The sequence below is a fragment of the Malania oleifera genome, chromosome 10, assembly GCF_029873635.1.
Source record: "Malania oleifera isolate guangnan ecotype guangnan chromosome 10, ASM2987363v1, whole genome shotgun sequence".
In the NCBI taxonomy this organism is placed as follows: Eukaryota; Viridiplantae; Streptophyta; class Magnoliopsida; order Santalales; family Ximeniaceae; genus Malania; species Malania oleifera.
The window spans coordinates 94757439-94901617 of record NC_080426.1 but is presented as its reverse complement, the minus strand read 5'-3'; the positions used below and the strand labels follow the sequence as shown (position 1 = coordinate 94901617).

The following is a 144179-nucleotide window of genomic DNA, read 5'->3' as shown; positions in this document are numbered from 1 at the left end:
TCTCAATGCATCGCTCAAAAAACTTTGGATAGGTTTTCAAAGCCCACATCAAATGATGATCTGAACACAGAAAAATCATACATAAATATCTTAAGGAATTTTTCAACCATGTCAGAAAAAATGGCTAGTGTCGCGACGTCCCGGACCCATCAAATCGCTGGCATGAGTGTGGCTACGAAATGGAAAAAAAATGGTGGTGAATTTTGAAAAAATATTTTCATGGAAAAAACAATGTGTGATGCAGTCGCCACTAACCTTTTGAAGTATGGTTAGAACACTTGATTGCTACCCCATAAGGAGTAGAATCGGTCTGCGTTACCAGAGTCGGGCTCGGGAGTACGGTTACGCAAGGGAAAGGTATTAGCACCCCCTACACACCTATTCTTACGAACAGTACCAGATTAATTGAAGATTATTCCACAAATTAAATGTAATAAGCCTTTAAGATTACTCCTTTCCAAAAAATTTTTACAAAAATGAGGGTACAATATAGGTATTCCCTCAATTCCTTCAGAACCGGGGCATATCGTACTCCGAAGAGTTCACGCCACCCTTTGAAATCATTGGGATGGAAAATCAAGAAAATAGTTTACCAAAATACACCCCCAAGATTTTGAAATTTTTATAGGATTTCCTAAGTATGAAAAATAATATTCCGGGAGGTTTTTTTGAAATTTGTTCAAGATGAAAACGGTTTCCTAGGCCAAAAAACATTTTTGTGATTTTTGCGATTTTTCTAAGTGTGAAAACATCTTTATGATTTTTGTGATTTTTTCCTGAACTTCAAAATAGCGCAAATAAAATTAAGACAAAAACCATGAAAATCAAAGCTTGAAAATATTTTTGTGACTTTTCTAATTTTTATGTTTTATAGGATTTTGATGCATTTTGGGATTTATTCAAGTAGTAATGGCACAAACTGAACCAGCTTAGTTGTGGTTCAAAGGACCAGACCAGTTTGGGGAGAAAACCGGAAAGGTCAACCTGTTTAGGGTACGGTCAAGATCGAGTCAACCTGCGGTGCCTACGGGGCGCACGTGTTAGCATGTGTTTTAGTGTGTGCATGGAATGTGTGTAAATGTGTGCGGGTGTTATAGTGTATGTTACATGCATGGGTGTGCATGTGTGTAGATGTGTACATGTATGCGCATGCATGAAGGTGGTGGTGTAAGTGTTGGAATGCGTGAGTGTGGTCATGCATGCATGAAGGTGTACGTGTGTGAGTGTTGGAGTGCATGCATGATTACGAGGATGGTGGTGGCCATATACACGCATGCATGTGCTGTAAGTATGCATGATTAGGTTGGAGTGTGAGCGTGCATGCATGCATGAGGGTATGTAAGTGTTGGAGTGCGTATGTGTGTGTGTGTGTGTATGTGTGTGCATGTGATGGAATTATCTTCACTTGACTTAAAATGTTGTGGGAATTTTTCTCATTTTTCTGGTATTTTTCAGAATTTTTATGAATTTTTTAAAGGTTATTTGATGCTTAAAAGAAATTATGTAAACTAAAATAAAAATTGGTAAGAATCTGTATAGGGAGGGGGCAGGACTAGTCAAATTCTGACCGTTCAAAGAGGGACTAGTTTAAGGTCGGTTAGGGTCTACGCCACGCATTAGCCTTTGACTGGTGGATCGTATGGGATCCGGATGGGCAACGTGGCGTGATCGTGATCGTAGGCAAAGAGTTTTGATTAGAGGGTCCTCGAGTGGCCATGCCAGGCCAGGTGTATATGGAGAAAATGGGTGCCACGTGTCAGCAATTGGGTGACAAGAACGGGTATCGAAAGGACTTCTGGTAAGGCTCAATTGTGGTCGCTGATGAGGGGAAGGATCCAACGGTTACGAAGAAAACATCTCCCAGCATTAATGACGTGGTGGACTAGCGCGCAACGCATCGTCTGGAGGAGCGGACTACCACTAATGCTTCTGACACGGGAGATCATGTCCGTTAATGAGGTGCTGGATCCGACGACCGGGAGACGAAGCGCATTCCAGCATTGATTACCTAGGCCGCATGTCGTGTGACAGATGGGGCATGCAAGCGCAATGATGGTTCCTGCGATCGGGTGATCTCATCCGTTGGTGCATATTAGAGATCCAACGGTCATGGAAGGATCTGACACGCAGTTCGCTCAAACGTGAGGCAAGGCGACACGTGGAGAAATCCTACAGTCCCGAGGTAAAGAAATCTTAAGCTAACTTTTTTTGTTTTCCTCATTTTCATCTCTCTTCCCCCCCCCCCCTTCTCCATTCTCTCCCTTCTTCTCTCCCTATGCTTCTCGTCGAACTAAATCCAGAAACCCTGGGGTTTCTATGACATCATTCTCCCTTCTCTACAACTCTCTTTCTCTTCTTTTAATCTCTCTCCATACAGAAGCCCTTTATGTTTCCTCGCTCTCACTCCCTCACTCTCTCTGAAGTAGGCCAGAAGGAGGCTCAAAATCCAAGTGATAAGAAAATGGGGAAGCTTTAGGAAACACCTAAGAATGATAAGTTTTTTATTTTTATGTTTTTTATTCTATTTTCTCTTCTCTTTCCTTCCTTTTTTCATTTTTTTTTGTTGTGAAAAATATTCATGACATGTGTGATGTATTGATATGGTATTGACGATGGTTTAGTTTTAGGGTTTCGATTATACGTGCGAGGGTGAAGACGACTAGGTGAGTTAGTGGGTGAGTGAAACCAGGGTTGACTCGTGCAAGTCAACCTAGTGAGTGTGAGAGTCAAACTTGGGTTGACTCGAGTCAACCCAGGTGAGTTGAGTGAACTCAGGTGATCCTATCTGAGCCACATTGGCTCTGTCACGTGCTTGAGTCATGTGTGGGCTTTTGGGTTTTCAAATTCAATTTGGGCCTCTGGGTTTTCAAATTAAAATGGGCTCAGGTTTGAATCTTGAGTGGGCCCAGAGGTATGTTTAGATTGAGTTGGGCCTTGGTCTTAAACAGGCTCTATGTCGGTCCACTCTCTTCTAAAAACGTGGCCTAAACAAATTTAAGAACAAGGGCCAGCCCAATTTAAATTTTAAGACAAGGCCTCCTAATATTTTAAAATGGGCCGGCACAAATAGATTTTTAAAAAAACAAGGCCCGGGTTTCTTTAAAATAAGGCCGCCCCACTTTAGATTTTAAAAACAAGGCCCAGGTTTCTTTCAAACAGAACCGGCCCAGGTTAGTGGGTTTAAAAGCAAGCGAGCTCAGGTTTTTTCAAAATGGGCCTTAGGTTCCTTTCTCAAGGTTAGTTGTCAAACTCTGGTTCAGGGTAGGCAACCCGAGGGTTCAAGACCTGAACTCATGTTTAGGTTTGGGGGGAACTCAGGTTCAAAACCTAAGAGGATGGAGAACACCTGCATTCCTACTTGCACACACCCATAGATTGAACAATTCTAAGAATAAGGTTTTAGACATTTAACCGCTTACTTTCCTCCTATGGTCTTCTTTTCCAACTCTGTGAGTCTGTCCGTGCATGAGTTCGAGTATGAATCATTGCTGTGCTACCCCCCCAGTTCCTCTACTCTCTCTAAGTTGAGTAGGACTTCTCCTGGTAGTGCTCAATTTGAAAAGAACTCCTTCCTTCTAATCCCCTTCTCTCTCTCCCCCTTTTATTTTCGATAGAACCTCCTCTCTATTCTGAACTTTCCTTACTCCTCTTAATTTCAACTGGGCTTCTATGCTTTTCTCCTAGGGTATGTCTACAGTGTTGGGACTCCCTATTTATAGGGAGTTCGAGGGCGTAATTGGCACCAAATTCTTTAACAAATTTCCCTAGCAACGGTATGTGTTAAAGAATAATTCCCTTTACGTGCAATTCTCCCCTCCCCTTCTGCTTTTCATTCTCCCATGCACAGGTGAATTGCCTAAGTGGCAAGCTGGGACTTGCTGGCATTTTGGAGGTTTCTAGCTCGCAGCATGAGATTTGCGGGCATTTTGGAGGCTTCCAGCTGGCAACATTAGACTTGCGGGCAAGGTATCTTCCTTTTTATTTTCTCTTTGTATTTCCCTTTTTTGCAGCTAACTAACTTTGTTCCCTTTTTCCTCTGTGCACAAGTGATTGGGGAGATCTAGGTGTCAACCCCAGACTTGCGGGCTTTTTGGGGTACTCCAGCTTGGCAAGCCCAGATTGGAGGATCTAGCATTTCAGTTTTTTATTGTCCTTTTTATTTACTGTAATTTCTGCATGTACTGCCCGAGTTGTTGATGGTGCAACTATTATTACTCTTTTGTATGTATTTATTTTCCCTTCCTATATTTTAATACTTTATTTTATCTTGTACTCTCTTGCAAATTTCCCTTTTGTATGTTTAAATGCCTATGTGTGCCTGTGTACACACGTGCTTCCTTTGCTAAACAATTGATGTCATAACGGTGTTAACCAATTTTAACCAATACTTTTGACTTCAGAGTTTACCATCTTTGAATCACCAACAAGACAGTGCATATGACATTAACAACCCAACATGACTTGTCCTAAAATTAAGACCTAATTTCAAAATAGGTTAAAGCTTTTGGAAGCTCAATTCAAACTTTAAAAATTTCCAAACTCATGGAAACTTAAAGGACTCGATTGACTAATCCAATTCTTAGGCTTTGAAATTAAAATTGAAACTTAAAAGGATGAGAGCTAAACTTTTTATGAAGAATATTGATTTTAGAATTAAAGGACCTTAAAACCTAGCCTATGATGAATTTGGAAACTACACGGCTCAACTAAGGAAAGATCGGTTTTGAAAGAAGCTAAATTAGAGATAATCAACTTGAAAGGACTCAATTTTCGAGCTCCTAAGACTCAAACCCTAATACCCCAAGGGGAATTGATTTTGGAACTATGGGGTCCTTCATAACAATCATGAGCTGATTAAAATTACCATAGACCTTTCCTAACAATTTGCCTCAAAACCTAAGACCTAAACTAAACATTTTCAAGACTCAACTCTAAACCACATTTTTTATTTTTTGGAGAATTGATTGGAACTGGAAGGACTCGATTGAGGAATTGGAGTCTTAATTCCAAAACTCGGGGTTATTCAGGGCTCAAAGTCAACTCCTGTTTTGTTGGGTTTCCTTGGAGTGGCCTGGTTAAAATTGGGGTATCGACAGGTAGCATACACCTTTGAAATGTTGCATATGCATTGCATAGCCCAAAGGGCATCCTCCTATACGCGAAGGTTCTGAATGGGAAGGTGAAGGTAGTCTTCTCGAGATAATCCAGATGGACTGCAACCTGATTATACCTTGAATACCCATCCAATAAGCAATAGAAATTTTGCCCTCCTAACCTCTCTAATATTTGACTGATAAATGGTAATGGGAAGTGGTATTTCCGGGTAAGGTTGTTAAGTTTCTGATAATCAATACACACCTGCCACCCACTAGTGACGCGAGTGGGTATACCTTCACCCTTTTTGTTTTCAACAATTGTGATCTCGGATTTCTTGGGAACCCCTCGCGTAGGGCTCCCAAAGAAAGATCGAGCCACAATTCAAATAAAGACAATAAACGATGCCCACAACTACTCCAAAGATTTCCAAATAAATTCTGTGTCATCCAAGGGCTAAGAATATAACTATAAAAATTTTGGAAGGGTTTGAGCAAGAGCAACATTCCTTACTCAATAACTACTACGGAGAGCTGTTGAGGACAAATTCTAGTAATACAGTCATTATGAATTTAGACAATTGTTTATTTCAAAGGATGTATGTCTCTCTTGATGCCTCCAAGAGGGGTTCTTGGTTGGATGTAGGAAAGTGTTTAGTGTGGATGTATGTTTTTTAAATGCAATCAAGGAGGGCAGTTATTGGCTATTGCAAACATTGATGACAATGAATGCATATTCCTTATTGCTTATTTAGTTCTTGAAGTTAAATGCCATGATAGTTTGGGTTTGTTTCTTGCACTTTTGGCATATGATTTGAGCAATCAAAATAACCACTAACGAACTTCCATGTTGAATAGGCAGAAGGCTAGGTTATTGTCATGATTTTATTACATTTGGTTTCATTTGGCTTCTTTGCAGCACACTTGTTAAGATTTTCACACATTGGTTTCATTTGGATTCATTACAACACTTATTGCTATGATTTTCGTACAATTGATATTAGTTTCCTTTATTGTAGCACTTACTTGCCCTTTCTCACTATGAATACACAAACTTGTACCAATATTGGAGAAGTATTTTCCAAGACATGAACATAGGTTCTATGTGTGTCATGGTAGCCTCGCCAAGGTTTGGGTCCTTAACTATCAAAGATAAAATTTATAACCTAACTAACTTAGGTTCAGTAGAACAGTGAGTAAGTCGGGTGTCGATCCTCAAGGACTTAAGTGCAGTTGTGCACCACTTCTAGCCTAATTTAGTACTCTTTGTGCAAAAAGGAAAAAGGATGAGATTGTTGTTTTTTTTTATCATATAAGAAAGCATGTAAATTTAATTAACACTACTCCGACAAAGCAGAGATCAGATTATGAATCAAGCTTAACCTGTCGTGTGCACTAGCTATGTCCAGTCAGCTATCAGTACTAGGCTAGATGGTTAAGTGAACCATTCAAGTGGTATAGGGTAGAGAAGGTGCACCAATCGTCGGAGCATGATCAGGAACCAGGGTATATCCTATCAAGCGATCACGATAACACCCCGTACATGAATTGTAGCCTATTACATATAAGTGACTGAATCCTTAGCTATGATATCCTCTACCATAGGGTCTCATCAAAATCAGAGAGGTAAAAGTGCACGGAAATTAAAGACATGAAATTTAAAGTGCATATTTTTAAGTGAAAGCAAAGTAAAGGAGGCATGTATTAAAAATGGCTTCAATTGCAACTCAACCGTCTATCACTAGTGATCAAGATTACAATCAAGAACCAGCTATCTAGGTAGCAGCATAAGGAACTCAAAGGTTGTCACAAGCCTTTGAAGAATCCAAGCACAAAACCAGTACAAGGAATTGAAATCAAAGTAGCAAATCTACTCTAAGTGGCACCCAAAGACTCTCTAGGTCTATCACTAACCAAAAAGGGGCCAAGGGGAACCATAAACACATAGACGAAGCTAGGTTTTATACCCAAAAGGGTTTACAAAGGTTTGAATTCAAAACAGGAAACTTTTGCAAAAAATCTCGCACAGAAGATCGTTAGGCTCACATCTGTCAACCAGGTCGCACCCATATTTCCCTTGGTGCGCCCTAGTCGAGGCTCGCGAGAAAATTTAGGAATTCTCGACATGTTTGCACCTATGGGTATTCCTGGTCACGCCGATGGTCAGGCTTGTAGATCTCAGCTTCAGTAAATCTTAGGTTCTTGACCCGGTTGCCCCTCAGGGTCTCCTGGTTGAGCTGTTTGTCGAGACTCCCGGGATCTCTAGCTCAGTCAGTCTCAGATTCTTGACTTGGTCGCCCCTCAGGGTCACTAGGTCAAGCTCTTAGTCAAACCTTGCAGCATCTCTCTTTCAGTCTGAACCTTGGAGTTTTTTTTCTATGACCTAGTTGCCCCCTATGTTAGCTGGTCGCACCATGTGGTCGAACCAAGTCTTGTTTTATTTGATGAAGTGAGGCTTTGGGGATTTGGTTGGGCACATGATTTTAGCTTTGTGAATCCCAATTACTCCCTTGACTTCTTGTATTGCTTAACTCCTCGGTTTTAACCTGATTTTCCTGAAACATGAACAAACCTTGCTGAACTCTGAATTATGATAAGAAGGGATAAATACATGATAAACGAGAGCAAAATAATGGTAAATGGGGGCCTAAATGTGTGCATTTTAGGGACATATCACAACCCCCAACTTATACTTTTCTAGTCCTCAAGTAAAGAAAAACTAAGAAAACTATAAAAGATAACCAAAATCCTATTTACCTCCTCTTTCGTGCGAAACACGATTGCATTTACCGTATGCAACAAGGCTTTAAACCCCTAGGTGGCCCTAGTGGACGAGTTATAATCTCGTAAGGGTTCCAAAGCAATACCCACAAACACCAATCTCAGTGGACATTAGATAAGATCAACATGCAACACAATCATGCCATTTCACATACAGGAATATAACCTAATTACAAGCAGACTCCTCTATACATAACTTCATTATACAAACAACTCTGAAGTAAATCACTCATACAAGTCTCAACAGTGTACAGTGGTCAAGTAAATAATAACTCATAGAGAATCAACCAGCAATTGCAATTCAGAGTTAATATCATCATATAAATTCAAGTACAAATAGGCATAATCACAAGGCATGTATAAAGTGAATGATTCATCACACTCGGGGTACCCTCAGACACCTACAGAACAGTTGTCTTGACTTAGCCTCACCGATATACTCTAAAAAACACTCAAGAAGATGGGTTCACTCTCATATGTGAGGAAAAACATGCATAATCTAACATCTCACATACTTCGAAGAACTAACGCTAAAAATGGAGTGAACTAGTCTCATAAAAATGGAATCTAGCCTATTAACGAGGTGTCGGGTCCATCACCCTAGTGCCTTCTCATCTACTTGCCACATACTAAACAAGACCACCGTAAATTGAAAACTCATAAACTCGGCATAAATACATCATATGCACCGGTCAACCGAAGAAACTTCATACGTGTAGTGATATGGTGTGTAATGTCCCTAGCTTGAACCTTTTGTATTGAGAACAGGTGTTCTGTGTATTTTTTTTTTCATTTCTTTTTCCTCTGCTCATTTTTTTTTAATACATTTTTCTTTTGTGGCCAGCTAGGACAATCATCACAAATTTTGTTATCTTCAGGCTACCAATAGGAAACTAAGCTAAAAAAGGGGTCCATGAATTCTGTTTAACTCTAGGGGTGGCTTAATCCTCCCGTCTTGAGTAGGCTACAAGACTTAGGTTATATCTCCCCAATTGACATCACCTCTAGGCTAGCAAATGCAAATTTAGAGACTAGCATACAATGAATGTCCAGAGAAGGGAAGTTGAGTTATGTGAACTCAGAGTTCATGTCAATGACTCTCGCAAAAAACGAAAGACTGATCATAACCTCCTAAGGTGTCATAGTCGCCATAGTTGTTCTCTTAGTTCTCTTAGTGCGTCTTAACATTGTGGAATACCATGTGAATACAAGAATTTATACAACATTATTAAAACGAATGAACTCCTAGTCAACCCTCATAGAGTTGTAAAATAGGCAAATTCGCTATGTCATGTGAAACTACGCGCAAGCAACTCACTACATTGTTAGTGAGCATAATAAAGTCATCTAAATGATACAACCCAAGCATGTAACATACAAGCTATATAGAAGTATGCAAAGGGCATCAAATGTTTTATCATGACATGAAATAAACAATGTTCACTGAAAATCTAAAAAATTATGTCATTTTGGTGCTCAACATGTGTTGTATAGTGCACTCCTAACCCCACTAACCCCTAACTTAAAACTCCAGTGTCCCTACTGATGTATGGAAAGAAAGAACCTGGAAAGCAAGGGAAGGAAACACTACACGGTGTGCAAAGATCAACTAGTGTACTTAAGTAAGTAACATCCACATAAAGTCCAGAAATAGAAAGAAAAGTAGCAATGGAACACTAAAGCACAAAAGACAAGCAGAAAAAAATCAACACATATATTCATTAATTGTAGAGGCAGTACTACTAAAGATGGAACATCAAAAGTACAAGTACGACCACTCATAAGCATGGTGATACAAGAGAAAATAAAATACAATTAGAAGAAGAAAAGAAAAGAAAAGAAAGAAAAAAAGAAAAAAAAAATAGTGTGCATGAGCACAGTACATGTGTAGAGAGCGCAAATAAAGGATCCTAACAACTAGCCCTAATCCTCCTCAGTAGGCCCACCAACGTCATAGTCAGAATCACCGCCCCCCCAAATCATTAGATGCATTAGAAGCAGTGCCCTCATCAGATCGGTGAGTGACATTAGATCGCGGACTCGAAGGAGACTCCTCCCCTGAAAAACTACCAGACTCCATTGGTGACTTTGGCGAAGCTGGAGCAGGAGGTGGCACATTAACAATCAGGGTTTGTGTTGCATAGGTGCAGGAGGTGGTGGGTGTGAGACACGAGTTGCTAGTGGAGTAGATGGGTACGGAGGAACCGATCACAGTGGGGTAGATGAGGTGACTACTTTGCTAGCAACTAAAGAATCAGAAAATTTCACCACCATGCAGCGCAGGACAGGAAGGGCAACGATAGGTGGCATAACCATCTGAAGCGGCATTAAGGACCATGGGACATTCGTCGGTAAGATAAGAGCCATCATCATGGAGGGATCGAGTTGGGCATACTCTGTCGATGGAGGATCTGAGGGCTTAGCGGCCTACTCTGTAGACCGCGTGGGGTACTGGGCCTCGCCCACGACAGCAGGGGCTGGTGGTGGTATCTCCTCAGCAGGGGCCTCCGCCTCACTCTCACCAGAGGACTTAACATTGATCATGATCACTGGGCTTGCCGATGGGGTGACCTGAGGAGGGGGAGGCGGATGGGGTGCCTTTGGTGAATATTGTGCAGATAGTGAAGGTACCTCTTGTGTAGCGGCTGGAGATAGAGGAGAAGGAGGAATAGAAGGCCCAGGGGCAATGGCAAGTGCTTCAAATCGCAAAAATGAGAACATCGCTAAAGAACTCGGGAAGCAAACTTTGAGTGCCTCCATCATCACTCCAAAACCCTATCCGATCACTGTCCTGGACTTAGTGAACTCATGGCGCACCTCGGATCTAAAAACCTCAAAATCATGGCACAGGCAGCTTAGGTCATCCCCTGCCTAAGGCACAGTGGAGGATGCCCGAGGCGAAGGTGGCGCCGCTGGAGGTGCAACCTCTAAAGGTGCAGGGGAGGTGGAGGGCTCATTAGTTGTCCTCCTCTTCTTCTTCGATGCTCTACGAGGTGGGGGCAATGGTGGGCCTATAGGCTCATCCTAGGGGTCATGGTAGAATACTAGTAGAAGGAACTCGGACCTCGGTACAACCTCAAATGGTGCCCACCAATTAACCTTTAGTTGTGCTATGGCCACCAGATTAAGGCTCTATCGCCATGTCCGCTCAGTGGTGACTTCTCCATTAGGTAAATGCACATCTAAATTGCCTAGGTCGACTTTCATGCACATCAGAATCGCCATGACAAGTTGGGCATACGGAATGAGGGGCCTCTTCGGCTTCCTAACAGTTTGACTACGTCCAGGCTTCTGCGTAGGCTTCCACAGCCTTGAGTGTCTCACATTCCTCTTATAGAACGTGATCATCTCATCCAAAATAAGATGAGGTATGTCCACCTTCATGTTTTGGTGCACAGCGTATAGGGCCTATAGATTAATTTCGCGCCACTCAGAATGATGGCCGGATGCGCTGTTGTTGCGCTCAAGGATCAAGTCCATAAAGAGTAGGTAATCGAGTACCCTACTTCGTGCTGTGCACGTGCCGCGCTGCATGTTCCCACCATTATAGTAAATGTCGTGGAACATTCGGCTGATGATATGGTGGACATCAAAAGAATAAAGGGCCTCCCATGGTGTGTTGTCGGCCTCCTTATGGGACCATACCCTATCAATCAGCGCAGGCATTAGATAGAACCCAGTGCCTTGAACCCTCGTGGATCAAACTCCCGTCTGCGGATCATGGGGCAGGTGCCATTAGAACTCTCGCACCAATACCAAATGATATGTGGTGGTGGGCGGGGTTATGTAATGTTCCATCTTTCTCCTTTCTAGGACCACAACACAACATCTCCTCCTAGCGTGGGCACAAGTCTCGTCCAACTAGAACCGGTACATGAGCCAGATGTCATAGTCCTCGAGGGTCATCCTCGACGCCCTCGACCTCTTGGAATACTGTGCCTGTGCACTCTGTGTAACGCCTCGAACCCTTAAACCCTGGTCTGATGTGTTATACCTGATAATATCCTAATAAATCATAATCCTTACTTACATACGCAGCGGAAAACATAACATAATCTCCATATAACCTTATACCAGAGTTTACTAATTCTAACTATAATCCATAATAAACCATCCATCACCTGCATTACCATACATACAAAAATCTCCAAAACATTTTAGTATGTTCACAACCATTCCATTCTCAACAGACTTAAAATATAAAGACATAAAACATAAATATTTACATTCGCCAAAGTATATAAAAAATATACCCTTTCTCTTTATACAATCCTCAAAAGGCTAAAAACCCTCGAGCTTTCTAAGACCGACCTTGAGGATGTCCTGAAAAAAAAGAAATAATCATATTCGAGTGAGACACGTCTCAGTAAGGGAAGAAACATATATATTAAAACAGCGTGTGGCCACGTAAGGTAAATAGATGTCATTTTAAATACATTTACAAATCATTATCATAACATTGAAATCGTTTTCTGAACCTAAACAATTACATGCAAATATTTACCCATGAGATTATCCAAGGATAGGGGTGATTACCCGCCCATACAAGCAGCACCCCTCTGCTCTGATACTTAGGTAACCCTAAGGTCACAACTAAAGCATACCAGGGCACTCACCTTACTCAGTAAGCCTTGAAGTGTTAACTTGATCTCGTACTCACGCATTCAACAATAGTTTACTGGTAAAGGCCCTAACGATAGGGAAATCTACCCGCCTATACAAATAGTTTCCCTCTACCCTAGTACGTTATATAGTTACTGCCACATCTGAAGCTACTAGCGCACTCGCCTTTCTTAGCAAGCCCTCAGGCGAAGAATTTGCCTCACCCAATCATAACATGTTCTACATACATAAATACTTCTAATATCATAATAGTTTATTCCCTTCTGTCATTATTCATTCATACACATCAGTTCATGTTCATAGCTTTAAACATCACATTTCATTTCACTTTTAGTGACTCTTTCCCATTTACATCGTTCACATTTGTTATTTCATTTCATTGCCATTTCATTGTCATTTCATTGCATAACATTTTCATTTCATTCCTTCGTATTACAGTTAGTCTTTATCCATCATCAGTTAGTTCACATAGAAATGCGCTAGAATCTGCTACAGTTAGTCCATATAGAAATGTGCTAGAATCTGCTAACATGGCTGTCTTTCAGTTGTCTTAAATTTACTTGGTTGCATTTAACATACACAGGCAACATTGTCCATATCATATTTTATTCTCAATACTTTACTTGTTTAGCCTGCATCTCATACATTTAATATATATATTTCCATAGAATCTCATGCCACACAATTTGACAGTAATTTCATACATATTCCTGTAAAATAAGCCAACCCACTTTTAACATTTATATGCTGAAAATACATTTCATTTCTCACATAAATTCCTCAGAAAATTCCTTTTCACTTTCATCCATTTACTTTCACATATACATATCTATATAAACATTCTTAAGCTTAGAAAGCATAAATTTCATGGCTGACATTTTAAACCTACATATAAACATATATACATAAATAACACATAATCCATTTTAATTCATGAAAAACCTGATTTAATACATAAATTTCTACCTTACCTGAACTATGCTGGCAGGATCCCCGAATCGATACTCGCAGTGTTCACTTAGACCCTGAATCAAAAATCCTATTTTAATTAAATAAATTTCAATTAACTCATATCTTAAGAAAAATGCTTATTTACTACTTCCTTGGCTCCAAATAACAAGATTCCTTAAGAAAATCCCAAAATAACTCACTTACCTTGATTTTGGGATGTTTTCCAAACCCCTCAATCCAACGATCAGCTCCTACAGCCTTGCGGAGAACGATCCTACGAACCTCGTGGTGGTTCCAGATCGTCAAACCGGGTCAAAACTAGCCCAAAATCAAAGAGAGAAGGTGGGAAAATTGTTTTAGACAGAGAGAGAGGGAAGATGATTCTCGGGTTTCCCCTAGAAAATGAAGAAAAAGTCTATTTATAGGCAAGGTTTCGTCGACAAGACACATGGATTTGTCGACGAGGCACAATAGAGACTTCGTCGACGAGAAGATACCTTCGTCGATGAAATTCAGAGTCCCAAAATATACTCTCTCGGGATTCCTTCATCGACGAGAAACCGAGTTCGTTGACGAGCTTAGAAGGACACTCGTCGATGAATACAGGACATTCGTCGACGAGGCCTGTTATTTTCTTAAAAATTCTTCCTTTCTTCCCCTTATTTTCCTTTAATCCATTTTATTCATTATATTTTCTAATTATTTAAATTTCAGGTCATTACACTCTGGGCTGCTTGATCCCTCAGCGTCGCCGATGCAAGTGGAGTGTGCTTGGACTCGAACGATGGCTCATCTCTCAACTAACCCAAGACTGTTGACTTTTTGAGTCAAATCCTCATTTTGATGCTGACAAAGCACAAGGATCTAATGTGTGTGTCTAGTGCTTGAACAAGTTAATAATTCAGAAAACACATGGAAGAGGGTCATGGAAGCTAGAAGGAACTCAAAGAACACATACACGTGCCGTATTCCATGATGTGAAGAGCAAAGAAGAAGAAGAAGAAGACATTTGTTTCCCGATGAGGTATCTAAGTATCCTCCTAACTGCTAATAGGTGTGACTCTTTTGGTGCACCCTGGAATCTTGCACATATACACACGCTAAACATGATATCAGGTCTGCTAGTAGTAAGGTATAACAAGCTACTAATCATGCCTCAGTGGAGCATAACATCTACCAATATACCTTGCTCATCCTTGTCTAGCTTAGTGGAAGTGCTCATGGGTTTTCCTAGAATTTTGGCATCTTCCATATTGAATTTCTTGAGCAGTTCTTTTATATATTTTGATTGGCAGACAAAAGTCCCATGTTTAGCCTGTTTTATCTAAAGTCTTAGGAAGAATGTGAGTTCACCCATCATGCCCGTCTCAAACTCATCTTGCATGCATTTGGCAAACTCATTACACATCTCTCTATTTGTTGCTCAAATATGATGTCATCTACATATATTTGCACTAGGAGCATATGTTCATTTTAAGATTTTATAAAGAGCGTTGTGTCTATCTTTCCCCTAGTGAACCCATTATCCAATAGAAAACCACTCAATCTTTCATACCAAGCTCTAGGAGCTTGCTTTAGTCCATACAAGGATTTAGTAAGTCTAAAAATATGATTTGGAAATTTTTGATTTTCCAAGCCTGGAGGTTGCTCTACATATACTTCCTCATTTATGTATCCATTTATAAATGCACTTTTAACATCCATTTGATATAATTTAAAGTTCTTAAAAGATGCATAGGGTAATAACATGCAAATGGCTTCCATTCTAGCTGCAGGAGCATAGGTTTCCTCAAAGTTTAATCCCTCTTCCTAGTTGTAACCTTGGGCAACTAGTCTGTCTTTATTCCTAATTAAGACCCAATTCTCATATTTCTTATTCATATAGACCCATTTGGTTGTTTACTCTATGAGTCCTATCCTGTTTTGATAAGGACAAATCACTTTGTATTTGACACGTGCAATTGAGTTTGTGAACAGGATCATAAGTTAGAATGCACGAATGGTAAGCCGATATGGAAGCCACGAGGAATCTAGCGAACATACCACTTTGCTTAATCCATGGATCAAGAAGAATAAAAGGATGAATAAGCAAGCTTTTGGTTCAAGATCTTCAATGGGAATAGGTATTTAGAATTGAATGTATTTACATATTTCATATGACACAATTCGAAGCTCAAATAAACCCTAGATAGACCTTAGGACTCATGCATTTCAAGAAAAAATCATTTACATTAGTCTAGGTTAAATAAATTTTTCTAGGCAAATTTTAAAGGCCCCATCGACGAACCCAATGGCCTCGTCGAGGAACTCATGAAAGCCACTCGACGATGAATAGTGTTGTCTCGTTGACGAAAAAAATACCAAGAGCCCAAAAAGTTCAGACAATGCTCTCGTCGACGAACTCATGGCCTTGTCGACGAACGAGTGTTGCACACTCATCGACGAACGTACCCATTCGTCGATGAAGGTTGGGACGCTGATTCACGTTTTAGTGCAGACACGGATGAAAACTCTTATTTTTAACTTGATCCAACAACCAGAATTTGATCAAAACCCAAAAACTCTTATAAAACTAACCTAAAAACCCTAGTGCCTCATTTTTTGCATATTATTGGGAGCTTTGAACGTATACACATATCTGGTAAGCATTGAACACATTGCTAAGCCCGTGTCTGTGATTTCAAAACATTCACATCAAATCTAAACTTGGGTTACGTTGATTTTCAAAAGGCATTCCGGCAAATATTTTGCAAACAACTTGGGTATTGAGGTTTGGTGATCAAACTATTTTGTTGGCTTATTCTCAAAGATTTCTTTTTCTCACAAATATATTCTTCAATATTTTATTTAAGAGATTAATCTTGAGTTATTAACTATATATACATTTTGTGAAAGATCATTATTTAAGAAAAGTTTTTGTTACGGCTTCAAATCTTTGAAAAACTATCAAACTTCTAATTTATTTAAAGATTTCATCTTAGCATATTTATTCAAATATCTAATTTAATATTCTAGAAAAAAATTATTGACTAAGTATTTTGATAAAGACTATAGTTTTGATCTGTACTAAAAATCAATTGTTCGAGTAATTTTTGTGAAGATTATAATTCTGATTTAGATTTTCGAACTATACCTACTATTCAAATAATTTAATAAAAATCGTATAGTTGATTAGATCGTTGGAGCATCTTTGTCCTACATATTTTATACAACAATCATTCATCACTTATTTCAAGAAATATCACTGATATCATGCTCGCACACTGAGCTTCAACTTTTATCATATGAGTATGTAATAGATCTTTATTGTACTCACGAGCTTTGTGTAGAAGCATTTGAGTTTTTGTAGAAATTGTAATTTTATATTGTATTCACGGTTCGGGCTGTGAACCGGGATTGAGGAGGAAGCTACGCCTCTTTTAAGCAGCGGATTGTACAGGAAGCCTTGTCCTAGTTAAAAGAGAAGTTTTTTTAGTGGAATCCTTAAGAAGGTTACTCAAGGCGAGGATGTAGGCTAGGGTAAGCCGAACCTCATAAAATCGTGTTTGCCTTCTTTCTTCCCTTAAATCATTTTAATTTTCGCTTGCATTTCATTATCAATTTTGCAAGTTTGTATGTCGATTAATATTACACGCACTTGAAAATTAATTGGGTATAGTTGAGTTTATTGAGATAATAATTTGAATTAATTTCAGACCCCTATGATTATTTGGTTAAATATTGAAATAGAGATTAAGAAGTAAAATAAACTTAAATAATTTTAAAATACCCAATTCACCCCCCTCTTGGGGGTACACCTAAATCAACATTTGGTAACAAAGCGAGGTTTACATAAACTTAACCGTTATTTTTGTAAAAAGATAACATGGCACATGTTGGTGTAACCCCATTCAGTGAGGGACACTCGTCCTGTAGAGACCTGAAGAAATTACAATAATTAAATAATAAGGGGAAGGAGAGAGAAAGGTAAATTGTAATTTGGAATTCAAACAGGGTCTCGTCGATGAACACAGCACGTTCCTCGATGAATGGGGTCGTTGACGAGGACATGTGTCTCTTCGATGAGAAGATACCGAGAGGCAGTTTTCAGTTCTGAATTTTGTCGACGAGGAATAAGCATTTGTTGTTGAACTCCCTTTGGGGCCTCGTCGACGAAGTGACGTGGCTCGTCGACGAGGGCAGGAGTAAAACTAACCCCAAACTCAAATCCAGCATAGTTTTTTCAGCCAAAATAGATTTTCTCTCTCTCTCATGTTCGTCCCCTCTCCCTTCTCTCCATCCCAAATTCTGGATAAGGCTTTTTATTTAGTATTTGGCTTTCCTACAGTTGTAGAAAGTGTAGTACTCGAAGAAATAGTGAAGTTTTGTTCCGGGCGATGTTGGTGACAAGGTGTTGGATAGGGAACCCTACGGGTGCAGGACTGATCATTTTAGGGGCTTTCCAGAAGTTAGGTAAGGGGATAAATTAAGTCAGAATTTCATGAAAATTTATTTATTATTTTACAGCATTTAATTCAGAAAAATATGTATATTGTAGAATTATGTTTGAAATAATGTTGTTGATCAAAAATATGGATTTCATGTATAATATCATAAATAAGATTATTATCTCTTTTTTGTGGCATGAGTAATATTTACCATGGAAATTATGTTGGTGAAATATTATGTTTACAAAATAAGTATGGTATTACTGCATTCAGGAAAATTTTAAAATGATATAGGGATTTTTTAAACTAAGAAATTTATATGATATGTCGGCGTAAGGGCCGAGGATTTTATACAATATGCTGGCGTAAAGGCTGAGGTTTTATATGAAATACTGGCATAAGGGCCGAAGGTTTTTATGATATGCAATACCGGCGTAAGGGCCATGATTTACAAAATACAAAATGCCGGCATAAGGGCCGTAAATTTGGTATGATATGTTATGCAAAGTTTTATGAAGATATTGAAATGACAGATATTATTATGAAATAGCCATGTATCATTATTTGGAAATATATTATATGTTATCAGAATCTGGTTGGCTTGGCTTAGGCTTTCATGAAGCACGGTACCGTAGCTATATGATCACGAGCATGTTTATGTTAGTGTTATCTCTTGCCGTAAGGGGCAGTGGGAGATCGGCTGTCGATGTGGTTTATTGTAGCGCAAGGGTCCCTTTGGTGTCCGGACCAGGAGGGGAAACCCATCGTACTTACAGACTTATGTTGATCTAGCGTGGTTGGCAAGCCATTGCTAGGTCCCACCTTCGAGCTGCACAACCCAATTATGTGGGGGTGAGACATGACACCAGCTAGCTATCCATCTAGGGTGTTTTCCATGTATAGTTATATAAGATGATTTATATGTATAAAAATTCAGTATGTTATACCATGTTATGATAAAATATGTTTTTTCTAGATATAGTACAAATAATTTTATCAAGTATGATTTTTGTACTGTTATATGTATAACACGAAAATACTCATGGTTCCACACACTGGTATTAGTTTATTTCTCTTACTAAGAGGTGTCTCACCCCAGTTATATAAACATTTCAAGAGCCCTAAGTAGAAGAGCGGATAAAGCTCCGCAGTGCTAGAATTCGATTGTTCTACCCTAATAAGTCATTTTGCTAGGGTCAGATGGATTTTTGGTTGGCGACCCTAGGACACTTTTTAGATATTTTGGGATGTGTATATTAATGTGACGATTGTAGTAAACTCTGGTATTGTGTTGGAAGGATAATTTGAAATGTGTATGATTTTACGTTTCCTGCTGCTTAGGTTTCAGTATTGTATTTCAGGTATATTCCGAGTACCCAAGGGTCAAGGTGGGTTATGTTTTATCGGGTACATTATGTTTTAAAAAAATTATGGTAAAATAAGCAGGTTGTTACAGTTTAGTATCTGAGCCTCGGTTGCTAGGTTCTATAGACTCTAGAGTGCAGTGGAAACGATACCAAGGTATAAGAAAAGGATTTAAGGTTTTGTTCTACAGTCTAGAGGCAGGACATCCGTGGTGGTTTCTATGTTTTTCCTGGGGTGACGATTTCAAGAAAATCGTAGCAAACTATTGCCGGGTTGTGTTCCTAAAATTTAGGACTAGGTCTAGAAATAAGATAAGCATGTCAAGATAGGGAACTACGTTAGGCACATAAATTATAAGGATAGGGTCTCTAAGTCCCGATTATTATTTTTTAGGATGGATCCCGAAGGAGGTAGTGTCTATGCGAGTGTTAGTGATGCAGTAGGGCCTTCGAGTGCAGGCGAGGCTGATCCTGATGCAGTATTACACAATGTGGCTCACCAGGTTATGGCTTAGATTGCTAGGAGCTTTAGAGAGCAGGGAGGCTCGTCTGCAGGCCATGGGTGCACAATTGAGAAATTTACCAAGATGAATCCTCCAGCATTTTCAGGAGGAGTTGATCCTGCAACCACAGAGAATTGGATGCAGGAGATCGAGAAAGTTTTGGTGGTATTACAGTGTACGGAGGCGCAAAGTGTTCTCTTCGCCACCTATAAATTGGCAGAGGAGGCTAAGAGATGGTGGACTGTGGTGAGATTTCTGGAGCCGCAGGGGATGACGCCGATAGTTATGACATGAGACCAATTTTAAGAATTATTCTTTGACAAATATTTCCCAGCCATTGTCAAGGGAGCTATAGTGGAAGAGTTCCTGAATCTGAAGTAAGGACACAGTCGGTGTAGCAGTATGAGGCGCAGTTTAGAGAGCTTTCTTGCTTCGCTTCATATATTATTCCTGATGAAGTAAATAAGGCAAGATAGTATGAAAGAGTTTTGAGGTGAGGCACATACAAGCAGGTGGTAGTGCTGAAGATACAGGACTTTGTTGAGTTAGTTGACAAAACAGCCTTAGCCGAGGCTAGTGAGTGCATGGATGCAGAGGAGCAGGGACAGAAAAGGGGATCTGCTCCTTTAGGCTTCCAGTTGGGATTTAGCTAGTGTCAGTGGAGGAGAGGAAACTATGGTAGAGGACAGAAGCAAGAGACTGGAGGTTGTGAGGTTCAGGTGATGCAGAATTTTCCTATTTGTCAAACTTGTAAGAAGAGACACTTGGGAGAGTGTCGAGTGGTAAGAGTTGTATGTTATCGCTGTGGTAAACAGGAGCATCTAATGCAAGACTACCCTACACCACCAGATACCGCTTCTGCTCCCAGACCGAACCGGGGAGGATATCAGGTGCCCCGTGGAGGCCAGTAGAGGAATGTAGCTCTAGCGAGGGTCTATGCTTTGACACCTGGGGATGTTGAGACAGCCAACAATGTGGTGACAGGTATGATTGACATTTTTTATTTAAAGTTAATATATTGTTTGATTTAGGAGCCGCACATTCGTTCGTGTCTATAGCGTGTATTAGATTATGTGGGCCGAAAACACAGTTGTTAGACACTAAACTGTTAGTCACTACACCGACAGGGTCTGTAGTAAGGTGTAGCAGAGTACTCCAAGACTATCTAGTTGATATTCTGGGGAAAGTCTTGCCAGCTGATTTGATAGTATTGGATATGCATGGGTTTGATGTAATTTTTGGAATGGACTGGTTGGCAACCAATTACTCCAGCATAGAGTGTCGTTTGAAAGAACCAATATTAAGACCTCCGAGAAGATAAGAATTCACGTTTATAAAGTCGCGAATGCAATCCCCACCTCAGCTAGTTTCAGCTATTCAAGTGAGGAAACTGCTCCTGAGTGGTTGTCGGGGATTAGTGGCCTTCGTGAAGGAAATTTTAGAGAATGAATTGAAGCTAACTAGTATGCCAGTAGTAAAGGATTTTACAGATATTTTTCCAGATGAGTTATCAGGCTTACCACTAGATCGTGAGGTAGATTTTCCAATTGATCTGCTTCCAGGTACAACGCCGATCCTTAAGGCACCTTACCGAATGGCGTCAGAAGAGTTGGCTGAATTAAAGAATCAGTTGCAAAATTTTCTTGATAATGGTTTTATACGGTTCAGTATATCTCTGTGGAGAGCTCCAGTCTTATTTGTGAAGAAGAAGGATGGGTCTGTGATGATGTGTATTATAGGGAAATTAATAAGGTGACAATCAATAATAAGTATCCCTACGTCGTATAGATGATTTATTTGACTAACTCAAGCGTACACGGGTGTATTCCAAGATTGACCTCAGATCAAGCTACCATTAGGTGAAAGTGAAAGCAGAAGACGTCTCGAACACAGCTTTCAGGACCAGATATGGGCATTATGAATTCCTCGTTATGTCGTTTGGTCTAACGAATTCTCTTGCAATATTCATGGATTTGATGAATAAAATCTTCCACCAATATATGAACTAGTTTATTGTTGTTTTTATTGATGATGTACTAGTCTACTCGAGAGTCTATGAGGAGCATAAGATGCATTTGAGGTAGGTTTTACAGAGGCTCAGAGAAAAGAAGTTGTACGCCAAGTTTAGCAAATGTGAATTCTGGCTTGAGGAGGTTGTGTTTTTTGGGCATGTCATCTCAGAGGATTGAATTTCTATGGATCATAGTAAAATTGATGCGGTAGTGAATTAGGCTAAATTGAGGAACGCCCAGGAGATCAGGAGTTTCTTGGGGCTGGCTGGGCATTATCGTTGTTTTGTTGAGGTATTCTCAAAATTATCAGGGCCTCTAATGCGACTAACTAGGAAGAACGTCTAGTTTCAATGGGACGACAGCTGTGAGCAGAGCTTTCATGAATTGAAGTAAAGGCTTGTCACGGCACCAGTGTTGATAATTCCATCAAGGGGTGAGGGTTATGTTATTTACAGTGATTCGTCCTTGAAGGGACTTGGTTGTGTATTGATGCAGCATGGTAGGGTGGTAGCGTATGCTTCCTGGCAGTTGAAAGTGTATGAAAAGAATTACCTTACCCATGATCTTAAATTGACTGCAGTAGTACATGCATTGAAGATTTGGAAGCATTACCTGTATGGCGAACGATGCGAAATCTTCTTCGACCATAAAAGTTTAAAGTACTTTTTAACTCAGAAGGAACTGAACATGAGGCAGAGAAATATGCTGATCTGCTAGCCTAACTGGATCTCCTGAAAAATGATAAGTCACTAGGATAAGACAACCCTCAGTAAGTGAAAATATGCTATTACTTATGTGTGGCAGCTGAGTTACATATTTAAAATACTAAAATAATACTAAAATAAGAGAAAACTGATAAACTGTACAGAATATATCTATCTATCATGTAATCTTTAAAATATGATTGTGTATCTGAGTTTGCTATTTGAGGGTACTGCTAGTATAATAATATAAATTGTTGTTGTGTGATATATCTGTACATAGGAACTTCTGCTATACCCTGCGATCTGTATATCATGATATAACCCCTCATGATAAGGTTGTGTAGCCCGTAGGCTAGACTTACTCTGGTTGGCCTACCAGGCAAGTCAATCTATATCTGTACATCCGTCAATCTAGCCCACTACAATCTCTCCGGGCAATCTCCAAACTCTAACATCGTCTAACCGGCCACCTTAACCCAACACGCTAGAGAGACTGCAATTTCTCCTAGCTTGACTAGACGGAATCCACATACTATCTGAGTTATGTGGTTGCACTCTATTCTGTACTAGCAACGGTACCGTGCTCTGCTGTATATTCATCTGTCTGTAATTTCCACAGGGTTCTGTAACTGTGTAATACTGTATACATATATAAATATAAAATAATCTTGCTGCTTTTAACATGATTTCAAAAACAACCATAACATTATAGTTCTAAACTGTATTCATAATATTTGTCTGTATCATCTACGATTTCTGTCTGTACTATCTGTGACAACTGTATATAATATCTGTGTATAATATCTGTAATCTCTGTATAATTTGATTATAGCATCTTGATGCTATAACTGAATAATCTCTCTATTTATCTGTAAAATCTATCTGAGTGTTATGGTGTAGAAATCATGCTATTCTAAGAAATATTGTAAGTCTCATTCATTGCTAATGATCTAAAATATCTGAATATCTGTAATACTAAAAAATCTACATACTATACTATAATAAACTCATGCCACACATTTTAGTAAACATATTCTCATGCTCAAATTCTATAATTCTGTTATAAAGATAATATTCATAATTCCCTAGGAAAAATAATCTGAACTGCATGCTTGTATATATACATATTCATAATATTCTGTATGCATAATAAAAGTTGCTAGCATAGATATTTTTCCCTTACCTTAAATCTCAAAAGCCCCTATGAAATTCTAGCTCTATACCCGCAGGGTTCCTAACTCAACATCTTGAAAACAATATCCCCCAAAATAAAACATCAGTATTTCCTTATCTACAACATTTCTTACAACTGCAAGGAAGGCATAATATGAATGAAATGTTTTACCCTAGATTTGGGATGAATTTCAAATCAACTTTCCCCACGATTTGCTCTGGCAGACTTGTAAAGAACTTCGCCAGGAGCGCCATGGTGGCCTCAGATCATTAATCCGGTGAGAAATGGGGCCAGGATCGAAGAGAGAAAGGAAGGGGGTCGTAAGAGAGAGAGAAGAGGGTTCTGCACTGAAGATTTTGGTTAAAAATTCGAGTTTCAACTAATTATAGGACTGGATTCGTCGATGAGACATGCCACATTGTTGACGAGTTCTTAAGTAATTTCGTTGACGAACCTTACCTATATATATATATATATATATATATATATATCTTATTTTAATTAGTTTTTTTTTTAAAATCCAATGTAATAATGTTTAATTTAATAACTAATTATTTAATTTATCTTAATTTAATTTTTTTAAATTTTTTTTTCTTTTTCCCACGTCATTCCTTTTTATTTATTTATCTGTTATTTTGTTTATATTTTTTTTTTCTAATTATTTTAATCATTTTAAATTTTCGGGTCTTTACATTCTCCCCTCCTTAAGAAATTTCGTCCTCGAAATTTGTTACCTGATCTTTCATTCCCATAATTCTACGATTCACCATATCCCACACCATAATCTCAACAACACAATTATATACTTTAAATCCAATACACATCCAAGTTCTCCATATAAGGACCAGTCTCAAGGCTAAGAAATATCACCGTCGATAGATTTACCATGGTTTTCAGAAACTTTAGAATGAATCAGAAAATCACAGAAGTCTACCAATGGATTTCCGCCTCCAAGTTATAAGACAAAATCCTATACTTCCCTACACCATATCTACTTCTCAACACCTAACCTAACCCATCCATTTAGCATCCTTATCCTAACTATTTCCTATACTCTGGTATAAATCATCTCTAACATAATACTCTAACATTTCCATATCCAGGCGATGTGAAATTAATCATACTTTCAGCTGGACATTGCTCTGATACCACAATGTAATGCCCCGAACCCTTAAATCCAAGTCCGATACGTTATACCTAATCATATCCTAATAAATCATAATCCATAACATACGCAACAGAAAACATAATCATAATCTCCATATAACATAATACCAGAGTTTACTAATTCTAACTATAATCCATATTAAATCATCCATCACCTGCATTTCCATAAATCTATATAGCTTTCAAAACAATTTAGTATTTTCAAAATCATTCCTTACTCAATAGCCTTAAAACATAAAGGCATAAAACATAAATATTTACATTCCCCAAAATTAACATAGAAATATACCATTTTCTTTTTCTATTTCCCAATAATGCTATAAAAACCTTAAGCTATGAAAGCTCGATCTCGAGGAAATCCTGAAAAAAGATAAATTCATATTCGAGTGAGACACTTCTCAGTAAGGGAAGAAACAATATATTAAAACAATGTGTGGCCAACATGAGTTTATATATAACATATTATTTAACATTTGAAAATCGCTAACATAATTTCTAAAATCATTCCCTGAACCTAATCAAACACGTGCAAATGTTTAACCTGCGAGATTACCCGAGGATATGGGTGATTACCCGCCCATACAAATAGCACCCCTCTGCTCTGATATTTAGGTAACCCAAAAGTCGCAGCTAAAGCAAACCACCGCACTCACCTTACTCAGTAAGCCCTCAAGTGATAGATTGATCTCGTACTCACATAGTTCATACAAAAGTTTACCGGCAAAGGCCCTAAGGATAGGGAAATCTACCCGCTTATACAAGTACGTTCCCTTTGCCCTAGTACGTTATGCGGCTACTGTCACATCTGTAGCTACTAGTGCACTCGCCTTAATCAACAAACCCTCAGGCGAAAGGTACGCCTTACCCAATCGTAACATGTCCTACGTGCATATATACTTTTAATATGGTAATACATCATTCTTTCCATCGTTATTCAATCATTCACATTCTCGCATGTTCATAACTTAACATTTCCTTGTGTTTCACTTTAAATGACTACTTTCCATTTGTATCATTCACATTTTATTTCATTGCATTGTCATTCCTTGTCTTTTCATTTCATTCCTTTGTACTACAGCTGCTCTTTAACCGTCATCAGTTAGTCCACATAGAAATGCGCTAGAATCTGCTAACCCGGCTTTCAGCTGTCGTACCTTTACATGGTTGCATTTAACATACACAGGCAACATTGTCCATATCATATTTTATTCTCATTGTTTTACTTACTTAGTCTGCATCTCATACATTTAACATATAATTTGCACAGATTTTCATACCACACAATTTAGTAGTAAAATTCATACATATTTCTCATAAAATAAGCCAACCCACATTTAACATTTACATGCACAAAATACATTTCATTTCTTATTTAATTCATCAGAAATTTCTTTTCACTTCCATTCGTTCACTTTCACATATATACAACTATATTGACAATCCTAGGCTTAGAAAATAAAATTTCATAGCTGGCATTTTAAACCCACATAAAAACATATATATATATATATATATATATATAAATAACTCATAGTCATTTTTAATTCATGAAAAACCTGATTTAATATATAAATTTTTCCCTTACCTTGTTTCTTGAACTAAGCCTACAGGGACCCCGAAAAGATGCCTGTGGCGCTCACCCGGATCCTGAAATTAAATTCCTAGTTCCAACAAATTATTCCTGAATAAAATATTATTTAAATATTTCTTATGGCCATAATTTCTAAATAAATAATAATACCCTTAAATTTAGCCAAATTCCCAAATTTCATTCTCGCTTTGGAGTAGGACCTAGAAAATCCCAATTGAAAAATTACCTACGTCAAAATGACAATGACGACGACTCGGACCACGTGGTGGTGTTCGTTCATCTATTTAACCGCATATTAACAGCAAAATTGAGAAAATGGGAAAAAATTACCTTTCCCCAGGAGCAGTGCCTAAGTCGTTCCCATGAAAAATCTGCTCCAGTAGAAATGTCGGCAGCGGAACAAAGATTTCAACGGCACCTTCCGTTTCCTGATTCGTCACAAACTCTCCGAGTAATTGAGAGAGAGAGAGAGAGAGAGAGAGAGAGAGAGAGACAGAGAAGGAGGTGGTTGAGCGTGCAGGAAATACAGTTCAGGGGGGGCATGTTCTTCTGACTTCTTCTTCTTCTTTCTTCTTCGTTTACTTTTACTTTAACTTTAACTTTATATATATATTTATATATTATATATTATAATAACTTACCTATATACATACATATTTATATATATACATATCTTATTTTAATTAATTTTTTTTTTAAATCCAATGTAATAATGTTTAATTTAATAACTAATTATTTAATTATTTAATTTATCTTAATTAAAATTTTTTTAAAAAAAATTCTTCTTTTTCTTCTTTTTCCCATGCCATTCCTTTTTATTTATTTATCTGTTATTTTATTTATATTTTTTTTCTAATTATTTTAATCCTTTTAAATTCCTGGGTCTTTACATTATGAGATTTGGGAAGAAAGGTAAACTTAGACCTAGGTTCATTGGCCCGTTCGAGATTCTAGAGAAAGTGGGGTCGATTGCCTATACGTTAGCTTTACCACTTGTATTGTCCAGGATACATGATGTATTCCATGTCTCCATGTTGAGAAAATACGTCATAGACCCTTCTCGCGTAATCAGTTATGGTGAATTAGAGTTCAGTGATTCACTAGTTTATGAGGAGGTACCAGTACAAATTGTGGACAGAAAAGAACAAGAATTACGTAATAAAAAGATTCCTTTAGTAAAAGTCCTGTGGAAAAATCACGCAATAGAAGAATCTTCTTGGGAGCTTGAGGAACAGATAAGGCAGAAATATCCACATTTATTCAATGGGGTTCAGTTATAATGAGGAAGGTGTAAGTGGTTATGAGATATTTCTTTTGCAAGTTAGTGAGTATATGTAATGGTGTTGTTAGTAAGTAGTATTTTAGTTTTAGGAAAATTTAACTTTACATATATGTAATCTCCCAAAACTTTGAATGTAACCACGACATTCCTCCACCATAAGTGAGGGTAAGTAATAAAATAAGTAGACCGTTTGTTTTCAGGGGATGGTGAATTATATGAATTGTAAATTTCGTGGATAAAATTTTTATAAGGAGGGGAGAATGTAGAGACCCAAAGAAATTATAATAATTAAATAATAAGGGGAACGAGAAAGAAAGGTAAATTGTAATTTGAAATTCAAAAAGGGTCTTATCGACAAACACAACACATTCGTCGACCAACAGACTTAATGGGGTCGTCGACGATGACATGTGTCTCGTCAACAGAAGATACCGAGAGGCAGTTTTTAGTTCTGAATTTCGTCGACGAGGAATAAGCATTCATTGACGAACTCCCTTCATTGACTCGTTGATGAAGTGACATGGCTCATCGACGAGGGCAGGAGTATAACTAGCCCCAAACTCAGATTCAGCGCAGATTTTTCAGCCAAAACAGATTTTTTCTCTCTACTGTTCGTCCCCTCTCCCTTCTCTCTATGATTTTGGGTCCATTCTTTGCTGGATCGATGATTCGAACCCGCCACGCTACTCCTGGGGAAGTTCTTTTCAAGTCTGCTAGAGCAGATCGTTGGTCGGGCTAACTTGGTCTCCATCCCAAATTACGGATAAGGCTTTTTATTTAGTATTTGGCTTTCCTACAGTTGTAGAAAATGTATGTTCGGGTTGAAGTTGGTTACAAGGTGTTGGATGGGGAACCCTACGGGTGCAGTACTAATCATTTTAGGGGCTTTCCCGAAGTCAGGTAAGGGGATAAACTAAATCAGGATTTCATGAAAATGTATTTATTATTTTACAGCATTTAATTTCAAATAAATATGTATATTGTAGAATTGTATTAGAAATAATGTTGTTGATTAGAAATATGGATTTCATGTATAATATTATAAATAAGATTATTATCTCTTTTGTGTGGCATGAGTAATGTTTACCATGGAAATTATGATGATGAAATATTATGTTTACAAAATAAGTATGTTATTACTACTTTCAAGAAAATGCTAAAATGATATAGGGATTTTTCAAACTAAATATTTTATATGATATGTCGGCGTAAGGGTCGAGGATTTTATACGATATGTCGGCATAATGGCTGAGGTTTTATATGAAATATCGACGTAAGGGCCGTGATTTACAAAATACAAAATGCCGGCGTTAGGGCCGTAAATTTGATATGATATGTTATGCAAAGTTTTATGAAGGTATTGACATGACAAATATTATTATGAAATAGCCATGTATCATTATTTGGAAATATATTATATGTTATCAGAACTTGGTTGGCTTGGTTTAGGCTTTCACGAAGTACGGTACTATAGCTATATGATTACGATCATGTTTATGTTGGTGCTACAGCTTGCCGTAAGGGGCAGTGGGAGATCGGCAGTCGATGTGGTTTATTGTAGCATAGGCATCCCTCGGGTATGCAAACCAGGAGGGGTAGATCCATCGTACTTACAGACTTATGTTGATCTAGCGTGGTTGGCCAGTCATTGCTAGGTCCCGCCTTCGAGCCACACAACCTAGTCATGTGGGGGTAGGACATGACACCAGCCAGCTATCCATCCAGAGTGTTTTCCATGTACAGTTATATGAGATGATTTATATGTATAGAAATTCAGTATGTTATACCATGTTATGATAAAATATGTTTTTTCTAGATATGATACAGATAGTTTTATCTAGTATGATTTTTGTATTGTTATATATGTAACACGAAAATACTCAAGTTGCCACACACTGGTATTAGTTTATTTCCCTTATTGAGAGGTGTCTCACCCCAATTATATAAACATTTCAGGAGCCCCAGATAGAAGAGCGGATAAAGCTCTGCAGTGCTAGAGTTCGGTTGTTTTACCCTAATTGAAGGGTAAGTCATTTTGCTAGGGTCAAATGGATTTTTTGGTGGCGACTCTAGGACACTTTTTGGATATTTTGGGATGTGTATATTCATATTACGGTTGTAGTAAACTCTAGTATTGTGTTGGAAGGATAATTTGATATGTATATGATTTTACGTTCCCCGCTGCTTAGGTATCAGTATTGTATTTCAGGTATACTCCTGGTACCCAGGGGTTCAGGTGGGTTATGTTTTATCAGGTACATTATGTTTTCAAAAAAATTATGGTAAAATGAGAAGGTTGTTACACGTTCACTAGACCACCAATTTTTTGCGGGTGTAAATTACACCTACTGGAAAAGAAGAATGAGCATATATCTTTTAAATATTGATTAGAAAGTGTGGAAAATTGTATTTAAAGGAAATCATGTCCCTATGAAAGTAGTTGACAAGGTAAATGTTCCTAAGGCTGAAGATGAGTATACAGAGGAAGACTGGAAATTTGTGCAAATAAATGCTACTATAATGTACTTGCTATTCTGTGCACTAAATGTAAATGAGGTTAATAAGGTAATGGTCTATAACACTGCTAAAGAGATTTGAAAAAAATTAGAAGTCACATATGAAGGTACTAAGGAAGTAAAAGACAGTAGGATAGATATGCTTACTAGTGAATATGAGGCATTTAAAATAACTGCTGATAAATCTATTTAATCCATGTACACTAGATTCACACACATCACGAATTCTTTAAATGCCCTCGGTAAATCTTATCCTACTTATGAGTTGATCAGGAAAATACATAGGGGACTACCGCCAGTTTGGGAAGCTAAGGCTACTGTAATAGCAGAGGGAATGAATATGAAGGAGATGTTGGTTGATGAACTGATCGGATCACTCATTACTTATGAACTAGCAATAAATGAAAGGAAGAATGAGTAAAATAAAGCAAAGAAAGCTACAGCACTTAACGCATCATCTAACAACTCCAGTTCATGAGAAAAAACAAGAAATATACCAAAAAATTCAAGGGCTCAAAAACAAAAAGGGAGAGTCAAGTAGAAGGAGTCAAGCCAGAATGTCCCTAGCTGAAGAAAGTGTCCAAGAAGAAGTAGAAGACACTAAAGGTTGGTTAGGATACTCACAGTACCAGTAGTTCAGAATCTGAATCCAGTGATGACGAGACTGCAAATCTGTGTTCGATGTCCCACGAAGAACACGGGATACAATCTTTTTGTTCTACTTCATTTTATTATTCCAGTGATTCAGAAAATGAAAATAGCATGCCTTCTTATGATGAACTGCAATAGGAATATTTGTATACCCTTAAAATGCTCGAAAAAATAAATAAGAAAAATTCATATTTGAAATTAAAATTGAAAGAATTTTCGAAGCTTGTAGAAAGTCAAAATGAATCTCATGCATCCCTAATGAGAGACAAGGATTTGAAAATTGAGGAGTTAGAAAGGAATTTTAAAGATAAATCTAAGATTATCTGTAAATTTATAGAAGGACAAAATAATTTTAAAAAAATCCTTGGAGCTCAAAGAAATTCCCTAGAAAAGGAAGGTCTTGGTTTTAATGGAAATGAAAACCTAAAACAGAGACGACTTTACAAAGGATATTTTGTAAGAGAATCAAAATCTTATGTTCCAACTAAAGATTCTTATAGATATGTTACGTGCTTTAAATGTAAGAGGTTAGGTCACATAAAATTTAACTGTCCTTTTAAAAACAAAGATGCCAAAATTAAGAAAGTCTGGAAAGTTAAAGGACAGTCTAATACTAACCCCTATGGACCCAAGAAAATCTGGGTACCAAAAGTAGTTATCTGATTATTTCTTGCAGATGTGCTTAAGATTGTCCTCTTCAAAGGACAAGTGGTATACAGATAGCAGATACGCGCGACATATGATAGGAGAAAAAGCTAAATTTGCATCTATTCTATTCAAAGATGGAGGATTCGTTACATTTGGGGATAACTCAAAGCGTAAAATCATTTGAGTTAGTAAGGTCGATAAGGATCTCTCTCTTGTTATTGATGAAGTGTTATTAGTTGATGGATTGAAACATAACCGATTAAGCATAAGCCAATTGTGTGATAAAGGTTATAAAGTTTCATTTGAACATGATAAATGCACTGTAGAGAACAAATATGAAAACAAAATATTGTTTACTGCTGATCATCACAAAAATTTTTATACCACCAATTTTGATAACTTAACTTCTCAATGGGTAATATGTTTCTTTGCCATGAATGAAATTAGTTGGATTTGGCACAGGAGACTAGGACACACAAACATGGACTCAATATCTAAATTAGTTAAGGGAGACTTAGTTAAGGGATTGCCTAAGACAAAGTTCGTGAAAGACAAAATCTGTGATGCATGTCAACCAGGAAAACGAGCAAGATCTAGTTTTAAGAAGAAGAAAGTAATCTCTACTATTAGGCTACTCCAAATGTTGCACTTAGATCTATTTGATCTAAACCCAATTCAGAGTTTAAGAGGAAAATCATACGCATATATTGTCGTTGATGATTATTCTAGATTTACATGGGTACTATTTTTAGGTCACAAAGATGAAACATGTGAACAATTTATTAAACTATGCAAGAAAATTCAAAAAGAAAAGGGATACACTATCACAAGAATCCGAAGTGATAGGGGTAGAGAATTTAAAAATCAAGGTATGGAAGAATATTGTGATTCATTAGGAATATCTCATAATTTCTCAACTCCTAGAACACCACAACAGAACGGTGTAGTTAAAATAAAGAATAGGTCTATACAAGAAATGACTAGAACTATGCTTAATGATTATAAACTACCTAAGTACTTTTGGGCGAAGGCCATAAATACCGCCTGTTATGTTCTAAATAGAGTCATGATTAGACCATCTCTAAATAAGACTTCATATGAATTATGGAATGGTCATAGACCAAACATCTCATATTTCCATGTCTTTGACTGCAAGTGCTTTGTACTTAGAGACAATGAACATTTACAAAAGTTTGATGTGAAATCTGATAAAGGTATTTTTCTAGGATATGCCTTAGATAGTAAAGCCTATAGGGTATATAATAAACGAACATTAACTTTGTAGAATCCATTGATGTTGTATTCGATGAATCCAATCCATTTGCTCAAAATACTGATGAGGATGAAATTGAGATTAGTAAGGAATTTGAAAAACTATCTATTGAAAATAATTCATATAAGAACTTAGACGTTAAGGAAACATCTTCTGAAGATAATCAAGTGGAAAAAGAGATTAATGAACCACCTAGAGAATGGAAGTACATAAAGAATCATCATATAGATCAAATTAGAGGAGAACCATCTCATGGAGTAACTACACGAACCTCACTTAGAAATATGATTAGTCATTTTGCTTTCTTATCACAAGAAGAACCTAAGAATGTGAGTGAAGCAATTGAGGATGAATCATGGAAAATATCTATGCAAGAAGAACTAAATCAGTTTGAGAGAAAGAAAGTCTGGACATTAGTTTCTAGACCTAAGGATAAGACAGTTATTGAAACAAAATGGATATATAAGAACAAGAAAGATGAACATGGAACAGTTGTTAGAAATAAGACAAGACTAGTAACTCAGGGATACAACCAGGAAGAAGAAATAGATTTTGAGGAAACCTTCGCACTTGTAGCTAGAATGGAAGCCATTCGAATGTTGTTAGCTTATGAAACTTTTAAGGATTTCAAACTATATCAAATGGATGTCAAAAGCGCATTTTTAAATGGCTACATAAGTGAAGAAGTATGTGCAGAACAACCTCCAAGTTTTGAAAACCATAAGCATTCAAATCACTTTTATAGACTAAGTAAAGTCTTGTATGGTTTAAAGCAAGCTCCTAGAGCTTGGTATGAAAAGCTAAGTGGTTTTCTACTAGATAATGGATTTATTAGATTGAAGATAGATACAACACTCTTCATCAAATCTAAGAACGACAACATGCTCCTCGTTCAAGTATACGTAGATGATATCATTTTTGGGGCAACAGATGAAGAATTGTGTGATGAGTTTGCAAGTACTATGCAAAATGAATTTGAGATGTGCATGATGGGTGAACTAAATTTCTTCCTAGGACTTCAAATAAAACAAGCAAAACATGAAATTTTAATAAATCAATCGAAGCACATTAGAGACTTGCCCAAAAGGTTTAATATGGAAGATGGTAAAACTCTAGGAACACCAATGAGCTCTTCTTTAAAATTGGACAAAGACAAATAAGGCATACCGTTAGATGTTAAGTTCTATCGTGGGATGATTGATAGCGTACTATATCTGACTGCCAGCAGGCCTGACATAATGTTTAGCGTATGTTTGTGGACAAGATTATAGGTTGTACCTAGAGAGTCTCATTTATTAGCTATCAAAAGAATACTTAGATACCTGATTGGAACCATTGAACTTTGATTATGGTATCCTAAGTATACCTCCTTTGAGATTACCAGCTATTCGAATGCAGATTTTTCCAGTAGCAAAGTAGATAGAAAACGTATGAGCGGCACATGTCATTTCTTAGGACATTCCTTAGTATCTTGGTTTTCAAAAAAGCAAAATTCAGTTGCTCTTTCAACAGCTGAGGTAGAATATATAGCGGCTGGAAGTTGTTGTGCTCAAATGCTTTACATGAAACAACAACTTATGGATTTTGGATTGCACTGTGACACAGTTCCTATAAGATGTGACAATACAAGTGTAATAAATATCTCAAAGAATCCTATATCACATTCATGAACTAAACACATAGAAATTAGACATCATTTTCTTTGTGACCATGAGCAAAAAGGAGATGTGACACTTGACTTTGTATGCACAAATGAACAATGAGCAGACATATTCACGAAACCACTTTCGGATGATAGGTTTATCCAAATTAGACTTGAATTAGGCCTGATGCATAGTCAACAAGTTGCCTAGATTTACATTAGACTACATAATTAAGGGGGAGCAATTTAAATTAAAATTAACATTTGGTTATAATTTTCACGGTTGGATAATTTTTTTTTACATTTGGTATTAACCTAATGAATGGTTATTGCATGTTAAATTTTGATGGATACATGACACATGTGATGCTCACATGAACTTTAGGAATTTAATGGATTGATTTTTTTTATCCATGTGTATGTAAATTGAAATACTATGTATATTTACATTGAAATTTAATTCAACAACTCAGATATACATTAGAAAGGAGGAGAAGTAAATTGAGTAACACAAGGAGATATATTTCGTAGTACAATTTTGAAACTTAAAGGTTGAATCGTTTTTTGTTTTTGCAAAGATGAGATATATTTATAACAGAACATTTTTTTTATATATATCTTTTTGTCGATGTCAAAAAGGGGAGAAATTAGCAGCAAAAATGATAAAATAATTTTTGGGAGAAGAAGTAGGAAAAAATATTGCATATTCTATAATGTGTATGAACTTCATTGTGTGTAAACAATATTGTTGTGTTACTGAATTCTAGTTTATGCATTATCTTAGGGGGAGCCTTGTTAGGCGTAACCCATTTTTACTCGTGTGTTTGTCATCATCAAAAAGGGAGAAATTGTTGACTCTATGAGTCTAATCCTGTTTTGATAATGATAAATCACTTTGTATTTGATCTGTGCAATTGAGTTTGTGAACAGGATCATAAGTTAGAATGCATGAATGGTAAGCTGATATGGAAGCCATGAGGAATCTAGAGAACATACCACTTGGCTCAATCCATGAATCTAGAAGAATAAAAGAATGAAAAAGCAAGCTTCATGTTCAAGATCTTCAATGGGAATGGGTATTTAGAACTGAATGTATTTACATATTTCATATGATATAATTCGAAACTCAAATATACCCTAGACAGACCTTAGGTGTAATAAAACGGAAAAAAAAAATGTAAAAAATTAATTAATTAAAATTATTAATCAATTAATTAGTTAAACATTATTAAATTAATGTGTTAAATAAACAAATAAAAAGAAATAGTATGAAAAAAAATTATTAATTAAGAGTAATTAGTAATTAATTAATTAATTAATTAAGCATTATTAAATTGAATTAATTTAGTTAAATAAAATGGTGGTTATATATAAATATATTGTAACAACCTGAAGAATAATGGTATTAAAATAATAAAAGAAAGGGAAATGGAAACCTGAAATAGAAGGAGGCAATCCATGACATTGCATTTTGGAAAGGATAAATTCTGAGGAATTTTTCAACTTCTCATCAACGAGGGTATAACAGGAGCTCGTCGACGAGGGTTGGAGTTCGTCAACGAACTTTCTACAGGATTCATCAACGAGGAAATACAAAGGAGATGATTTTGGGGTTTCTGAATTTCATCTACGAAGGGGAGAGTTCGTCGACGAATTTTGTATTGACCTCGTCGATGAGGCGATGTGGCTCGTCAACGAAGGCCACAGTTTAAATAGGCCTAAAACTCATTTTTGTCCGAAATTTCTTGCGCAGCACCTCTCTCTCTCCTACCCTTCGGTCCCTCCACCTTCTTTCTTCCATTTCGAGCTAGATTTCCGCCCGTTTGACAATCTGAAGCCACCACGACGCTCCTAGGAAAGTTCTCTGCAAGTTTGCCGAAGCGGATCGTCGGTGGGGCTGAGTTGGAAACTATCCCAAATCCAAGGTAAAGCTTTCTACTCAATATTTAGATTTTTGACAGTTAAGGAAAGTGTTATACGCGTAGAAATACTGAACTTTAGTTCTAGGAAATGTTATTTTCAGGGTGTTGAGTAGAGAACCCTGCGGGGGCAGGACAGATTTTCTTAGAGGTTTTCAGGAATGAGGTAAGGGGATAAACTAAGCTAGTTCTTTTAAGAAAATGTATGTATATATATAATTTGATTATAGGAAAGTAAATATATCTATTTATATATGATTTATATTTGAAAAAATACTGTTGAAAATGATGGTATGTTGAATATGTGAAAAATTTGTTTGTGTGGTATGAGTAAAAATTGTTATGAAATACTGTTTTCTGGGAATGTGTGAATGATATGGATTTTTATAATGGAAAATCGGCATACAGGCCGAGATTTTTATATGTTTTGCCAGCGTACGGGCCATGCTATGTGTATGATTTGCTAGCGTACGGGCTGAGCTATGGATATATTTTGCCGACGTACGGGCTGTGCTATGGATGTGATTTGCCAATGTATGGGCTGTGCTATGATTTGCCGGCGTACGGGCCGAGCTATGATAAAATGTGAAATACCAGCGTACGGGCCGATGATTTTCATGATATATGTATATATGCAAAATGATATGATTGATTTGATAAATAATGATTTGAGATATCCATGTATCACAGTTTCAATATATGTTATATGATATCAAAACCTGGTTGGCTTGGTCTAGGCTAGCAGTTGCGCAGTACCTTTGCTATGTGTCCATGGGTTCCGTGATCATGATATTTGTGTTTACACCGCTATATGGAGTGGTGTGAAATTGGATGGTCGATGTGGTTTTTAAGAAGGGTGTGAGCACCCCTGGTGTATGGATCGGGTCTGGCAGACCCATCAGACTTACAGACTGTACTTTTGACTTGGCAGTGATAGGCCAACCATTGTCAGGTCCCGCCTTTGGGCCACACAACCCAGTCATGTGGGGGTAATACATGACAACAGCCAGCTAACCTATCAGGAATGTTTTTGTATTATTATTATATGAGATGAAATATGTTTATGAAAATGCAGTATATTCTGCCATGTTTTGATGATATATATATTTTCCCAGATTTAACAAAACAGTTACTAAATATGTTCTATATGGTATATGTGTAACACGGAATACTCATGTTGCCACATAGTGGTATTAGTTTATTTTCCTTACTGAGAGGTGTCTTACCCCAAAATTTTATAAACTTTTCAGGAGCCTCTAATAGGAGAGAGGGTAAAGCCCTGCTGATCTAGTATAGTAGATCTGCCCTTCCAGAAGGATAAGTATTTTGATAGGGTCGGATGTATTTTGTGGAAATGACCCTAAGACTTTTTTTTGGGTTGAGTGTTGTGTATATGTGTGTACAGTGATTGTAGTAACTCTGGTATTGTGATGTATGGAATGATGAGATGTATATGATTGTATGTTACTTGCTACTTAGGTTTCTGCTATATGTTCTAATATATCCCTAGTACCCACGGGTCCAGGTGGGCTATGATCTGCCAAGCTTTGTGGTATTGTATTTATTATAAAAAAAGGAATGTGGAAATTAAGCAGGTCATCACATATATATATATATATATATTATATGTATGTATAGAATATAATATAATATTGTTAAAATATATAATAAAGCAAAAGAAAGAGAAAGAAAAAAGAAGAAGACTAGAAGCTCTAGATCTATCCAGAGAAAACGAGGCCGCCCCTAAAAGCTCTCTGCCGTCTCTGTCTCCGTCTCCGCCTCTCTCTCTCTCTCTCCTCAATTTTGTCAGCCTAACGAGCACCGATCGAGAAACGGAAGGTGTCGTTGGATTCCTAACTCCGCCACCAACATTTTTACTAGAGCGAATTTATCGTGGGAGCGGCGTAGGCACCATTCCTAAGGTAAGACAAGTTTTTCCTAATTTCTTAATTTCTTGTTAAATTTGTTATTAAATTGACGATCAGGCACCACCACGGGGTCCTAGTCGTGATCGTCGTCTTTTTGACATGAGTAAATTTTCAATTGGGGTTTTCTAAGCCCCACTCCAAAGCGAGAGTAGAATTTGAGAAATTTGGCAAATTGGTTATATTTGAGGGTATAACTATTTATTTGGTATTTAAGGGCTTAGGAAATATTGAAATAGTATTTTATTTAGGGTTAATTTAATGGAATTAAGATTTTTGATTTAGGGTCCGGGTGAGCGCCGAAGGTATTTTTCGGGGTACCTGTTGGTGTAGTTCAAGAAATCAAGCTAGGGAAAATATATATTAAATTAGAATTTTTATGAATTTAATCAAAAATAAATTGTGTTATATGTACGTGTATATGTTTCGATATGAGTTTAAAATGTCAACTGTTTAAATTATGTTTTTTCGAGTTTAGGACTGTTTATTAAATACGTATATACGAAAATAAACTGATAAAAGTGGAAAAATATTTTCAGGGTAATTATGTAAGAAATGAAAGATATTTTCAGTTTATAAACAATAAATGTTGGTTGACTTATTTTACAAGTAGTGTATGAATTTTATTATTAAATTGTGTGGCATGAGTAAATAGGAATGCTATGTGGAAATACATGTTAAATGTATGAGATGCAGGTTAAGTAAGTAATACATTGAAAATGAAATATGATATGAACTATGCTGCTTGTATGTGTTAATGCAACCATGTAAACAGATGAAATATGCTGGGTAAATATATGACAGCTAAAAAATGTTGGGTAAATATATGACAGCTGAAAAATACTGAGTAAAACAGCTCAAAGATGTTGGGTAAAACAGCTAAAAGATGCTGGGTATGAAATGAAATGAAAATGGAAATGAATGAAATAGAAATGAAATGTGAAATGTGAACAATGTAAAATGCGAAAGAGTCATGTAAAGTGAAATGAAATGAAACGTAAAATATGAAAACATTAACAGTTGAGAGATGCAGAATAATGACAAACAAAATAATGTATTATGGTATTAGCCGTATTTATGCTAGTAGAACATGTTACGTTTGGGCAAGGCAAACTCTTGGCTTGAGGGCTTGTTGAGAAAGGCGAGTGCCCTGGTTGTATTAGGTGTAGCAGTAGGCTGCATAACGTGCTAGGTAGAGGGAAACTACTTGTATGGGCTGGTAGATTTCCCCATTCTTGGGAACCTTTGGTGGTAAACTTTTGTATGAACTATGTGAGTACGAGAATAATTTATCACTTAAGGGCTTACTGAGTAAGGTGAGTGCCCTAGTATGCTTTAGCTATGACCTTTGGGTTGCCTAGGTATTAAAGCAGAGGGGTACTACTTGTATGGGCGGGTAATCACCCCTATCCTTAGGTAATCTCGTAGATAAAATGTCTTGCATGTGTTTGGTAAGGATCAGAGAATGATTTCAGAAATTGTGTTAACGATTTTCAAATGTTAAATATTATGTTGTTATGAAAACTCATGTTACCCACACACTGTTTTAATATATTGTTTCTTCCCTTACTGAGATGTGTCTCACCCAAATGTGAATTTATCTTTTTCAGGATTTCCTCGAGATCGAGCTTAGAGAGCTCGATGTTTTTATAGCATTATTGAGAAATAGAAATAGAAAAGGGTATATTTCTATGTTAATTTTGGGATGTATAAAATTTATGTTTTATGTTTTAAGTTTTCTAGATTTTATGAATGATTGTGAAACATACCGGTATTGTGAATACTGAATATTTTTGGGAGATAGGTGTATATATGGGAATATAGGTGGATGCATGGTTTATTATGGTGTGTATATAGATTTAGAAGGCTCTGATATTATATTTGTTGGAAGATTATAATTATGTTTTACGCTGCGTAAATGATATTAGTATGTAGATTATGAAGTAATGAATGAATTAGTAGCACTCTGGGCCCACGTAGAAGGTCAGGGCGTTACATTAGGACTCATGCATTTCATGAAAAATTCATTTACATTAGTTTAGGTTGAATAAATTTTTCGAGGCAAATTTTAAAGGCCTCATTGACAAACCCAATGGCCTCGTCAATGAACTCATGAAGGCCACTCGGGAATGAACAGTGTTGTCTCGTTGACGAAAAAATACCGAGAGCCCAAAAAACTCAGACAGTGCTCTTGTCTATGAACTCATGGCCTCTTTGACGAACAAGTGTTGTACACTCGTTGATGAATGTACCCATTCATCAACGAAGGTCGGGGTGCTGATTCACGTTTCATGGCAGACACAGACGAAAACTCTTATTTTTAACTTGATCCAACGACCAGAATTTGATCAAAACTCTAGAACTCTTATAAAACTAACCTAAAAACCCTAGTGCCTCATTTTTTGCATATTATTGGGAGCCTTGAACGTATTCACATCTCTGGAAAGCATTGAACACATTGCTAAGCCCTTGCTTGCGATTTCAAAGCATTCACATCAAATCTAAGTTTGGGTTATGTTGATTTTCAAAAGGCATTCCAGCAAATATTGCGCAAACAAATTGGGTATTGAGGTTTGGTGATCAAACTATTTTGTTGGCTAATTCTCAAAGATTTTTTTTTTCTCACAAACGTATTTTTGAATATTTTATTTGAGACATTGATCTTGAGTTATTAACTATATATACATTTTATGAAAGATCATTATTTGAGAAAAGTTTTTGTTAAGGCTTCAAATCTTTAAAAAACTACCAAACTTATTATTTATTCAAAGATTTCATCTTAGCATATTTATTCAAATATCTGATTTAATATTCTAGAGAAAACTTATTGACTAAGTATTTTGATAAAGACTATAGTTTTGATCTGTACTGAAAATTAATTGTTCAAGTAATTTTTGTGAAGATCATAAATTTGATTTAAATTTCCGAACTATACCTACTATCCAAATAATTTTATAAAAATCGTATAGTTGATTAGATCATTGGACCATCTTTGTCCTATATATTTTATATAACGATCATTCATCACTTATTTCAAGAAATATCATTGAATATCATACTCACACACTGAGCTTCAACTTTTATCATATGAGTATGTATTAGATCTCTATTGTTGTAATAATCCAGGAAAAAAATTTAAAAAAATTTAAAAATTAAAATTATTAATCAATTAGCTAGTTAAATATTATTAAATTAATGCATTAAATAAACAAATAAAGGAAATAGAAAAAAAATTAAATTAAATTAAAATTATTTATTAGTAATTAATTAGTTAAACATTATTAATTTGAATTAATTATGTAAAGTAAAATGGTGATTATATATATATGAATATATAAGGATAAGATATATATATATATATAAGTATATGTAATTTAAGTTAAGTAAAGAAAAAAAAAAAACATCTTCAGGAAGCTTTTAGCTTTCTGAAACAACCGGCGCGTCTCTCCTTCTCTCTCTGTGCTCTGCGTTCTCCCTCGCCTCTCCGTCTCCACTTCTCTCTCTTCCCTCATTTCTTGACAGATATTCGACCAATCGGGAAACAGTAGGTGTTGTTGGATTCTTAACTCCGCCACCGAAATTTTTACTAGAGCGGATTTGTCGTAGGAGTGGCATAGGCACCATCCTGGGGTAAGGCAGTTTTTCCCTAATTTCTCAATTTCTTGTTAGATCTTCAGTCAAATCGACGATCAGGTACCACCACAGGGTCCTAGTCATGATCGTCGTCATTTTGACATAACTAAAGTTCCAATTGGATTTTTTAGGCCCCACTCCAAACGAGAGTGGGATTTGGAAATTTTGGTAATTTGGCTATATTTAAGGGTATATTTATTTACTTAGAATTTATGGATTTAGGAAATATTAAAATAATATTTTATTCAAAATTAATTACATAGAACTAGAATTTTTAATTTCAGGGTCCGGGTGAGCACCACAGGCATCTTTTTGGGGTTCTAGTTGGCATAGTTCAAGAAACCAAGTAAGAGGAAAAATATATATTAATTCAGAATTTTTATGAATTTAATAGAAAATAAATTGTGTTATATATACATGTATATGTTTCGATATGAGTTTAAAATACCAACCATTTAAATTATATTTTTTCGAGTTTAGGATTGTTTATTAGATATGTATATGCGAAAATGAACAGATGAAAGTGGAAAAATATTTTCAGGGTAATTATGTAAGGAATGAAAAGTATTTTCGGTATATAAACGTTAAATATTGGTTGGCGTATTTTACAGGTAATGTATGAATTTTGTGGCATGAGATTCTGTGCAAATATATGTTAAATGTATGAGATGTAGATTAAGTAAGTAATGCATTATGAATAAAACATGACATGGACTACATTGCTTGTGTGTGTTAATGTAACCATGTAAACAACTGAAAAATGTTGGGTAAAACAGCTAAAAGATGTTGGGTAAAACAGCTGAAAGATGTTGGGTAAATGTGTAACATTTGAAAAATGTTGGGTAAAACAGCTGAAAGATGCTGGGTAAATGTATGACAGCTTAAAAATGTTGGGTAAAACAGTTGAAAGATGTTGGGTAAATGTATGACAGCTGAAAATGATGGGTAAAACAGTTAAAAGATGTTGGGTAAAACAGCTGAAAGATGCTGGGTATGAAATGAAATAAAATGAAAAGGGAAATGAATGAAATGGAAATGAAATGTGAAATGTGAACAATGTAAAATGGGAAAGAGTCACTTAAAGTGAAATGAAATGTGATATTTAAAGCTATGAATATGAACAGATGTGTATGAATGAATAGTGACAAAAAGAATAATATATTATGGTATTAGCAGTATTTATGCTAGTAGAACATGCTACATTTGGGCGAGGCAAACTCTTCGCCCGAGGGCTTGCTGAGAAAGGCGAGTACCCTGGTTGTATCAGGTGTAGGAGTAGGCTACATAACGTGTTAGGGCAGAGGGAAATTACTTGTATGAGCGGGTAGATTTCCCTATTCTTGGGAGCCTTCGCTAGTAAACTTTTGTATGAACTGTGTGAGTACGAGATCAATATATCACTTGAGGGCTTACTAAGTAAGCTGAGTGCCCTGGTATGCTTTAGCTGTGACCTTTGGGTTGCCTAGGAATCAAAGCAAAGGGGTGCTACTTGTATGGGCAGGTAATCGCCCCTATCCTTGGGTAATCTTGTGGGTTAAATATTTTGCATGTGTTTGATTAGCATCAGAGAATGATTTCAGAAATTATGTTAACGATTTTCAAATGTTAAATTTTATGTTGTTATATAAACTCATGTTAACCACACACTGTTTTAATATATTGTTTTTTCCCTTGTTGAGATGTGTCTCACCCGAATATGAATTTTATTTTTTCAGGATTTCCTCGAGATCGAGTTTAGAGAGCTCGAAGTTTTATAATATTATTGGGAAATAGGAAAGGAAAATGGTATATTTCTATGTTAATTTTTGAGAATGTAAATATTTATGTTTTATGTATTTATATTTTAACGCAATTGTGTAAGGAATGATTGTGAAAATACTGAAATGTTTTGAGAGTTATGTAAATTTATGAAAATGCAAGTGATGGATGATTTATTATGGATTATAGTTATAATTAGTAAACTCTGGTATTATGTTTATGTTTTCCGCTGCGTATATTATGAATTATGGATTATTAGGATTTTATCAAGTATAACGCACTGAACCTAGGTTTAAGGGTTCGGGGCGTTACATTATGGTATTAGAGCAATGTCAAGCCTGAAGTGTGATTAGATTCACATTGCCTGAATATGGAAATGTTAGAGTATTAGGTTAGGAATGATTTATACTAGAGTATAGGATTGACTTGCGATAAGGATAGTGATAGGTAGAGTAAGATATCGTTAAGAATTATGAGTTTTGTTTCGTAAACTCGGGGGCAAAAATCCCTTGATGGTCTTCTGTGTTTTTCTGAAGAAGTAGCTATCTTCAGAAAATCATGGTAAATCCATCAATGGTGATGTTTCCAAGTAGAGGAATTCGAACTTGGAATTTGAACTCGAAGGTTAGGTTTATTGATTTGTAGAGGAAAATCTTTGAAGGAAAATAGTTTAAGTGTTGTGGTTTAAATGATTTGTGGTCAAGTTGAGTGTTTGGTATTTAAATTGGAGTATATGGAAATGTGATGTTAGTTAGTTGATTTTAGAGGTTAAGGAAATGATTGATTAGCTAGCAAAATTTCGAGGACGAAATTTCATAAGAAGGGAAGAATGTAATAACCGAGAAAAAAATTTAAAAAAAATTAAAAAATTAAAAAAATTAATCAATTACCTAGTTAAGCATTGTTAAATTAATGTATTAAATAAACAAATAAAGGAAATAGAAAAAATTTAAATTAAATTAAAATTATTTATTAGTAATGAATTAATTAAACATTATTAATTTGAATTAATTAAGTAAAGTAAAATGGTGATTATATATATATATATATATATATGAATATATAAGGATAAGATATATATATATATATATATAAGTATATGTAAGTTAAGTAATCTCTCCTTCTTTCTATGTGCTTTGCGCTCTCCGTCGCCTCTCCATCTCCATCTCTCTCTCTTCCCTCATTTCTCGACGGATATTTGACCGATCGGGAAACAGAAGGTGACGTTGGATTCCTAACTCCGCCACCGACATTTCTACTGGAGCGAATTTGTCGTGGGTGCGGCATATGCACCATTCTTGGGGTAAAGCAGTTTTTTTCTAATTTTTCAATTTCTTGTTAGATCTTCAGTCAAATCGATGATCAGGTACCACCACAAGTCCTAGTTATGATCGTCGTCATTTTGACATAAGTAAAGTTTCAATTGGGGTTTTGTAGGGCCCACTCCAAATCGAGAGTGAGATTTGGAAATTTTGGTAATTTGGCTATATTTAAGGGTATATTTATTTATTTAGAATTTATGGATTTAGGAAATATTAAAATAATATTTTATTCAAGATTAATTACATGGAATTAGAATTTTTTATTTCAGGGTCCGGGTGAGTGCCGCAAGCATCTTTTTGGGGTCCCTATTGGCGTAATTCAAGAAATCAAGTAAGAAGAAAAATATATATTAAATCAGAATTTGTATGAATTTAATAGAAAATAAATTGTGTTATATATACGTGCATATGTTTCGGTATGAGTTTAAAATGCCAACCATTTAAATTATATTTTTTCGAGTTTAGGGTTGTTTGTTAGATATGTATATGTGAAAATGAACAGATGAAAGTGGAAAAATATTTTCAGGGTAATTATGTAATGAATGAAAGGTATTTTCGGTATATAAACGTCAAATGTTAATTGGCGTATTTTACAGGTAATGTATGAATTTTATTACTAAACTGTGTGGCACGAGATTCTGTGCAAATATATGAGATGCAAGTTAAGTAATGCATAGTGAATAAAACGTGATATGGACTACGTTGCTTGTGTGTGTTAATGCAACCATGTAAACAGCTGAAAAATGCTTGGCAAACAGCTGAAAATGTTGGGTAAAACAGCTGAAAGATGTTGGGTAAATGAGTAACAGCTGAAAAATGTTGGGTAAAACAACTGAAAGATGCTAGCTAAATGTATGACCGCTGAAAAATACTGGGTAAAACAGCTGAAAGATGCTAAGTAAAACAGTTGAAAGATGTTGGGTATGAAATGAAATGAAATGAAAAGGGAAATGAATGAAATGGAAATGAAATGTAAAATATGAATAATGTAAAATGGGAAAGAGTCACTTAAAGTGAAATGAAATGTGATGTTTAAAGCTATGAATATGAATAGATGTGTATGAATGAATAATTGCAAAAAGAATAATGTATTATGGTATTAGCAGTATTTATGCTAGTAGAACATGCTACGTTTGGGCGAGATAAACTCTTCGCCCGAGGGCTTGCTGAGAAAGGCAAGTGCCCTGGTTGTATCAGGTGTAGCAGTAGACTGCATAACGTGCTAAAGTAGAGGGAAACTATTTGTATGGGTGGGTAGATTTCCTTATTCTTGGGAGCCTTCGCCAGTAAACTTTTGTATGAACTATGTAAGTACGAGATCAATTTATAACTTGAGAGCTTACTAAGTAAAGTGAGTGCCCTGGTATGCTTTAGTTGTGACCTTTGGGTTGCCTAGGTATCAGAGCAGAGGGGTGCTACATATATGGGTGGGTAATCACCCCTATCCTTGGGTAATCTCATGGATTAAATCTTTTACATGTGTTTGGTTAAGATCAGAGAATGATTTCAAAAATTATGTTAACGATTTTCAAATGTTAAATTTTATGTTGTTATATAAACTCATGTTAGCCACACACTGTTTTAATATATTGTTTCTTTCTTTACTGAGATGTGTATCACCCAAATATGAATTTATGTTTTTCAGGATTTCTTCGAGATCGAGCTTAGAGAGCTCTAGATTTTATAACATTATTGGGAAATAGGAAAAGAAAATAGTATATTTCTATGTTAATTTTGGGGAATGTAAATATTTATGTTTTATGTGTTTATGTTTTAAGGCTGTTGAGTAAGGAATGATTGTGAAAATACTGAAATGTTTTGGGAGTTACGTAGATTTATAAAAATGCAGGTGATGGATGATTTATTATGGATTATAGTTAGAATTAGTAAACACTAGTATTATGTTATACAAATATTATGTTTATGTTTTCCGCTACATATATGTTGATTATGGATTATCAGGGATTTTATCAGGTATAACGCACCGGACTCGGGTTTAAGGGTTCGGGGTGTTACAATTGTACTCACGAGCTTTGCGTAGAAGCATTTGAGTTTTTGCAGAAATTGTAATTTTTGTGAACCGAGATTGAGGAGGTAGCTACGCCTCTTGTAAGCAACGGATTGTACGGGAAGCTCTGTCCTAATTAAAGGAGCGATTTTTTTAGTTGAATCCTTGAGTGGGTTACTCAAGGCGAGGACATAGGCTGGGGTAGGCCGAACCTCGTAAAATCGTGTTTACCTTCTCTCTTTCCTTAACTCATTTTAATTTCCGCTTGCATTTCATTATCAATTTTGCAAGTTTGTATGTTGATTAATATTACACGCACTTGAAAATTAATTGGGTATAGTTGAGTTTATTGAGATAATAATTTCAATTAATTTTAGACCCCTGTGATTATTTGGTTAAATATTGAAATAGGGATTAAGCAGTAAAATAAACTTAAATAATTTTGAAAAACCCAATTTAGCCCTTATCTTGAGAGTACACCTAAATTAATAGGTTCCAATAATAGTATGATCATCAGGTCAGGTGTAGGAACTAAGGTCCAGACTTTGTTTCTTTCAAATTGGTTTAGCTCCTTCTACATTGACATCACCCACGATTCATCCTCAATTGCCTCATTCACATTCTTGGGCTATTCTTGAGATAAGAATGTTATGTGGCTACACATGTTTCTAAGGGAAGATCAAGTGGCAACACCTCATGATGGTTTACCTATGATTTGATTTTTCGGATGATTTTTCACAAATTTCCACTCTTTAGGCAATTCCTAAACCTCACTTTCTATTTTATTACCCTCAGCAGAAGTTTCTTTGATTTTTGTGCTCTTTTTTCCATTATTTTCAATGGACAATTTTTCTAATTCCTTTCTTATTTCATGATCATCGTCATGAGTGTTTTTAGAGAAGGGATTGGACTCATCAAATATTACATAGATGGATTCTACAATAGTTAAAGATCTTTTGTTAAACACCCTCTAGGCTTTACTATTTATGGCATAACTTAGAAAATTCCCTCATTAGATTTTGCATCAAACTTTTATAAATTATCTTTATCTCTTAAAACAAAACATTTACAGCCAAAGACGTGAAAGTAGGAAATATTTGGTCTATGGTCATTCCACAATTCATACGGGGTTTTGTTGAGAGTGGGCCTAATTAATATTCTATTCATGACATAGCAAGCAGTGCTCACTACTTCAACCCAAAAATATTTGGGATGGTTGTGTTCATTAAGCATAGTTCTACCCATTTCTTGTAATGATCTATTCTTTCTAGCAACTATACCATTTTGTTGTGGAGTCTTAGGTGCAGAAAAATTATAGGATATGCCATGTAAATCACAAATTTTGTTCATATCCTGATTTTTAAATTCTCTACCTCTATCACTTTGGATATGTGTGATCGTATAGCCTTTTTCATTTTGAATTTTCCTACATAATTTAGCAAATATTTCACATGTTTCATCTTTATGTGCCAGAAATATAACCCATGTAAATCTAAAGTAATCATCAACAATAACAAAGGCATATAATTTACCTTAATTTACCTCCTAAACTCTGAACTTGATTTGGGTCAAATAAATCTAGGTGAAGCATTTGAAGAGGCCCACTAGTGGAGATAATTTTATTTTTCTTAAAGCTAGACTTGAAGAGGCCTACTAGTGGAGATAATTTTATTTTTCTTAAAGCTAGACTTAGTTTGCTTACCTAGTTGACGTGCATCACATAATTTATCTTTCATAAATTGTGTCTTAGCTAAACCTTTAACTAGTTATCCCTTCACCAATTTTGACAGTAAGTCCATGCTAGCATGCCCTAATCTCCTATGCCAGCGCCAACTAGCCTCATTAATTGCAAAAAAATATTTTACATATTGAGAGGCTAAGTTGTCAAAACTAGTAGTATAAACATTTTCATTACATTCAGTAGTAAAGAGTATTTTATGCTTAGATGTATTTTATACAATGCATTTATCATGTTCAAAAGAAACTTTATACCCTTTATCATACAACTGACTGATGCGTAGAGGATTATGCTTTAAACCATCCATAACCAAAACATTATCTGTAATGAGAGAAGTTCCTTACCAACCTTACTAAGTCCGATGACCGTTCCTTTGGCATTGTCTCCAAAGGTGACGAATCCTCCGTCCTTTGGTGCAATAGAAGCGAACTTAGCTTTGTCACCCATCATGTGCCTCGAGCATCCACTACCTATATACCATTTGTCCTTAGTGGAGGACTGAGCATATCCTCATAAATCATATTCTATAACATACGTAGCGGAAAACATGATCATAATCTCCATATAGCATAATACCAGAGTTTACTAATTCTAACTATAATCTATAAAAATCATCCAACACCTACATTTCCATAATTACATATATCTCCAAAACATTTCAGTATGTTCACAACTTTCTTTTCTCCCCAGACTTAAAGTATAAGGACGTAAAACATAAATATTTGCATCCCATAATTAACATAGAAATATACCATTTTCTTTTACTATTTTCCAATAATGTTATAGAACCTCGAGCTCTCTAAGCTCGATCTCAATGAAATCCTAAAAAAAAGATAAATTCATATTCAGGTGAGACACATCTCAGTAAGGGAAGAAACCATATATTAAAGCAGTGTGTGGCCAACATGAGTGTATATATAACATAATATTTAACATTTGAAAATCCTTAACATAATTTTCGAAATCATTCCCTGATCCTAATCAAACATATGCAAATGTTTAACCCACGAGATTTCCCGAGGATAGGGGTGATTACCCGCCCATACAAGTAGCACTCCTCTACTCTGATACTTAGGCAACCCAAAGGTCGCATCTAAAGCATACCAGGGCACTCATCTTACTCAGTAAGCCCTTAAGTGATAAATTAATCTCGTACTCACACAGTTCATATAAAAGTTTACCGGCGAAGGCCCTAAGGATAGGGAAATCTACCCGCCCATACAAGCGGGTTCCCTCTACCCTAGTACGTTATGCGGCTATTGCCACATCTGTAGCTACTAGTGCACTCGCCTCATTCAGCAAGCCCTCAAGAGAAAGGTACGCCTTGCCCAATCATAACATGTTCATGTACATACATACTTCTAATATCATAATACATCATTCTTTCTATCAATATTTAATTATACACATCTGTTCATATTCATGGCTTAACATTGCATTGTATTTCACTTTAAGTGACTCTTTCCCATTTTACATTGTTCACATTTCACATTTTATTTCCATTTCATTCATTTACCTTTTCATTTCATTTCATTTCATACCCAGCATCTTTCAACTGTTTTACCCAGCATCTTTCAGCTGTTATACATTTACCCAACCACTTCAGCTGTTTCACATTTAACCAACTACTTTCAGCTGTGACACATTTACCCAGCCACTTTTAGCTGTTTTACCCATCATATTTCAGCTGTTTATCCAGCATTTTTCAGCTGTTTACGTGATTGCATTAACACACACAAGCAACATTGTTCATATCATATTTTTATTTTCATAGTTTTACTTACTTAGCCTGCATCTCATACATTTAACATATATTTGCACAGATTCTCATGCCACACAATTTAACAGTAAAATTCATACACTGCCTGTAAAATAAGCCAACCAATATTTAATATTTATATATTAAAAATACCTTTCATGCATTACATAAATATTCTGAAAATATTTTTCCACTTTCATCAGTTCATTTTCACACATACATATCTAATAAACAACCCTAAACTCGAAAAAAATATAATTTAAACAGTTGACATTTTACCCATACTGAAACAGATACACTTACATATAACACAGTTTATTTTTCCATTAAATTCATAAAAATTCTGATTTAATATATATTTTTTCCCTTACCTGATTTCTTGAACTACGCCAATAGGGACTCCGAAAAATACCTGCGGCGCTTACCCGGACCTCGAAATTAAATTCCTATTTCTAATAAATTATTCATGAATAAAATATTAATTTAATACTTCTAGGCCCTTAAATACCCAATAAATAATTATCTCCTCAAATTTAGCCAAATTTTCAAATCACTCTCGCTTTGGAGTAGGGACTAGAAAACCCCGATTGGAAAATTACCTACATAAAAATGACGATAATGACAACTAGGAACCCATGGTGGTGTCCGTTCGTCGATTTAACCACATATTAATGGCAAAATTGAGAAAATAGGGAAAAATTAACTTTCCCCAGGAGTAGTGCCTAAGCCGTTCCCATGAAAAATTTGCTCCAGTAGAAATGTCAGCAGCGGAAACAGGATTCCAACGGCACCTTCCTTTTTTTGATCCGTCGCAAACTCGCCGAATAATTGAGAGAAGAAGAGATACGGAGACCGAGGTGGCTGAGCACGCAGGAAACTTTTCAAGGGGGGGGGCGTGCTGCCTGCTCCAGGTTCTTCTTTCTTCTTCTCTTCTTATCTCATTCTTTTACTTTACTATTATAATAACTTACTTATATATATATCATTTTAATTAATTTTAATAATTTTTTTTAAATCTAATGTAAAAATATTTAATTTAATAACTAATTATTTAATTATTTAATTTATCTTAATTTAATTTAATTTCTTTATTTTAAAATTTTTTTTCTTTTCCCACGTCATTCCTTTTATTTATTTATCTGCTATTTTATTTACTTATTATTATTATTATTTTCAAATTATTTTAATCCTTTTTAAATTTCTGGGTCTTTACAAGGACATCCTGAAGCATACATGCAATAAAAACTTAAGTGACTATTTTTGGTACCCAAATTTTCTTGGGTCTTTTGGGGTTATTTCCTAAGGTCATAATTTCCAAATTAATAATTATACCCGCAAATATAACCAAGTTGCCAAAATTTTCAAATTCCACTCTTGCTTTGGAGTGGGGTTTAGAAAACTCCAATTGAAAGTTTACCTACGTTAAAATAACGAAAATTGTGGCTAGGACCACGTGGTGGTTCTCGATCATCGATTTAGCGGCAGATTTAAAGCGAAATTAGGGAAATAGGAAAAAAGTTGTCTTTCCCCAGGAGTAGTGCCTAAGTCGTTCCCACGACAAATCTGCTCTAGTAGAAATATCGGTGGCGGAATTAGGATTACAACGACACCTTTTATTTCCCGATCCGCCACAAACTCGTTGAGAAATTGAGAAGAGAAAGGAGAGAGACGGAGGAGATATCAGAGATTTGGTGAGGGAGCTGAGAGGCGCAGACGCTAGCGCAGGAAGATGCAAATTTCAATTTGCATCCTTCCTTCAGATTGCATTAAATGCAATCTTATCAACCATAATTTTATTATTCTATCAATATTACATATATATAACCACTTTACTTTATTCATATATATATATATATATATATATATCCATTTTTTTTCCAATGTAATAATGTTTAATTTAATAACTAATTAATTCAATTAATTAAATTTATTATTATTATTATTATTTTATTTTCCACATTATTCCTTTTATTTGTTTATTTATTATTTTATCTATTATTTTTTTCTTATTATTTCAAAATCATTTTAATTTTCCGGGTTTTTACAATATGTCTACTCATTGTTCATTTGTGCATACAAACTCAAGTATCACATCTCCTTTTTGCATATGATCATGAAGAAAATGATGTCTAATTTCTTAGTATTTAGTTTGTAAATGTGATATAGGGTTCTTTCAGATGTTTATTGCACTAGTATTGTCGTACCTTATAAGAATTGTATCATAACTTAATCCAAAATTCATAAGTTGTTGCTTCATGTATAGCGTTTGAGCACAACTACTTCCAACCGCTACATATTCAGCCTCGATTGTGGATAGAACAACTGAATTTTGCTTCTTTGAAAGCCAAGATACAAACGAATGTCCTAGGAAATGACATGTGTCACTAATACTTTTTCTATCTACTTTACTTTCGGCAAAATCAGCATCAGAATAGCTAACAACCTCAAAGGATGTATACTTAGGATACCATAATCCAAGTTCCATGGTTCCTATCAGGTATCTAAGTATTCGTTTGACAGCTAATAAATGTGACTCTTTAGGTGCAACCTGAAATCTTGCGCACAAACATACACTAAACATTATATCAGGCTTGCTGGCAGTCAGATATAGTAAGGTACCAATCATCCCATGATAGAGCTTAACATCTACTGGCATACTTTGTTCGTTTTTGTCTAACTTCAAAGAAGAGCTCATAGGTGTTCCTTGTATTTTTCCATCTTCCATATTAAATCTTTTAAGTAAGTCTCTAATGTTAATCGATTAATTTATAAAAATTCCATGTTTTGCTTGTTTGATTTGAAGTCTTAGGAAGAAATTGAGTTCGTCCATCATACTTTTCTCAAATTCATTTTGCATAATACTTGCAAACTCATTACATAATTCTTCATTTGTTGCACCAAAAATTATATCATCTACGTATACTTGAACTAGGAGCATATTATCATTATTAGATTTTATGAATAGTGTTGTACCAATCTTTCCTCTGATAAATCTATTATCTATGTAATGACTCGGGGAAAAAAAATTAAAATAATAATAATAATAATAATAATAATAATAATAAATAACTAAATAAAATTTAAAATTAAATAAAAAATTAATTAATTAAAATTAATTTAAAAATATATATAATATAATAATATATTATATTATATTATAATACAAGATTATATATATATATATATATAGATTACTTCCTGAAGTAGAAAGCTTCAAGAAGATTGAATAAAATTTCAAAAGCAAATGCAACCCCCCCAGACGCATCCGTCCACTCCTCCGTCTTCGTCTCTCTTTCTTCTCAATTTCTCAACGGATATACGACCCATCGGAAAATGGAAGGTGTTGTTGGATTCCTAACTCCGCCACCAACATTTCTACTAGAGCAGATTTGTCATGAAAGTGGCGTAGGCACCACTGCTGAGGAAAGGTATATTTCCTCTAAATCCTTAATTTCTCCTTAAATCTATCGTTAAATCGACGATCAGGCACCACCACGGGGTCTTAGTCATGATCGTCGTCATTTTGATGTGAGAAAATTTTCAATTGGGGTTTTCTAGCCCCCACTCTAAAGTGAGAGTGAGATTTGAAAATTTTGGTAAATTGGTTATATTTGAGGGTATAATTATTTATTTAGAATTTATGGGCTTAGGAAATATAAAAATAATATTTTATTTAGGGTTAATTTAATGGAATTAAAATTTTTTATTCAGGGTTCGGGTGAGCACCGTAGGTATTTCTAAGGGTCCCTGTTGGCGTAGTTCAAGAAACCAGGTAAGAGAAAAAATATATATTAAATCATAATTTTTATGAATTTAATTGAAAATGAATTGTGTTATATATACGTGTATATGTTTCGGTATGAGTTTAAAATGCAAACCATTTAAATTATGTTTTCTGAGCTTAGGGTTGTTTATTAGATACGTATATGCGAAAATGAACTGATGCAAGCGAAAGATATTTCCATGGTAATTATGTAAGAAATGAAACGTATTTTCAGTATATAAACGTTAAATGTTGGTTGACTTATTTTACAAGTAATGTATGAATTTTATTGTTAAATTGTGTGGCATGAGTAAATATAAGTTCTGTGCAAATATATGTTAAGTGTATGAGATGCAAGCTAAGTAAAGCATTAAGAATGAAATTTGATATGAATCATGCTGCTTGTGTATGTTAATGCAACCATGTCAATGTATGATAGCTGAAAACCGTCTTAGCAGATTTTAGCGCATTTCTACGTGGACTAACTGATGACAATTAAAAGGAGCCGTGTTAGCAGATTTTAGTGAATTTCTATGTGGACTAACTGATGACGACTAAAGAGCGGTTGTAGTACGAATGAACGAAATGAAAATGGAATGAAATGTGTGAAATGTGAACAATGTAAAATGGGAAAGAGTCACTTAAAGTGAAATGAAATGAAATGTTAAAGTTATGACCATGAACATAGGTGAATGGTTAAATAATGACAGAAAGAATAATGTATTATGATATTAGAAGTATCTATGCTCGTAGAATATGTTACAATTGGGTGGGGTGTACTCTTCGCCTGAGAGCTTGATAAGAAAGGTGGGTGCATTAGTAACTTCAAGTATGGCAGTAGCTGCATAACGTGCTAGGGCAGAGGGAACCTACTTGTATGGGCAGGTAAATTTTCCTATCCATGGGGCCTTCGCTGGTAAACCCTTGTTTGAATTGTGTGAGTACGAGATCAATCTAATACTTGAGGAATTACTAAGTAAGGTGAGTACCCTGATATGCTTCAGTTGCGACCCTTGGGTTGCCAAATGTATCAGAGTAGAGGGTTGCTACTTGAATGGGCGAGTAATTACCCCTATCCTTGGGTAATCTCGTGGGATTAAATATTTTGCATGTGTTTGATTAGGATTAGAAAATGATTTCAGAAATTATGTGAACAATTTTAAAATGTTAAATATTATGTTGTTATATAAACTCATGTTAGCCACACACTGTTTTAATATATTGTTTCTTCCCTTACTGAGATGTGTCTTACTCGAATATGAATTTATCTTTTTCAGGATTTCCTCGAGATTGAGCTTAGAGAGCTCGAGGTTTTATAGCATTTTTGGGAAATAGAAAGAGAAAATGGTATATTTTTATGTTAATTTTGAGATATATATTTTATGGTTTATGTTTTAAGTCTTATAAGATATGGATGGTTGTGAGATATACTGGTGTTTGTGAATACTGAATGTTTTTGGGGATTATGTTTTGGAGACATATATATATATATATATATATATGTGTGTGTGTGTGTGTGTGTGTGTGTGTGTGTGATTACAGGTGGTTAATAGTTAATTTGGATTATGGATATGAATAGTAAACTCTAGTATTATATTTGTGGAGATTATATTTAAGTTTTCCGCTGCGTACATGATATTAGTATATGGATTATCAGGTAAATGAATTGATTAGTAGCACTTCAGGCCCACGTAAAGGGTCGAGGCATTACAATAGAGTAGAAAACTGCTTAGCCTTTCATACCATGCTTTAGTAGCTTGTTTTAAACTATACAAGGCTTTAGTTAGTCTATAAACATGTTTTTGATACTTATGGTTTTCAAAACCTGGGATTGTTCTATATATATCTCTTCACTTATGTAGCCATTTAAAAATGCGCCATTGACATCCATTTGATATAGTTTGAAATCCTTAAAAGCAGCATAAGCTAACAACATACGAATGGTTTCCATTCTAGTTATAGTTGCAAAGGTTTCCTCAAAGTTTATTCCTTCTTCATGGTTATATCCTTGAACTACTAGTCTTGCCTTATATCTAACAACAATCCCATGTTCATCTTTCTTGTTCTTATATATCCATTTTGTTCCAATAACTGTTTTATCCTCAGGTCTAGGAACTAATGTCCATACTTTATTTCTCTCAAACCGGTTTAACTTTTCTTGCATGGACATCACCCATGATTCATCCTCAATTGTTTCACTCACATTCTTAGGTTCTTATTGAGATATAAATGCACAATGACTAATCATATTTCTAAGTGAGGATCGTGTGGCTACTCCACGGGATGGTTCACCTATTATTTGATCGATGTGATGATTCTTTATGTACTTCCATTATTTAGGTAGTCCATTAACTTCATTTTCAAATTCAATGTTTTCGGCAGCTGGTTCCTTAATTTCATTTCTCTTATCTAAATCATTTTCAGTAGATAGTTTTTCAAATTCCTTATTAATCTAAATTTCATCCTCATCAGTCTTTTGAGTAAATGGATTGGATTCATTGAATACAACGTGAATGGATTCTCCAACTGTTAATGTACGTTTATTATATACCCTATAGGCTTTACTATCTAAGGCATATCCTAAAAAAATATCTTCATCTGATTTCGCATCAAACTTTCCTAAGTGTTCATTGTCTCTAAGCACAATGCATTTACATCCAAATACATGAAAATACGGGATGTTTGGTCTGTGGCCATTTCATAATTCGTAAGGAGTCTTATTTAGAGATGGTCTAATCAAAACTCTATTTAGAACATAGCAGGCGATATTCACTGCCTCAGCCCATAAGTACTTAGGTAACTTACGTTCATTAAGCATAGTTCTGGTCATTTCTTGTATAGATCTATTGTTTCTTTCAACTCATCAGCTCTGTTGGGGTGTTCTAGGAGCTGAAAAGTTATGAGATATTCCTAATGAATCACAATATTCTTCCATATCTTGATTTTTAAATTCTCTACCCCTATCACTCCAGATATTTTTGATTGTATATCCTTTTGCATTTTGAATTTTCTTGCATAGTTTAATGAATTGTTCACACCTTTCATATTTGTGACTTAAAAATAGCACTCATGTATATCTAGAATAATCATCAACTATAACGAATGCATATGATTTTCCTCCTAAACTTTGAATTGGGTTTGGACCAAATAAATCTAAATGTAACATTTGAAGTGGCCTAGTAGTAGAGATGACTTTCTTCTTCTTAAAACTAGTTCTTGTTTGTTTTCCTAGTTGACATGCATCACATATTTTATCTTTCGCAAATTTTGCCTTAGGCAGTCCCTTAACTAAGTCTCCCTTAACTAATTTAGATATTAAGTTCATGTTTGTGTGTCCTAGTCTCCTATGCCAAATCCAACAAATCTCATTCATAGCAGAAAAAACAAGTTACGTGTTGAGAAGCAAGATTGTCAAAGTTAGTGGTATATACATTTTCATGACACTCGGCAATGAATAGAATTTTGTTATCAGTTTTATGTTCAACAATGCACTTGTCATGTTCAAAAGATACCTTATAACCTTTATCGCACAGTTGGCTTGTACTTAATAAGTTATATTTTAAACCATCAACTAGTATAATATCATCTATAATAAGTGATGAATCATTACCAACTTTACCTACACGTGTGATTCTTCCTTTTGCATTGTCCCCAAAAGTGACAAATCCTTCATCTTTTAGTGTGATGGATGCGAATTTTGCTTTATCCCCAATCATATGACGTGAACATCCGTTGTCCATATACCATCTATCTTTCAAAGTGGACAGTCTCAAGCACATCTGCAAGACATAATCAGATAACTACTTTTGGTACCCAGATTTTCTTGGGTCCACGGGGGTTAGTGCTTGACTCTCCTTAACTCTCCATACATTTTTCATCTTAACATCTCTGTTCTTAAAAGGACAATCAAATTTTATATGACCCATCCTTTTACATTTAAAGCATATGGTAAATTTATAAAAATCTTTTGATGGAACATAAGTCTTTGATTCTTTTACAAAATAACTCATGTAAAGATGTTTTTGTTTCAAATTTTCTTTTCCATTAAAACCAAGTCCTTCTTTATCTAGGGAATTTCTTTAAGCTACAAGGAGTTTTTCAAAATTAGTTTGACCTTCTATAAATTTACAAATAATCTTAAATTTATCTTTCAAATTCTTTTCTAACTCCTCAATTTTCAAATACTCGTCTCTTATTAAGGATGAATGAGATTCATTTTGACTTTCTACTAACCTTGAAAGTTGCTTCAATTTTAACTACAAAACAATTTTTTTATTATTCATTTTCTCAAACATTTTAAGTGTATACAAATATTCCTGTTGCAGTTCATCATAAGAGAGCATACTATTTTCATTTTCTGAATCACTGGAATAATAAGATAAAGCAGAACAAAAAGATTGTACTTAGTGGTCATCGTGAACCATCAGACACAGATTTGCAATCTCATCATCACTGGATTCAAATTTTGAACTACTGGAACTGTGAGTATCCCAACCAACAGTTAGTGTCTTCTTCTTCTTCTTAGACGCTTTCTTCAGCTGGGGGGAGTCTGGCTTGATATGCCCAACTTCTCTACAGTTATAACACATAGGAAGATCCTCCTTTTGCTTCTTTCAGCTTGTCTCTCCCTTTTCTGTTTTTGAGCCCTTGATTTTTCTGGTGTATTTCTTATTCTTTCTCATGAACTTTCCAAATTTCTTTGTGAGAAGAGTCATGTTATCATTCGATTCTGAATCACTTCTTTCACTGGAGCTGTTAGATAATGCCTTAAGTGGTGTAACTTTCTTTACTTTATTTTGCTCATTTCTCTCTCATTTATCACTAGCTCATAAGTGATGAGCGATCCGATCAGTTCATCAACTGACATCTCATTCAGATTCCTTCCTTCATCTATTGCAGTAGCCTTAACTTCCCAAACTAGCAGTAGTCCCCTGAATATTTTCTTGACCAACTCATAAGTAGAGTAAGATTTACCAAGAGCATTTAAAGAATTCGTGATGTGTGTGAATCTAGTGTACATAGATTGAATAGATTCATTAGTAGTTATTTTAAATGCCTCATATTCACTAGTAAGCATGTCTATCCTACTATCTTTTACTTCCTTAGTACCTTCATATGTAACTTTCAATTTTTCCCAAATCTCTTTAGTTGTGTTACAGACCATCACCGTATTAAACTCATTTACATCTAGTGCATAAAATAGCAAGTTCATTATTGTAGCATTTATTTGCACAAATTTTCAATCTTCTTCAGTATACTCATCTTCTGTCATGGGTACATTTACCTTATAAACTACTTTCATAGGGACATGGTTTCCCTTTGAAAAGATTTTCCACACTTTCCAATCCACATTTAAAAGACATATACCCATTCTTCTTTTCTAGTAGGTGTAATTTACACCACAGAAAATAGGTGGTCTAGCGGACGAGTGTCCCTCACCGAATAGGGTTACACTGATGTGTTCTATGTGATTTAAAAAAAAAATGATGATTAAGTCTATGTAACCTCGCTCTATGTAACCTCGCTCTGATAGCAAATATGAATTACGATGCTATCCCAAGAGGGGGTGAATTGGGTATTTCAAAATTATTTAAATTTATTTTACCACTTAATCCCTATTTCAATATTTAACAAAATATTCGCAGAGGCTTGAAATTAATTCAAATTATTATATCAATAAATTCAATTATGCCCAATTAATTATCATGTGCATGTAATATTAACCAACATACAAACATGCAAAAACTGATAATGAAATGCAAGCGGAAATTAAAAAGTAAAGGGAAGAGAGAAGGCAAACACGATTTTACGAGATTCAATGAACCTCGCCTACATCCTCACCTTTAGCAACCCACTCAAGGATTCCACTAAATCCTTGCTCCTTTAATCGGTACGGAGCTTCCATTACAATCCGCTGCTTACAAGAGGCACAACTTACTCCTACTCCGCTGCTTACAAGAGGCACACCTTCCTCCTCCCCAGTTCACAACCCAAACCGTGATTACAATATAGAATTACAATTCTGCAAAACTCAATATTACTTCTAACCAAGCTAGTGAATACAATAAAAATTCTAACACATATTCGTATGATAAAACTTTAAGATCAGTATGTATGTAACGATGATGTCGTTATATGAATGATATGCTTCACAAATCAATCTTTTAAATTGATATCTCCCAAAAATGATTTTATAAATAAATGTTTTGGAGAAACGTATGGTTCGATTTCAGAATACTTTATACAAGATTAGAATGTAAGATCCTTTCAAAAATAATCCTTAATAATGTACAGAACTATGTTCTTGCTATCAATTATTTGTAAAGTTGAATCTTTGAATAAATATACGACTTTGAATATTGCAAAGATTTAAATACTATGTTTCAAAAATAATATTCCTCGAGAATATGTATTTAGAGGCTCTTAGTATTTGCAATCAAATAATTCTTAATTAATAAAAAATACAAATCTTTGAATGAAGATATATTTAAAACTTTCTTTAAAATTTTAGTTTTAAACAAAAAACTTTTCTCAAGTAGTGATCTTTCACAAAAGTATATATAATTAATAACTCAACATCAATTTCTCAAAATAAATATTCAAGAATAAGTTTGTGAGAAAAAAAAATCTTTGAGAATAAGCAAACAATTAGTTTGATCACCAAACCTCAATACCCAAGTTGTTTGCACGATGTTCACTGGAACTCCTTTTGAAAATCAACGTAACCCAAGCTTAGATATGATGTAAATCCTTTGAAATCGCAGGCAAGAGCTAGCAATGTGTTCAATGCTTTCCAGAGTTGTGTATACATTCAAGACTCCCAATCATATACAAAAAGTGAGGCACTAGGGTTTAGAGGTTGTTTATATAAGTAATCTCGACCTTAGGATAAGTCTTGATTGTTGAATCAATTTGATTAAGTGAATAACTCACGTGTTTTCTCGCTAAAGTTCAGATTTTTAAAGTTCCCGTAGGTTCAGACGACAGAGCGTTCGGGTTCAGACGTCTAATATTCCTTAAAGCACTGAAAATTATATTCTAGACACAGGGTCAGATGACTGAATTGAAAGTTCAGACGTTTGAAGGTGTTCTGCCTGTTCTGTGTTTCAGTAATTATATTTTCAGATGACTGAATTAATTCTTCAGACATATGAAGGAAAACTTCAGTCGTCTGAGGTTGTATCTTCAGACTTTTGATGGTACTCCTCGGTCGTCTGGACAGACCAACTTCAGAATTTTCAGTTTAGTTTTCAAAATCATTTAAGCTCTCTTGCTTTAATCTCTTATAAAACATTTTCCATGGTTCAAAATAAGTTCTCTAAGTCCATGGTTAACCCTAGAAGATTTTCATGAGATGCATGTGTAGGGTATATTTTGAACTTCTAGCTATATCATATAAAATATGCACATACATCAATTATAAATACCTATTCCCATGACGATCTTGAACTTGACGATTGCATCTTCATTCTTCTACTCTTTAAGTTCCATAGATTGTGTCAGGTTTTATATATATATGCTTTAATCCTCGTGGCTTCCATGACTTCATCACCTTCCGTGCATACTAAGTAATGTTTCTACTCAAATTCTCAATGCACAGATCAAATATCAAGTGATTTATCATTATCAAAACAGGATTTGACTCATAAAGTCAACATCTGCCAACGTTATATCACGATATGCATGAAGGACATTAAATCACACAAACATATAATGACTCATACCCACAACAATCACAACTGGTTTATTAAAATAAAATATTAATTTCATGTCACACGATTTATGTATTTGACCATACTTTACTAAATTGTCTGTAAATAATAAATCATACTTTAATAATCCAAGACCATTAATTTCATCCGTTTAATTTATTCAAAAAATTCGTTATAATCATCGAGAAATCAAATACTTTAATTCAATCAGTTCAAATTTAAAATAATTATTATTATAAAATCCCTAGACTCACAAACACCAATATAATCAATTCATAATAATAATAATAATAATCCAAAATCTAATTTTCATATGCCAGAATATTCAGAAAAAACATGTCTATAATTCCTGTAATCTCATATTAAAATTTAATTGGTTAATTTATAAAAATTCATGACATAATTTATTCCCCTTACCTTAGCCTGGGAGTGGTGCCTATAAAGCTCAAACCTAAAATCTGCTCCAATTAACTTGCTAAGGATCGAAGTTGAGACCTAGTGGTGGTGTCCGATCATTAATTTGGCTGAATATTTGGGAGAAATTGAAGAGAGAGAGAGTCGGTTTACCTTATCCCAGGAGTGGTGTCTTCAATACCCTAATCACGAATCCAGTCCAGTTAAAATGTTGGTAGTCGAGATAGGAACCTAGTGGTATTTTTCGTTCTCTAATCGGTCGAAAATTCGCTAAGAAAATGAGGAGAGAGAGAGAGAGAGAGAGAGAGAGAGAGAGAGAGAACGCAAGGAGAGAAGTTGGCGTGTGTAAAGAGACTCTCTCTCTCTCTCTGTTTCTATTTCAATTCAGTCATGAAGGAATTGAATTCCAAGTATAAGTTATATATATATATATATATATATATATATATATAAGTTATTATTTATTTATTTTTTTGTATTTTGGATCACTATAATTTCCCCTACTGCTACTTGATTTCCATAATGTTTTCCCTTTGTGAATGTTTTCCACTTAGTATGTGAAGCACATATCACAACAATCTTCACCTTGGTGAACATAAGCCCCTTACGAGAAATTGAAAACATAAACTCGTTGCTCCACCTTGACCTTGGGACATTAGGTCGGGATCATCTCCCTTATAGCAACTAAAGACAAAAGCAAGTCCAAGCAAGGCTTGAACTTGCCTGTGGCAGCTTTGACTTTTGCCATGAACCTCGATTTAGTTATAGATGTTACACCCGGAGACTGTACCTTGGACTTCCAACGTGTAGGCCTTCCCATAGCAGTAAACATAAACTTTGTTGTAAACCTTTTGTCGTCAAATCCCCCCCCCCCACATAGTCTGCAACAACAAATCTCACAAGTGACGGACCACTCAATTGCCTACCGAAACACCCCATTGCACTAGCATAGAGGACCTTTGACATATCTCGGACATCACCGTCCGTCCTTGGGTACCGACTGGTACACAAATTACATTGATTCTCCACAAAACCACCGTAAGATGACAAACAAAATCTCCCTATACTTCTGTCCTCAAAGCCACCCCGAGATAACATAAATCTCCATGTAGCTCTATCTTTGCAAATCTCCAAATCATGACTCTTGTTGGCCCTACCTAAAACCTTTATGCCAAAACCTTTTCTTAACAGAGTTCCCAATTGATTAGCCTCGGTCGAAGCTTTTCTAGCAAATAACATGTCATCCACAAACAATAGAAACATCACCCCATTGCATCCTATCACCCTCCTCTCCACTGGAAGCTCCACTAACTCCCACATATGATTCTTATGCAATCCTCCACCATAGCAATCATCTATCTATCTTTTCCTTTGTTGTGCACCGCATCTTGAAAAATAGTAGGAACGTTGCTGATAGTGATGAATGCATAAAACACCAAAACATCAAATTTATACCTGAGTGGTGGCCTGATAGTGCATCTGAACCCATTGTTTTCTTGTTGTTCTTCCAAGTTAAAACTTCTTGCAATATGAACCATGTCATCTTTACCTTAAGTCTGTAACTCCACCTGCATCACATTCATTGTTGCCACAGTTTTTTGGTATTTGTTTCTCTTCCTTTACCTGAGTACACCGCACCATGACTTTTACACCAAAAACCATGTCACGACTGATCACCACCTTGTTTGTCATTAGATCATCCAACTTGAACCCACTTTTCTTATATCTTATAAAGATGTATTGTCCAGACATTACACCAAGCCTAGATTTCACCTCACTAGAAACGTGCACTTGTTGACATCCAGACACTCTCCCACGGGAGTGTTCGTTTATCGCATAACATGCCAACACCTCTCCTACAACTTTCCCATATAGTGATACCTTTGGCTATTTGTTAAACGAGAAATGCACCATGCTCATTCGCCAAGAAGTTCCTTGCAAGCTTTGCACACAACCTGCCATGTCCACAAAACTCCTTGAACAAAACCAACATACTCAATACCAATATCTAACCCGAGGATCTCTCTCCTAGTCTGATTTTCAACCTCAGCCACGAGTTAAACTTGACAAACACCTCTTATTTGTGTCACATGAGATACACCAAAACCTTTCGTGATAAACCCATGAAATACATATGTCCAACCCATGATGCTATCTTCACTGGTCCCCAAACATCTGAATACATATAGTCATTTGTATGCCCTAACCGCATATGCCACAGAACATCTGACTCAGACTCTACAGCTGCAGCTCCACCTACAACTGTGATACCCTACAATGCATAGATATTACCCGCTAACTTTTGTCCTTTCATCACCATCAAGTCATCTTCACACACTTTCGTTATCCCACTTTCAGAGTTGTAACTATATCAGTTACAATCTAAAATGTCCAATGAAATCACATTCTTCCTTAGATCCGGTATATTCCTTACATCACATAAATTTCTCATAAAACCATCATGCATCTTAATTCTGACATTTCCTATTCCAACTATTTTGCATACAACATCATTTCCAATTAGAACATAACCAGAATTAACTGACCTGTAGGTGCTAAACCAATTTCTATTTGGTGTCATGTGATAAGAACATCCAAAATCTAGGATCCAAGAATCTGTGAGACATTCTGACCCTGATGAAACAAATAACATATCACCATCACTGCTTTATGAGTCTCCATCCACTATATTTGTAGATTTTGACGAACCCTCTTGATTTTCAGCGTTCCCTTTCTTCCATTCCTGACACTCCAATTTTATGTGCCCAATTTTCCCACACTTAAAACATCTTATGTCCTTCTTCTTCTTAGACTACAACCGAGATTCGCTCAAGGACTTACTTCTCCCACATTCCTGGTTACTCTTCACTACAAGCTTATCACCATGTGAAATTTCATCGCTGACCATTTTTCTTTGATGAAAACCAAGCAATGCGCTTGTTACCTCTTCCAATTTTAGGTTTTCTTTGCCTCATGTCAGAGTAGTAACCAAATTCTCATACGTGTGAGATGGAGGTAGGGAATTTAATAGCATCAACGCCTTGTCTTCCTCCTCGAATTTCACATAAGCACGCATCAAATCACTTACAATCTGATTGGATGCGTTGATGTGTTGGTTCAAATCCGAACCCTCCACCATATTAATCCAATACAACTTTTGCTAAAGAAATAATTTGTTTGATTAAGACTTGGACATATACCGATTTTCCAATTTTTGCCAAACTGCTGCCAAAGAATCCTCATCCATGACGTGATACAACACATCATTAGCCATACGAAGTCGAATGGTTGATACTGCCTTTGCCTCCAATTCATTTCAACTTGCTTTATTCATACTTTCCGGTTAAATTTCATATAAAGTCTTCACCATACCTTGTTGCACTAATAGATCCTTCACCATTATCTGTCATAAACCGAAGTTTTCGGTTCCATCAAACTTGACAACATCAACTTTTGCACAAGAAGTTCTAGAGGCCATTACAATAATGTTCTCATACCAATTTGTTGTGAAAACGAATAAAAACGAAAAAAAAAAAATGATCTTACAATGTAGCACTCGACGACAAAAACACATAATACCAATCATGCAGATTATATGAAAGCAATAACAACAAATACACAAGGATTTACGTGGTTCGACTATGCCTACATCCACAGGAGCAAATGATAACGATTTCACTATTTTCTTGTCCAAATGATATGAACAATACATCTGCAGTCACAAATACATCATAATTGACATATAAATAAAGTTCCCGAAGGTTTTGCCTCCAAACCCCAACCAACTTAACGTCTGTAACGCCTCGAACCCTTAAACCCGGGTCCGATGCGTTATACCTGATAAAATCCCTGATAATCCATAATATATGCAGTGGAAATATAACCATAATCTCCATATAACATATTACCAGAGTTTACTAATTCTAACTACCAACCATAATAAATTAATCATCCACCAGTATTCAAATATATACATGTCTCAAAAACATTATCCACTAATACCAGTATGTTTCACAACTATCCTTTCATAACTGAGTTAAAACATAAAGATATAAAACATAAAATATACATATCAGAGTTAACATAAAAATATACCATTTTTCTTATATCTTCCAAAAATGTTATAAAATCTCGAGCTCTCAAAGCTCGATCCTGAGAAATCCTGAAAAAAATGAATTCATATTCGGGTGAGACACATCTCAGTAAGGGAATAAACAGTATATTAAACTCAGCGTGTGGCCATCATGAGATTATACATACCATTTTATAATATTTGCAAATCACTAACATAATTTCCTAAAACCATTTTCTGATCCTAAACAAACACATGCAAATGTTTAACCCATGAAATTACCAGAGGATAGGGGTGATTACCCGCCCATACAAGTAGCACCCCTCTGCTTTAATATTTAGGTAACCCAAAGGTCGCGGCTAAAGCATACCAGGGCACTCACCTTACTCAGTAAGCCCTCAAGTGATAAATTGATCTCGTACTCACACCGTTCAACAATAGCTTACCGGTAAAGGCCCTAAGGATAGGAAAATCTACTTGCCCGTACAAGTAGGTTCCCTTTGCCCTAGTGCGTTATGCAGCTACTGCCACATCTGAAGCTACTAGTGCACTCGCCTTACTCTGCAAGCCCTCAGGCGAAGAGTATGCCTCGCCCAATTGTAACATGTTTTACGTACATAAATACTTCTAATATCATAATATATCGTTCTTTCTATCATTATTCAATCATACACATTTCTTCATGTTCATAACTTAACATTTCCTTGTGTTTCACTTTAAGTGACTCTTTCCCATTTGTATCATTCACATTTCACATTTCTTTTCATTGCGTTCATTTCCTTTTTCATTTCATTTCATACCCAGCATCTTTCAACTGTTTTACCCAACATTTTTCAGCTGTCATACATTTACCCAGCCACTTTTAGCTGTTTCACATTTACCCAGCCACTTTCAGCTGTGACACGTTTACCCAGCCACTTTTAGTTGTGACACATTTACCCAGCCACTTTCAACTGTGACACCTTTACCCAGCCACTTTCAGTTGTGACACCTTTACCCAACCACTTTCAGCTGTGACACATTTACCCAGCCACTTTCAGCTGTTACACATTTACCCAGCCACTTTCAGCTGTGACACATTTACCCAACCACTTTCAGCTGTTACACATTTTACCTAGCCACTTTCAGCTGTGATACTTTTACCTAGCCACTTTCAATTGTGACACATTTACTCAGCCACTTTCAGCTGTGACACATTTACCTAACCACTTTCAGCCGTTACACATTTACCCAACCACTTTTAGCTGTTTTACCCAGCATATTTCAACTGTTTACCCAGCATATTTCAGCTGTTTATATGGTTGCATTTAACATATACAGGCAACATTGTCCATATCATATTTTATTTTCATTGCTTTACTTATTTAGCTTGCATCTCATACATTTAATATATAATTTGCACAGATCCTCATGCCACACAATTTAATAATAAAATTTATACATATTTCTCATAAAATAAGCCAACCCACATTTAACATTTATATGCTCAAAATACATTTCATTTCTTATTTAATTCATCAGAAAATTCTTTTCACTTTCATTCGTTCACTTTCACATATACATAACTATATCGACAATTTTGGGCTCAAAAAACATAAATTTCATGGCTGGCATTTTAATAATTCACACCAAACACATACATATAATATAACATAAATTATTGCCTTTAATTTCATAAAATCTGATTTAATATATAATTTCCCCTTACCTGGTTTCTTGAACTACGCCAATAGAGACTCCGAAAAATACCTGCGGCGCTCACCCGGATCCTGAATAAAAAATTCCTAACTCTAATAAATTATTCCTGAATAAAATATTATTTAAATATTTCCTAGGGCCATAATTTCTGAATAAATAAATATACCCTTAAATTTAGCCAAATTGCCAAATTTCCTAAATCCCACTCTCGCTTTGGAGTAGGGTCTAGAAAACCCCAATTGAAAAATTACCTACGCCAAAATGATGACAACGACGATTAGGACCCTGTGGTGGTACCTGATCGTCGATTCAATAGCAGATTTAACCATAAATTGAGAAATTGGGGAAAAATGACCTTTCCCCTGGAGCAGTACCTAAGCCGTTTCCACGACAAATTCGCTCTAGTAGAAATGTTGGAAGTGGAGTTAGGAACCTAATGACACCTTTCGTTTCCCGATCGGTTGAGTATTCATCGAGAAATGAGGGGAGAGAGAGAGGCGGAGACGGAGAGGTGACGGAGAACAACTGAGTTGTAAAGAGAGATTGAGAAAGAGAGAGACGTAGCTTTCATCTTTTTTTTTTTTTTTTTAACTTACTTTTAGATAACCTTTATATATATATATATATATATATATATTATACTTTAACTTTTATATATACATATATTAAACTTATATATATATGTATATATATATATATATCTTTATTCCAATTTTTTTTTACTATTACTTTTTATTTATTTATTTAATTAAATAATGTTTAATTAATTAATTAACGATTAGTTTATTTGTTTTTTTTCATGATATTTATTTATTTATTTATTTAATTAATTGATTTAATAATGTTTAATTAATTAAATAATTAATAATTACTTTTAATTTTAAATTTTAAATTAATTAATTAATTTTTTTTAATAATAAATTTTTTTTTCCGAGTTATTACAACGTCCCTGATTCAAAATTTGAAATCTGTGCTGGGTTTTTCAAACCAAACCGTCAACGGTTTTAGGTAGAGAGTAAAATCTCTCAGATATTGCTCCAAATCGTTGACGGTTAGAGAGCTACCGCCGATGGTTTCCCCTAATGCTACTTGATTTCCATCATATTTTCTCTCTGTGCATGTCTTTCACTCAGTATGCGAGCCACATATCACAACAGAGTTGTCACGTAGTACTTAAAGTTACGACATAATTAATTTTAACCGAGGAAGGTTTTCTTTTTTTGATATGAAAATGGGACATTGCTATACTAAGTTAAGTAACGTGATTACGCAAAATTAAAATTTAGTAACCTTATCCTATGTTTGGATAAATTTTAAATTTGAAGTTGTATTGAATTTGGATAATATGTAATTTAAAATTATTTTTAAATTTACTTAAATCCAAATTTAAGATTTGAAATACATTCTCAAATACAATCTTAGTAAATTTAGTCATTTGGTGACTAGCACATTCAAACAAAAAAAAAAAAAAAAAGAAAAAAAGAAAGAGGAAAGATGGAGAGTAAACCTACGTGGCATTATGTTGTTGTTTAACGTGGCAGCATCTCGTGCTGTCCTCTTCTTTGGCATATCTACAGTGAGTAGCATCCCCACCTATCTGGATGTTGCCACTGCCAACTTTGTCGTTTGTGCCACACAGGCACAGCGGCCCCGCAATTTAAGACAAAACGAGACTATCATGAAACTTAGTAAAACCATGTCTGGAAATAGCGCCATCCCCAGCGTCGAGCTTTAAACTGACTTGCCTCTATGCCCGGCATAAAGATCATTTCGCAACCCAACGCTCCCTCTCCTTTTTTCTCTTCCGCAGAAGGAATCTAGGGTTTTGAACAGTGATTTCCTCCCAATCTGTTGCCGAAGCTAACTGGTAAGCATCGCCGTATGATTTCCACAGTAGGCTACTTTGTTAAACAAAACTCATTTAGGGTTTCGAAAGTTGTGTTTTTGTCTTCATTCTTTGGATGCTGCAGCCCGTCTGAGGCTCTGCGAGCTTTTCAGAATCGCTCTTGCTTGGTTTTTTGCCGAGGTCGATCGCTTGCGTGGATGTTTTGGAGATTTCTCATTTCTATGTGGTTGAATTGATTCTTTAGCATTTCATATTATGTGTGGAGAAACTTGTGCCTTCAATAGTTGTTTTTGTTTGTCAATGTTTTTAAGTCTGAGATTACATTACAGGCCTGCTTACATATGGCTATAGATTGGTCTTCATCAGGCGATTGCCTTGTTGCTCTTTATATGGAGTCATAGAAAATTGAGACGAAGAGAAAAAAATATATTATAGAAGGTAAAAAAAGAAGAAGAGAATCTTATGGTATAAAAGATGAAAACTAACCTTGATAGAGCTGAATTGCTGTAATAAGTTTAGTTCGGTGGAGATTTTTTTCTTTTCTTGCATTGCAGAGTTCAACTTTGATTTCTCTTTTAAGTGATTTTTCAGTAGTGTTTTGGATCAAATGGAGAGGGAAGTGGACTCAAAATTGATATGGTTGCAGAGAAGCTCAAATTGTCGGGGTTTTCATTTGAAAATAGGGGTCAGATGGTGCTTAGTATGACTTTGATTTCTGTCGAATGTTGGCTCAAGTGATACTAAATCTGTTAGATTATGGTGGAATAAAATAATTTACTGGAGTTATATTTGACTTACTCATTTTTAGATTGAAAATCTTTAAAGTAAAAGGTCACGTGGGGAAGTGTCTTGAAGTGGTTTCCCGTCATCATGGTCTGGCATAATAACAATCCTTTGAAGCAGGAACTGGTTGACAAGTACCTTGTGGTAGAATAGGCATTTGTGGCTTGGAACATGTGATCGCAAAAGCAAACTTTTTGTTATTAAATTGTTTCAGTGCTTCGTATACCTTTTCGCATCCACCGCAGAGTTGCTTATATTTTGAAGCGAAATGACATAAATTTGAAAACTCTTGATTTTCATGAAAAAGTAATATTATTTTATGCATTATATATATTTTTATATATAAGATAATTAACTCAGAAATATCCCCATATACAAACAAGATGATTGGGCAGCATAAAAGAACTAAAAAAATCCAAAAAATACGGAGAGAATGCTTTACTAATTTAAGCCATCATTCATAATATAAAGCAATGATTCTTGCTTATCTGACACAAAGTAGTTGGTATTAAGGCTTAGTTGGTTACATTGAGATGATCTACATTCTTGCATAAATAGAAATTCTTCGAAGCAGGTTCTAATGATTTCTTAAGAAAGAGCAGAAGATGAATCATCAGCAGGAAGAGTACAGAAGTTTGGGCTTTCAGCACTGCTAGTTCTGTATTTTTGTCCAACTTTAAAATCAGCAATGGCAGCATTAGTGGAGGTTGCATGTTGCATTGTAAGAACTTAAAGTTGCTCCACTATTTGCTATCATCCTATGGGAATTTTGAGCTTGAGGCTTCTTATTCTCATGATTAGGTTAAGAATATTATCTGGGATAAGCAAGAGTGCAAAAATTAGGAAGGTAATTCATTTACTTTATAGTGGAACGAGCCAAATTGAGAATCCTAGGTGGAGAATAAGGTTGTTTAAAGTTTTAATTTTATACAAAATTGAGGTCTTCAGGAGGTTCATTTTTTTTCCACCATAATGACCTTTAATGACAAATATGTAATATGCCTATTTTATTTTCGTGACCTTTCTAGTAGGTTGTATCTGGAGGAAGAGAAGTGTGAAATTAATTTAAGTTGTGTTAGAACTTCATAAATTGTCTACACACAGATAAGCTTGGAGAATATCATTTGTGGCCCATTATGTTCTATGAATTCACTAATTGAATGCAATTGAGATCTTGATGAGGTTGGATTGAAGGGATGGCTAAGCTTTTTATTTTTTCACTCCTTTTAAGCAGGGTTTTTGCTTGGGAGTGGAGTGTTGGGGATTTTCCAAGTTTGACCCACAAAATTGATTTTCTTGGTTCCTGCATGTATGCGCGCACACATTGAAATTTGGGTGAAATATCTAATGTCCCTATTGGACAGTTTGTGTTCTTTTTGCATTCTTCCAAGGAAGTTTTCTAAGAGGTCAGCCTTGACCAGATTTCTAAGAGCCAAGTTGTGTAATAGTTGAGAGTCATGTTTGGAGTTATTCAAAAGTTGGAGTCTGTGTTGAACCCAGTAAGGTGGAATAGCAGCTTAGTATTTTGATTGAATTGTTTGTTTGGAGATCAACAAGTACTTTTACGTCTTTGTTGCTTTCTTGTTATTTGAGAATTGAAACTCCTTACATGACTTGACCTCATTTCTATCCTCCAGGTTAGAGTTCCTACAGGCTTTCTTTATGTAAGTCAACAGTTCATCTTATCTTTTTCCGTGTCCTATTCTGTTTTTGTTGTGTTCCCATTTTATGGCTCATCCTTTAAGCGATTGGTTTAAATAAAAGTATAAAACTAGCAAGCAATTAGCTTTGAACTTTATATGTGGCTTATATGCACACACAAGTCTGAATTTCAGTAACTATAAAAAATTTCTCAACAGTTGTCAGGTTTTATTTTATTTTTTGTCCTTTATGCAGACTTTTGAATCTCAGCTTCTGCTCAGTATCCAAGAAGAAAAACCCATTTTTTTGTTTCTATTTTTTTTTTGTGTGGGGGGTGGAGTTCTGGTACATAGAGCTGTTGCCAATGCTGGTATAGGGAGAGTCAGAACGTACACAGCGTTGGCCTTCACATGGATAGGCTGTTTCCACGACACCTGGGTGACCGAGAAGGAACATTATTGATCTGCTGAAGCTCACATAAAAAATAATTGTGGCATGTTGTTAGTTCCATTATGAATAAAAAAATATGCTTTCTATATTAAAATAATAGTTGAATGTAGGATGATTTAGTTTGTTTGACAGGTTTAAGAGAATTGACAAACATCGTCTTGTCAATCTGATAGTGGAAGGGGCTTATAGCTCACTCCTCATGTAATCAGATAGATTTTGAGGTTTTTTCCTTAACTTTTTCTTGGTGGTGTGGTTTCTCTATGGAGATTGATTCTTTTACTAATAGAGGAGCACTGAGGCTGGACAAGTTTATGGATAAACTATTCTAATGTTAGCTGCTTTGGCATGGTCAAACCTTGCCTTGTTGGATAACCTTTAGTTTTGGTTTCCTCCTGTATTTTGGATTCCAAGTTAAGTCTCCCCAACTGAGCGTTTAGCAGGACGTATTGGGATGTTAATCAATCTGTTACTGGTCATCCTCTTTGCTGAAATGAATGGCACCCCCCCCTTCAAAAAAAGAAGAAGAAAGAACTCCACAAAAAAGGGGAAGAAGGGAAAATAGTAACCAAGTCTTGGAGGTTCTTTTGTAGGATAACTGGGAGATTTTTTGTTAGCTTACACGCTTAGGTGTTTGTTACCTTTAGGTCATCTTTGGTTCATGGAATGACTAGGAATAGAAGAGTTATACAAAATAAGTGTGTTGTCATCATAGCAGTGCAGAAGTTTTTAACGAATTTGTAATGTGGAATAAATAAGGAATGTCTTTCCTGAATTTTCACCACAGGTATGTCTATTCCTATCTTTTTGATGTTGAATGGAATAACACAAGCTTTTGCAAGAGTGTCTTTTTTTTCTTTTTCTAAATTATTTTTATCCCATATAATTTTTATTATGATACCATCTTATTCCATTTTATTCTTAGGAACATACATTTTGCAAACCAAACGTAACCTTAATGGTTCCTTGATCTTGAAAATATCTTTTTTTTGTGCTTGCTTTTCTGTATCACATTTTCTCATTTTGGAAGCTATTATATTTCTAAGGAGTTATTGTCCCTTTTGGATTATAATAACTTCTTAATTAGTTGTGGTTATTGTCCCTTTGAACTCGTCAACTCATCATTCAGAATTTTCTGTTTCTTGTTTTGTGACAATGTAATGATTTATTTTCCCCATCCTACCAAAAAAAAGATCATCTAGTGAACTTTCAATTTGCAAAATAGAGGATTTTCATATTAAAAGGAAGTGTTAGTAGCCTGTTCTAATTTGTTTAGGGCTTATTTTTTGAGTTGGGTAGAACCTTAAATAGCATGGTTTGAAGGTGGTTCTGCTAAAAATGGCTGCTGGGTATCAGGTAGTGTGTTTATGTTTATTAATTGTTAGGGTGAAGCTAGTAGTTTCACATCTTGTGTTCTGGGCCTCCTGGCTGAGTTGATTATTTCAATTTGCATTCATATATTTTGATGTAAAGTCTCTATTCCTAATTGTTGTGGTATGGGAAATATGGGGAAGACTGGACAAAGTTTGAAAATTTCCTTGCCGATTCATGATACATGTATTGAGACCAAATCCTGGGCAAATCCCTTAGCTTAGATCAATTCATATTCGAAAAAGAGTGCACAGTTGTTCAGATCCTTCTTCTATTTTTTGATAAAAAAAAATGTATTATTGAGAGAGAAGAAGAGTACAGCAAGAAAGAAGAAGTAAAACCGAGAGGATAAGATATCCTCCCAATACAACAGGAAAAAGAACAAACTAGAAATCCAGAGAACAAAGATTGCAAAACAGCTCTACTTGAGCAAAGCGACCCTGTGTCATTGTAGATCTGATGGAGGTAAATGCTGGAAGAAACTATTCACCGAAACCCTTCAGGGATGTGAAACACCACTCATTTGAAAGCAAATTAAGAGGAGGTTTTGGTGGAGGAGGAAGGTAGGGGCTATGATCGAGGGATTGGATTGGCCCCCCCCCCCCCCCCCAAAACAAAAAAAAAATCCAAATTGAATACAACATTTGTAATTTCCTCCTCAAAAGGCATCTTGATTGACTCTAGTTATATTAGTTATATTCCATTATCTATCTATTGTTTGGTTAATGGATCCTCTGTATTGAGAAGAGAGAAATGTTCTGTTCATTCCTAGTAATGATCAAGATAATTTTTGAATCAGAATTTTGGATTTCTTTTCACCCCTATATAATGTGTTTATATTTATGCTATTCACCTCAAATGTCTATTGGTGTTTCTTTTGATTTGAGTTTTTAGTGCACATGCATGAAGAACTGATTGCCTCATTTTTTTTTTTTTCACTTTCATTCATATTTCAGATTATTTAGACTTTAAGCCTTTTAAGTTCAGATTACATAGCTGGTTTTTGGTTAATGTTTTTTACTTTTTTCGTTTTTCTGAGCTGGATAGTCTTATTTTGTTGCGCAAAGTGACAACATTATTTTCTAGTTTTCTGTATCAAGATAATGTATTCTTGAAGGCACATCTGGATTTCTAAGTTCAAAGGAACATGATGGAAATGTTCACTTTGCATGGAATGTATAAATTATCCTTTAAAATTTTTTTGGTTAGTTAAGTTAGACATCAGCACAACTTTGTGGTTTAAGTTTCAGTTCTTTACGACTACTATGGCCTCTTTTTGTACAATGTAATTTGTCTATGGGCGTTGCTTCTTTATATCTATGACAAACCATTCTATCAGTTCTTAATGTCACTTGTAATGTGAGGCACTTTTCTGGAAGCAGGTTTTGGTTGTTAACGTGGAAACAAAAAGAATAAGCTCTCAAGGCTTCCAGCTTTCAACATTGAAATGGGGTTTGGGGTTGTTATTATTTATGAAGCCTTACCTCTGTGTTTAGAGAGGTTTTTTATTTGTTTTGGCATTTGAGCCTGTAACCTTGAGGCTTGGGTTTAGCATTGATCCTAGGCTTGCCCTATTGTCATTAATTTTACGAGCCAGTATATTACTTGTGTTTTCCTCCCAAAAAACTAATTATGCATCAATTAAGAAACTATTATTGCTTCCTGTGACAAAATTGAGTCTTGCTCAGCAAAATCTTTTAGAAACTTGATGGAGCCATTGTGAAAATAGTTGTGCTGTTGGTTTGAAGGATGTTCTCTGTAGTATTGCCGAGAACAGGAAAATGGTCAGGTCCTACACAGGAATGCTAGTTGCTGTAGCATTTTGGTGCGTGTACATCCATTGTATCTCAGTGACAGCATGGTCTAGTCTTTGTTGAGCATTGGCCAGACCGAATCTTGTGTGGAAGTTGGGCCTCATTGTTCCCATTCATATTGTTTATTGGTAATGTTAGTTTACCTGTCACTTTATTGCTACTGCTTCTGCTGCTATTACTATTATTATTTTGAAGTTTTCAGCTTTCTTATATTTTGCAGAGTACTGTTCTCATTCTTTATCTAATATATTGTTCTCTTTCTCTAAGTTTTTAGGTAGTTGGGTTTGTTTCACTTCCTTTTTTAGTTTTTCCTCTCATATTGTTGAATTGGAGAACTTTTTCCTCCTTAGCTGCAGGTGAAAATGCAAAATCGATGTTGACATAAAGGGCGGGTTAATGGCGACTGAGAGTCCAATTAGAATTGTAGAAACAAGTCGAAAATGGGTCTCGCATAAGGAAACTGTGACATTTGCACCTTCATCTGCCAATGTGGCTGCAGGGGAGGTCAGGGGGCTTTTGAAGGGCCATAGATTTGACGGCAGTAGTAGGGACATGGTTCCCAACCGAAGTGGAAGTGCACCACCAAGCATAGAAGGTTCATTTACAGCAATAGAAAACCTCAGATCCCAGAGGAACTTTAGCCTTAACATGAGTATGACAAGTCTTGACAGTGCAGTTGAGAACCATGAGTCTGAGGAACAATTACGTGCTGATCCAGCTTATTTAGCATATTACTGCTCGAATGTAAATTTAAACCCTAGACTTCCTCCCCCTCTTATACCTCGGGGAATTCAGCAACAAGCATGCCATATTGGTGGTTTTGTCCAAGATTGGAGATTGACTTCTTCCAATGATAGAGGTGATGGCTTCTTACAGTTGCAAGGAACCCTTTCTACCCACAGGGAGGATCCTGAGGATGATAAGTCACCTCAACATGGTTCTGATGATTGGGCAGAGAGAAGCTGCGGGTTTTTGTCTCGACCTGATACAGGTTCCTTGGCAGAAAAACATAAAAGCTTAGTTGATCTAATACAGGCAAGGAATTTTGGCCATTCCATTCATTAAAAATATGTTCAGTTCCCTTTTAATGATCCCATGTGGTCAGATATTTTTTCCAAATGTTCATTCTTTTTCTAGATCTTGACTTCCACAACAATCCAAAACAAAAATATACCTCTCTGTCTCTCTCCACACTGGGGTATACAGGACTTAGTTCAATGTATTATTAGTTTCTGGTAGATATCAATTATAGTACTTGCATGATTGTGATTGAGTAATTTGTTATGACTGTCCCTAACTTGCAGAATGATTTTCCCCGAACTCCATCTCCTGTATATAATCAGCCTCGCCCTGTAAGCCATGGATCCACAGAGGAAGTAGTTGATCATGATGCTGATTCCAGTGTCTCGCATGATCCTTATGTTAGCACATCTAATGCAGTTGCATCTACTGTGGGTGCGGAGGAAATGGGATCATCATTGAATGCTGATTCCTCAAATGCTCATGTTTCCAGATCATTTTCTCTTGATAGTACAGGGTGCACATCTCCCACATTACCCCTGCACAAAGAAGATCCAAACAATTTAGATATCCATGTTGAGGATGAAGCTTTGTTTAGTGGAGTTACTGATTCAGATGTTACAAGCATTGAGTCTGAAATGAAGGCTGTTAATTTGTCTAGCTTTTCGAATCCAGAAAATCACAGACATAAAGAATGGCAGCTAGGCCATCAGAATAATTTGCTGCAACAGCAGGTTTGTCAACAGCAAAGCAGTACATTTCAAATTCAAGGTGCGAAGTCTCGAATGATATCTCAAGAAATGAATCACGCATACATTGGCATGGACCAACTCCTTCATGGGCCCTCGAAGCTCTCCTCAGCAGAAGTACAACCAGTGCTTCAGTCATCTGGGTTTAACCCTCCACTTTATGCAACTGCTGCAGCCTATATGACTTCTGCAAATTCATTTTACCCTAATCTGCAGCCCCCAGGCTTATTTTCTCCGCAATATGGCGTTGGTGGATATGCTATGAATAACACACTTATTCCTCCTTTTGTAGCTGGATACCCTCCCCATGGTGCTGTTCCTTTTGCTTTTGATGGTATTGCTGGTTCAAGCTTCAATGCCCGATCTTCTGGGATTCCAGCTGGAGGAAGTATTGGACATGGTCTTGACACACAACATTTGAACAAGTTCTATGGACATTTTGGATTTACAGTTCAACCTTCTTTCACTGATCCTCTTTATATGCCATATTATCAACAACCTTTTGGCGATGCATATAATGTTTCTGGTCAATTTGATCCATCGGCATCAAGAGGTGGTGTTATTGGAAGCCAGGTTCTTGACTTGCAGAAAGGAACTGACATTCCAGCTTGCTCTTCTGATCAAAAAAGTCCATATCAAAAAAGTGGAGGCCTAAGTAACCTGAATCCTAGAAGATGGGGCAGTACAAGTCTTAATCATTTTGGAAGTGCTACAAATATGGGTGCTCTGATGCAATACCCAACCTCGCCTTTGGCAAGTCCAGGGTTGCCGGGATCCCCATTAAGTGGGAGTACTCTTCCTGGAGGGGGAAATGAATTGAAGTTTCCTCCAGGTGCTGGTAAAGCTGCAGGCGTATATTCTGGATGGCAAGGTCAAAGAGGGTATAACAATTCTATTGAACCAAAGACATACTCTTTCCTTGAAGAGTTGAAATCTGGCAAAGGCCGGAGATTTGAGCTTTCTGATATTGCTGGACATATTGTTGAACTCAGGCAAATTCTGAACTGAGTTTATTTTCTTTGCGTTTATGATTACTTTGTCTATTAAACTTATCATTGTGAATTTTCAACTTCAGTGCTGATCAACATGGGAGTCGATTCATTCAGCAAAAATTGGAAAATTGTAGTATTGAAGATAAAGCATCTGTATTCAAAGAAGTCCTTCCACATGCTTCAAGATTAATAACTGATGTTTTTGGTAACTATGTAATTCAAAAGGCATGTATTCAAACTATGTTTGCACAATTGTTTTATAATTTTTTCCCTGATTTCCTTCACACTGTTCTCCTAATTGTGTTATTTTTCTTTTCCTCATCTTTTTGTGTTTAGTTTTTTGAGTATGGAAGCCCTGAGCAGAGAAAAGAACTAGCAAATCAACTTAAAGGCCAGATCTTGCCTTTAAGTCTGCAAATGTATGGCTGTCGTGTAATCCAAAAGGTACATTGTAATTTTTTGAGGTTTGGGCATGTGTTGGTAGTGAGTATAATGCATGCATGTACATGTTTCTTGGGGTACCTATGCTATTATTATGTAAAGATGACAGTCATGAGACTTTGTATGGACATAATATGTATGAAAGACTACAATACCTACAAACACACGCATATACATGGCTAATTGAAGGGAAAATGAGTGAAAAAAAAGTAAATTCAGGCACTCCAAAATTTACCAACTTGCCGGTCACTCTTTTGGGATACTTTATTTAGGTCATATCTTTTAGATTTTAGATTATAATTATTTAGGAAAGTGGTGTTTGAATTTATTTAGATTTCTAAAATTACTTTTCTTCCTTCTCAAGCAGTGTGAGCTTGTAAAAGAGCTCTGTATAATATTTTGGAATTGAATTGGAATTGACATTGTGTTGGACATTTGTCCTTCATCAAGCAGCACCACCGTATCAGAGCAGACTTTAATCTGACAATGCAACCAGTGTCTTGACAGCGTGATTTCAACTAAATTTGCCATGGTTGTCAGTAGTTTTGACACTGTTTTCTAGGAATTATAATTCAGAATTGCTGGGTTTCGGATTCCAACTTAAATCAATGACGCCTTCTTGCATCCCCAATGCCACCATGATCAACAGCTATTGTTCCCTCCCCTCCAACAATCGTTTATTCATGCCATAGGAAACACAAAAGAAGAAAAAATACCACAATTGCTGCAAAGAACAGATGGAACAGTGAGGAAAAAGAATCATTTCTGCCACAAGGAACAGGGAAAAAAAAATCATCATTGCTGTCAGGAAAGAGGAAGAATAGCAGGGAAAAAAAAGAAACAGGAGATGCTAACCTTGCTGACAGGCAGGGGACCTGCAGATTGTTGCTTTTCCACAATCAATATTAGTGCCCAACTTTGCCAAAACAAGCTTCCCTCGCTGTCCAACAATAAAAGAACAACAGAGATCAGAATGTGGTTCGATTTTGACTGGAAGAAGGTAAGAGATGTATTAAGCACTGAAGGGATGTAAAATCTTGGTGGACACCCTTCCGCCTTCAGGAGCTAGTAGAAGCTAGGAAACCCTGATCCTTAGCAATGGCCTTGGTGGATACCATCTGCCAGAATCAAAGGGCTTATATTTGTCAAAGACAGAACATAGATGATGCATCGTGGCAAATGACGTGGTTGAGTTTGCGGTTAGAAGAAAACAGAGGATGGTTTTAAAATTGGACTTTGGGAAAGCTTACAACTGCTTTAGTTTAGTTTCTTGGATAGAGTTATGGATAGAAAGGTTTAGGATGGTTTCTTAGTTTCAACTCCTCTTTGGTATTTTCTGTCTTAGTTAATGGGGATGCTAAGTCTTGGTTTTGAGCTTCTAGGGGTTGGGGCAGAGTGATCCCCTACCCGCTTTCCTTTTCACAATTGTCGCAGATGCCTTGAGCAGATTGATTGATATAGGAGTTGAAAGAAGCTTGATGGAAGGGATTAAGGTGGGTAATGAGGATATGGTCAACTTCAGTTTGTGGATGATACCCTTCTTTTTTTTTTGGAGGATTGGAACCGCATCTCTAATGTTCATACTATTTCAGGTTTTTTGAGAAGGTGTTGGGGTTAAAAATTAACTTCTCTAAGAGTAGTTTGGTGGGATTAGGCATGGAACTGAGCCCTTTTGCTAAGTTAGCAGGTTGTGATGTTTTTAGTTGGCCTATAACCTATTTAGTAGTTCATTTTATGGGTTATTTGAGAGAATTGCATGGAGTTGGATGGGTGGAAAGGGTCATTTTTCACTTTAGGGGGTTGCATTTCTTATTCATGCTTGTCTTTCTTCTGTCCCCTTGTATGATTTATCTGTTTTTAGAATCCTGGTGAGAGTTGCCTCAAGATTAGAGAGATTGACAAGGGATTTCTTGCGGTCAGGCGATAGCAAGCAGGAGAGCGATCATTTAGTAGGGTGGAACATTGTGAGTAGGTATTAAAGGGAGGGAGGCTTCGGTCTAGGCTTCGGTCTAGGTAATTTGATATCAAAACATTTCCTTGGTGGGGAAGTGGTTATTGTGTTTTCCTCAGAATCTAACTCTCTTTGGAACGAGGTTATTTGTAGTAAATTTGGTCTTACACAAAATGGATGGGATGCTGTTGCAGGAATTAATATTACTTACTGAAGTCCTTGGAAATCTGTGTTTTAAATCTGTTGGTTTTTTTCCCTAATGTCCATTATAAAGTGGGTAATGGGAGAGAATCTCTTTTTGGGAGGACAATTGGATCAGAAATGTGCCTTTGGCTTTTGGTTTCCCTTGTTTGTTTTGTAGATCTAATCTTCAAGACTCTCCTATTGCTGCCTTCCTCATTTTGCAAGAGGGTGGCCTTTCTTGGGATTTTTTCAGAGGAATCTCAATAGGAGAGAAACTAATGAGCTGGCTTCTTTGAATATCATGCTTGATTCTTTTTGTGTCCTGGTTGAGAGTGATAAACGTGTTTAGAATCTTGATTCTTCTGGGGATTTCTTGTGCTTTTTTCTCTCATTTGACCCTTGACCTTAATGTCAGCCCCTTTGGCCTTTATTATCTAATCTGCAAAGCTTAAGTTTCTTCAAAGATCAAGGCCTTCTCTTGGACTGCCATTCTTAAGAAAATCAGTAATAATTATCTACTTCAAAATTGCATACCAACAAGGTCCTTTCTCCCAATATTTGTGTCCTCTGCTTCTGGAATGGGGAAACCTGCTCTCACTTGTTTTTGTGTTGTCTCTTCCATTGGGGACTTTGGAATAATTTCATTGGTTGTGCTTAATAAGAAAAATGCTAATAACTTGTTGCAAATTAGGAGTCCTTTGAAAGCTCTCTCTCCCGACGTATGTGTGCTCTGTTAAAAGAACTCTGAGACTGTTTATCATCTTCTTTTGCAATTTGAATTTGCTTGGAGGATATGGAATTTGCTTTTTGGCGCCATGGGAGAAAGCTGGGCTTGTTCTCCTTTGGTGGAAGACTTTTTAGATATATCCTTAGAAGGAAGGTAGGGCAGCTTTATGGAAGTGTGGTTTTTTTGCAGTATTATGGGGATTATGGAAGGAATGTAATACTCGGATATTTTCTGGGATAAAATTAAACCAGATGCTGATTTGGGAAAAAAATTAAGTACTTGGCCTTACTGTGGTGTGTCAATTATGGATTTTTTAGAGGCAAGCTTCCAGGAGTTTGAAAGAGATTGGAGGAACACGCTGACTTGATAATCTATTTTCTCTTGGGTATTTTTTATTTGTTTAGTTTTGGAGCGTCCCAGTTTGTCTTGGGAGATCTTTCATTCTCCCTTGTGTAAATTCTCTATCTATTAATGAAATCTTCTTTTGTTATTAAAAAAAATAATTTGTTTGGGATATTTGGAGAAAGTTGGTGTGCTTGGCTTCTTTGGAGCGCTTTTGTGTTATTATGTTTGGAGGTTTTGGTATGAAAAAGGAGAGGAAAGTTTTATGGTTGTGTACTATTTTCTGGCTATTATTTGGTGCATTTGGTTGGAAAGAAATTCTTGCATCTTTAAAGGTGTCGCCACTCCCAGTAATATATTTTGGAGCAGAGTGGTCTTCTTCGAGTCCCTTTGATGTTTGGCTTCCAGCATGTTTCTTTGGAAAGCATGCAGTGGGATTTGATGGTGTTACTTTTTTGTTTTTTGGTTTTGTTGCTTTCTTTTTTAAGTTGGAAAGATAAAAAGAAATGACATTTTTTTTTTTTTTTGTTTAGTTGCTTTCTTATTATGATGGGAGGATATCTTGTTCGCCGTGGTTTTTTCTTTTTCCTTTGTTTTCTTGATTATTCTCCTCCTTTCTCCTTTTAAAACAATTTTTTGTTTATCAGAAAAAGGGATACAAGAGTATCAGTACAATGAGAGAAACAGTGAAAACATGTGAAGAATCTGAAACTGCATACAGCCAGAACTTAAAGAACCTTTTTGGACCCATAATCCTTATTTTAGCAGCTCTAACAATCTCTTTCTGAATAAGGTCAGGGCTGAAAGAAGAATTTTCAATGACCATAGAGTTCCTTCCCTTCCTCATCCTGTAAATGCTGGCCTCTCTTTTAATGCAGCACCAGATAATAAATTATCTCTGTTTTCTATACTTTGTTTGAAGTAATAACAGAACAGATTGAGATCCAATTGTTTTGAATTTCTGACAAAGTATTTAGCCTACTCTAGGCTGCCAAAGTATGTCTCAGAATGCACTCTCCAAACCTGACTACATTATGCCAAGTAACAAAAAGCTGATTAGCCATTATAGCCTTCCAAACAGATTCAAAAGTAAGAGCACCTGGGAGTCGGTCCATATCATTTTGTCCTCCTTACCTAGAATAGGAATGAAGATGTTTGTTGTTTTAATGTCATGCAGCTGCAGAAGCTCTTGTTGGTTAGGACCAGCTTGAACCTTTTAGAGAAAGAGACAAATCTCTAATAATATTGGCTCCATAACAGTTCTAGATACAGAGACCTTTGCATCTAGATTTTTTTTTTTTGATTTTTCATCACTGTAATTTCTCACTAGCAACCTATTGCCTTGTTTTCTTTCTGTTACTCTTGCAAATCATGTCCTATATTTGCAATTACTCTAAGCTTTATTTGATTTTAACTTGCATTCTTGGATTAAACTAGATTCTTCCCATACCTTAACAATTGAACCTAATTCAAACTTGGTCCTAGCATCTTAGATTCCCCCTAAACCTTAAGCACCTAACACAATTCAAACTTTGTCTTGTCTAGAATATCTTTGCCCCATGTTAGCCATGTCTTTTTTTACATAATTCTGATTTCTAATCCATTTGACTCAACTCAGGTGATAAGCCAGTCACAACAATTGATGACCTAAACAAAAAAGGTTTTCCAAGTTTTCAAAGGTTAGAGGATTTTTGTCCCCCCCCCCCCCCTCCCTCAATGATGCTGTCTTCTTTATTCATGTACCATGATATTGAATGATTACCTTCTTAGAGAAGAATCTCCAACAATTAGTAATATCAATTGGAAATCCTTTGATGTGAGACTAGAGAGGGTGAGGGTAGGATGTGTTGTGGTTTTGATCGAGAAGAACGTGACAAGATATTGATGGGTGAGGGCACCTGTGCTGCTGGTACATGGATCTTGCTGAGCTTGACCTCAGTGAGGTTTCGTTTGGTCAATTTGATTGTGTTGTGGTGACTAGGCCTACTTGGGTTGGTTGATTTCTTTAGTTGGGAGTCCGATATTTCGAGGAGTTTTAGAATGTAGTTGGAGAAGTTTTGTGGAAGTAGTTTAATATTTGTTGTGGAGAAATGAATCAAATGACTCTAACATTAAGAGGGTTGGTACTGAAGGGCCAAAAGGGTTTGGATTGTGGCTGTTATGGAGGATTTTCCATGGAGTCATTTGTGGATGGAGATGTGCAAGATGTGGGAATAAAGAATGTTTCTGTTAGGAAGGCAGTTTGGCACCAGCGGCAGTGTGACTGTAGAGAAAAGGTGGCGGCAGAATGTTTCACTCATTAGGAATGTCTCTATCGTGCTGGCATACTCCCAGCCACAAGAAATCCCTTATTAATTTATTTATTCTTCGAGTCATTTGCATCGGAATTTTAGAAAGGGACAAATAATTCAGTGGGATTAGGGGATAGAAGAAAGGCAAGCATGGATAAGAGTAATATGACCAAGAATAAGTGAAGAAAAGCCGCTTTTAATTGTGAAGAACGTAGCTAAAAATTGTGCTGTCATTTTCTATGTTTTCAATAGCTTGAGGTCAAGCTCTTTGTTATAATTGGGGAACATTGATGTAGTGTGCAAGTGGAATATCAATTTTATATTCCTTTATTTTTATCAAGGGATTTTATTTTTAATCTTTTAGATTGTAGATTATTGTTTGGGAAAGTACTAGTTGAGTTAACTTTGGTTTCTAAAATTATTTTTGCTGCTTTCCAAGCATTATAAGGCTATGAATGGCTCCTATATTTTTATTTTGTTTTGGATATGAATTGGAGCTAAAGTTGAGTTGGATGTTTGTCTTGCACCAGTAGAATTTAATGGCTGTTTTCCATAGCTCGTTCAGCTCGTGCAGTCGTGTTGAGGTATTGCATTGAATTTTGTGGTTTTTGTGCTCAGAAGCATGTAAGTAGGTTGATTCCAAATTCTACAAATTCCCCTACTTTAAGAAGATTAATGGAAAAGTTTAGGGAAAAGAAGAGAGACTTGCATATGATTTTTATTGACCTTGAGAAAACATATGATAGGATACCTAAGGAAGTTCTATGGTGGGTTTTAGAAAAAAAGGGTGTATGTAGTAGGTATACCGATGTCATTAAGGATATGTACGATGGAGTAATGACTAGTGTAAGGACTATAGATGGAGAAACTAGAGAATTTCCAATCACCATAGGTGTGCATCAAGGATCTGCTTTGAGTCCTTATCCTTTTGCTTTAGTGATCGACCAATTGACTGAGAGTATTCAAAAAGAGGTTCCATGGTGTATGTTGTTTGCAGATGATATTGTATTAATTGATGAAACTAGGGACGAAGTAGAGGCTGAGTTAGAATTATGGAGAGAAACTTTGGAATCTAGAGGCTTTAGGATAAGTAGAAATGAAACAGAATATATGAAATGTAATTTTAGTAATGATAGGAGGAATATTGGGGACAAAGTTAAACTTGATGATGAAGAAATAAATAGCACTTGTAGATTTCGATACCTTGGATCTATTATGCATGTTGAAGGAGAAATTGAAGATGATGTAATGCATAGAGTTAAAGTAGGTTGGGTAAAATGGAGAAGTGCTTCAAGTGTGCTCTGTGATCGTAGAATACCCTTAAAATTGAAAGGGAAGTTTTATAGGACAGCTATAAGACCAACAATGTTATATGGATCAGAATGTTGGGCGATGAAGAAACATAATATCCAAAAAGTAAAAGTTGCCGAGATGAGAATGCTTAGATGGATAAGTGGTATAACATTGAAAGATAAATTAAGGAATGAACATATTCGTGGTAAGTTAGGTGTAGCTCCTATAGAAAATAAGATAAGGGAGGGACGATTCGGATGGTATGGACACTTGCAACGTAGGCAACATGTGCACTCTTGAAGAAGACTGACTTAGTTACTATGGGGGGCAATAGAAGGGGTAGGGGTAGACCTAAAATAACTTGGGAGGAGATAGTGAGTAAGGATTTAATTTCCTTGAATCTATCAAAAGAAATGGTCCATGATCGCATAAATTGGCGGAAAAGGATTCATATAGCCGACCCCGCCTAATGGGACTAAGGCTTGGTTTTGTTGTTGTTGTTGTAGTTTCTAACATCATTGACTTGGTCAATAATTGTTTGGAGTTGGTTGGATCTCAATCAATGTATATCCAAGCATTAGAAGGGGGTAGATTATGTAAAGTTGGGAACTGTTTGGAATTGTTTTAAGTCTCGAGAGCATAATTCAATTGTTTTTAAGGGAGTGTTTACATGGGGGTTATTATGTAGTGAGACGGTTGGCGTGGAAATCTACAATGAGAGTTGTTGGGCATTTAGTTGGATAGATCTCAATCAATGTAGATCCAAGCATTATGTGAAGTGGGGAACTTTTTGGTATTGTTTCAGCATCTTTGTGGGAGCATAATTCATTAGGGAGTGGGTGTTACATGGGGGTTATCAAGTAGTGATACAACTGGTCCGAAAATCTGTAATGAGATGTTGTTGGGTGGTAATTTGAAGTTCTCAAGGAATTCATTTCCTTGTAAAGCAATTTGGAAGATGATAAGTTTTCAAGGTAAATTAATTATAGAATGCCACAAGTTGGTGAACTCCGATGAACTCTGCTGAAGCCCGATTGGATCTTTGATGATCTGACATCATATCTGAGAGCAGAACTTAGCTACAATATCCTATGGACTCTCATTTCATCTTTTGAACTCTTCTTTGATTAACTTTGATGAAGCACAATCCCTTTGGCTTCTCCTATGAATGTATATGTGCCCTCGAATTTCTGTACTTGATCTTCTTGAACTTTCCAACCTTATGCTGATTTCCCCCCTTTATATCTGGATTTTCCCTTGGGTTCAACCTGATTTCTTACTCTTTTATCTATTCAACCTATTACTTATTTAGTTCTTTACAATATTGCACCTGGCTATATAACACCATAAGTTGAAGATTGCATGGGGTATTACCATTCTTTTAAGGCAGAAAGAAAGGCATTTAACTTTAATGACTTGATACCTATAACTAAGTTTGTGGGTGGCCGAATGTCATCTGTGGTGCTGAGAAATAAATATTTTTAGTGGGTTTAGCTTCAGATGACAACTTTTTTGTTAGGGATTTGTGGTTAAGATTAGAGTACTATGCTTTTGGTATTCAGTACTAGGCTTTTGGTATTCAGGGTGGAAGGAGATTTTCTTCATCTGAAGATAATTGGGAACATGTGGGGAAGGTTTTTGTGTTCGGAGATGTATAAAGAGGGAGTTTGAAACAGCTCTACTAGTTTCCTAGAAGGGCTTGAAGTAGTTGGGTGGTGGGAGCTTTTCAATACTTTTTAAGGATTTCCTTGGTTATGAATGATGTAATTGAAGGCTATAGGAATGATCCTTTGCTGCGATGGTTGTGAATTGACAAATATTTGAAGGAATGGGATAGGGGGAGCAGCACAACATCGAGAAGGCCAAATAAATCTTATGTTGAACTAGGTTGAAGTCTTTTGATCAGCATTGGCAGAAGATGCCATAGTCAATGGCAAGGGGTTGGTTGTACCCTTTTGCGAAGATATTGAGAATATATTCGATCCTAGGGCAAAATGGTGGGAAAGGGAGGGAATATTGGGATTTTTAAGGGATTTCAATTTTGAATTTATGGGGAATTTAAGATTTGGGCCACATAGTAATGAGCCTGCTGATGGTTATTAGGGGGTTGAGAAGTTGGATTTTATTGGAAAATAGGGGAATGGGCCTGTTTCTAACTAAAAATGTGGAATCAAGCAATGAGCTGTGGTTAAAAATATTCACAATGGGGTTATTGGGATTGAAGAATACCAATGGGCAGAATAGTATGAGTTTGATAAGGAAAGGACAAAGGGGATAAAGAACTTGAAGCGTTGACTTACAATAAAAATCTGGATAGTATAGAAGAACACAAGAATTTTGGAAAGGATGCTGGAAAAGAAGTTGTTGAAGATGATGTACACAAAGGTGTGGAAGGGTTTGTAGAGAAAATGTAAGGTGCCAAGCTAAATAATTTATGGATGATTGTTCCCATGCAAGAGGCCATTTTTTTTTTTCCCCATTTGGATGGTCCTAAGAAGCAAATGCTGAGAAGTATAAAGAAATTTCATTACAAGAAGATTAGGACGACAATGAAAGATTTTATGAGTTTGTTAACGATTTGGAGAGTTTTTGCAGGTCTAAGAACAGTTCATTGTTGGATCATTTGATAGAGGAACAAGGGATTGATGATAGTCTATTGGTTTTAAGATAGAAAATGAGGTGAGGCCCCATTTGGTATACTAGTGGATTTATGTGATTGTTTTTAATATGGTCACGGGCAGCATGTTGTGGGGAATGAAGTATCTAGAAAGTCCTTTGAAGAAGCTCTGGTTAGTGTTCTCTATTTGATGAGCACATATAACCAAATAAAGAATTTAGTTGAATTGGGGGGCTTCGGGTATTGTTTCTTGTGAGCGTCTTTTGGTTGTGTTAGAGGTTATTTATGTCTTTAGTATTATTATTATTATTAATTGTTGGTATGTTAATTGGTGAGAGTTTGCAAGGGAATTATAGTCATTAGAATGTATTTGATTTGCATTATAAATAGAGGGAGAGACCTATCTTCAAGTTAGGTAATTCATTTAATCAAAATCTCAACATGGTATCAGAGCATGACCTAAACCCTATCATACTAAGCTGTCATCGGAAAACGCATACCAGTCGTTGCCCTTTTCAGATCTACCTCCACCCTTCATTATTTTGCAAAACCGAGAACTCTCCGAAGCCTACCGCTACAAAACCCATCGCCGGAAACAGCCCTACATGCTGCCACATGGCAGCCAATTGTTGGCTTTGCCGAGCCCACGCGCCGGCGTATGAGTTTCCATCCACCTTTTTTTTTTACCCTTCTTCTCCTGCTATGTTCTAATTCCTTCTTTAGACAATATTATCAAGCTGTTGGGGTTTATTTAGTAGGATTAGGAAAATTTGACCACTTGCTCTAATTTGATCCTTCTGATGAGAAGAGAAAAGAAGTGTGGATTCAAGAAGATGCCTTGATTGTTTCCCTCTTGTGGAATTCGATGGAGCTACAAATTGCATAGATGTTTATGCATCTAGATACAGGCAAAGAGATTTGGGATTATGCCAAGCTTCTATACTCTAGGAACATTGCAAGTATGTATGATTTATCTCAGGAGTACTTTCAGTTACAACAAGGAGATAGGAGCACTGTAGTTTATTTTGGAGAGATGAAGTGTATTCATGAGGAGCTTAATATTGTGCAACCTATAACCGTTGACATTCGTGAGATGTAGAAGCAGAGGGAGCAGATGACAGTTCTTCGGGTTCTAGCGGGCTTGAGACTTGAGTTTGAGGTAGTCCGGTCCCAAATACTTAGTATTGCAGAAATGCCATCATTTGACGATGTTTATTCTCGTGTCCTTTGTGCTTCCTTTAGCACACATTCTTGTGCTTTTGCATTTGTCTTTGAGAGGATAGCCATTGCTACATAGATGATTTTAGTTCTCTACCAAAAAACCATAGGAGTTATCGATGTGGTTCGAATGGTCGTGGTGGTAGAGATGGATGAGGTAGAGGCACTCCTCGCAAGTGCACTCATTGTAGACGAAGTAATCATATTGTTGAGTAGTGTTGGGAGCTCCACAGTAGACCTTCACGTGTTGCCAATGCAGCCACCACTGAGTTCACACCTTTGGGGGCAGCCAATGCAGCCACCACCATCTCCACACCTTTGGGGCCGAGTGGGGGGCAATGTACTGAATCCATGTTAAAGGAAGAGTATTCCAAATTATAGCAGTATCAAGCAACGAGCAAGACGATTGGCGGAGGGTGTGAAGCTGGTGGACTCTATCACTTTGAGCTGTTGTCTCCTTTTACTGCATGCACTGCTTCTGCCACACCTATGCAAATTCATTGTTGTCTTGGTTTTCCTTCTTTGGAAAAGCTAAAATGTCTTGTTCCTAATTTGACTTCCGTGTCTAGTCTTGATTGCGAGTCTTGTCAGTTGGGAAAGCACCATTGTGTCTAAATTGGCTGCAAGGTTAGTCCATTATAATGTTTAGGGTCCTAGTAGGGTTGTCTCCAAGTTGGGTTTTCAGTACTTTGTAACCTTTGTGGATGATTATTCAAGAGTAACTTGGCTATATTCAATAAAAGATTGTTTCGAGTTATTTTATATATTTTGTGCCTTTTTTTTTTTTTTTTTGAGGTAAAGACTCAATTTGGTCTGCCAGTTTGAATACTTCAAAGTGATAATGCTAAAGAGCATTTCAGTTCACAATTCGCTACTTATATGACTTAGTTTGGTATTGTCCATCAATCATATTGTGCCCACACTCCTCAACAAAATGGGGTTGTAGAGAGGAAAAATAGACATATTCTTGAAAGTGCTCGCACCTTACTTTATCAAATGCATGTACCTAAAGTGTTTTAGAGTGATGCTATACTTTCTACTTGCTATCTGATGAACAGGATGCCAGCCTCTGTTCTTAGTAGTAAATTACCCTACTTTATTCTCTTTCCTAATTCACCTTTATTCCCCCTCACTCCTCGTATATTCGGGTGTGTGTCCCTTGTTCATCAAATAACTCCAGGGGTGGATAAGTTAGATCCTCATGCTATTAATGTGTCTTTTTGGGCTATCATATACTCAAAAGGATATCATTGTTATGGTCCTATGCTGCATCGCTTCTTTGTTTCTATAGATGTTACCTTCTTTGAGTCTACACCTTGCTACACTTTGTCCCTGAGTGCTTTTGAGCTGAATGAGTCTCATCCTTCGCCTAATCTTCAAAATTCTACTTTGCTGTCCTTGCCCAGCTAACCATTTGAGTCTCCATGTAGTTTGAGTCCTCCTCATCATCTTGATCATACTAATTTGCAAGTGAATTAACGATGATGGCTCCAAGGAAGAGAATCCCCTCTAGCTTCTACTACCATGCCTTTGGTTTCCTCGTTTGATGATTATATTTCCTATGATGTTGATCCTCCCATTGCTGTTTGGAAAGGTAAACGCACATTTGCCAATGTCCCATTTCCAACTATGTTTGTTGTGACTTCTTATTGCCCTTCTATTATTGTTTTGTTACTGCTCTATCATCTATTGCTCTTCCTAAATCTGTTTCGGAAGACTCAACCCACTTTAGGTGGAGGAATGTTGTGGTTGTAGAGATGAATGCTTTACAAGACAATGTCCCTTGGGACTTGGTATCTATTCCTCCTGTCAAGTTTGTGGTTGGTTGTCACTGGTTATACGCTGTGAAAGTCAACCCTGATGGTTCCGTGGCTCGTCTAAAGGCCCATCTTGTGGCTAAGGGGTATACTCAGGTGTATGGTTTAGATTATTCTAACACCTTTTCTCTGGTTGCCAAACTTATATTAGTACGTCTGTTCATCTCCTTGGCTACTACTTGTTAGTGGCCTGTGCATCAGTTAGATGTGAAGAATGCCTTCTTGCATGGTGATCTTGAGGAGGAGGTTTATATGGAGCAACCACCTGGGTTTGTTGCTCAAGGGGAGTCGGGCTTAGTGCATTGACTCAAGAAGGCACTATATGGTTTAAAATAGTCTCCTAGTGCATGGTTTGGTCGTTTCAGTGTTGTAGTACTTGAGTTTCAGTGTTGTAGTACTTGAGTTTGGTCTTTGACGATATGCCGTGGATCATTTTGTGTTTTGTCGTCATACTTCATCAGGTAGGATCCTTCTTGTTGTTTATGTGGATGATGTTGTTATTGCAAGTGATGATGATTAAGGTATTTAGAGTCTCAAACTTTTTCTAAGTTTCAACAAAGATTTGTGACTGTTGAAATACTTCTTGGGTATAGAAGTATCTAGATCTCGTATGGGAACTATTTTGTAACAAAGGATGTATGTTCTTTATTTTTTGGATGAAACTGGATTGTTGGGAACCAAACCGGTTGGTACACCCATGGATTCTAACAAGTTAGTTCCGGATATAGGTGATTTACTACCTAATCTTGGACAATATCCGAGACTTGTTGGACAGTTGAATTATTTCACAGTCACTTGGTTAGATTTATCGTTTGCAACTAGTATTGTGAGTCAATTTCTAAATTCTTCGAGGACAAGTCATTGGGATGTAGTGATTTGCATCTTGAGATATCTCAAAGGTGCACTTGGGAGAGGTCTTTTATATCGAGATTAGGGTCACACTTATATTCATGGATTATACAAATGCGGATTGGGTTGGGTCCCTTTCTGATCGGATATTCACAATTGGGTACAGTATCTTGGTTGGTGATATTTTGGTTTCTTGGAAGAGTGAGAAACAAGCTGTGGTGACTAGGTCAAGTGCTGAATTAGAATATAGAGCTAGGGTTCACACTACTTGTAAACTTGTCTGGTTGAAGAACATGTTGGAAGAATTGGGTTTTTCACATTCTCAGCCTGTGAAGTTGATGTGTGATAATCAAATTGCTCTTCATATTGCCTCCAACTTGGTCTTTTATGAGCGGACGAAACACATTGAAGTTGATTGCCACTTTGTTTGAGAGAAACTTGTGCAGAAGCTCATTACTATCATTTATGTAATGTCCAATATGCAACTTGCTAATTTGTTTACCAAAGCTTTAAGGGGGTGCTCGTGTTAAATTTATTTGTAACAAGCTAGGAGCGTATGACATTTATGCTCCAACTTGAGGGGGAGTATTAGGGGTTATTTATGTCTTTTAGTATTTTTATTATTATTATTATAAAATGTGTTACTATGTTAATTAGTGAGAGTTAGTAAGGGTATTCTTGTCATTAGAACGTATTTGATTTGTATTATAATTTGAGGGAGAGACCTATCTTCAAGTTAGGTCATTCATTTAATCAAAATCTCAACAAGTTGAAATTATTAATGAGTTTGCTCTAGTACACAAGGAATGTATGGCTGTGAATGGGGCATATCATAGAGGATCAATGGGATCTTGCATCCCAAAAAGGTATATTACTCATTCTTAAATTGTTGAATTTGCTTTTAGTTCTTTGTGATGAAAAGAAACTTTTTTGAGTGGGAGATTATTACCATTGATGCATTGGGGGATGAGAAACAATTGGGATCCACAAAAGCTCTGTCGAGGGGGTGGAAATTAAGCAATTGAGCCCTTCAAGGGAAAAATCGAAAGTGGTAGGAAGTGGGTGATAAGAGAAGAGGTAAAGGGGCTAAAGTGGTTAAATTATGAAGATTATTGGTTGGAATATTAATAGTCTAGGGTATGTGAGAATAGAGGGGGCTTATTAGGGAAATTATAAATAGAAGTTCCCCAAATATTGTATTTATTCAAGAAACCAAATTTGAGAGTCGATAGGAGGGGGGGGGGGTTGATTTGTAGTATTTTGGAGGGTAGGTGTAAGTACTAGGAGGTTCTTGCTTATTGGGTTAGGAGAATTATTCTGTTGTGGGAGACTCAATTTAGTGGTTAAAATTGATAGTCTTGTGTTTTTCCCCCTTGTCGATTCTATAGGAAGTGAAAGGTAGGATCGATGGTGTTTTTCATCAGTCTATGGTCCTCCTTGGCTCGCTCTTAGGTCTTATTTTTGGAATGAGTTATTTTTTGTGTATGGTTTTTGTTATCCTAAATGGGTTTTATAGGAGACTTTAATGCGGTGAGATTTTCGAGGGAAAAAGGGGGTAGGTAGGATTACCTCGAGCATCAAGAATTTTGGTAGGTTTATTAGGGATTGTGGTTGAGGGACCTTTCTTTGGGTAATGCTTTCTTTTCTTGTTTAGATTTTTTTTTTTGGTTGGGCCCCCGCGGGGGGGGGGGGGGGGGGGGGGTGGGGGTTAGCCAGTTGGTTGGATTGGTTCTTGTTTCCATGTGATTGGGAGGATTTCCATGTGATTGGGAGGATGAGTTCCCCAACTTTTCTTAGGGGGTCTTGTCTAGGCCTGTGCTGGGTCATTTCCTTGTTTTATTAGTGTCTGGCAAGACTAGGTGGCTTTTGACTTTGTTTATATTTTAAAATATTTGGCTTGGTCATACATTTTTTCAGCCTTTGGTCTGAAATGTTTGGAGTGAGAATGTGGAGAAGGGTTGGGTAGGGATTAGTTTCATGAAAAAATTACAGCGTCTTAAAGAAGAGTTTAAAAAATGGAATTCAAAATCTTTGGGAGATATTAGGGGCTAAGAAAAATAATATTTTAGTAGAGTTCAGTTTGTTGGATAGGGTAGAAGAAAGGGGCTGTTTTTAGTGTGGTAAGGTAAAGAGAGTTTTGTGATCAATGAGTTGGAGGAGGTGATCTTTAGGGAAATAAGGAGTTGTAGGCAAAAGATGAAATTTAAATGGGTTAGGGAAGGTGATTGTAAGCCAAAAAATTTCTGACATTGGCTAGTAGTAGGAGGAGTAGGAACATAATTAGGTAATTGGGAATTGAGGGGAGGTGATGCTAGTAGCTACTACTGATTATTGTTTAATATCTGAGGAGATTACCAATTTTTTATAATTTGTTTATTGAGGGTATTTGTTGGTCAATATGTGAGGGGTTGGAACAGAGTCCCATTTCTAGTGATTTTATAAGGTGGTTGGAATGGCCATTTGAGGAAAGTGATGTTAAGGCGGTTGTGTCCATGATGGAGAGGGATAAGGCTTTGGGATCAGATGGGTTTCGTATGGATTTCTTTTAGGATTATTGGGATGCGGTTAAAGGGGATTTAATGAGATTTTCAATGAGTTTTAATTTTAATGGGATATTGGGGAAATTTATTAACTCAACTTATATCACTTTGCTGCCTAAGGAAAATAAATTTGTTAAAGTTGCAGATTTTCAGTCTATTAGTTTAGTGATGAATGTGTATAATTTTAAATTGCAAAGTTTCTAGTTTATAGGCTGAGTTCTATGATGGGAGCTACCATTTCAGAGGCTCAAAGTGCTTTGTGGGAAATAGTAAGATTGTGGATGTGATTTTAGTGGCAAAGGAGGTTGTTGAGGATGTTCAAAGAAGGATAGATAAGGAAGTTTTTAAAATAGGCTTCGAAAATGACCGAGTTAGTTGTTGATAAAATCCTTTTTAGGAAGGGATTTGGTGATTGGCAGCAGTCTTGGATGAGGGGCTGTTTATATGATGCCTCTTTCTTGTTCATTATTAGTGAGAGCCTAAAGCATGGTTTAGGGCTTCCTGCAGGGGGGTGGGTGGGAAGGAGATCCTTGTTCCCCTTTTTTGTTTGCACTTGTGGTAGATGTCTTGTGTATATTGGTTCATAGGGCTGTAGATACAGGTTGGTGGGAGGGATTCAGTTGGGGAATGAGGTGTTTGTGGCATCTTGTCTTTAGTTTGCGGATGGTACTAGTTTCTTCTTTAGAAGATTCTAGGTGGTAATCCTAGATTTTGGGGTGGGATAGCTTGTATTAGTTTGAGTGTTTCTAGATCTTTGGAGTTGTCCTATGTTGGTTTGATATTCGTGATTGGCATCTAATTTATTTAGGAGTGCTTATAGATGGTAATCCTGGGGCGGTAGGGGTTTGGGATCCTTTGGTGGAGAAGGAGTGCAAACTGTTGGATGGGTGGAATGGTGCTTTATTTTCTCTAGGTGGGTGTATTAAACTTATTGGAGGCTTCTCTTGCTAGTATCCCTCTTTATTTCTTGTCTTTTTTTTTCTGAATTCGGGTAGCTAGAAATATTAAGGAAGTCATGAGGGATTTCCTTTGGTTGGGATTGGGGAGAATAAGGATCATTTGGTTAGTTGGGAGGCTGTCTGTATGTCCAAAAAAAGGGGGTTTGGGGGTCTTTGAAAGTTGGTGTCTAAGAGCATTGCTTTAAAGGGTAAATAGTTGTGGTATTTTTCCTTCCCCACACATTAATTAAGAGTTAATTTTACTACCCAGGGTAATGGGTGGGACGCTAATTTGAGGTTGAGATGTTCTTGTGACAGTCCTTGGAAGGGTATTTCACAGTTATATCCTCTTTTCATTCCTTAATCCAAATTTATTGTAGGTAATGGGTATCACATTCAGTTTTGGGAAGACATTTGGTGGGGGATTCTTCGCCTTGTACTCTTTTCCTCGTCTGTATAGAATGTCCTCTTTGCACAACAAATCTATTTCTTCGCTTATTATCTCAAAGGAGAGGAATTCTCTTGAAATTTCCATTTCCTTAGGGCTTTTAATTATAGGGAGGTGAACCTCCTTATTATGAGTTTATTGGAGTGTGGTCTCCTTGTTGATATGAGGGACTGTTATTTGTGGATTCTTGATTCTTCGGGGGAGTACTCTTGTACCATTTTTAAGCACTTGACACTTTACAGCGTGTCCGTTCCACGTCATTGTTCCATTTGAAAGGCTGAAGCCCCCTCAAAGGTTAAGGCTTTTATTTGGTTAGTTTTTAGTTGAGTTAAAACTAACAATCTGTTGCAGAGTAGGAGGCTTTGTAAGGCTTTATCTTCAGACGTATGTTTTATATGCTTTGATAGCTCAGAATCTTTCTCACTTGTTCCTCCTTTGCTCCTTTTCATGGAGCATGTGGAATAATCTCTTTGGCCTATTTAGATAGAGCTGGGCCGTGTCCAGAGTCAGTGGAGGATTTTTTGGCTCTGTCATTTTTAGCTTTTGGGAGGGCTAAAGATGAATCAGCTTTGTTGAGATGTGCGAGTTTTGCTGGGAGTATGGTTGGTGCAAAATGCTTGTATTTTCATGTGAAAGAGGATATCTTTGTGTATGCTTTGGGATAGGATTGAACACTTGGCATCGTTGTGGGCTTTTGCAGCCATCTATTTTAGAGGAATCTACTTTCAGATTCACAGTGTGATCCACGAAAGTGCTGTTTTGATATATATTTTTTTGTTTGTTTATTTTACATGGGGGATTTATTATGCTTCTTTTGTTCTTCTTGTCTTCTTTAAAAAAATTTCTTTTTTTGTTTTCAATAAAAAATTGCTTTTTGAGGGCCTCTCCTTTGGTCAGGAAACAACTTGGGGAGGATCCTAGCCATTGACTACCTAATGAGGAGGGAGACGAGCTTGGTGGATAAATGTCATCTTTGTAAGAAGAAGAATTGGTGAACCACTTTATCTTGCATTATAGTTGGGTAAGAATGATTGGGTGTTTTGTTTTTGATAAAAGAAGAAGATATATAAAGAGAGAGAGACATTGCAACGTAGGCGAGGAGATGAAATCCTCATAAAAAAGACTAAAAGCGAAAAAACAAAAAAAAATGAAAATAAAATAAAAGTAAAAATAAAAGTACACAAAAATTAACCAAGAAAACCCCTGTTTAAACCCATCCCATCATAATTCATGGTTCACTTCGAACTTGCTAATTCTTAGCTTGAGATTTACCACTGTCTATCTGAATTTTGTTTCTTTTGCTATTTGATATGTGCGAATCAAATTCATCGGACAAATGCCAAGCTTGAAGTTTATTCATAGAAAATTCCTCTACAAGAGAAAAAGAGGGGGGGGGGGGGCGCTTACCCAATTGCCTTTCATCCATACCATCATTTTCAAAAATACTAATTCCCTCTAATCCTTCCGATGGAGGATGTGGTGCATACCTTAAATCCCTAAGCATATCAAATGAATTAGAAACAAAACCATATTGTTCTTGAATCTTCTCCCAGAGCAAATCCCTATCCCTATCACAATCAAGATGACTGATGTCAACGCTGTCACTATTAGAAAAACCCCCTAGTTCTTTTTTCCCTTTTGCAACTATTCAACCCTCCCCCCTCTGCTGGTCCTACTCTTCTGAACAAGTGGTTCTCTTGGCATACTTAAGTTACTTCCTGCATCTCTCGTTATAACTCTTCTTGTTATCTCAGCAGAAGTAATTCACTTTTCTTCAAACTTTTTCTTCATTTTAACACTCATCTGCCCTGTATTTTGACGAGTGTAAACCTTTTGACCCTTGAGCTTGGCAGAATTTTCTTCATTACCATTTGATTTTTCCCCCATAACAACATTATCTTTCTGAGTTTTGACCTTACAAGAATTATGATTCTTAATAGTGCTGCCCCCTTACTTTTTTAACCACTTTAGAAGACCCACTAGGAGTCTTTTCTCCTATAGAAATATCATGTCCCACTAAAAGAACAGAGTCATTGACTTAAACTCTAGAATTGTTCGAAACATGACCATCCCTTGTCACCTCTTTCCTTCTAATTGCTTCTTTATTTCACTTCTTTCTTAGAAAGATGGAAAATTGTCTTGGCCATGGTGAGTTTGCTTAGAAAATGAGCATTGCAAGGTAGGGTTTGTACTTGGAATCTATTTGGAAGACAGCATGCCTTTCAACAATAGTATTCTCCCATTAACTAGTTAAGCATCCATTACTCCCAGTTGAACATTCTTGGCCTTTACAGCACCGGAAGAATCCTCTTGGGCCTTACTTAAGATCTGAATAGCTCCTTGAACATTTGCACTAGCCTTTTGGGCCTCGTCAACATTATTAAAACAATGGCCAAAATTATTTTGGTTGCTAACATTTTGGTAACTACTGAAAAACTAATAAGTGAAATGAACCAAGCCATTGATTCCTTTGCTTACCCTTTTTTGTTTAGAAAATGGAATTGCCTCTTTATTTTAATTTTTGAAAAAGTAAAACAAAGTAAAACTTCTTTAAAAGAGATTTGGTCCAGGAGTACCATTGTGAATAGGGAAGGTAGATTTTTAAACCCTCTTTGAATAATGTTTAAAAGTCCTAGCACTCTAAAGAACCTATTCCAAGAATGGTAACTGCAGTTACCTAATGTGAATGTTTGTCTCCTACTCTGTAGTTCAAATTTTGAGAAAAGCTGTTGAAAATTAAATAAAAATTTGACTTGCAGCAGTTGTTGGTTGACCATTTGCAGAGAGTCGGTCAATTGCCTACTACAGTTTTCTTTTTCTTTTTTTTGACAAAAAAAGTTTTTTTTGGCCATTTAATCTCTTTTGAAAAATTTTTCTAAGAGTTTATACATAGGCCTTGCCCTACGAAACTCTACTAGTTTTATAGCCTTTCAAAGACCCTCGAACATGCATACAAAAGTAAAATAAAGTGAGAAGAAAAAGAAGGAAGAAACTAAATTTTTGACAGTTATAGCTAAGTCTACCAAAGTAGATTTCCTACATATCTTCTATAGATGAATCAAGCCAGCTATAGTTCATCAAAATACTTTCAAAAAGAAGTTTAGAAAGCATTTTGATTAGTTTTAAAAATCATTTGAAAACATTTTAATTTCTTGAAACCTCTTGATGTTTATGTTGAAAAAGCATTGTTTTTTGTTTAAAAAACTTTGATTTTTGAAGATGGAGATTAGGATTAAGTTTGAGAAAACCCATTTTTCCAACCTCAAGCCACTTCATGAGTGATTACTTTGAAAAATGATGTTTTCTTGTTTAAACTTGAAAAAATGTGAATTTTTGATAGGAGAACCACAAACCGCCTTGAAATCTGATTTTAAATGTTTTGGAGAGCATTTGAAAGCCACATCATGGATGTGTGACTCTAGATTTTGTGTGAAAATTTTGAAACTTGAAAATTCATGTGAAGTCCTTTTGAAAATGAAAAATTGGTTTATTATGAAAAAACCCATGAAAACCTCTAGTAATTCAGCAACCTGACTTGACCAATCACCCTCCAAAGAGTGTTTAGACTCAAAAAACCATGAAATCCCGAAGAAAGGTCCAGATTAATGTGAAAGTATTTTTTCTTGATATTTGGTGGTCAACCGTTTGCTGAGGGATGGTTGACCATTCTGTAGCTCAACGACTCTTTTTTCAAAAGCAGAGGGGGATTGACCATACTTGCAAGCCAGTTGATTGTTTGCGTGCGAATTTTTGAGAACTTGCATTTTTTCGAAGTTTAAACCAATTCTTTTCATGAAATCTAATTATGAACACCTTCAACATCTCTAACATGCATGATCTATGTAGGGAAATGTAGAAAATGTGATGAATTAAACTTCAACATTACAATCGTGCAAACATGCTTCTTCATGCAAAACTCAAATTAGAACTTGAAAACAAAGGTGATTAAGGGTTAGGATATTGACCTTTTGCTGTAGAAACTCTGTAGATCAAGTGGAGGGCACACTCTTGATGGCACACATTGCAATGAAACAAGTGAAGAAAAGATGAGAGAAGTAGGATTTCTCTTCAATTCTCAATCAAATACCCTCTATTCTAACCCAAAGAACGCACAAAAGACACTTTGTTTTTCCTTTCCTTACCCCCGCTTGGACGTGCCCCAATCTCTCTTCCAAGGGATCTATTTATAGACCTCCAATGGGATGGAAGGGAACACCGTTTGAATTTGAATTTCGAAAAATTAAATTCAAAATACCAACCACCAACCACCAACTACTAGCAACCATAGTCATTGCCCGACATGTGGCATGCCCAAATCTGTTGGCCAATCACATGCTAACAACTCAAAATTTCACTGGGCTGGTCAATCGCCTGCAAGAGCCGGTTGATCGCTTGTGAGTGGTGCCAAATTGTAAAAGAAGAAAAGAGGCCGATTAAGCGGTCAGAAGTGATCTGTCAATTGCCCTATGCTGCATCCTATTTCTATTTGTTTTTGACTTAATTTTTTGTATACTGAGCTCGGTCTTTTTATTTTATTGGATGAAAAATGACTATCGATAGTTTCCAAAGAATGGCTCAAATCATTTTTACCATGACTATGGGTCTGTTAAGTTAACCAGCCCAATTTCGTTGAAAAAGAAACTCTTACTTTTTCAATTACCTGCATAGGTTCAAAACAAGAACCAAGCATTTTTTGCCCTCTATTCTTTGCCTCATCTTCCTCAAGTGCAAGCCTAACTGCATCTACCAGCTTCGCAGCTCCTTTTAAAATCCAAGGTACCTTGGTTGTATGGACATTCATCTCCTGATTGAAGAGTTGGGGTTTCAGGCAGTGAAACCTCAGATTTCTTCAATCACAGCCAAGGTCTTAAATTTTGATTTCGACTCAAATTTTAAAGCTCTAAAAGTACGGAAATTTCAACAAAAATTTTGATTTTGATTTGAAAAAAATAACGGAAACCAGTATTAAAGCATGGAATTCTTTGTGAAACTCAAAAAATGGTTAACAGACATAATAATGTAAGTTTTAGGACTAATATATTTCAAGTTAACTACATCTATATTGTGTATAAGGTGGAAAAGTTGTAATTTAGTGTGTGTGTATCAAACATATTTGTAAGATAATGTAATTAAACATATTCAATTTATACAAATCAAATTCATAAATCATTTAAATATTATTTATTATACAAATAATTATAATTTAGACTTGAATGATTAAATAAACTGTTGTAAGTTTATTTTTTCATATCATTTCAAAACCATTGTAATAATTTTGTTTCGATAAAAATAAAAAAAATAAATTAAGAGATAAATTTCACTTCACTCCTAAATCTCTCATTTGGATTTTGAGGAAATTTCATTATATAGTTAAAATTTCGAGATTTCGATAAATTTTGGATGATTCGTTGAGATTTCGACGGAAATTATGGAAGACGAAAATTGACTGTCATTTCAATTTTGAGGGTGACGGAAACTGGAAATTTTGATGGAAATTTCGAAAATTTCGTGGAAATTTAAGACCATGATCGCAACTCACCTCAACACCAAAAACAGATATGATCTTTCCATACACCACACCCTGATTCCATGTTTGGAGACGGCACTTACAACCTTCACCTTCGCTATTCTTCCATTCCATCACCACTTGACTCCTCAGTTTGGGAGCCGAAGACTTGCTTCACCTTTGCCCCTAGATTTAGGATGAAACTCTGCTATCTTACGAAAATCATTCGCAAAACTTCTCCATCCACTACCTTTGGGCACCACCAAAGATGAACACCGAAAATTTCTTGCCTTTCTAGTCCAGTCCTAAGTTGAGAAACTTCCCCACCTTTGTCCACCTAATTGACATCTAGAACTGCATGTTTCCCATATGAGCACTTTGAGGAGCCCTTTCCATCTGAAAATTGATAAACCATCAGCAATCCAAATCCCAAATGATAGCATGTTTTGAGAATAGTACCCACTTATTGTGGGAAATATTGTTGTCAAACATGAACAGATAAGGGATCGAGAGAGAGAGAGAGAGAGAGAGAGAGAGAGAACCTCCCATTTCGCTCCAATTTTGCAGCATCCTGATTTGGTTTTTTGTGTACGCTTCTCATGGGATTCATTGGGTTTTGGTGAAGGGGTTAACAACTTGGAGGGGCTTCTTTTGAAGGGTAGGGAAGTTGATGTGGGATGGTATCTCGTTTGTATGACTGGAGAGAGAAAGAGGACAGGGAACCATCATTGGAAATTGTGGAATGTGGAACATGAGTGGTTCAAGGTTGGGACTTATGTTCATGAAAGATTCCCATTTGGAGCTCTTTTAAGTGAAAGTCTACTTTTTCTTATCTGGAAAACAAATAAATAAAAAAGGATAGCTATTTTGATTCCGTTGTTTGAAATAAATAAAAGGGTGATTCCCCTTAATGTTGGCACCTTGTTCATGGTATTGAGCTGTCAAATCTTCAGAACAGCTAAGAACACTTGTAAATGACATGTGATTCAACCTTGAGAGTATATTTTGTATCATGCACAGTTGGTTTTTCTTTCTTGACAAACAACATAGCTCTTCTTCATTGCACTCTGCGTTGGCGATGGCAGTCCATCTGTGCAACTTTGCTTAAACCAATCAATGAGAAAATGAATCAATTTTTGACCATATGAGGTATATCTCAATGTACTGTCCCCTGTCACAAGCAACTAGCTGAATGTGGGTACTCTCTGTATGTCTATCATTCTAATTAAACAATGCAATGTCTGTGATGGAGGGCCGAAAGCTGAACGGGATCCTGTCTCTGTGTTTTTCTGATGGACCATTGCTATGTTGTGATGGATTGTGAGTAATGTATAAGATATAGACTTAGAAAAAATAGAGCTTTTGGTTTGGATATTGGGGATATTTTGTGAATTTATTACTTTTAGGGTTATTTTGTAATTTTCTAAGTTCTATCGCCTTAATTGGAAAATATGTTGGTTTTTAAATTGTACATTTAGGTTTTGGAAATTGATTGAGATGGGGTTAGTTTATTACAGTTGCACATTGAACAAGTTTTGTTTTGGCAATTGATTGAAATTTGAAGCCTAACCTACTCTCTCTCTCTCTCTCTTGTTTCCGCCTTGTTCTGCCTATTTTGTTCCTTTTTGTCTATTCTCATCCTTTTACTGCTCTAGAACCCAGTGTGCTGTGATATAATTATGAGATAGCTGGTTTATTTGATTAATCTCATAATGTCTTGTTGAAGTAGAATTCTAGTCCTTGTTTTTTTGAAGAGTCATTATGACGTATGATGAGTGTCTGGTGCAGGCACTTGAGGTTATTGAACTTGAACAGAAGACACAGCTTGTTCATGAACTTGATGGACATGTTATGAGATGTGTACGTGATCAAAATGGAAATCATGTAATACAGAAGTGCATCGAGTGTATTCCAATGGACAATATTGCGTTTATTATCTCTTCTTTTCGTGGTCAAGTTGCAGCCCTTTCTAGGCATCCTTATGGTTGCCGTGTCATACAGGTAATATTGTACTAAAGTTGCATTATTAGAGGCTCCAATTTACCCCTCCTTATTTTGCCTCTAATTTAACATTATGGAGTGTCTGTATGTTTTCTGCTCTGTGATAGAGAGTTCTAGAGCACTCTACAGATGAGTTGCAGAGTCATTTTTTAGTGGACGAGATCTTGGAGAGTGTTTATGTTTTGGCTCAGGACCAGTATGGCAACTATGTTACGCAGGTTGGTTTTTGATTTTTTTTTCTTTATGTTTCTTTTCTTTGGTTTTGACTTTAGAAATTCAATCTTCTGCTTATTTGAAGTTTATTAATGTAGTGAGAATGGAATTAATTTTATTTTTGTTTTATTTATCTAGGGTATTTTATTTGGGTAATTTCCCTTGGATACTAGGTTGTATTACTAATGTCTAGGAAAATGGTGCTTTACTTTATTTAGGTTGCCCCAAAGACGGTAAACCTATAAAAATCTCTATATCTTTTTATTATTTTTTTCCTGCAATTGAAATGTGTGTTAGATGTTCATCTTGCATCAAGTGATATCAGATCATTGTATGATCCATAACTGCTGTCGATGTTTTGACAGGACAGGGCTCAAGATTTCAACTTAAATTCACTTTGACTATCACTGTTTGACAAGAAGTCTGTGAGTTTGAGTTTTGACTTAAACTCATAGGCTCTGTGATTTCAACTTAAATCACATTGAAATGGGCCCACCATGGCCATGACCACGCCTCTGTCACTGTCATCTGCACTTGGTAGTCGACACTGTGGTTACCCACTGCTCATCAAACTTCCTCTTTCTAGAATCCCCAATTCAGTTAAGTCTCTAATCTTTCTAGCCCTAATCAAACCCCAATCCGTTCTGCCCAAAACCTGGTTCCTACGTCCACTCCTCAGCTTCCCCTCCCCCCCCCCCCCCCTCTTGACATTTCACTAAATTGGGCCTTATTCACTGTGAAGTGCAAACCACTTTTACAATATTGATTCTCCACCTTGCACCATTCAAGGACTACCTGTCATGTTCTCTCACTTGAGAACAAAATTTTACACCAAAAACAAAGAAGAGAAGTGCATCTCAAAGATCTCTTGTTCAATTTCAAACTCTCACAAAGGCAGTCAAACAAGAACACAGCACAGCAAGGTTGAGTAAGCTGATGAGCAAGCTCAGAACTGATTTTGTTACAAATCTGAAATAAATTGATTTTTAATGAAGAAAAACACCATCCGAAAGTATGTGAGGTGATGGACCGGAAATCATCATTAATTTTGCAGAGTGACCTACTTATGGGTTTTCATCATACTTTTAAATCTAATAGGAAGGTGTTTTACCTAGAATGATCAGATAATGCCTCCATTCATATCTTACTTTCTTAGAATTAGTGGGAAGGCACACGTCGATAATAATGTTGAAAAACAATGAGTTTCAATTGTTTTTAAGAAGATGGGCATATTTTGTTTTGAACTAAGTGGGTATGATAAGGATTAGGTAGGCCAAATTTTCAGGGCAGCTGGAGGAGTTATGAGTTTGAAACTTTTTTCTCATATAGAAGGGGCCAATTCCTGTGTTTGGAGAAATTTAAAGATAAAGGTTGGCCTCAGTCAGTTTGTATCCCTGAGGGAGTGGAAGCATCAGGATGGAGGTTGTTCCTTCAAGCCTTGAAGGGCGTAACTACTGTTAGATTTGGAATTGCAAATGAATTACAAACAATTGATGGGTTGAGATTGAGGTGCACCATTTGTGGCGCAGTAGTAAATGTTAGGTGAAGCGAGGCTTATGGAGGGAGGGTGAGTGCCTTTCAGTGGCTTTTGCCAAAAGGTCTCATATATTGATGCACTCAAGATCCCTTCAATGAAGTAGTTGAACACCACTATAAAGATCTTTGCCAAAACTTTGAATTTTAAATGTAAGGGGGTTACTAGAATTGGGCCTTTGGTTAATGGGCTTGATAAGAAGCAGGCTGTGCTTAGGTGGGTTGAGAAGAAAGGGCAAACTAAGCCCAATGAAGCAGCAGGTTAGTCTCATATAAGTCAATTTAGTTGGGCTTGGCAAAGCTTGATTTTGAAAATATTTTAACAGGAGAGGTCCATCAGGAACAAGAAGGCTTAGTTTTGGACACGTATAATGAATGGGGCTGGTGAAGCATGTTGTGGGAATTAATTAAATAGGAGAGGCCCATCAGGAACACAAGGGGGATGGTGGTTTCATTGAAGGACAGGGAGCTGTTTGCAATATATTTTTAGGATTTAGCAGTTGGGAGTTTAGGCACCACTGAGGGAAGTTAAAGGTAGGGAATTGTCAAACTAGTAAAGCAGCTCAACAATAACTCGTCATTAAATAAGTATTCCTGTTCAACGAACTCTATGTTCTTTACTCTCTGCCATAAGGGATGGGTCGCAATTCTCTGCAAATTCTATGACAAATGAAGTGTGTGCGAATCTGAAAAAGGTTTGTTATTAGATCAGTTGATGGCAGGAAATGGAATTGATGGGGAGGGAAATTTTCCTACAGGCCCATGTTGTGATTTTGAAATGATTCAAGAATTCAAATTGACTTGGAAGATGTTTCCCAGTTGGAACAACATGAAGGTTGGGAAGGTAGTCCCAAAAAATTCTCGAGAAAAGGTTTGTGTTCACCATTTGAAGAACACCAATTGGCATCTAAGACTTGACTGAAAGGATCTTTGTCCATTGTTCCTATTCTTGAGCATAATCCCCATTCCTATTGAGGGGTTGGATGATGATGTGAAAGAACATCTATTGGAGGATTAGTGAACTTCTAATTCTTAACAAGGTATTTTCCCATTCTTAACTGGTCAAAATTCATAGATAATATTGTATGCGATGGTGAGGACTCTAATGAGGGAGATGTCATTGCTATTAGTCTTTTTGGGGTGGGGTGGGAGAGACAAAAGAGACCCCCAAAATCTCTTGTAGGAGTTGGGATTAAAGCTAGTGAAGCCCTTAGGGCTTGAGGTGAAAGTGGGGGTTAGTCTTGGAACCTTTGAGGGAAAAAAAGTAGTTAAAAAAGAACTTAATAAGCTAGCCTCATCTACCAATTATTATTATATTATTAATTTCTATTGTGTGGGTTGGGGGGTGGGTGGGTCAATTGTGAAGCTCACTAGTTGGAATGTTGGGGGTTTAAGGGATCTTAGAAAGAGGGGTTTGGTTAGGGATGGGAAGGGTTTAGGATCATGAGAAAGCTTAAACGTCTTAAAGAGACCGAGAGAAATTGGAATAGGGTGGCTTTTGGGATATTAGGTTTAAGAAGGCTACTTGGGTGAGTTGGATTATCTAGATAAAAAGGTGGTAGTCTTCCGAAGAATGTGGAGGTTGAATAGTTGTTGTTGAAAAATGAATTGGAGGATTTGATTTTTAGGGAAGTAAGGAGTTGGAGGCAAAAGAATAAATTTTAAATGTGGAGCGGTGCACCCTCCGTCGTTGGATGTCGCTTTGTCGAATGTATCTTTTTATCGTGTAACAATTCTTTCATCCTCATGCGAACATGAACATGGTAGGTGGCGATGTTAAAGTGTTCGGTGTATATCGAAGGTAAATCCTTCGATTTGAGTTTGGAATCGAGGGGAGTCCCCTTTACTGTGCATGCTCGAGAATAATGTTTCTCAAAATAGGTGGATTAAATTCACGAAGGAGGCAATTGCTTGGCTCACCGATTGTCTATATAATTTCGTTCAGCTGGAAAGGGGTTTCAGAAGCGTTCGCAAGTGAAACTTTTGTTGTTGGATAGCAATTAGGTGAATGAGGGTGGGGAGTTTTTGGAATTAGGGATGAAAGGGGAAAGGTAAAAATTTTTCAATGTTCATTACTGGAGGTGTGAAAAAAATTGGATGACAAAGTTTTGTGTATGAGTTATGCAAATTTGCAAAGGAAATTCGTCACAATTTTGAAGGAGTAGGCATTGGAAGCTCTTTAGTACCTAGATTGTGGCATAAGCTGGTGATGGAAGGAAAGATAGGCAAAGGCTGCTCAAGTAGTCCACAATTAGAAAAATTGTCTTAGTTGCAGGGCTGATCTGCCATTGAAGGAATCGTGGGTGCCGTTACCAAATTACAACATCGCTTAATCAGAGGTGAATGTCCATAAGGTGTTGGGAACTAGGGTTCCAGTGGTTGCTGCTAATCTTGTAGAGGTGGCTAGGGCTGCTAAATGGGACGATGACTTTGTGCTGGGCCTCGTTGTTGGGTACTCATACTGCATTTGGGCCAAGTTTGTGACAAAAGTGGGGCTTCTTTCTTAACTAAGTTGGGCCATTTAATAGAATAGACCAAGTGTTTTGACCAGAATGCTTTGGGCCTTTCTCTGGATTCAAAAGAATACTCTTATAAATAGGGCTTTCGTAGATAGGCCTCTTTTCGAAAAAGGCCCAGGGCAAGGATATGGGTGTTCAGGCCCTTCCCTTGCATGACCTTGTTGTTGAACAAGCCCATCTTCCTAGCCAAAAGTTATAGACGGGAGAGGTGGGTATTCAGCAAGATGTTATTGAAATACAAAATCCTTCTCTAGCTCTCCAAAATAAGAATAGGATGGATTGACATTTATGTCAAAGTATTGTGTGAATGGCCGAATCGTTTGGCCTTGAGTTGTGTACATTATGTATAGACTTTTACAAGAATGCTATACATGGAAAGTAAATAACTTCTAGCATGATTCTAGCCCTATACATGTAAACTATAATTTGCCAAGCCCTGCACATGTAAACTAAATATATGCTAATTGTACAAAATAATAAGTTGAAAAATAAGGAAATAATTGTGGGCTGAAGTAAGGAAAGAAATCTTTTGCTTTGCTGTTTGCTGTTTTGTTGACAGCCCCGTTCAAATTGATGTGGGTTGATCAACAAGCATAAATTTGGTACTTAGGAAGCAATGTCGATGACGAGTGAGAGCCTTGGTGAAGATATCCGCAATTTGTAATTCAGTGGAAATATGTGGAAGAGTGATGACACGAGCTTCAAATGCTTCTCGGGTAGAGTGACAATCGACTTCAATATGCTTCATGCGCTCATGATAGACAGGATTGGCTGTGATCTGGATAGCATTCGTATTATCGGGCATGTTGAGGTGTAGGATCAGTCTCAAAAAAATCTAGCTCAGCAAGCAAACCTTGAAGCCAAACCTGGATAGCATTTCGTCGATGACTTAGAAACTCTGTAGTTTGTATTGCTTCTTACTCTTCCAAGAGATCAATGTATCACCTAAGAAACACACACCAACCAGTGATGGAGCGACATGTATCCACACAACCAGCCCAATCAGCATTGCTATAAGCAGCAAGGCGAGTAGAATTGCCTGCAAGGAAGAATAAACCACGAGCAGAAGTGCCCTGAAAATGGCGTATGATCCTACGGACAGCAGCCAAATGAAGATGACGAGGAGTCTGAAGAAACTGGCTGATTTGTTGTATAGCAAAAGAAATGTCTGATCTAGTAATGGTGAGATAGACAAGACTACCCACCAACTTTTGGTATAAATTGGGATCAACAAGTAAGTCACCCTCCTCTTTGCGAAGCTTGACATTTAATTCCATGGGAGTATCAATAGAAGTACCTTTCTGAAGGCCAGCTGTGGCCACCAAGTCACTAGCATACTTATGTTGATTGAGTGAAATACCTGAGGGACTACGATTCACCTCAAGACCAAGAAAATATGTGAGAGACTGAGGATCTTTCATATGAAAGGACTCTAAGAGATGAGTCTTGTGCTGAGAAAGTAAAGCAGTATCGGAACCAGTAATCACAATATCATCAACATAAACCAGAAAAACAACAATACCCATGTTTGATTTCCGAAGAAACAATGAAGTGTCATACTTGCTCCCTTGGAGCTTGTTTGAGACCATAAAGAGAGCGATGAAGCTTACACACATGTGATGTCGGAGAGGGAAACAAGCCCGAGGGTGGCTTCATATAAAATATAAATACACTCATTAAGATCCCTGTGAAGAAAAGCATTCTTGACATCCATTTGATGTAGTGGCTAATCACTAGAAGCAGCAATAGCTAGAATCGTATGAACAGTAGTCATCTTAGCCACAGGAGCAAAGGTCTCTTCATAATTGACACCATATTCATGATTATTACCAAGTGCAACAAGGCGAGCTTTGTAACGATCCAAACTTCCATCAAATCGGACCTTGATTGAGTAAACCCATTTACAACCCAAAGGAACAATGGTGGGAGGACAAGGCTCAATGTCCCCGGTGTGATTGGCCTCTAGAGCGGCAATTTCTTCTTGCATAGCTTGTTGGCAACAATCATGCTTGGCAGCGCGTGAGTAGGATGTGGGAATATCTAAATTGGACAATGCAACAGTAAGAGCTGAAACAGAATTGCCAGAACTTGAAGAGGGAAACCCATACCTATTCGGGGGTACAGACACTCGAGAAGAGTGACGTACCAAAGGTTCTGGAGGTGCTGTAACTGACTGAATCTGGAGCGTGGTAGGATTAGATATTGGATGAGCTAACAGAAGAGATTGTGGGCGGGAGCGTTGCGTGTACACAATACCTGGTTTAAAATGAGAACTGACTTGATGAGGATCAGAGAACTGCTCCTCAAAGGAGGGGAGAATCACAGTAGAAGAGGAGGGTACAGAGGACGTAGGAAAGAAATGTTGATTTTCAAAGAAAATAACATTCCTAGAAATGCGTGTACGATGTAATGTAGGATCATAGCAAACAAATCCCTAAAGACACACATTATATCCCAAGAAGGCACATTGAACAGATTGAGCAAATAATTTATGTCGCTTATGAGGAGGTAAGTGAACAAAACATACACCACCAAAGGTATGGATGTTATCGTAACTAGGTTCCTTAGCAAATAAGTGAAAATAGGGAGACTCAATGAGTAGGACTTGAGAAGGTAAACGATTAATCAAGTAGCAGTTTTCAGAGCCTCAACCTAGAACACGGATGGAATAGAGGATTCTAGCAAGAGAGTACGTACCACATCTAGGAGATGACGATTTTTCCGTTTGGCTACTCCATTTTGTTGGGGAGTAGCAGGACATGAACGTTGATGAATAATACCTTTAGAATCCAAAAATGCCTGAAACTCAGTAGACACATATTCACCACTAGAATCTGTGCGTAATGTCTTAAGAAGCAGAAAATTGATTGTCAACATATGCTAAAAACTCAGTGAAAGTATGAAAACCTCAAATTTAGAGTGAAGAAAGTAGACCCAAGTAAATCTGCTATGATCATCAATGAAAAACTTAGTATTTAAAATTTTCATGTGAACTAACCTAGGAAGGTCCCCAAACATCACTATGGATAAGATCAAAGCACTGAGAAGCTCTACTAGCATGCAAAGGGAAGGGAAGAGTTTTGCTTTTACTAAGTTTGCAAGAGGCACACTCAAGAGATAAAGAATGTTCTTTATTACCAAGTAAACCGGAGTTCAATACATGCGATAAGACCTGAGTATTGGGATGGCCTAAATGATGATGCCACACCGTACTAAGATCTGAAACATTATTACAAGCAAAAGACTTAATAGAAGAAACTGGAGAACGTGCTGGAACAAGTAAAAGTAGTGGAAACAAGCGCCCCACTTTAGGTCCCTTTGCGACCGGCTCCCCCATTTCCTAGTCCTGCACAACACAACCATTACTTGAAAAATCAATAGCACAATTGTTATCAACTAATTAACCAACAGAAATGAGATTCGTGGAAAGCTGAGGAGAAAGAAACTCATTAGTGAACTTAGAAGAAGCATCTTCGACAGTAGCTATTGGCAAAGAACTGTCATTGGTAGTCTGAATGGCAGATTGACTAGCATAGGGTTGAACATGACATAGGGTAGTGGGATTATTCATCATGTGATTAGAGGCACTCGAGTCCACATACTAGAGTTTAGTAGAATTGTTACCTTGGAGACCCACTGCTGATAATGCCGAAATTAGCATCTGTTGCGCAATTTCGAATATGCAGTATTTCGTTGTAGGAGGTGCAGGAATAGAGGAGTCACTTGAAGAAGAGCCAGAGGTTGCAAAAGGCACTGTGGGGGGTACAATAACAAAAGTCTGTAATACATGGGCCTGACGATTCTGCAGGCGGATATGACAGTCTTTGATAATGTGACACCTCTTGTTGCAATAAGAGCAGAATTTCTTTGAACAATTAGCAACGATATGCCTAAATTCTTTGCAGAAAAAAACACTCCAAGGTGCTAGAATGAGCGGGCGGTCCTCGTCGTTGAGTAAGCATAAGCCATAGGGACAGACCTTGAACTACCATGAGATCGTGCCAAAGTAACTTGAGTACTAAGCCATTGTTCTTCACGAAGTAACACACCAAAACAAACATCAAGAGAAGGAATAGGAGAGCGATTCAGCAGAGATGAGCGAAAAGATTCAAAGTCGGGGCGGAGTTTCATGAGAAACTAATCACGACGGCTAGTAGTTTCGTGAAGACGTTGAATAATGGGAAGAGAGGCAACAGGAACATCCACAGTAATCAGATCAGAATATTCGTTCCCAAAGAGTTAGAAACCCCGAATAATAGTATTGGATGGAACGATTGTCATGTTGAAGCATTGCAATCGCATGCTCTAACTGAAAACGACAGACTCAGTTATCTTGATGATATACTGTTTTTAAATAAGTACACATGGATTGAGCAGTGCGATAAGGTCGCAACTTGGGGACAATATGTGGCTCAATCGAGCCAAGAAGCCAAGACATAATCTAAGCATCAAGCACAGCCCATGAAGGACAAGCTGCTGACTCCTTGGATTTATCAGGATTAGGTGCACAATCTGTGCCATTAATATGACCCCAAAGATCTTTTCCCTTCAGGAAAAGTTCAAATTGAAAAGCCCACGTAGTATAATTGTTGCCCGTAAACTTGGCACACACATGTGCGGAGTCCATGCTAAATAAAGGAGAAAATCGAGAAACCAAAAAAAAAGACTGTGCTGAAAGAAAAATACCACCAGAAAGTCTAGAAGCCCAAAAAATAAATCAATGCAGGTACAAAGAAATTCAAGAGCAACCTGCCTGCACTAAAAAATAAATCTTGGACCAAAAAACCTGCTGTGCCGAGAATCACAAGGACAAAGAAGCACCAGAAACAGCAACAGAGAGAACCAAGACCAACCTTCCTGCACTAAAAAATAAATCTTGAACCAAGAAACCTTCTTTGCCGTGAATCACAAGGACAGAAACTTGCTGTGCCGAGGCAGAAAAGCACCAGAAACAGCAACAGAAAGCTGTCGTCTGCTGTGCTGAGAATTGCAAGGACAGAAACCTGCTGTGCCGAGACAGAGAAGCACCAGGAACTGCAACAGAAAGCTGTTGCCTGCACTAAAATAAATGGCAAACCAGAAAACGTGCTGTTCCCACAGCCACTCAGCCACAGAAGTACCGAAAGAGCAGAGGAAAAAGAAAAATTCCAGAAGAGAAAAAAAAAACCACAACAGCCACAGAAACAGGAGACTCCTCCGAAACTGAGAAGGCAAAAAAGTTCGAAGGGGAAAAAAAACTTAGCAGTCGGCTGGCTCTGATACCATGTCAAAGTATTGTGTGAATGGCTGAATGGTTTGGCCTTGAGTTCTTATATTATATATATACTTTACGAGAATGCTATACATGGAAACTATATAAGTTCTAGCATGATTCTAGCCTTATACATGTAAACTATAATCTGTCAAGCCCTATACATGTAAACTAAATATATGCTAACTGTACAAAATAATGAGTTGAAAAATAAGGAAATAATTGTGGGCTGAAGTAAGGAAAGAAATCTTTTGCTTTGCTGTTTGCTGTTCCGTTGACAATTTACAGTGTAATCAGGATGATTTTAATTTGGTTTACAAATTCAGTTAGTTAAGAAAGTGATGATAATAATAGAAGTGTTGGATTGGCTGTTGATTCTGGTTTTGTGTCAACGGGATTAATAAAAAATAAGAAACTGGATTAGGAAGGAAATATGATGTCTCAATATTTAGTTCTAAAAAATCAAAGGGTCCGAAGGTGTATGCTTGTCGAAAGGTGTCAATGATGGGTGTGGAAATGAAGAAATTATTTGTAGCAGAAAGAGAGCATTCCAGTGAGATAAAACCACAGATTATAAGGAGAGATTCTGAAGGAGAGTTGAGCATTGTGGAAGATGAACTTTTTAAGATGAAGGATCTAGCACATGATGGAGTAAGCAAGTGAAAGGAGGCTAAGAAATGGGGAGATTTTTTAGATAACAATAGTGATGGTATCAGAGAGTTTGACTGTGGTGGTGGTTTGTTGCTGGATGAGATTTGCAAACAATATGGATATGTTTTTGATTCTTGTGATGTTCTGGGGATCTATCATATGTACAACCTGCCCTGATGGAAGGATTGGAGGGGTTCCTATTTTTGAGAATCATGGGTTGGATAATAAAATGCAGTGCAATGATGGGATTTTACCTAGACTAGTGGAGGTGATTTCTAGGAAGGACTTAGAAGCTCAAGATATAATGGATTTGTTGGATTTTAAAATGTGTGATGCTGGTGGAATTGAAGTTCTCTTTGATGGGGGTAAGTACAAGGCGAAGAAGGGTCAAAGGGAGCTTGCAAATATAGAGTACCCGGTGAATTATGATGGAAAGGGATTGAAAAAGGGGTTTTCTTGGTTAGGAGTACTTCGTGGTTTATTGTTTATTTTTTATTCTGATTTTTGGTTTTTTTTTTTTTTTTAAATTTTCATCTTTATTTTTATTTTTTGCTTTGTTTCTGTTTTTTTTTTTTCAGGTGGACCTCTTGTTCCCTAAGGTTGTGACTTCTCTTTCTCAATCTTATATACCTTCTTTTATTATAAAATAAATAAATAGGTGAAAGAGGGTCATTGTAGTTCAAAATTTTTTCGCAGATTGGCTAGGGTAAGATGAGCAAAAACTTGGAATTGAACTACGCGCACATCCTTATTTTTGAGCTTAATAGATAGTGTTCGTTGAATATTTTCTCTTTGAAAGCCTTTTTGAATTTGAACTAAGAAATTGCTATCTTTCGTACCAAGCCTGGTGTCATGGTCCCACAACGGATGTGTACTAGGTAGATCTTGGGCTTATAAGGAGGGTTTGGGCTCCAACTAAGTGACACATCTTTTATAAAACAAACCCGTGAGCGGATGGGCCAAAGCGGACAATACCTCATTGGAGTTGGACCCAAGGTCGTTACATTTGGTACTAGAGCCACCCTAGGGATACTATCATGTGTGTGGATCTGCCCTGGGGGTAATATCATGTGAGTGGATCCTATATAGAGGTGTAAGCCATTTTGATGAGGGCATCGAAGATCGGATGAGAAAGCTTGTCACAATCCCACATTGGATATGTACTAGGGAGATCACTTTGACAAGGATGTCAGAAATCGGACGGGAGAGGATGTTACGGTCCCGCATAGGATGTGTACTAGGGAGATTTTTTTGATAAGTAATAAATTTATTGATATCAAAATGAACTCCAAATACACAAGGAGTGTACATGGGGTAAACAAATCAAAAACACAAATTACAAGAATCTAGTAGCTCAAAAACAGAAGAAAATGATTGGTTTCGCAAAGCAGCCAACCAATCCATCAAAGTTGTAAAGAAAAATAGCTTCAGGTCTGAAATGGATCTTTCCTTATCTTCAAAACACCTACTATTTCTCTCCCTCCAAAGACACCACAATAAACAATGAGGAACTATCAACCAAATAAACCCATTTCGATAATGACCAAATCTGCCTTGCCAACATGCTAGAAGTCCCACTACAGATTGCGGCATAACCCAGCTTACTCCAAACAAATCCAACACCATAACCCACAAGTCCATTGCAACTGGACAACGAATAAAAAGATGATCAACTGTCTCATTATTACACTTGCACATGTAGCACCAATCCAATATCCAAACCTTTCTTTTTCTTAAATTGTCAATCGTTAAGCATTTCCCTAAAGCAGCAGTCCAAACGAAAAAGAGCTACTTTAGATAGAATTTTCTTTCCAAATACTTTTCCAAGGAGAGCCACAATCTTTGGAGCCCATTAAAATACCATAATAACCTTTAACCAAGAAACCCTTCTCTCTATCAGATTTCCAGCACATCTTATCCTCACCAAACCCCTTAACCGATGCACCATATATGGTATCCATAAAACCAGTCAAGGCTTCTAATTCCCGAAGATGCATATCCCTAAAGAAACTTACATCCCAAAACAAGACTCCCTTGTCAAACTTCATAAGCTCAGCCATGCTAGCTTTTTTATTTTGGCAAAATCTATACAAAATAGGATAGCTGATTGCAAGAGTCGTCTCACCACACCAATGGTCTTGCCAAAATTTCACCTTAGACCCATTTCCAATATCGTATAGAACGTGGCCAGAAAAAGGCCATCCCCGACTAATATTTTTCCACAAGCCAACACCATGTGGACCATTAACAGGCCCAGTACACCAACCACCCCATTCACAACCGTATTTCACCTTTATCACTTGCCTCCAAAAAGTAGCCTTCTCCATCCCAAATCTCCATAACCACTTCCCAAGCAAAGCTTCATTAAACTATCTTACCTTCCTTATCCCCAAACCACCCGAAGAAATGGGAGAGCAAACAGTATCCCATTTAACCAAATGGAATTTTTGGTTCATCACCAATGCGACGCCATAAAAAATTCCTTTGAAGTTTCTTAATACAGTTAGCCACGGTAGCAGGAATAGGAAATAAAGATAGAAAGTAAGTGGGTAAATTAGATAGAGTGCTTTTAATTAACGTAACTCTACTTCCCTTAGATAAGTACAAACGTTTTCACCCTGCTAACCTTCGTTCTATCTTCTCCAAAATTGGATTCCATATTGTCTTATCCTTGAATTTGGGTCCCAAAGGAAGACCCTAATATTTCATAGGAAGATTACCTTATTTACAGCCAAGGATGTGCAAGAATAAATCAAAATTAAACACCGTACCAGCAGGAACCAACTCTAACTTGCCCAAATTTATCTTTAAACCAGAGACCGCCTCAAACCACATAAGAATCACACGGAGAAACAAAATTTGATCTAGATCAGCATCACAAAAAATTAGAGTATCGTCCGCAAAGAGAAGATGAGGCATCACCAAATCTCTTCCCTCTATACACCCCATACCAAAGCCTGACATGTGACCATCATAGACAGCTCTATCCAACATTCTCCCCTGGGCTTCCATAACCAAGACAAAGAACAGAGGATACAATGGGTCACCTTGTCTTAACCCCCTAGAGCTCTCAAAAAACCCACGAGGAGTGCCATTTATCAGAATGGAGAAACGAACTGTAGATAGACAAAAGAAAATCCACTGCCTCCATTTGGTAGAGAACCCACCCCGTTCTAGTAACTTCATAAGAAAACCCCAATTTACATGATCAAAAACCTTCTCAACATCTAATTTGCAAAGTAGCCATAGCACCCTAGTTTTCAATCTACTATCAAGGCATTCATTAGCAATAAGTATAGGGTCAAGAGTCCGCTTGTTCCTCATAGCATTCTGTAAAGTTGAAATTATATCTTCCATAACCGTGCGAAGTCTGGTGGCTGAAACCTTAGCAATGATCTTATAAACCCCCCCAACAAGACTAATAGGGAGAAAATCCTTTACTTCAATTGCTTCATTTTTTTTAGGAATGAGAGTGATGAAAGTAGCATTCAAGATCTTCTCAAACTGGCCTTTAGCAAAAAAATGATGGAGCACAGCCATAAGGTCAGGTTTGAGAATCCCCCAGCATGCTTGGAAGAAAGCCATTGTAAATCCATCTGGTCCAGGCGATTTATCACCATTAAAATTTTTTATGACATCAAAAATTTCCGCCACCTCAAATGGTCTATCTAGCCAATCTGCGTTATCACCAGATATTCTTGGAAATACTAAGACTTCTGGGAATGATCGACTAACTTGTTGCTCAGAGTATAAATTTATGAAAAATTGAGTGATGTAATCAGCAATCATACCTTGATCGGAAGACAAGGCACCATCAACCACAAGGCTCTCAATACCATTATTTCTTCTATTATAATTAGCCATTCTATGGAAAAATTTGGTATTTGCATCCCCCTCCTTCAAATGTAACACTCTAGACTTCTGCCTCCAACTAATCTCTTCTAAAAGAGTGAGCTTTTCAATATTGGTGCGGAGAGTAGCTTGTTCTAACTTTTCCTCAGCTGTTAAAGGATGAGTTTCCTCTTTAACATCCAAGTCATTCAATTTGTTCCAAAGTTGCTGTATCTTAACGGGGACATTCCAAAATTCCTCCTCGTTCCACTTTTTTAAATCCAACTTCAATGCCGCCAATTTCTTAGCTGGAATGAAACTAGGATTTCCTTGGAACAAATAGGATGCCCACCACTCCTTCACTTTATCAACAAAGTTCTCCACCCTCAACCACATATTTTCAAAGTGAAAAGGAGTTCTACCTCTCGATGACTCCCCCCCTCCAACAGAATTGGGTGGTGATCAAAAAGTATTTTGGACAGCCTTCTCTATGAAAATTGAGTGAAGTGATCTGCCAAGAATGGAGAGAAAAGAAACCGATCTATTCTAGAAGCGGAGGAAGAATTGGACCAGGTGTAAAGGCCTCCTTTCATAGATATATCCATCAGCCCATGAAAAGAGATAAAATCTGAAAATTCATGCATATACCGAGTATAACTTACAGCCCCTAGCCTTTCTGATGGGAAGCGAATAATATTAAAATCACCTCCTAGGCACCATGGCTAATCCCACCAATTAATCAGCCCTGCCAGCTCCTCCCACATTTTCCTAAGCCTCCTGTTCAAATTTGGCCCATAAACACCTGTGAAAGCCCACTCAAATTGATCACCAACGTTTTTAAATTTGCATGAAATAGAAAAATACCTCACTGTTTCCTCCACCTTTTTCCACTACCCTTCGATCCCACATCAGAACAATACCTTCAGAAGCACCTTATGAACCCAAATACAACCAGTCTACATAAGGACAACTCCATATACTTCGGACAATTCCTCTAGTAATCTATTGAAGCTTCGTCTCCTGCAAGCATACAATATTAGGTCTCCATGTATGCAACAAATTACTAATCTGAAGCCTCTTCTCAACCTCATTCAATCCTCTGACATTCCAAGAAAGTATTTTTAAGATTCAGTTAGAAATAGAGAGAGCCCGCTCCCTATTAATTGCACGCCTAGATGAAGTAGAACCATAATTAATTGAACTGAATAAACCTTTAAGTTCTCTTAAACCTTTCGCACCAGTTCTCTTCAAGTCACGTGCATTTTTTTCCAAAGTTGCCCTACGGTGTAATTCAACCTCAACCGTCAGCAAAATGGTTACTTGATTTTCCAAACCTTGTAAGGACATGCCCAGAAAATTTTCAAACCAACCCTTTAAATCTTCTTTGGAACCACTCAGAATAATGTACTTTCCTCACTGGACTCTCCACATCCACAACTTCCTGTCCTTCCATAGTCAAGGTTAAAGAATAGGCTAGTAGTTCCACTACTAAAGGTGACAGACCCTTCTCGTTAGGTAGCTCAGCAACCTTTGTATCATTGCCCGAAGCCCAATCCTCAAAAATATTTATAGACTTCAATGGAACCAAGGACACTTGCTTTTGCTCTTCCAAACCCTCTGTGACTTCATCAGGTGGCAAAGAAATTTGAATTGGAACCGCAAATCTTCTTCCATCTCGCAGCTCAAGCACCTACTGCTCAGAATTTCCCCACTTCTTGAAATATTACTGGAATGTTCTTGAAGAATCAACTGAATGTCTCGTTGCAAGTTTTCCTCACCATCGGCTGTGTTTGCTGACTCACAGGTGTCGAGGCACTCTTTATCGGCCTCATCATAGCCTAAGTACTCCGTATCGATCTCGTCGGAGCCTAAGAGTTCATTATCAGGCTCATCGGTGCCAATACTGTCAGTCCCGATGTCATCGGAAGATTTCATCGACTAAGCTAGCATTGACTCGCTTCAGTGATCAACTTCAGATCGCTTTGAATCGAAAACCACAACATCGCCCCTTCTTGCTGAACTCCCTAGGGCTGAAGATGACGATTCTAGAGTCTGGGTCTTATTATTTTGAAGGGCTCGTGTTTGTTTGGGTTGCCAAACTTAGATGGGCTTGGGCTTGGGTATGGGCTTTGGCTTGAAGGGAGCTTTGGGCTTAAAACTTTTATTGTTTTCCTTGATCTTCTCTGTATAGCCCATTTCCTGAGCTTGAGTAACTTTGAACCATGTTACCTCCCATTCTCCATCCGGCCCACTATGTAATCTGAGGCTTATGTTCAGAGATACATTTGTGTTATACTAATGTTCTCAGTAAGTTCCACCGAAACATTAGCCTTTGATTTTGCTTGTTCCTTCCCAGTACTCAAATCACATATATCGTGGCTGTAATTTCTCAATTTTGAATTTTGAGAATATGGCATTAATTGCTTCCCATTCTTGCCACCACCATCATCTCTTCGACCCCCCTCCACCGCTACCAACAGAAAAGTTTTGGATGTCTCTTTGCTGGCTAAGGACTGTTTGCTGGCTAACGTCTCAGGAGCAATGGCTTTCCGAAGATGAAATCCAAACCCTCTCCACCCACTCCCCAGTTTTCCTTCTGGCACCACTAGAAATCCTTTCTGTCGGCCATGAATAGGTTCCGAGATCATTAAGAAACAATCATGTGCATTGGATCCCAACTGCAAAATAAATACTTTCTTACCATCTCTGAATGTTCTTGCAAAATTACCAGGAATTACATTGGACATTAGCTCCTCCACAATATCTAGCAAACGTTTTGCACTCTCTTTGCCCATGCAAACTGATCGGAGAGAGCTTAAAAATGCGTAACATGAAATAAGAACCACCCTTCTCAACTGAGAATTCAAAAGAACTGGATTCTACGAAAAAGAAAATAGAAACCCCCATTCTTGAGCATATATCAACCACTAAGTTAATCTTCAAACTTTCACAAAAAACTGCAGGAACCTTTGGGATTATCGTCCTCCGTGAACATCCTTTTTCTCCTTTCATTTAGGGAGGCTCCAACTAAGTAAGGCACCTTTTATAGGACAAATTGGTGAGGCTAATGGACCAAAGCGGACAATACTTTATGGGAGTTGGGCCTAAGACTATTACACCTGGAGATGCTTGTTTTAAACCTTATAGTGCTTTAGTAAGTGTAAAAATAGTTTGCGTTCATGATCTTTAAATCTGTGAGGTTGTTCTGCTTGAATTTCTTTCCAAATGCATCCATTTAAGGGGTGTTGATGGCATTCCATTGAAAAATTTTGAAATATTTGCAGTAGGAGAAAGCTAATAACATGCAAATGGCCCCAAATCTAGCTATGAGGGCAAATGTTTCGTTAAAGTTTGTTCCTTTTTCTTGATAGTACCCTCATGCTCTAGTTTAAATTTATTCCTTTTTTATTTGCGGAAGAATTAAGCACCATTATTAATAAGGGGGAAAAATAGGCAAAACAATACACATGGAAAATACTAAGAAGATCAGCCACTGAAAACTACGGAGTAGAAAGAAAATAAAACCCTTTAACCAGAACCCTTTAACATCAGAATTAACTTGACTTATTATCCTTGCTTTGTCAATTTGTTCTCCTGCAATGATAAGCTGGTTTCTTTCTTTCCAGCTATAGTAAATTGATGTAGTCCACTCCAACCTGCAAAGATCATCAAATATGAGTCTCCTAAGGAGTTAATCCAGGAAGGTTATCATCCCAGCAATGAGATGCCCAGAGAATTTAAATTCAGCAACAGCAGCCATGTGTATTCGACCAAAGCATTCACATATGATCTCTTGAATCAATACCACTGGAACAAGCTCGACAGTTACTGATATCACTCCATTTTGCAATTCTGTCAAGGGCATTGAGTTTGTTTAAAACTGCCATCCAAGAAATAAAAGAAAATCTGGGAACATGAATCTTAAACGAAATAGATTTAGCCCAGCGAACTTTATCTTCTTTAAATGTGATAGCTTCCCAAGCAGAAGCAAATGAGAATTTTCTATTAGAAGTAGGGATCCACAACACTACATTTTCTCTGCTGGTATTAGGGGTGAAGTGAATATTTTGTTTCAGATTAGCAATTTTATCAGAAATTCTTTTTGGCCATTTCCATGAATTTTCAGAAACAAGAGAACTCACCGTATCATTCTTTGAAAGACCAAGTTCAATTGTCAAATGTGCACCATAGTGATAGATGAGTGGGCTGAAAGCATGCCAATTATCATAGAACAAGAAAGTAGATATTCCATCACCGATTTTATAGCTGATAAAGGGAAAAGTTCGGGACCTAACTTTTAAAATCTGTTTCCAAGACCACGAGCTTCCTGCTGTTGCCTTGATTCCCCAAAAACTTCTACCTTTCAATTTGTATGTGTGAATCCATATCACCCAAAGGATTTATAATAGCAAATATGCTAGATCAGTTTCATGATAGAAGTAGTTTTCCAATCTGTTAAAAGATTTAATACCAAGTCCAGCTTCACCCAAAGGCAAACAAACTTTAGACCACTTAACCTTAGAACCACCAGAATTCCAATCATTTGCTAATATTCCTTGTTAAAGCTTGATATATATTGTTGGCCCACGACCTAACAACTTAAGCTTTTAGGTGAAGTGGTAATCTAACATGGTATCGGAGCTGGTTATCATGAGGTCTTGGTTTCTAGTCTTGTTGCCCATGTTTATTGGTGTTAAAAAAATTATTGTATTCCCTCTAATGGGTGTTACTTTATCGTGTGTTTATTTCTCCACGTGATATCATGTTGCACGTGCCCATGCAAGGGGGGGGGGGGGGGGTTTGTTAAAGCTTGATATACATTGTTGACCCACAACCTAACAACTTAAGCTTTTAGGTGAAGTGGTAATCTAACATTCCTTCTAAGAGAGGCATTTGTTTGGCAGGTGGCCCTTAATAGATTTTACTCCAACAATTTGCTGCAGAGTAGGAGGCTTTCTAAAGCTCTCTCACTAGATATGCATCTCATGTGTGGAAATAGTTTATAGTATATGTCTCACTTGTTTATTCATTGTTCTTTTTCTTGGGACTTATCGAAGACTTTTTAGGGTGCTTGGAGAATATGGGTTTGTCCAAAATAAGTGGAATATTTGTTCACTTTCTTTCTCTAGTGTTAAAGGTTATTTTAGTCTTTTAGTATTACTATAAGCGTGTTAGTGTTATGTTAATAAGTGAGAGTTAGTGAGCGTATTATGGTCTTTAGAATGTATTTGATATGTATTATAATAGAAGGAGAGAACTATTGTTGTGTTAGGTCATTCATTTAATAAGAAATCTCAATCTGGTATCAGAGCAAGATCCAACTTAAACCTTATCACCAAACCTAACTCAGTTGTCACTGGAAAACACCCTCTCGTTGTTGCCCTTCTCAAAACCACTACAACCTTTCAACATTTCACGAAACCAACCAGATAGCCAACAATAGAACCCTTTGAACTATAACCTTGCAAAATCCTATCACTGGAAATTTCCCCACGCACCCCCATACACTGGCCAACTTTCAGTAGTCCTGACCCCACACTCCAGCGCATGAGTATTTTGGTTTCATTTTTACTGGATTTCTTCCTCCAGCTTGTTCTGATTTCTTCCATAGACCATATTATAAAGCTGTTGGGAATGTGTTTTGTTCTAAGATCCAATATGTGGTAATCCATTAGTTGTTCTTCGGTGTTAGTAAAGTTCATTTGTGAGTCTCTTGGAGCAGTGGCAGTGCTCATAAGTTGATTTTGTGAGCCTGTGGCAGTGTTATATCAGTTTGTTGGTTACTTGCCCTTGGTCTTTTTGGTGGTTCACCATGTTCATTGTTGTCCTAGTTAGTTTGATTGTACCTTTTGTTTGACAGTAGTTTGGTTTGTGAATGTTGGGATGGAGTTATGAATTCAAAAACATGTTTCCTTCATCACTGCTACAGATGACAATTGAAAAGTTGGATGGAAACAATTATGTTCAATGGTCTAACATTGTTAGAGTTTATTTAGCAATATTAGGAAAATTTGACCACTTGTTCCACTTTGGTCCTTCTAATGAGAAGAGAAAAGAAGTGTGGATTTAGGAAGATTCTTTGATTGTTTCCCTCTTGTAGAACTCAATGGAACCCCAGATAGCCGGATGTGCATGCATCTAGAAGAGAAAAGAAGTGTGGATTTAGGAAGATTCTTTGATTGTTTTCCTCTTGTAGAACTCGATGGAACCCTAGATAGCCCGGATGTGCATGTATCTAAACACATGCTAGGAGATTTGGGATTATGCCAAGCTTTTGTGCTTTGGTGACATTACACGTATGTATGATTTATCCAAGGAGTACTTTCATTTATAATAGAGATATAGGAGCGTTACGGAGAACTTTGGAGAGATGGAATGTATTAATGAGGAGCTTAACATCGTGCAACCTATAACTGCCGATGTTCGTGAGATACAGAAGCAGAGGGAGCATATGATTGTTCTTCGGGTTCTAGCGGGTTTGAAACATGATTTTGAGGTAGTCCTGCCCTAGGTACTTTGTAGTGCATAGTCATCATCATTTGCTGATGTTCTCGCATCCTTCGTGTTTCCTTCAAAATGAATTCTATTGCCTTTGCATCTAGCTCTAAGAGGACAACCTTTGCCATGCATGGAGATCGAGGGGGTTCGAGTGGTCGCGGTGGAAGAGATGGACAGCGTAGAGGCACTTGCAAGTGCGCTCATTGTGGACGAGGTGACCATACTATTCAGCAGTGTTGGGATCTCCATGGTAAACCTTCGCGTGTTGTTAGTGCTGCCACCATTGACTAAGTTGCCACTGATCATATCACAGGTATACCTAATTTCTTCTCTACTCTCCAGTATCATGAAAACTTACTTTGTGTTATTCTTGTTAATGGATCCACCACTGCGGTAAAATTTCCTACTATGCTCTTTTTCCGAATTCACCTCTATTCTCTTCACCTCCCTGTATATTCGGTTCTGTCCTTTGTTCATCAGCTAACTTCCGAGGTGGATAAGTTGGATCCTCGTGTTATAAAATTTGATTTTCTGGGCTATTGTTGCACTCAAAAGGGATGTCCTTGTTATGGTGCTACTTTGCATTGCTTCTTTGTTTCTGCTGATGTTACATTCTTTGAGTCTACACCATGCTACACTCTGTCCCTGAGTTCTTCTGATCTCAACGAGTCTCTTCCTTTACCTAATCTTCTAGATTCTTGTTTGTTGTCCTTACTGAATCATCATTTGGGTCTCCATGTAGTTTGAGTCCTCATTCCTCATTGTCTCAATTGTCCTAATTTGTAGGTGTATTCTGTGAGAAAGCCGTGAACCTACTGAAGTTAGTTAATTCAGTTATTTAGTTGAAAAGTCAGCAGACAACTCAGCTTACAGTCAGCAGAACATTCAGCAATAAAATTATTCAGAACAGCACGTTGCAGCCAGTGTGATTCTTATTCAAAGTTCTGTTCAGTTTTTCAAAGTGGAACACAGCTGTCATCCATTAATAGCACATGAGTGAGTTATTTAGTCTAGGAACTTGTCAGATTCTTTGCCTTGTTTCTAGGTTTATTTAATGAGTTGTTAAAGTCCCTAGAATATTAAATTTTACCATCTATTCCCCATGTACTATGCCCTATAAATAGTGGCCCTATCCCAGTCATTTTAAGTAGTGAGCAAAAAGTGCTGCAGCACTGTAGTTTTTTATATATGTAATTTCTTCATCAAGTTAGTAAATTAAAGAGGCATTTTTCAGTATTTTTTCTTCTCTGTTGTTTTTTTTCTATTCTTTTCTGTTCCAGCAAAATTTGGTATTAGAGCTATGTCATCTAGCACCTCTTCCTCTGCTGGAGCTATGTTCAATTTTTCTCAAAACCAAGTACCCATCTTCGAAGGAGAAAATTATGGGTACGGGGCTGATCAAATGAAAATTTTCTTCATTGCACGAGACTTATGGGAGATTATTGAAGAAGGGTATGATGATTCAACTTCAGCAAATGATGATTCATCCTCTACAAACACAAGCACAAGCACAACAATCTCATCTCAGAGATATGCCTAGAACAAAGAAAAAATAAAAAATAATGCTCTTGCTTTGAGTTATCTTCGTCAAGGGATCAGCAAGACCATCTATCCCCCCGCATCGTTGGCATTCAAAAGGTTAAAGACGTGTGGGAAACACTGCGGAAGGAATTTCAAGGAAACAATAAAGTAGTCTCGATCTGACTACAATCTCTTTGGAAGAACTTTGATTGCTTGGCAATGAAAGATTCTGAAAGCATCAAAGATTTTTTCAAATTAGAGCTTATGGTGATCGGATAGAAGAAAAAAATATCGTTGAAAAAATTCTCAAAAGTTTACCACCAAAATTTGATCATGCAGCTGCAGCAATTGAAGAATCAAAAGACCTCTCAATTATGACCATGTTTGACCTTTGTGGTTCTTTAGAATCGCATGAAGCAAAGAATTAAAAGATCTTTAGGTCAGCCCTTGGAGCAGGCTTTTCAATCAAAGCTCAATTTGAACCGGAAAAATCAAGAGAGGAAGGGAAATTTTCAGTAACAAGACCAGTCTCAAAGAGGCCAAAATAATTAGTCCCGTGGTCGTGGAAGAGGCTGTGGTAGAGGCAGGAATTTTCAGCCTCATAGGTCCAGCAATCAAGGACAAAATTGCATCATATGCAAGAAGTCAAATCACACCTCAGCTGAATGCTATTTAAGGTGTAAAAGGTGCCGCATTCCAAACCATTTAGACTGGGTTGTTGGCACATGAAGAATGAAAGTTCAGAAGCAAATTTCAGCAAGGAAAATAATGAAGAGCATGTGTTTCTCACTTGTCTCAATGCTGAAAGCAACTACAACAAGGTTTGGTACCTTGACAGTGGCTGCAGCAGTCATGACAGGTAACCATGAGTTATTTGTTAAAATTGATGAAAATGCTTCAAATTCCGTCATTCTTGGTGATGGGAAATTTGTAAAAGTTGAAGGAAAGGTTTAATAACAGTGCAGTCCAGATCAGGTGAGCAAAAATTCATCCATGATGTTCTTTATGTCCCAAGTCTTGCTCACAATCTCTTAAGTGTGGTTCAGTTAATTCAAAAAGGATATCAAGTCCATTTCGAAGGAAATGAATGCAAAATCATAGAAAAGAAGAAGAATTCACTCGAAACAAGGTTTTTCCACTCTCACTCCATCAACTACACAAGTCCAGTGGCTTTGAAGAGTGAAATTTCAGATGAATCTCAACTATGGCATCTCAGATATGGGCATTAAATCATAAGGGATTGCAGCTTGTCAAGCAAAAAGGTATGGTTCGTGGTCTTCCTCAAATAAATCAAGTTGAAGGAGTTTGTGAAGGCTGTATTTGTGGGAAGATGCACCACCTTCCTTTCCCCGAAACTTCTTGGAGGGCCAAAGTTCCTTTGGAGCTTGTTCATGCGGATATATTTGTTCCCACAAGAACACCATCTCTTGAAAACAAAGCGTATTTCATCCTTTTTGATGATGATTTTACTAGAATGATATGGTTGTATTATATTCAACAAAAATCAGATGCCTTCTTAATATTTCAAGAGTTCAAAACCTTCGTTGAAAGGCAAAGTGGGCTGAAAATGAAGACCTTAAGAACTGATCTTGGAGGTGAATTCATATATCACCTGTTCATGAATTATTGCAAGAAGGAAGGCATTCAAAGGCAACTAACAGTGAGTAGAAGCCCTCAGCAGAACGGAGTTGCTGAAAGAAAGAACCGGACCATTGTTGAAATGGCTTGGAGCATGTTAAAAGGTAAATGACTTCCTAATTCTCTTTGGGTTGAAGCCGTACATACCACTGTTTATATCTTAAACAGGTCACCAACAAAATCAGTGAAGAATAGAACTCCCTATGAGGCTTTGAGTGGGAGAAAACCAAATGTTAGCCATCTGAAAGTGTTTGGTTGTCTAGCCTACTCACTCAACAAAGCTCCTAATAAGGACAAGTTTGATCAGAAGGGAGAAAAGCTTATGTTTATTGGGTACAATGATGAATCAAAGGGCTACTGGCTGCTGAATCTTGTTAATCACAAGCTGATAGTGGCAAGAGATGTCATCTTTGACGAAAGGGGAGTATGGCAGTGGACTTCCAATGGCCAGAACTCAACAAATATTCCAGATTTTGTACCAGCTGAAGCAACAAGACCTAAATCAGCTACTGAATCTCAGAATCCAGCAATTTTAGAAGCTGAAATTGCACCCGGGGACCTTAGTTCAAAATCTGAAAATTCAGAAAATGAAGGAACTTCATCCTCTTCTCTTGTCCTAAGAAGATCTAAAAGAGTTAGAAGACCTCCGGAGAGGTATGGTGATTTTAGAAGCTATTTTTCTGATGAAAATTCAGAATTTACTCTTTCCTCTTGTGAGCCACAGAATTTTGAAGATGCAATGAAGGGTAAAAAATGGAAAAAAAGGCCATGGAAGAAGAGCTGAATGTGATTGAAAAGAACAACACATGGAAGCTTGTGGATCCTTTTGAAGGCAGAGACATTATTGGTCTCAAGTGGGTTTACAAAACCAAGTACAACGAGGATGGTTCCATTCAAAAGTACAAGGCCAAATTGGTTGCCTAAGGTTATTCTCAACAACCTGGAGTTGATTTCAAAGAGACCTTTGCACCGGTTGTAGGAATTGAGACAATTCGGCTTGTACTTGCAATAGCTGCCAAATTGGAGTTAAATGTGTATCAAATGGATGTTAAATCTGCGTTTCTCAACGGAGAACTGAATGAGGAAGTTTATGTTGAGTAGCCACGTGGATATGAAGTGAAGGGCAAAGAAGAAAAGGTGTACAAACTGAACAAGGCTTTGTATGACCTCAAACAAGCTCCACGAGCTTGGAACAGTGAGATTGATTGTTATTTTGAGAATTCAGGATTTCGGAAAAGCTCTCATGAACCAACTCTTTATTTTTTTAAAAAGAAACTGATTTCATCATTGTTTGCTTATACATTGATGATTTAGATTTACTTTGGAAGCAATCTTCATTTACTCGCTGATTTCAGGCACTCAATGATGAAAAATTTTGAGATGACAGACTTAGGGATCTTGAAGTACTTCCTCGGGATGCAAGTTAAGCAAGGAAAAAGGGAAATTTACATTTCCCAAGAAAAGTATGCAGCTGATATCTTGAAGAAATTTCATATGAAGGATTGTAAGGTTGTAAGTACTCCTATGGCTCTAAATTAAAAATTAAATTCTGATGATGGAGCTAAGAAATTCAACAAAAATCAGTATAGGAGTTTAGTTGGATCCCTTATTTACTTGACTCATACCAGGCGTGATATTACACAAGCTGTTAGTATGTTGTCTAGGTTCATGCACAGCCCAATTGTACTTCATTATGCAGCAGCAAAAAGGGTATTAAGATACCTTAAAGACACGCTAAAACTTGGACTGAAGTACAACAAAGATTCTGAGTTTGTTTTGACCGGTTTCACTGACAGTGATTGGGCCGGATCAGTTGATTATCGAAAAAGCACATCGGCATATGTTTTCTGCCTTGGAAATGGCACCATTTCATGGTGTTCAAGAAAGCAAAACACTGTTGCCTTGTCATCTGCAGAAGCAGAACATATTTCAGCAACAGAGGCTGCTTGTGAAGGAGTTTGGCTGAGGAAATTACTGTGATTTAGGGCTGAAGCAAGAGGGTCCTACAACCATTTATTGTGATAATATGTCAACAATAACTCTAACTAAGAACCCAGTTTTTCATGCCATGACAATGCATGTTGAGGTCAGACGTCACTTTATTCGTGACCTTGTGCAGAAGGAAGAAATTCAGCTTGAATTCATCAGCACTAATGAACAACCAGCAGACATGCTCACACAACCTATTACTATTGAGAAGTTTTTGAAGTTCAGAGACATGTTAGGACTCACAACTTTAGAGGGGAATTTGTGAGAAAGCCGTGAACCTACTGAAGTTAGTTAATTCAGTTATTTAGTTGAAAAGTCAGCAGACAACTTAGCTTACAGTCAGCAGAACATTCAGCAATAAAATTATTCAGTCAACAAGTTGCAGCCAATGTGATTCTTATTCAAAGTTCTGTTCAGTTTTTCAAAGTGTAATACAGCTGTCATCCATTAATAGCATAGGAGTGAGTTATTTAGTCTAGGAACTTGTCATATTCTTTGCCTTGTTTCTAGGTTTATTTAATGAGTTGTTAAGTCCCTAGAATATTAAATTTTCCCATCTATTTCCATGTACTCTGCCCTATAAATAGTGGCCTTATCCCAGTCATTTTAAGTAGTGAGCAAAAAGTGTTGCAGCACTATAGTTTTTTATATATGTAATTTCTTCATCAAGGCAGTAAATTAAAGAGGCATTTTTGAGTATTTTTTCTTCTCTGGTTTTTTTTTTTTCTATTCTTCTGTTCCAACATATTCACAATGGCAGCTCCACGGAAGAGAGTCCTCTCTAGCTTCTACTACCAAGCCTTTGGTTTCCTCGTTTGATGATCATATTTCCAATGATGTTTATTCTCCCATTGCTATCCGGAAATGTTAAAGCTCATGTACACAACATCCCATCTCTAAATTTGTTTGCTATGGCTTCTTATCACCCTCCTTTTTTTTTTTTTTTTTGTTACTACTCTTATCATCTATTGCCCTTTCTAAATCTGTTTCAAAAGCCATAGCCCACTCTGAGCGGAGAAATCCAATCGTTGAAGAGATGGATGCTTTGCAGGACAATAATACTTGGGAATTGGTATCTCTTCCTCCAGAAAAATTCGTCGTTTGTTGTAGCTAGGTATATATTGTGAAAGTCAACCTTGATGGTTCTATGGCTCGTCTAAAGGCACGTCTTGTTCCTAAGGGGTATACTCAGGTGTGTGGTTTGGATTATTTTGACACTTTTACCCAATTGCCAAACTTAGATCAATACATCTATTCATCTCCTTGGCCACCACTTGTCATTTGCCTTTGCATCAGTTAGATGTGACGAGTGTCTTCTTGCATGAGGAGGTCTATATGGAGCAACCACCTAGGTTTGTTGCTTAGGCGAGTGAGGCTTAGTGTGTTGGCTCAAGAAGGCATTATATGGTTTAAAATACTCTTCTAGAGCGTTTTATCGTCATACTTCATCGGGTGGGATCCTTATTGTTGGTGTGGATGATATTGTAATTACATACAATGATGATCAAGGTATTTAGAGCCTAAAACATTTTCTACAGTCAAAGTTTCAAACCGAAGATTTGGTACAATTGAAATACTTCTTGGGTATAGAAGTATCTAGGTCTCGTATGGGAACTATTTTGTCATAGAGGAAGTATGTGCTTGATCTTTTGGATGAGACTAGGCTGTTGGGATCCAAACTGGTTGATACACCAATGGATCCTAATAGAAAATTAGTGGTAGATATGGGTTATTTGTTGCCTAATCCTAAATGATACTAGCGAATTGTTGGAAAGTTGAATTATCTCACAGTCACTTGGTTAGACATATCTTTCGCAACAAGTGTTGTGAGTCAATTTTTGGATTCTTCAAGGACAAATCATTGGGATGCAATAATTTGCATCTTGAGTTATCTCAAAGGTGCACCTAGGAGAGGTCTCTTATATTGTGATCAAGGTCACACTTATATTCAGGGATATGCCATGGTTATTAAAATAGCGATCCAAATTGTAGAATCATACGATTCTACGATCCATATTCACCCACGATCCAAGTCTCAACAAAAATTGGAATCAAGTAAAATCGTAAAAGAATCAATAGAATAGTAGAATAGAATCGTAGAATCGTACCAACCCTACTTTAGTACCTGCATTGGTTTTTTTTTTTTTTCTCTCCCCCCTTTTGGTTTTTTAATAATTAGGCCTAATACATTTTTTATTGGACCAAAGGCCCCAAAAGATGTACTTTTGTCCTAAAGTCAAAAAACTGGGACAAAATATCTCCCAGCCTCCCATCAATGAACAGATTCAGCGGAATCTGCACCTGACTTCCCTGGAATTCGACACCTCAGTCCTCTACTCTTCTTTGAAGTTCAGCAGCCCAGCACCTGAATTTCTATCCTGTTTGACAACCAGAAAGCCCTCCATCTGGTGACTGGTGCTTGATCAGCAGCAGCTAGAAGTCTTGATGTTCGATCAGCAGTTTTTAGGTGTTCAACAACCAGAGTTTTTGGTGTTTGACAAGAACTTAGCCTCAGTCCTCAGTCCTCTTCTTTCTTTGGTGTTCAACAAGAACACCTCAGTCCTCTTAAACACAGAGTTCTTGTTGTTCGATTAGCAGCAGCAGCAGCCAAGAAAGGAACCAAGCCAGCATGCCCAGCAGAGCTGCTGAGGTATACTTCAAAACAGATCTGCTTTTTGAAAAGCTTCAAGAAAGACTCAACAATCAGTTCTGTTTTTCTCCTCCTCCTCCTCTTGCTCTTCTTCTTTTCTTCTTTTTATTTTCTGAACTTTTTATTGTAATTTTAACTTCTTATCAAGTTACTAACCATGTTTTTGGTCTTAAGACTAGTCATAAAGTTCCACATATATAATTTTTTAAATTTATTTTACATTGAAAGTAAAATCTTATGATTCTCAATCTGATTCTATATTCGATTGCAGACCCCTTCAATGATCCCAGTTAGGATACCGATTCTAACAACCTTGGGATGTACTGATGCAGATTTGGAAGGATCACCTTCAGACACAAGGTCCACAACCGGGCACTATATATTTGTTGTGGTTATTTGGTTTCCTGGAAGCGTAAGAAACAAACTGTAGTGTCCATGTCAAGTGCTGAGTCAGAGTATAGGCACTACAAGTGACCTCTTATGGCTGAAAAACATGTTGGAAGAATTAAGCTTTCCACATTCTCAGCCTATGGAGTTTATGTGTGACATTCAAGCTGCTCTTCATATTGCCTCCAACCTGGTCTTCCATGAACAAACAAAAAACATTGAAGTTGATTGCCATTTTGTTCGGGAGAAGCTTTTAGAAGCTCATTACCACCACTTATGTGAAGTCCAATATGCAGCTCGCTGATTTGTTTACCAAAGCTTAAAGGGTGCTTGTGTTAAATTTATTTGTAACAAGCTAAGAGCATAAGATATCTATTCTCCAACTTGAGGGGGAGTGTTAATGGTTCTTTTGGTATTACTTTTAATGCGTTATGTTAATAAGTGAGAGTTAGTAACGGTATTATGATCATTATAATGTATTTTATATGTATTACAAATATAGGGAGAAACCTATCGTTGTGTTAGTTTATTCATTTGTTGGTTTCCAGAAAGGCTTGGATGTTAAAAGGTTGTGGAGGTGTACTTTTTGTGCTGTGTGGTGGTAAATCTGGCTGGAAAAAATGCTAGAAATTTTTTCTCCGGAGAAATTATCTCTGGGATTTCTTTGGGGTAGGATTGGTACTTGGCTCTTCTTTGGGCTTATGGTTTAGGCTCTTTTAAGCGTTGCTGTTCTCAAGATGTCATCAGAGACCGGAGTGCTTTATTAAGATGATGTAGTTTTATTTTCTTTTTTCTTTTGAGTGACGACTTCTTGTTCTCCTTTCCTGTAACATTTCTTCTTCTTTTTCTTTTTAATATAGTTTCCTTTTCTATAAATAAATAAATGATGATGATAAAAGGAAAAACCTGTTGGTGCTTATATGAAGATTGATGTCTTGTTTAAAACATGCTCATCTCCCATCTGATGAACAATTATTCTTACCAATTAGCTTCTGGGCTGTTATATTTTTCAAATGCATACTTGGAATTTCTTCTTTTTTCCTTAAAAAAAAAAAAGAAGCAATTTTTAGGTTCAACTGTTGATCTAATGAAATACTTGATACTGCTTGCAGCATGTATTGGAGAGGGGTAAACATCACGAAAGAAGCCAAATTATTAGCAAGTTGTCTGGGCATATTGTACAGTTGAGCCAGCATAAATTTGCATCAAATGTTATTGAGAAATGCTTGGAGCATGCTGATACAGCTGAGAGGGAACTCTTGATTGGGGAGATTTTTGGCGATGATGATGGAAATGATAATTTATTGGTAAGTTATATCAAAAGCTTTGTACTTGTTTTCATTTCTCTGTAGAGAACAGGCATCCTCCCCTTCTCCCACCCAACCCCCAAAACAATCCCCGACACAAAATTGTTTCTGGTTGTGGGTTTTTTCTTTTACTTTTTTATGTATTTATTTATTTTTTGGGGAGGTGGGGAGGAGGAGGAAATGGGGATAGTTGGTTTCTATGATTTCTTTAAAATAATGATTTGAGAGCAACAAATTTTTATGCGTTTGGAATCTTCCAGATTCATTTGCGTGAATTCTTGTTTTACTATAACATATATGGGGGATATTTGGATTAAAATTGGTGGAATATATGCCTGATGGTCTAGTGTAGTGTTTCAAATGATCCTAAATTATGAAATTAACTTGACTTTAAATGTAATTCTTATTAATGAAGTTGACTCAATAAAGAGCTGAACCTTATGCACACGTATATTTCTACTACACAAAAAATGGAAGAGTTCAAAGTGCAACAAGGTGGAATTGGCAGTAAGGTGACTGAACAGAAATTTTCAGCGGCATTCTTCCTTCAGAAATTCTTTTCTGATCTCTGTAGTGTGTTAGTGGGCTCTGAATTAAATAAGATCATGGTGGTGGCAAATAGGGCTCTGTTTGGTTTAGAAGACTCCATAGCAGATATGGAACACAATGGGCAAAGGATGATAGTTGGAGGATCCAAACAATTTGATGGCTCTGCCTTTATGTTAACAGTACCAGCCAAAGCTGTCTTGGTACAAGCCATCAGAACCACCCCCAACACACTTAAATCATTACACACCAGTGTTTGGAATGAATGAAATGGTAACAGTGCAAAATCAGGCAGCAACATTCTAGCAAAGAGCAGCACTTCAAAACTTCAAAGATCTAAGAGTTCAAGAGGCAGCTATGACCATAGAACTGAAGTTACAATATTCTAGCAGGAATCACTTGACCAGACAGAAGGCAGACCATAACAAAGCACCATAAACACTTAATAAACTGCTTTTCAGCTGCTACAGGCATTATGGTCGGCAGCAACTAGAAGCAAGTGCAGGCAAGAACAGGAAATAGTCATCAAAAATCAATAAAATACAACCAGCAAGTGATGCATGATTGCAAGCGATCAATTATGAGCACATGCAGTCACACATTATCATCATGACAACCAGCTGGTGGAACATCAAGACAATAACAGCTGTATACCAGGAACAGTATGAAACTACAGCATCCAACCAAGGATGCTGCACAGCCTAACCAAGAGGAAGAGTGTCCCTAAATGCTCTCAAACCCAACAAACAAGCAGATTGGAGAACCAATTAGAAATGGCGAGGAAAAACACACCAAAACAAAACAAACCAAAAACAGTGTCCCCAAAATCATCTCAGATAAATCAGGTTTAGAGTATATCACAGCATGGTGTAAAGTTAGAGATGGAGAAGAGAAGAAGAAGTCAAGCAGCAGTTTCTTTGAACATACATACAGCTCCAGGTCTTCCCTCTTATATGTTAACAATCAGAAGATATGAAAGAGAAAATACTGCCCCAATCAGACCCCATAACTATTAAAAATAGGATATTCTCTTCTAACAATATTACTTCTAGGCATGGTGGATTTCCTCCTCATTGTAAGGGCTTACAAGCCACAAAGCAGTAGAGTTAATCTTGCTGAAAATGGTGCCCTCAACCTGTGGTATCCAAGCAGAAGTTTCGGAGTAAAGATTCTTATGGAATTTGCAGATGCCCTCTTTCATGTCCCCATTCCTGTCCAAGGTCACCCCATTAATTCCTACTCTGTTCTAAGTGTTGCTGTGGGTGAGATTTGACATCAAAATTACAACTAAAATTGAATACGAGTTTCCTTTGCTGCATCTTCCTCTTTGGAACTGACATCTTGGTCATGTTTCTTTTTTAAGTGCCTGCTTTTAATTCTGAGTCTATCTATTGGATTTGCATAATGTTACCAAGTGTTGTGATGTTTGCCATCATATTAAGCGAACAAGTAACTATTAATAAATCTTCTTGTAGTTTTGATTTAATTAAGTGTGGTGTTTGGGAGTGCTTTATCAACCTTCATCACACTATCTTTGTTTCATAAATCCCTCACTTCTCATTGTTCGACTCAAACTTTGTGCCATGATGAAATGGCATTGTTAATGAATATTTTAAAAGTGAAGGCATAATACAAGGCATTTTGACCTAATGAGGATAAGGGTAAACCTCAAGGTGGCGACACATAAGCTTTTTGAATTTTATTTTTTATATAAATATATATTCATATATTGAAAAAAGTGTTAAAGCTTGATACACATTGTTGAACCCAGGAGATCCTAGGTTCTAGTCTTGTTGACCACGTTTATCGTGTGCTGTTTAAAAAATTGCTATATTCCCAGTGATGGGCATTATTTATCATGTGTTATCTCCTATGTGCTATCGGGCTGTGTGTGCAGAGTGAGTGTTAAACCTTGATATACATTGTTGGCCCACATCCTAATAGCTTAAGCTTTTAGGTAAAATGGTTATCTAACATGGGATCGGAGCTGGTTACCAGGTCCTGGGTTCTAGTCTTGTTGCCCACGTTTATGGAGTGGTGTTCAAAAATAGGGCAGACCACAACAAAGCACCATGGACACTTAATGGACAGCCTGTCAGCAGCTACAGGCATTATGATTGGCAGCAACTAGAAGCAAGTGCAGGGAAGAACAGGAAATGGAGTCATTAAACATCAATAAAATCCAACCAGCAAGTGATATATGATTGCAAGCAATCACACAGGGTCACACAGGGTAATCATGCCACAACCAGCCGGTGGAACACCAAGACAATAACAGCTGTATACCAGGAAGAGTATGCGACTACAGCATCCAACCAAGGATGCTGCACAGCCTAACCGAGAGGAGTGTCCCTGAATGTGGTGTTTAAAAATCATTGTATTCCCTGTAATGGGTGTTATTTATCATGTTATCTCTCCACGTGCTATCGGGCTGCTTCAAGCCAGGTAGTGTTAATGCTTGATATACATTGTTTACCTACGACCTAACGGCTTAAGCTTTTAAGTGAAGTGGTAATCTAACATGGTATCATAGCTGGTTACCAGGAGATCCAATGTTCTAGTCTCGTTGTCCGCATTTATCGTGTGCTGTTTAAAAAATTATTGTATTCCCAGTAATGGATGTTATTTATCGTGTATTATCTCTCAACGTGCAGAGTGTTAAAGCTTGATATACATTGTTGTCCCCCAGTTAATAGCCTAAGCTTTTATTTAGTGGTAACCTAACAAAAGGAAAAATGAAAATTAGGACAATCACAAATAAAATTTGGAAGAAAAAATTCAGAGATGATTTTTAAACCAGTCATTTGTCAATAGAAGTAAATTCATTTGGGTAAACCATCCTAAGAGGATCACATTCGAGCATCTGCAATCCAATCATTTCCGTATCTGCTAAGTTTCGGCCGTTTGACATTCTTACCAAATCTTTGGATTGAGATCACTCTAGGTCACTTTTATGTAAGCTGGGTGTTATTGACCTTCATGCTTCAACCTGAGGAAAAAAAGCTGGGGGTATTGGGCTTATTTCACAAGACGTATTTGTATATTGCCTTAACATACTTTTCCAGGTTTGTTTAATGGTCATGAAATTTTAAAAAATGAGCTTTTCAAAGAAATTTATGGTGATTTTTTATTTGTATTTCTAACACTCGATCAAAAAGTTTGAAAATGTTCTATTTTGCATGAATTCTTGGGCTTTTCCCCTCCTAATGTATTAAGTGTCATTGTTTCTGGCTTCTATGTTCCAGACAATGATGAAGGACCAGTTCGCAAATTATGTAGTCCAGAAGATTCTTGAAATATGTGCTGATCATCAACGGGAAATATTGTTGAGTCGCATAAGAGTTCATCTCCATGCTTTGAAGAAGTACACTTATGGAAAACACATCGTTGCCAGATTTGAACAGATGTTTGGGGAAGGTACATTTACTCATATTCTTGCACATCTTCTTGAAACTATTGACTTCATGGTTCATTTACTCCTGTCCTTCCCTGCTCTGTTGTGTATTTTTTCTTTTCTGCCTTTTTGTTTTTTGTTATCTGACTTGCAGTTGATTCACATTGATACCTCACTATTCTCATATTTCCCCTCTGCAGAAACGCTAGATACATTTGTACTGCTTTCTTTGTGATAAAAACTGTGAAAGATAAATTTTACACATTCCACTGACTTCTGATATTTCATATTTGTGTCACTTATCTTTGGGTAATCTGCAACAATTTAGGAACTATTTTCCTTGTATCATTAAACTAGCTTTTTTGGTGGTTGTTTTATATAGTGACTATTCTTAGCGTGAAAAGATTTGCCTTTGCATGTCTTGTAGAAATTTCATCAATGGTTCCCAATCCCCATAAAGTTGATAGATGGAGAATTATCACACATCAGAAGATGATTCAAGGCTGGGGGCCCTTGTGTCTGTCACAATCTTACCACATGATTCAATAATTCCATCCTCTTAAAAGTTCATGTTGAATTGAATTCCCAATTTTAACATTGAATTTTGATGCTTGCTCCTTGAACTCTTATACAACTGGAGCATATTGTCCCATTCCATTTGCTTGCCCTTCAAGGATGGCATCATGTGGTCTACCATGCACACAATCAATGGAGCTTTCAATTCCACACAGATCATCCATCCCAACAAAAAATTCAGGGTCACCTGCAATTTCCTCATCTCTAAAATCATGTTTTAGTCCATAACAACGACAATTTTTTTTTCATCCTTGATAGGCTTTTTTCTTTTCTTTTTTCTTTTCCAGAATTCAGATTCACTTGCAATCTCCTCTTTTTGCCCGTGTGTAGTCCATAAAAACTTCTGTCTCATCCTTGATAGGCTGTTTTGAGATTGGAAGCTCATGTTGTCCAAACTAAGGACTCTTTATTCTCTTGAGATGGAAGATGATCTCATAGTAACAGTGAGATAAAATCTGATATTAACTGTTAAGCAACCGCTTCGCCTAAAAGCTTAAGCTGTTAGGTTGTGGGCCAACAATGTGTATCAAGCCTTAACATTCCACTGTACATGCATCCCGATTGCATATAAAAAGATAAACAAATGAAAACTAACACCCATTACAGGGAGTAAGATAATTTTTAACGAACAATAAACATGGGCGCCAAGACTAGAACCTAGGACCTCTTGGCAAGTGGCAACCATAGCTACGATGCCATGTTAAGCAAACACTTGCCTAAAAGCTTAAGATGTTATGCTGTGGGCCAACAATGTGCATCAACCCTTAGCATTAACAAACTTTTCATTCTAAAACAAAATGAAGGTTTGAGATTTTACCTTCTTGTCTACAGTAGTGTTGTATTCTGTCCCACTACTCTCCCACATAGCCCACAAGCATATAAGATGAAAACTTGTCCTTTTTTCCACTGCATCAAAATAAAGATCAAGATAAAACAGCCAATCTTTTCCCATTAAAAATTGAAATAAGGGCATGGAAGCCCATATATTGTTTCCCAAACACATATCTTGTCAAGAATTAAAAATGCCGGGCCCAATTCAATTTTCTTAAATTTCTAAGCTGTATTTCCAGCACTGAATTTTCTTCCAACTGGCTGCTTTTCAAGTTTCTTCATATTTTAAGCAATATTTCAAGTTTTGAATTTACTTCCCAATATATATATATATCACAGACTATCAGTTAAATTTCTTCAGATTATTCTCAAAATCTCACGAAGAAAACAATTTTATTGCAGTAAATCTCAAAAGATGACAGCTGCATCTCAATATGAATTTTGGTAAACTTAGTTCATCCTCTAAAAAACATTGAAATTTGCATTGACATCCTAATTTTTCAAACTAACCTCCCAATTTCTCAAGTCTTCATAAAACAACCAAAAAAAGCATGTCTGAATCTGATGTTAGCAAGAAATTGCAGCTATGTGTCTAATTCTAGATGCTGCATTGGCAATTGACTCTCCAAGATAATGATGGTAGACTGACTATCCAACCTTTTATCTTCCAAATATCATGTCTGGAATCAAAATGTCTTGCTACAGATCAAAATCAAGAACAAAAATGAAAATCTTGTGGCTGGAACCCCTTTCCTGCAACTCTGGAAGATGCTGGAAAATCTGGTTTCCTCTGTGCGTCGCCAGTGTGTGGGGCATGAGTCGTTCCGTGATGTTTTTCCAGATGGGGGTGAGTAAATTGGTGGTGTGTGGTCAAGAAAACTCCCGGAAAAGCAGGATTTTTAAGGGTGAATGCTGGAAAATGTTCCGTGGGCACATGGCAACTTTATGGTGATGACCTTTTGGGGAGGTTTGTTTTAAATGCTGATAGAGGTGCAATGATATGACGCATGGAAGTTAGTAGTCGAATTTGAGGGGCACAACTGTAACTTTTGGAAGAAGTTGCAAATGATGGAGAGTCTATAGTCCATGGCGGTCGTTGTTTGCTCTCTCATACTAACTTGTAGGACAGTAATAAACAAAATCAAAGAGAATATTGAGTGAGAGGAAGGGAGAAGAGTAGGAGGAGAAAAGGGATAAGAAGAGAAAACAGCAGGACAGGAGAGAAGTTAAGAGACGGAACAGAGAATAGAAAGTTCAGAAACAGAACAGGAGAGAGAGAGAAAGAAAGAAAGAAGAAAGGAGGAACAAGAAGAAAAGAGAGAAAAAAAAGAAGGGAAGAGAGAGAGAAAGACCAATTCTGAATTCAAAATGTAATTGTTTCAATACAACACAAGCAAAGTTCTTGTACACCCCCCACTACAACAACAACTAATTACAAAATAACTGCTAAATATTTAAAAAATACAAAGTAGACATAAATTGATGGGCTTCTAAAATATCTAGATTTACTAATTTAAAAACAAAACCCCTAATTTCTAACTCAAACAAGGGTAAGGGGAGGGTTGTCACAGTGTACGCAGCCTTACCCCTACTTTTATGCAGAGGCTAAAATTATATGATTGCCTAAAATTATCTGCAAGTGATCCTCCATCACTTGGCTTGTAGTATAAGTAGATGAATTTGAAATTTAAAGAGCTTGCTTTCTGTTAGTTGTGTCCACCACAAGGGGGAAAGGTGAAGTAGTAGTAAATTGAAATTGTTCATACAAGATTTGAGAAGACCCTGTTCAGGATGGAGTGCCTCTTCTCTGCAGCTATCCATTGCGAGACACCATGAAGTTAAACACACTACCTGGGGTGAAAAAAAGTAAAATTCTCATGCTCTTCCCGCTGTTCTGTATATGCTTATCAGCAATCCACCTCTTTTAAGTGCAGGATAACTCCAATATGTTGTGGGTTTTACCAACCAATAATATCAGATAGTGCCCCTTACATGATGAACTAAAATTTATTGGTATCTTTGAATCTGTTATATTAACATGTATTTCATTTGGGAAAAAAATTTAATGGAAGCTCCATGGACTTGGCTATTGAGAAGTTCATGTGCAACTAAAAAATTAAATGAAATATTATTTTACTGTGTATATTCTTTATGTCTGAATTTTTTATGTTGCTGAGAATATGTAGTTAGATGTTAAAATCTCTGTCACTTGTTTGTCTGGCATGTATTCTTTAAATTAATGATGGCTGTACCCTAAATTTTTAAATGATGGCTGTCTCTCAATCATATATTGCATCTGAAGCCAAATGGAACACAAATGGCGATACAACAATAAAAGTCTGAATTTAGGTTTTACATGCAATTGTGCAATTATGCATACACATATTTACAGTGCAAGGATCTTTTTCTGGTGATCTGTCCTTGACAGTTTTATCAGAAATTTTTTTTTAATTTTTTTTAATTTTTTATCTTATCCAGAAATTCAAGCAACTGATTAATGATAAACTGGGAGGGAAGTATTGTGCAGACTCTTGCTTGTGCTGCTGTGGCTCAAAATTGAGAGGAATAGCGTAAGGCAAGCACTCCTGAGCCCTCGTTTTTATGGAGGCTGCCAAGGAACTCAAATAGGTGCAATGCATGTGCTGTGGTGGGGAGCTTCTACCATTAACTGGGTTTAGATTGGTATTTCATGTGTATTATATATATATATATATATTGCGGTACCTATTTATTTATGTATAGGATCAATGGACTAGATCCCAACAAATTCAAGGGAAATACAATAAGAAAGATGTTTTTTATGCTGTAATAATGGTTATTGTATTTGTTTTTCCAATATGTGGCTTTCAGCAACATATAAGAACAGATTCAATATTTGCATATAGGACTGTTACTGCTGGAAGCTCAAAGAGTGACAGTTTCTCTCCTTACTGCAGCAGGTGAATTTGCCGAGTGAGAAAATTTACCTGCATGCGATCACCCATCCAGTTGCATGTGACAGTGACCTTTGTTAGTCATTTGTTGATTGTGAATCTGTTGTGCAAAATCAATCCCACAACGCAAGAGTAATACATTTATGTGCCCTTGACCTACACAGAGGTGTCCAAGTTTTTTTGCTGACATTCCTGGTGTTTAACTAAATTAAGAGCATGAGGAATTAGTGACAGCAGCCCTAGAAGATTGAAATATTACAGTGCATGCAACATGTGATATGAATTAATCTGATATGTTCCTGAAATTAATAAACATGGACATGAATTAATCTGATTCCAGTATTGTGAGGTGAGGAAAATAATGAGTTTTGGAGAACACATCTTACATTTTTTATTTTTATTCATATCTTATTAAAAAAAAATAAAAAAAATGAGCGTTATTCATGGTGTGCCTGTGTTTCATGTGATGGCTTGAAATGTTGGGACTCTTCTTTTTGTTTGGGGGTGGAGAAAAAAGCACGTATTTGTAGTTGTTTGCTTTGCTATATACTTGTCTTCGGATTTACCTTTTCACGGGCCCAATCCTCATTTTGCACGCTTACTCTACTATTGCTAATTCAATTGCATTTATAGTTTGTATTGTGAAGAGTAAACTCTCTGGTAGGGTCGGTTCTGCCTCGTTTGGAACATCTTAAAAAATAAATACTCATTAAAATATTTTTTCAAAGTATTTGTGTTTTGATTTAAATTTAAACAAATATTTGTTTAAAAAAATATTTTTTCAAACTATTTTTTTTTAAAGAAAATTAAGTACTTGTAAAAAAAATAAAAATAAAAATCTTACATAAAAAAATACTTATCGCATAAATTGGCGGAAAAAGATTCATATAACCGACTCTACCTAGTGAGACTATGACTTGATTTTATTATTGTTGTATGATGAGCAATCTTAGTTTTCATTTGGAACATTTTATTTATTAGTATTTTTTAGAAAAAATATATATATATATTTTTTTATAATGCTTGTATTAATAAGCAGTGTTAGGTTTACACTTGAATAGGTACTTATTTCAAAAGACATTTTTTCAAATTATTTTTTTATTAGGAAAATAAGAATTTTTTTAAACTTTTTTTTTTCTTTTTTTTTTTTTTTTGAAAAAAAAATACTAATCTGGAAAAGTTCTATCTGATTTCAAGTGATCTATATGGGGTGCAGAGGACCATTCTCCGAACTCAGTACAAATTTTATCTTGTTCCTATTTGTCAAATGTTGTGCTTAGAACTCTTGCAATTAACATTGTTTGCGAGGAGAAGGTATATAAATCTCCCACGCATGAACTACTGTTGCCAACTAAATCTCGCCTCTATGCACATGGACAATAACATTTTTTTCACGTTTAGAACACAATCGCTGGAAAATGTATGGGGTGCGCTGATCATGTCAACAAATTTTCTAAGTTCTTACGAACACCTAAAAAATAAGTCGAGCAACGAGAGAAATCTTTCAGTACAAATTTCTCCAGCAAACCCTATGGCAGCTTCATCCACATCGTAGGGAGTCGATGCTTCCAAGCAAACTATAGGAAGCGGTTCGCTGGGCAGGAAGAGCGTGCATGATACAACTCAACTAATGAATCTTCAATACACCCACGACATGCGCTGATGCATGAACTGGGAAAGTCGCAACCCATCGACGTCATTGATGGCTTGAGCTAGCTTAGAGACGTATGATTAAAATCAAGTTCCAGGTTTCATCATGGTGACTAGTGATGTGCTGTTGATGATTGTATAAAAATGCTCATGATTTCAAAGAAAACCCTCTCCACAATGATTTCTTCTGCTTGAAGAAACCTCCTCCCACCATGCAGATGATCACAGGTACCTCCTCCCATGATGACAGTCAAGATTTGGAGGAAGACCCACTGGGTTGGTTTAATTTTACCTTGCATTTCGTGATTTGAAT

At 36.7% G+C, this 144179-nt stretch overlaps 2 protein-coding genes across 5 annotated transcripts; one reads left to right on the top strand and one right to left on the bottom strand.

Moving 5' to 3' along the window:
* Nucleotides 1-10301: 10301 nt before the first annotated feature.
* On the bottom strand, nt 10302-10634 carry LOC131166788 (uclacyanin-3-like). Its single transcript, XM_058125358.1, has one exon. It carries the CDS (start codon nt 10632-10634, stop codon nt 10302-10304), a length of 333 nt encoding a protein of 110 aa, XP_057981341.1.
* Nucleotides 10635-69806: 59172 nt separating this feature from the next.
* On the top strand, nt 69807-142119 carry LOC131166252 (pumilio homolog 5-like). Of its 4 annotated transcripts, none has more exons than XM_058124614.1 (10): nt 69807-69990; nt 76376-77060; nt 77330-78786; nt 78870-79011; nt 79123-79230; nt 103736-103948; nt 104056-104166; nt 133742-133936; nt 137728-137899; nt 141762-142119. In XM_058124614.1, exons 2-10 carry the CDS (start codon nt 76422-76424, stop codon nt 141779-141781), a joined length of 3057 nt encoding a protein of 1018 aa, XP_057980597.1. In that variant the 5' UTR covers nt 69807-69990; nt 76376-76421; the 3' UTR covers nt 141782-142119. The 4 variants fall into 4 exon arrangements, with proteins under 4 accessions (XP_057980597.1, XP_057980598.1, XP_057980596.1 ...); XM_058124615.1 differs by having other exon boundaries at nt 69815-69990; nt 76382-77060; XM_058124613.1 differs by having other exon boundaries at nt 69815-69990; nt 77330-78781; nt 78865-79011; nt 141811-142119.
* Nucleotides 142120-144179: the final 2060 nt, after the last annotated feature.

Bases quoted from the DNA above. Each gene is read 5' to 3' on its own strand.
- LOC131166788 (XM_058125358.1), bottom strand. From the start codon at position 10,634: ATGGAGGCACTCAAAGTTTGCTTCCCGAGTTCTTTAGCGATGTTCTCA.
- LOC131166252 (XM_058124613.1), top strand. From the start codon at position 76,422: ATGGCGACTGAGAGTCCAATTAGAATTGTAGAAACAAGTCGAAAATGG. The intron at 79,231-103,735 runs GTACATTGTAAT...TGTCTGGTGCAG, and splicing joins GCTGTCGTGTAATCCAAAAG to GCACTTGAGGTTATTGAACT. The intron at 103,949-104,055 runs GTAATATTGTAC...GCTCTGTGATAG, and splicing joins ATGGTTGCCGTGTCATACAG to AGAGTTCTAGAGCACTCTAC.